Below are 124,030 nucleotides of genomic sequence, written 5' to 3' on the forward strand. Positions count from 1 at the left end.
GCCTTTTGCTATGCCGGCTTGCAACACAGGCACAATATTGCCTCATGGTATGGTGGTTAAACTGCAGTACTGCAGTCAAACCTCTGCTCACAAACTGAGTTCAGTCCCAATGCGTTCAGGTAGCCAGCTCAAAGTTGACTCAGCCTTCCATCCTTCCAAAGTCAGTAAACTGCATAATTAAATTGTAAGCCACCCAGAGAGTGTTTTTAAATATTATGGGGTGGTTTATAAACAGCACAGTTTGCTTTGCTATCAGGCCATTTCTTGACATTTTTAATCATGGATACAGAAGCACAATATCCCACATTCATAAACCGGAGGTATTTTGAAGAACTGGATTTCCTGGCTTTTTAAAAGAGAAGTTTAAATAGACATACACTACGAACAGCTTCCAACAGAAACTTCCCTCATGTAAAATTACCTAGTGCAAGAGGATCCCAGAAATGAACATTTGATATGTCCTATGGTTGCTGGGAGAGAGCAGAAGCAAGAACAGCTGGGATGTGGCTGCAGTTCCTCTGTGCCAAAATATTTTGAAGGGCTGTTTTGAACTAATGAAATGGTAAAGCAAAGGTGTAAGTAAAACACATACAATGTAAATAAATACAGAACATACACTTTAACCTCTCAGGTAAACTTATATGACCCTGTCGACTTTGCAGAATGCAGATTAGAAAGCTGTGTACCAATTTCCAAACCTTTTCCTTGGAGTAGGCAACCTGAGGAAGAAAACCTCTATCAGCTCTAAAGCTCTACAAACAAGTTGTGTGAATGTTTTCCAAATAACGTCACCTCATCTTTTCAAATAAAACAAAAGGGGGAGAGCTGGGAGCTAGCAAGCTTGTTACTGGAACCCAAGGTCAAAATAATCTATGCGATGTGAAAGAAAGACAGTGAAGAAAGACAGGAACGAAAATCAACTCATTTGAAATGTGGTGTTGGAGGAGAGCCTTACAAATACCACGGACAGTCAGAAAGACAGATATGTGGGTGCTCATTCAAGTCAAGCCCGAACTCTTCACTAGAGCAAAAAATGAGTGAACGGAGCCTAACCTACCATGCACATATAACAAAAATAAATAACTGACCAGAAAAACAACAATATTACTAGGAAAAGGAGGGGAGATTAGTAAAAGAGTGAGACGTAACGTGAGATGATAGTTTACAAGATCTGAACAGAATTTAGTGGAAAAGACTTCCAGTGCCCCTCTTGCTAGGAAAGGAGGCAATAGGAAGAGAGAGCAACCTAACATGAAATGCTGTTGGTTTGCTAAGATCTGAGCAGAACTGTTAATGGTATGACATTTTGGAGGTCATTAATTCATATAGTCACCACACATGAGCAATGATGTGCACATCATATCTTTGGAGTTTTATCTTAATTACCAAATGATTGGGTAGTGAAAAGATGGCTGGAACAGCACTAAAGCTCTGCTAACATTGAATAAGACCATGTGTGGCCACAAAGCAAAAAAAACAGTAATTTCACCAATTGAAGAGCAGTAATGGATTTGGAAAAGCTCAAGGTTGACTCAGCCTTCCATCCTTCCGAGGTCGGTAAAATGAGTACCCAGCTTGCTGGGGGGGGGCAATGTGTAGCCTGTATAATTAAATTGTAAACCGCCCAGAGAGTGCTTGTAGCACTATGGGGCGGTATATAAGTCAAAAAAAAAAAAAAAATTCTGTCAAAGGAATAGGAGGAAACCCCAGAAGGTCTCATTTACAAAAAGACTCGCCTTGTCTCCAGCTATGTTTCCAAATACTGTAATCACAATTTTTCTAAGGCATTTTTGCTTATAAATGCAAAGCTGCTATCTTGTAACAGTTTTGTTTCACTTTGAAGGGAATGTAATGAAGACTAATTATTGTGTCCTTTGCAATGGGCTATACATTTGCACTTCTCCAAGCTGAGCAGACAACAATTTAGTATAAATACAGGTAGTACCACTTCCAAAGAAAGCAGTATTAGGGCATAATCTCAATAATTTAACAAGCTGCTTCTGCCAGACAGAAATATCTTGGCAACTTTCTTCCATTTAGCTCTGTACTTCACACTGTTTCCTCTCTCTTCCCTGGCTATTCAAACTATTCAAGCCTGCACCCTAGCTGAAATAGTCATAATATTATACAAATTCCAGATGCCTGGCGTAATCACTGGCCAGGAAAGGCTGTTATTCAGCATCTTATTGTGTACATCAAGGGCAAGACTGTACAAAAACCAAGAGAGAATGAATTTTGCATAAACAAAATCTGTGGATTGGATCCAACAAGGCTAATCGCTCTTAGCCGCCCCTGAAATCAATGAGACCTTGTAAGTGAACTCATGAATAATTTATCCCACTGATTTCACTGGCACCTATAATTCATCTAGGCATGTATCCTGCCCTTTGATTACAGCAGGGTTCTACTGTAACTCCTATGTTTACCATGCCCAGAAGCCCTCCAAGCGTGCCTCACCCCTGCATCACCAATATTTCCTAGTCATCTCAGGTCTGTCTTTCGTCTTCTTTCTGCCTTGCCTTACAAAGCTTCTTCGCATTGAAGAATCGTTATTAAAATATATGGAAACATAGCTGGAGACAAGGCAAGCCCTTTTGTAAATGAGACCTTTTGGGGTTTGACAGAAATTATAGAATGTCCGCTGCTTTCCCAAATCCATTACTGCCCTTCAATTGGTGTAGTGTAGGGTTTGCTGTCCACCTCTGTATGTCCACAGTAATTTCCTGTTGTGTTATCTTGCCTCATTAGGCCCAAGTCAACAGCAAAGTCCTGCTTTGAAAGCTAGGCTATAGGCATGATTTTATTCCCCAATTGTTGTTGTTTAGTCATTAAGTCATGTCCGACTCTTCGTGACCCCATGGACAAGAGCACACCAGGCCCTCCTGTCTTCCACTGCCTCCCAGAGTTTGGTCAAATTCATGTTGGTCACTTCGATGACACTGTCCATCCATCTCGTCCTCTGTCGTCCCCTTCTCCTCTTGCCTTCACACTTTCCCAACATCAGAGTCTTTTCCAGGGAGTCTTCTCTTGTCATGAGATGGCCAAAGTATTGGAGCCTCAGCTTCAGGATCTGTCCTTCCAGTGAGCACTCAGGGTTGATCTCCTTCCAATGGAACAGATCATCTCTATCCTTAGGACTAGCCTGCTATTAGGCAAAGCGAGGCAATGGTTTCAAGCAACATATGCAGGTGGATAGTACTGGCAGTCTATTCTTCCTGACTTCTCTGCTCCCCTTTGTGGGAACAGGTCTTGTGTCCTTGCCTACCATGACTAGTGTACTTCCTCACGTGTGGTGGAAGACATTATTCCATTGCCAGTGTAGAAGGAAAGTCCATCTGCCAGTCCAGTTTCCTTCTGTACATGGAGTGGAGAAAAGGTGAGCTTTTTGTCTTTTGTAGCGAAATGTCTTAGAACCATCCCAAACAGTACTGTCTCCAGCCAGCGTTCTCACCAAAAATGCTACAGCCTCAAGTTTGGGGCTAAGCCACAGCCATCAGATACCTACAGCACCAGTCTTCCTTCTTGCCCTCTTCAGGGGCGTGTGAAATCACCCGTGGGCATTCATCTACTAATATTGCCGGTGTAATTTGGAGCTGATATCATCATTGTCTAAGATGAAAAAATGGGTTGACCATCTACCCCATGACCCTGGTGTTGCCATGTTGTGTTGGCTGATGATGAAACTTGGCCTACCAACTTCTGTTGCTATCCAAAAGGGATGGATCTGCTTTTTGTGCTTTTCTGTGTCGGAGATTCTAGCTAGCTGCAGGATTCTGGGAGTTATATATATATTTTTTAAAAGTAACTTTTTTGAATGTTCACTTCTGGGGGAAAGAGAGATGAATGTGGACTTGTCCAAGGGAAACAGTCACAATTGTTCTCTCAGTTCTCTCTTACTTTCCACTTTCTCCAATCTTGCAAATAAAATAAAACCAGAAAACATGCAAAAAAAAAAAAGATGCACAGGTAAACAGGAACTAAACATCACTTGGTGTATATTGGCCACAAATCTTTTATATGTTTACTCGCAATTTCACTTAACTTAGCAAGACTTATTTTTTTAGTAGACTTGAATTAGACATTAATAGGTTTGGAGTGTTTGTCCAGATTTGGAGTACTTTGAAATGCACAAAATATTTGGTTTGAGGAGACCTTGGTGGATCTGTTTAAGAGGAAAAGTTGATTGTGATCTGCAGCTTGACTGCATGAAATTGCATTGTGAGTAATTTATAGCCAGCAATCTCCCTTCACACTTGCCACATTATCTTTTGTTTACCGGGGCATCAGTTTCCTGTGTTGCTAAATAGGAAGTATTGCTGAAATTAGATATTAACCAATTGTATGTTTCTGATTGTTAATACAGTTAAAGGAACTATGATGGGACAAAAACAGGACATAATTTAATGAAAGTTTAACACTGGGAGACATGTTCTGAATGATATCCCAGTGAGTTCTGAAGAATATTCCTCCCACATATAAATGTAAGTTGCAGTCTTACCTGTATCCTTAGGCCACTTAGAAATAAAGAACATAAGCTAGATAATATTTTGGGCACCATCATGGGACATGGGTTTGTATAACCGGTTCCTTACATATTATTGTTGTTGTTTAGTTGTTAAGTCATGTCTGACTATTCGTGACCCCAAGGACAAGAGCACACCAGGCCGTCCTGTCTTCCACTGCCTCCCGGAGTTGGGTCAAATTCATGCTGGTAGCTTCGATGACACTGTCCAACCATCTTGTCCTCTGTCGTCTCCTTCTCCTCTTGCCTTCACACTTTCCCAACATCAGGGTCTTTTCCAGGGAGTCTTCTCTTCTCATGAGATGGCCAAAGTACTGGAGCCTCAGCTTCAGGATCTGTCCTTCCAGTGAGCACTCAGGGTTGATTTCCTTCAGAATGTATAGGTTTGTTCTCCTTGCAGTCCAGGGGACTCTCAAGAGACTCCTCCAGCACCATATTATTACACTTCCCCATTATTGCATTATCATTTTATGTTAAATGGCTTTAACTGTTCTCCACTTACCAGGGGAACCTATTGTGCTGGTGTGGTGGTGTAGGTTGATCGAAGGAGGCAGTTGTGTGGTGGTGTCCTGGTAGCTGGTGAGGCCACACTCTACTTCACCAGTTTGCGAGCTGATCAGGGACCTTGGCTGAACTATATAAAGCAGGGGAGCAGTTCTCTGTCTACTCTGCCTGGTTCACTTTTTACAGCAAGCAAGATATGTTGCTTGCCCTCTTTGCTTGAGTTCCCCTCCCTACTCACTAGTATAGTGGTCAATTTAGAAGTGTAGCTGCTCACCATGACAATCCCTGTAGGCAGCCTCCACCCACCTATCCCCACAATTCAAAAATGCAGGAAACTAGATTGCTCCATTTCAATAAATGATGAACAAATCTTCTGTGAAGCTAATGGCTCTTAACTGCCCATTCAAAACCAAACCACCCTGAATACTTTGCATTACAACAGAGATGGCTTACAAAAGTATATTGTTCCTTGGAAAATCAATTCTTCAGTCTGCTTGAGGAGGACTTCAGTTAAGCTTGGAAGGAACAGGGAAGCTCAGGAAAGGTGGATACTGCTACAGTTTTAAATAGGTCCAGGGTTTTGACCCTGTAAGTGCTGGTGTCACTACACCACTATCCCCTTCCAGTGCTTTTTGAAGGGCCTTTGCTATGGTCCTTGACCAGCCAGGGATGTTCTGGGACAGGAAAATAATTTTACCCCTCGGCCATATTGGCAGCAGGCGGATGGGGCTTCTACCAGCAGTGGAGCTTGGCCTCTTTGCTTGAAAGTAAAAAAGGAATATATCAGGAAAAACTAAACACCACTCCCTACATAATGGCCACAATTGTATATTTTGCGGTTGTTTAGTTGTTAAGTCATCCAGTCTTTCACATGATGTATTCTGCATACAAGTTAAATAAGCAGGGAGACAATATACAGCCTTGTAGTACCCCTTTCCCAGTTTTGAACCAATCAGTTGTTCCATATCCAGTTCTAACTGTTGCTTCCTGTCCCACATATAGATTTCTCAGGAGATAGATAAGGTGGTCTGGCACTCCCATTACTTTAAGAACTTCTTTTGTGTAGTCAAGGAAGTAGAAGTACAGTTGTGTTCAAAATTATTCAACCCCCACTGAAATTGAATGTTTTGGCCATTTTGACATTGATTTTGATCATTCAGTCATCTTGCTTACATTTACATGAAAGAGGCACTTGTAGGTCAGAGAAATATAACCTTAAGTTTATAATGAAATAACCACAAATGTCTTTTCTGTGCTCACATCATTATTAGTTTTTATTCAACCCCCAAGTGACATTCAATCTTAGTACTTAGTACAACATCCTTTTACAGTTATAACAGCTTTTAAACGTGAAGCATAGCTTGACACAAGTGTCTTGCAGCGATCTACGGGTATCTTCGCCCATTCTTCATGGGCAAAAGCCTCCAGTTCAGTCAAATTCTTAGGCTTGCACACTGCAACTGCTTTCTTTAAGTCCCACCAGAGGTTCTCAATCGGATTTAAGTCTGGTGACTGCGATGGCCACTCCAAAATGTTCCAGCCTTTCCTCTGCAACCATGCTCTAGTGGACTTGGAGGTGTGCTTGGGATCATTGTCCTGTTGAAAGGTCCAACGTCTCCCAAGCCTCAGGTGTGTGACGGACTGCATCACATTTTCATCCAATATCTCCTGGTACTGAAGAGAATTCATGGTACCTTGTACACGCTGAAGCTTCCCTGTACCTGCAGAAGCAAAACAGCCCCAAAGCATTATTGACCCTCCGCCATGCTTCACAGTAGGCAAGGTGTTCTTTTCGTCATATGCCTTGTTCTTCCTCCTCCAAACATAGCGTTGATCCATGGGCCCAAACAGTTCTAATTTTGTTTCATCAGTCCACAGAACACTATCCCACAACTTTTGTGGTTTGCCCACATGACTTTTGGCATACTGCAGTCGACTCTTCTTATTCTTGGAAGACAGCAAGGGGGTGCGCCTGGGGGTTCTGGCATGGAGACCTTCATTACGCAGTGTGTGCCTTATTGTCTGAGCTGAAACTTCTATACCCACATCTGACAAATCTTTTTTCAGTTCCTCAGCAGTCACACGGGGACTTTTCACCACTCTACGCTTTAGGTAGCACACAGCAGTCGAAGTCAGCATCTTCTTTCTTCCACGACCAGGTAGCATTTCAACAGTGCCCTTTGCCTTGAATTTGCGAATGATTCTTCCTATGGTGTCTCTTGGTATGTTTAACTTCTTTGCAATCTTCTTATAGCTATTGCCCTTCCTGTGAAGACAAATCACCTCTTCTCTTGTCTTCCTGGACCATTCTCTTGACTTCACCATGTTTGTAACCACACCAACAAATGTCTAGAAGGAGCTGAGTATCACAGTCATTTTAAAGCTGCCTAATTGGTGCTTATTATGCTTGATTGGTGCTCGGTGACATCCACAGGTGTTTTCAATACCTGATCGAAAACACCTGAATGAACCTCTCTTCTTCAGAGTGGTAGTCTTTAAGGGGTTGAATAATTGTGGCAATGAAGAAACCACAAAAGAAACATTTACTACTGTATTACATAAACAATTGATGTTATTTTAGTTGCATTTGGTTCTTTAAAACGTCCTTGTAGGATTTCATTCTGAATACAATTCCAAATGTACACTATAGTCCCTAAACCCCTTTACAGCATTGGGGGTTGAATAATTTTGAACACAACTGTAGATGTTTTTTCTGGAACTCTCTGGCTTTCTCCATAATCCAGCACATGTTAGCAATTTGGTTTCTAGTTCCTCTGCCCCTTCGAAATCCAGCTTGTACTTCTGGGAGTTTTCGGTCCACATAGTAGTAGTAGTAGTAGTAGTAGTAGTAGTAGTAGTAGTAGTAGTAGTAGTAGTAGTAGTAGTAGTACTTTATTACAGTCTAAGACCAGTAAAACCAAAACAGTATAAAATAGACACATACAGTTATTGTTTCAGGCAGGATAATAAAATTCAATTAAAACATGATAAAACATGATAAAACAGCCCCTTCTTTCCAATTAATAACATCATATATCCTTATGTGGAATGAGTGCAATTGTATGGTAGTTGGAGCATTCTTTGGCACTGCCCTTCTTTGGGATTGGGATGTAGACTGATCTTTTCCAATCCTCTGGCCACTGCTGAGTTTTCCAAACTTGCTGGTATATTGAGTGTAGCACCTTAACAGCGTCATCTTTTAAGATTTCAAATAGTTCAACTGGAATGCCATCACCTCTACTGGTCTTGCTGTTAGCCATGCTTTCTAAGGCCCACTTGACTTCGTTCTCCAGGATGTCAGGCTCAAGGTCAGCAACCATACTGTCTGGGTTGTCTGGGATATCCAAATCTTTCTGGTATAGTTCCTCTGTGTATTCTTGCCACCTCTTCTTGATGTCTTCTGCTTCTGTGAGGTCTCTACCATTTTTGCCCTTTATCATGTTCATCTTTGCACAAAATGTTCCTTTAATATCTCTGATTTTCCTGAACAGATCTCTGGTTTTTCCTTTTCTGTTATTTTCCTCTATTTCCTTGCATTGTTCATTTAAGAAGGCCCTCTTGTCTCTCCTTGCTGTTCTTTGGAAGTCTGCATTCAATTTTCTGTAATTTTTCCTATCTTCCTTGCATTTTGTTTCCGTTCTCTTCTGTACTATTTGTGATGCTTCATTGGACAGCCACTTTGCTCTCTTGCATTTCCTTTTCTTTGGTATGATCATCTCTTGTGTTGTTGAAAAAGAGTGTTTGTGATGACCAGCTCCTTCTCTTGACAAAACTCTATTAGCCTTTGCCCTGCTTCATTTTGAACTCCAAGGGCAAACTTTCCTGTTGTTCCTTTTATCTCTTGACTCCCGACTTTAGCATTCCAGTCCCCCAGAATGAGAAGAACATGTTTCTTTGGTGTCAGTTCTAGAAGGTGTTGTAAGTCTTCATAGAATTGTTCAATTTCAGCCTCTTCAGCATTGGTGATTGGTACATAAACTTGGATTACTGTGACGTTGAAAGGTCTGCCTTGGACTCGTATTGAAATCATTCTATCATTTTTGAGATTGTATCCCAGTATAGCTTTTCCCACTTTTTGTTGACTATGAGGGCTACTTCATTTCTTCTATGGGATTCTTGCCCACAATAGTAGATTTCATCTGCATTGAATTCGCCCATTCCTGCCCATTTTAGTTCACTGACGCCCAGGATGTCAATGTTTATTCTTGCCATCTCCTGTTTGACCACATCCAGCTTCCCAAGGTTCATAGATCTTACATTCCAGGTTCCTATGCAGTATTCTTCTTTGCAGCATCAGACTTTCCTTTCACTTCCAGGCGCGTCCACAGCTGAGCGTCCTTTCGCCTCAGTAACATGTTGGATGCCTTCTGACCTGAGGGGCTCATTTTCCACCACCATATCTTTTAGCCTTTTTTTCTGTTCATGGAGTTTTTTTTAGCAAAGATACTGGAGTGGCTTGCCAGTTCCTGCTCCAGGTGGATTGCATTTAGTCAGAACTCTACACTATGACCTGTCTGTCTTGGGTGTCTCTGCACAGCATAGCCCATAGCTTCTCTGATTTACTCAAGCCCCTTCGCCACGGCAAGGCAGCAATCTATGAAGGGATACCGTATTTGCCGGCGTATAAGACGACTGGGCGTATAAGACAACCCCAACATTTCCACTCAAAATACAGCGTTTGTTATATACTCTATAAGACTACCCCTCCCTCTGCCTTTTACCCCACCGGAGGGGCCAAAGAGGGAGGAGAAGGAAAGCAAGTTTCTGGGGCAGGCTACCAGCTGGCCTGAGGCAGAGGCCAGCACCTGCTTGCTTGCCCAGCCTCTGGAAGTCTCCTCGAGAGCCCGGTGCGGCAGCAGCACTGGCGACGAGCAGGGTGGCGCTGGCTTGTCACAGGCACTGTTTGCTTGCCAGCTTCTCTCCGCCTGGGCAACATGGTGGTAGGTCACAGGGAAGAAGGCGGTGGCGCGGCTGCTGCTGCTGCTTTCCATGAGGGCAACTGTGTGAGGAAGTGACTGAGCCAGGGAGGTCCAAGCTTCGCCTCCTTCCCGGGCTGGGCTCGCCTCTCCATGCTGCTTCCTGCTGGGCCATGCGCTGCCTGAGAGCCGGAGTCGCCCGCTGCCTCCTCGGGAGAAGAGGCGCCACCCCCGCTTCTTCGTCCTCTTCCTCGCTCACCTCTCCTCTTTCCTCCTTCATGTGGTGGCATTGCCGCGGCTGCTCCTGCTGTCACTGGTGAGGGGAGGTGTCGTCGTCGCGACTCCCACCAAATCAGCGCCCGAGTCAGCGGAGCGCTCGACGCGGTCCGGTGGGCGCAAAGATGTTGCTCTCGCTGGTGCTGCACACCTACTCCATGCACTACGTGCTGCCCGCTCTGGGTGCACCCGGCATATAAGATGACCCCCCCCCCCACTTTGAGGCAAGTTTTTCAGGGCAAAAAAGTCATCTTATATGCCGGCAATATATACAATCCTATATAGCTGCAACTAAATGCAAATTTATGGGTTTCTAGCAACAATCTAAGTTCATTGTCACATTCGATCATTTGTTAGTACATAATTTATTGGCTATCAAAACTTTCTCACAGATATTGTGGGTATCAAGCAAGATACATTTCTGAGTTAGGTAAGGTAGGTTTACCCAGAGTAGTGTAATGGGTACAGTGACAGACCAGGTCTTAGGAGATTTGGGTTCAAATCCCCACATGGACCCGGAAACTCATGGGGGTGAGGTGATGAGACTGGCAAAGTTAAATATCTCCCTTATTTTGAAAACCTTGTTAAGCTTAAAGTTGGCTATCCGTCAGTTCTGATTTGATGGCACATAACAGCAACAACAGCAACAAAAACTAACAGGGTACATGTCATGGTACCAGGTCAGCCCCTCTGACAGCTACTCTGCCTCTTTACCCTTTTTTGTCTTGAGATGGGGAGGCTCAAGGAAGTGGCAAGCATTGAAGGTCTACAGTATTGGGCTTAACGAAATCCACTTTCTCAATCACACACACTCCAGTAATCTCTAGCCTAGCAGTGCCTCCAGGGACTTTAACTCAAAAATGTACGCTGCCACCACCCAGGTTACCAAAGATCCAGCAGCATAGCAAGGCAAGACACTGCGTTCAGTATTCAGACTTCACCTGTGCCTGGAATCCAACCCATAACTGGAAAGGTTTTTATGTACAGTGATGCCTTGCAAGATGAATGCCTCACGCAACAAAAAACTTGCAAGACGAAAGTGGTTTGCAATTTTTTTTGGTGACTCGCAAGATGAATTTTTCTATGGCCGTGATTCACAAGATGAATTTTTTTCCTTTTCCTTTTTGGTTTGTTTTAAATCGCACAACCATTAGTACTGCATTTCGCAAGACAAAATTTCACAACACGACACGACTCGTGGAACGAATTAATTTCGTCTTGTGAGGCATCATTGTATTTTATTAAAAGAAAAAGAAAACAGTTAAAAAAAGTAAAAAGGTGCAAGTTTCACACAGTAATTCAAAAATTGTTTTCTCAATAGAATGGAGCAAAACACTCCAAAAAAGGTTCCCACTATAAAATAATAAATTCTGATCTAAGCAATTCTATACTCCTACTTAAGAAGAATATTCCTCTCTTAAGAGGATACGGAGAGTCAAAGAAAGGAGTGCTGCTGACTTCTCTTTATACAGGTTAATGGGTCATTTTGGGTGGTGAAATGCCACTAACATTACCTTTCATCCCTTGTAATCTCCTTTTCATCTCTTATCAGAAATTGATAGTTTCCTCCATAGCTTCTCTTCCCACAACCCAACATTTATATCCACTGAGGCATGGAAAAGAACTCCTTTGAGATGCCCAATATACATAAGAGAATACTTTGAAATGTAGTAAACATGAACATGTTATCTTAGTCCACTTTGAAGTATTTTGATAAAGGATAATGTAACAAGAATGCCAGCTGTTTCTTTGAAGTGTCCAGGAGGGGAAGGCAAGGTGTGAATTTTCCCTTCAGACGCTGATGTTTCAATTTGTCCTTACAATTCCCATATCTCCATAGGATCATATACAGCTGAAAGCATAAATTTTCATCATGTATTTTCAAATACTCAATCCCAGCCCAGTAGGTTTATTTGCTTCTCTCTAAGACAGGTGTTCCATAAAGGTCTTGGCTGGGGCTCATTGCATCAGGACACAGGGCTTGCTTGGGGGCTGAAACATCAGGCCTTCCTCATGGGGCAGAAGGGACCATACCCTTGTAGGGGCCCCCATTCTACTGCTCCAATGTGGGTGAAGTTGGTGTGGTTGACCCTTTTTGGCAAACAAGACACCATGCTCTGATCTCTCACAGCTTTCCTTATCTCCTTATTCCTTAAATTGGCTTTAAAAAAAAGGAATTTTACTATCAAGAGTAAGAAAAAAGGTATTCTTCCCCTTACCATCTGTGGCCTTCTGTTTGCCAGAATTTGGAAGAAAACAGTTTTTGGAACTCCATCTCCCAGAATTTTCAGGATGTGGCCAAGAGATTTTGAGACTTGATATATCAGAATGAAAATGGACATAAATACAGTGGTGTCTTGCAAGACGATTTTAATTTGTTCCGTGAAAATCGCTGTCTTGCGAAAAAATTGTCTTGCGAGGTTCCCTATGGGAACCTTGCAAGACGAATGAAATTTATTCGTCTTGCGAAGCATCGGTCTCGGGGGGGGGGGGAATCTTGCGAAGCATGGTCATAGAAAAAACCATCTTGCGAGGCACCATAGGGATCTCTGAAACCAATCGTCTTGCAGGTTTTTCGTCCCCCAAGGAAATAGTCTTGCGAGGCACCACTGTAGTTTGGTGTCCATGCCCTTTACCATTGTAAGGAATGTCATCCAGTCTAGAGCAGGACAGGAGTAGACATTAACGCTGCTCTAAAACCAGTGCATGAAACATATAGCATTTGAAACCAGAGATGAGGAAGTGTTTCCAGCTTGTTCTGTTCATGAGGGGTTCGTTCTGCTCCCATTCTTCTTCCTCCTCCCCCACCACCCGCATTGTATCCTTTATTTGCCATTTTCACATCATGTTCTTCTTAAATATCTTGGTTTTTCATATGGTTACACAGTAGAGCTACACATAATGTGTGTTTGTTTTGTGATATTCCCATTTGCCTAAAATAGGAGTGAGGGCATGAGGCTCTGCAAACATTGTTGGATTGCCTGTTGGCCCTGGTTACTGGGGCAGATGGGAACTGTAGTTGAACAACATTTGCAAAATCACGGGTCCTTCCCTTCTGCCTTCAAATGGAGTGAGTTTCATGCAACATATTCAGAGCAGTCTGAATGTCTAATCCCGTCCTGTTCTATGGGATTGCTAGATGTAGGTGTCTCACAAAAACATAGCTCCTGAGGCAAAGGACATAGAGGCAAAATCGTTTATTCCTCAACTTGTATTTAACTCTTCCTAACTGAGACTATGCCTTCAGTCTACAAAATATTTAATCTGAGGAGCCCACACACTGCAATGTATCTGCTCCAGAATTGTGTCAGTTGTGGTTTTTAGCTTTTATATCCCTGCTAGTTTTTATCCAGTTTTTGTCCAGCCTCATCACTGGACAAAGAAACACTTGTAAATTGCAGCAGCTCTTCTTTTTTTGTTTTTCATTGGCAAATGGAAATGATGACTTCTTCCTCGAACCAGCAAGATATGTAGGATGAATGCCGTATCAGAATGGATATAATTTGAAGAAGGGCCGCAGTTCATAAATAATGTAGTGTACAGTATTTAGAAAGGACTGTTCCAAATCCTTTCCAGTAAAAGAGCTTCTCAGTTACAGAGCATAACAATGGGCTGTGGACAAACAGAGGCCCATCAAGGTAGCTGTCAGGAATGTGCCAGAGGCAGTGGCCTGAGATGTGCTGGGATCTAGGACAGGTCCCCAAAAATTGGATTCAAGAAGTGAAGCCAAGAGTTAGAACGAAAAAGCAAATTGGGATTGCAGGACGTATCAGGAGCCAGAACTGAAGAAAAACATGCCAAATGTGAGGACCAAATAATAACTACATGGGGCAGATGCATGCAGACCCAAAGGTTCTCCATTCAATTCCTAACCTCTTATGATAACAAAAATGGCATCCTGCTATCTATGTTCAGCATGGTACTTTCCAGGTGTGCTAGATGGCAACTCCTGCAATTCCACAGTTATGCTAGTTTTGAGATTGTGGAAATTGTAGTCCAACACATCTAAGGGGCAAGAGGTTGGTATAGGTTGCTGTGGCCAATTGGAAGAATGTGGGCCATCCGGTGGTGTCCTCTTCTATGGGACTGATATAGAACAGTGGGATTCTGCTGGATCCCATTGCGTACGCCAGAATTAGCAATCCTTATTTTTTCCTTCAGACCTCTGTGGCTACTTCAGATGGCTATAAAATTCTATGAAGTGGATTTTGGGCACCACAGATGGCTGCAGTGGAATAGGTAGGGGAAGAGAGTCCTGATTCCACTGGTATTGAGTGATTTTGACACCATTGATATTAAGGAAAAAATCCATCATTGGATCTTCCACCATTTTGATTGCACTCTCTCTCTCTCTGTGTCTGTCCAGATTTGACTAGAGTAGTGGTGCATGGCAGGAGGGGGAAGAACAGGGTGGTTAACCCTTTCTATTACCATGCACTGAGCAGGGGTTTGGACTTGGTTCCCATAAAAGCCCCTTCATTATTCAATGATTCCTGACCAAAATTGCTCCCCATCTTCCTATGGGACTAGCAGAAAACACTGGAGAATTGGATTTAATTTGGAAACCTGATGAAGGGGGAGAGGTTGAAAAAGACACTTTCCCCATCCCCCACTGCTTTGAAAATATCTTGAAACCTAGCAAACCACACGTTGGCTGCATTAAAGCAAAGACAAAAACCAATGAGAAATTCAGTTACAGATAGTGGCCATAACCTATACCTTTTTTAATTCTGGTAGACTTGCTTCCATGTGAAAATTCCAAGCACTTAGAAAGGTGGCGTGTCTTACTTAGGGGCTTCTCACCAAGAACCTTTCTGCCCGATTCCTAGCAGGATGACAGGTTCTGCACTGAAATAGGGTGCAGAGGAATAGTTTCCTTCACATGCCTTTTTTCTCTGGAGAATCGGACTCCTGACCTGGGATGCAAAAAGCTGCCAGTTTCATTTTTCTGGCATTCTTCAGAATCTCACTAGAATTCTCATCCAACTCCAGTTCCATATTAGGTTGAGAGATTCCCCCCCCCCCCGCTTTCCATATGAGAATTTAGTGTTCTTTGCTTGCAAACTTTTCATACTCTTTTTTGTATGCATTTTGATTCATTCCCCCATAGATTGAAGCCTATCTGTGTTAATTTTTTCAAATGTATTTGTTATCCCTATTGTACACTACCCAGAGTGATCTCAGGCCTGATGGGTGGAACGAACGAACGAACAAACAGTTGTGCACATTTTTCACACATATGCATTTATTTTTCTCTGCTGAAATGCTTTAGAAGCTCCAAAAATGTGCAGATTTGAGAGACAAGATGTACTTGGTTCCATGGCCAATTTCAGGTGGTACAGAATGGACATGTTTATACATCAATGAAAAGACAATTAATTTCAACTCCTTTTCCCCCATCCCTCCTTTTGAAATCTGGAAAGAGCTATTACATACAGTTTAGTACAATTCCTCTGAAACATGGTGCTCACTTGCCACACACCTCTCTCTCTCTCTCTCTCTCTCTCTCTCTCTCGGCAAGGCCACTTCACCACCTCTGTCCTAGATGGCCATCTCTTTCTAACATAACATGCTGCATATAAAATAGATTGCCACGTTGCAGAAGAGGCAAAATATTTAGAAAAGTTCTTTTGGTATCACATTTTACAAATGATTGCTCTTGGCCTTCCATTCCATTAACCTATCGATAGAGTAATATTCTGTTATTCTGTGTTTTTTTTTTAAGATAAAGCCTTTAAGTAAACTAAAGATAACAATTCACTTCCACAGCCTCACTTTTTTATATATACACCCACTTGTGCACACTCTCCAGTCACAGGAAAATCTTACCTGCTTATTTATTTATTGTGAGGTCCCTTTGCCTGTAGTGAGCTAACCACAGAGTTATTCCAAGGCAGTAAATCCATATGCTGATTATTTTGGGCAATTCACTGAAAACTCACATTAAAATATAATAATTAGTCTTTAAGGTGCTACAGGTTGTCTTGTTTTGTTTCTTTGGATGTTGTCTGATTCACTGAACACTGTGCTTGTGAATGCAAAATTAAACACAGCTCACTAGAGACAATAAATTTGGTACAGTTCAGATTGATAGAAAGAAAGACAAGTCAAGAAACGGCACAGGTCGCTGTGGTCTCTCTCCTGGAACTGATGTTGACCTGTTTTTCACCCTTCACATGTAAACACAAACCCTTGATTGAAGCTCATCCACTGATTTGTATCCCATGATGGCTGATTATGTAAACAGGACACTGGAATGCCAAAGTGCCTATTGCAAAGTCTGTTGACATTCCATGCACAGAGTAATTTGGCTTATTCCAAAATAGGCAAAGACATTTGAAAGGCTCTTTCTGACTCACATTTTTTCCCAAATTGCTACCGTGGGCCTCTGAAATTATAATTTTCCTGTCAGTTTTCCAATCAATACGTTTCTCCCGCAAAAAAAAGACTGAGGTAAAGAAATATGACATTGACTTGCTGAAATGACTCTGATTTGTGTGTGTGTGTACACACACACACACACACACACACACACACACACACACACACAGAGAGAGAGAGAGAGAGAGAGAGAGAGAGAGAGAGAGAGAGTTCATGCTCGATATTTCCAGTCACAGGAAGATCTTTTGCTTTAAAAAAAAATACACACACACACAACCTCCAAATGTGAGGCTGCCTGTACTGAAGCAGCCGCAAAGTGCTGCAGTTCTGTATCCACTGATAGCAGCTGAGAACTCGGGCAAAGGCTGCTCCAAACTTCTCAGCTGTTGACAGGCTTGACTTGCTGAGAACAGTGGTTAAATATAGCGCGGCCGAGCTCAGCTCCACAAAGTCATTGCTCTTAACAGCATGTAAGGAGACCAAGAGAGGGGAAAACACAATCTTAGGACTTCACTGCCAAAACATAGCACCACAGCGCAACAGTTGTGGCAAGACAACAAGGAAAAAAAAGTCAAACAAAAGCCTGGGTGAAACATAAAGACAGCTTGCTCTGTACCTCCTGTTTCTTCTGACTGGTGTATCTCTGAACAGGAACTACGTTCCTCTTTTGCTCTCTTCCCTTTTTTCCTACATGACTTTTAGTCACTGGTACTGATAGATCTAGAGAGAAAGAAAATCTTCTGTCCACCTTTTGTTCTGGGCCTGGATACCCTCAATCTTGATCATGGAAGCTGAATTTCTGAAGCTTTTGAAGAATATAGTCTCGTTGTAAAAGGACACTACAACTGTCTCCTTACAACTGTCAGGTAAGATCATTCTGACTTCTTCAATGGATTTTTTCCTGAAATGATAACTCCTATTATTGTTGTTGTTGTGCTGTTGTTGTAGCTTTTTGTTTAGCAATGTTCCCTACATTCCTCTCCCCACCTTTGTCCTTGCCCTTTGTCCTTAATGTTCTATTTAATTTGGAAAGAAAACACGCTTAAGACAGACAGGATTTTTTTTTTGGTTTCCATCAGTATGGGAAAAACACCAGGTTTGTCACACTATCTGTCAGACTAACAAATTAATAATTCTAAAGTGCTGTGAGGTAGATGACAGGAGGTAGTACACACACAGAGAGAGAAAAGAATCAGCTTTAAATGTATAAAACACATTGTGTCAGAAGATTCCTCACTGTTGCCTTCCTTGCCTGGGTATAACTCCCACTGAATTAATTCGGGCTTACTTCTGAGTAGGCAAGTAGCGGATTACATTGTTCAATTTGTTTAAAAAGAAGACAACAACCCTTGTCTCTAGCTGTAAAACCTAATAATGATGGCAAGCAAGAGGAAACAGGCATGCTATAATGTTCTCAGTTAATTGTGTGGGTCCTGTCTGTTGTTTTATGATTTCATCGGTCTATTTTCTGCCTGCTCTTGGTCCACTTGGTACATTTTGTTCTGCCCTTTTGACAAGTGTCCTCCTGAGTGCTTCTGCTGGCCGTATCAGGCATATCTATCATATTAAATCATAGTCTGAATGTTTACTTCATTTGAAAAAATCCATGAGGTTGCTCTCTGGACACTTATAAAAAATAATATTTTGGGATGTAGCAATGACTGAATCCACTTCTATACATTTTAAGATACATACACCTTTATGGCAAACTGTCAGACCACAATGTTGCCTTGTCAGATTCCCAGGTCTCTTAACAGTTAGTCTGACAGTGATATTTTAATCATAAATACCTTTACTTGGAAGTAATTCCCTCTCATTTCAGTAGGATTTTAACTGGCAGTTCTCCATAAAAAGTGTGTTTATTACCTATGATTTGATTTTTATCTTGCAGTGTGATTGTGTCAATCATTCTGAAAAGGTTGTTACTTGGTGGAGTGCAAACATTTTGTGTACATAAAGCGTTCTGTTTAGGATGGCAGCTTAAAGCTGATAGTTTGGGTCATGTTGCCACATAATTCTGCCTGCACTTTAACCATCAAAAAACAATACAAAGCAACAGTAATTCCTAATTTGTGGGAAAGTGGGAGTTTTAAATAGGTATACAAGTTCGGATAACAAGAAATGTAGCTTAACATTTAGCTAAAATACTTTTGTTTAAGCAGGTATTCAGAATTATAGAAATTAGGACCATTCATCAAATTTGGACAAATCTCAAATTACTAACCCAATTAGTCTAATTTGAACATTTTGTGTGAAGTCTGAATCAAGGTGGAAAGGCTAGATTCTGTTCCAAAGTAAGGTGAGGAGAGTTTAGAAATCATTTTGTTTCTGGAATACAAATGGAATGAAATGGGGTATAAATCTCTTGTCTTATCTTGTCCACAAGCTCTTGAAGCTTGCTATCTCTATGGAATCTACATTACATTTCATCTACACAAGTAATTTTTTTTGTTTTTCCAGCGTAAGTGAATAGGAGGCTTACAAATATCTTAAGATCACTAGCACAAGCCAAATTGTTTGGGTGACAGATTACTCTGGCCTGAATCGAGATCTATTTGGAGTCTCTGAACTGGCCTCTGAATCAGACCTGATTACCAGGGCATCGTCTCCAGTGTTGTGACCAGAACATTTTTACGCTCCTGTGGCAGTCTTAGGAAGAGAAGATTGCATTGTTTCAGATAAACATATAACTAAATTAGCTGATCAATCACCTGGCATTTCAGTCCTAATCACTTCTCATTTGAATTACACTTTAGTGAGTAACAGTGCAATTCTGTTATCTTTGCTCAGAAGTAAATTCGATACTGCAGATTCTTGTTTGAGTGTTCTGCTCACACAACCAGCTGAGAAAGAGAAATGACATTTATGGAGCTTGCATGGCCAAATCCAGTACCCCTTTGTGCAAGCAACAGCCCCACTCTCATGAATAGGTGCACTCTGTGATCTTTGCCTCTGTAGCAGAGGCTGGGTAGCTGCCTTCCATGCCACCAATGGTCAACTAGAGACTGTCCATGAAGAATGAGCCCATGTTCTAAAGAGTCAAAGACAATTTTTCCAGAAATATATAAACTGAGGGATTTTTAAAAGCTCTAATATCAGCTGTAGCGTGTATTTGTATTTCTGGGTTTCTTTCTTCCCTAAACTGTTTCGGAATAGACACACACAGTTCTCCATCACTTTTGTGCAATGCATGTTACCCTCCTCAATCACACCACTACGGACAGGATATGATCTCTTCTTTGTCTTCCTCTTTTTTTTCTCTTCTCCACCCCCCTTTGTTCTTTTACAACCACCAAAAATAATAAATCGTTTTCCAGTCGTAGGGACAAAACTTCCATATATCTACTAGAATGGTCAGCTCTTTTGGACATACATAATGCTTAAACAGCACTACCTAGTAGGAAGTCAATTGTATCATGCAGGGGTCTCTTGAAATTACAAGTGAAAACTCAATAGAAGTCCCACAACATTTTATGAAAAGGAAGTGGTAAGATGTATTCCTAATATATCAAAAAGTTACAGTACAAAATGGAGAAAGGTTTAAATTGTTCTTGAATTTTATGAGGCACTAAAATGAATTAGTTCAATCATTATTCTATGAGCCTCCCCTCTGGACAGAAATTTAGATTTGTAACATCACCCTGCTGTGATAGTGGGAGGACTTTGTCTCCTCTTGATTTTTCCCTCCAGGGTCCTGTTGCTGGCTTCATCTTTATATTTTTTCTAGATGACTCTTTCATTTCATATTTTTGTAATGAATTAAAAAAAGACTAAGAGACACAGTCATCTATCAACCCTGATCTATCAATATGTGCAATAAAGAAAATAGTTTAATTATCATGTATTGATCTCTGATGTTTCATTTTGTTTTCCACTCGGAATTAGTCTTGGAGGCGAAGATCACCCTTCTGAACAGGCACCCACATAAGAACCACTGAATTTTCCGACGGAATCTGTGAAATATGTAAAATGCGCTTGTCAACAGCTGGATTCAGAGGGGTTGTAAATGTTTGTCTGGGTTTTTTAAAAGAAGTTAAATCAAGTTAACGGAGCCCTTGGGATGGGCTGTAAAAATACAAATGTGTAAAAATGCAAAGACTTCATCTTCTAAGCTGAAAACATCATTTGTCTTAGCTAGATCCACTATGTAGAATTTTGTCCAGGGAAAAGATACAGACCTAAACATCTGTGTTCTTTTTCTTTCCTCTCTCCTTTGCTCTAAATCATGATGCCTTCATGGAAATCCCCAGAATAGTTCTTCCCAGAGCAGAAGGGCAACCAGTGGCACGATCCTGTAAGGAGTGGCGTTCGTGGCAATTGAAAACTGCTGTTGCTCTGTTTGGGAGGAACAGAACTGACCACAGTTTGACCACTTCCAATTCCATTGCTGTGCAGTAAGATGAAGCACCTTTAATGTTTCTATTTGAGTCACTGTGACCACAGCTGTCTTTTCAGCAGAATATCTCGCATGGTGCTTCTAGAAGAAGGGTTTTTAAAGCAGTTTACGTGCACTCATGTAGCACTGCCTGCTGCTTGCAAACCATAAGGCAGGGAAGGGGAAGTGTGGCCCTCCAGATATTGTTGGATTGCAATTCCTATTAGCCCTCTCTAGCATAGTCATTGTAGAGGGATGATAGGGTGCAGAGTCGAACAATATCTGAAGGGCCACCACATGGCCCCAAGTCTGGAAAAAATCCTTTTTGAGACTGCAGGGTCCTGAACCCTCCAGCTAGCAGGATTGGCCTGGGGGATTCTGGAACAGGCATTACAAATTAGGGGGGGGGGGATGACTTTTCTAAGCTCTAAGAGATGCTTCATTGTCTGTTCTCCTATTGAATGCTGCTTAGTCTACAGTAAATGGAATCACAGGACCAGCATGGGTGGCAGAGACCAAAAGAATAAGCAAAGTCTTTATCTGTCTTTGTGACTTTCTGTCCCCTCTTTGTTTCACTTTCTCTCTTGGGACATAGTCAGATGTGATGTGGGAACTTTGTAATCAGGAGCTCTTACAGCACAACACAGAACCTTTGGCCATCCCAGTATTTTGGGCCATAACTCCCATAAATCTGTAGTATTGGTCATGAAGACGGGAGCTTCTGGGGGCTGACATCCAAAATTTCTGGCAGGCCATACGTTGCCTACTCCCATCCTTCTTTTCAGGTTAATAAAAACAGATCTGTTTCTACAAGTCATAAAGAAATATTCTAGCCAACCGATTCCTTCTGTGCTGGTTTTCTGCCTGCAGGGAGGTTGGGTTTTGTTTTATGTTTCAATATAAGTCAGCATTAACAAATATGATTCCTCACTCATCATCCTGAGCAATGGATTCAATTATAGTGCCTCTGAGTTCTTGTTATTTTTTTACCAGATTTTCCCCCAGATAATGTCAGGACAGCTTACCACTCCACCAATATTATCTCTGGCCTCTGTAGCCCATGTTTCAGTGACTAGTATATTAACCTCCCAGATTTGTTCATGGCGGGGTGCTCAGTTTAAAACAATCCCAAAGCAAATAAAAGGAAATTCATCATGGCATGATATCACAAGGGGAAGTATGTCAGTTAAGTTAAAAAGAATGGGGTGGGTGCCACTTTGCCTTTTTGCATTATCACCATCATGAGGTAACTTTAGGGAGGCTACTATGCCGGAGCTCATTCAGCCACCTGTATATCAGTCATCTTGGCTTAGATAAGACATACTGTATGCCAAAAGTCCAGTCAGGAACTTCTCTGTCCCTGACCATCCAAAGGAAGTATCTGTACTTGCATACAAATGACTGCCTCCCCAGTGTAAGCACTAAAACACACTGCCTTGGGGCATTGAAGCCCGCCAATATTCTGTTAATTATCCAGAATATTTTCAGTCATTGCTGCTATCTAAACAATGTAAAGAAGCTTTGGGTCCTTTCTTTACCAAAGGATGAAACTAATGAACTGTGTTCTTTGTGATCCAGAACGCCCTGATGCCTCTTCTGGAGATCCTCTGCTTTCATCTCATTTCCCCATCTCTCATTGCATCTGGCACTAGGGATGTGCATAGTGAAAATGTTATTATTCAGCAAATTTTAGTTTTTTTTTTCCAGGGGTGCCTATTTCATTTATATATATATATTTTTGGTGTGTGTAACAGTTATTTAGGATTACACAAAAGAGAAAGCTTCTTTCATGTAATTTTTGTTTTGCATTTTCCTTATTCATGTTTTCTAGAAATCCAAAAGCTCTAAGGAATCCTTTAAAACCACTCCAAAAAGCAGAGGCAAATCAACAGAGAATCAGTCTACTCTAAGTGCAAGTAACAGTACAACCAGCAATAACCACCCAGACAGCTCAGTGGTGCATAATCACAGTCACAAACTCCGCTCTGCTGCTGCCCCACAGATGCAAACAAAAGAGTCCCACCCGCTGCTCCTCAAACACAAGAGGGGGCTGGAACTATTTGTATTCAAATGTGAAAGGCCCATCCTTATCTGACACCCTCTGCTTACTAAAGCCATGTTTTCACCTCCTAAGCTTCATTTGGTTACATTCTGTAGCTAATTCCAGCAGAAAAAGCACTGATCAGCTGCCTTCTTTGCTCTAGCAGGTTCTTGTGTTCCTTCACGGTAGGGGAAACCTAACGCACACCAATATAATTCCCATGTGGTCAACTGCATGGCCATGCCCCGTAGGTGTGTAGGTAATGGACATACTGGGACTTACCCGCTAAGTAGGCATAGTTGAAATTGTATTACAAGTTCTGCTGGACTCAGATATATTGCTTAAATCAATCACTCTGTACAGTGTGGGACTTATTTACTTCCTTGTAACAACACAGGAACAAAAGAGATGATTTTGCTTTATCGTTGCAGTTGTATCTTAGTTTCATTCATCCATTTAATGTGCTACAAAATACACATTGCTAAGGTTTTCTTTTTTAAAAATGTAATTAGTCATTAGGGTACACAGGGGACCTCAGATTTCTCATTTCCTGCTGCTTCATCTACTTCCTTGTTGCAAATTCTCAGTATACTGTAAAACGCAATTTCTTAAGGGAAAATTCAGTTTCTGTATTTATTGGGGAAATGTGGGAAAGTTCTGCAAGAACTAATCAAACTGCAAATGGTTTGCCATCAGCTAAGTATATTAGAGTAAACTCCCTGAGATCCACCAGAGTATAAATTCACACGAGTCCCCTGAACACACTTAATTTGGATTGCTTGTATGTGAGTCACATAATGATTTGTGACTGTTTTACACAAATTCCTGTGAAATAAAGAATAAGAAAACCTACAGACTAGGGGCCAGAAACAGGGGATCAAGAACTGGGACTACAGAGTTCAAGAATAGGGATTATGTACAGCCACTATTTGATACTTTGGAAAGCATGATAAACAGAGACTTGCTAATTCTTCTGTGTATTGCGATATGTACCAAACCAACATGAAGTTGTTAAAGAGTTTGTCACTTGCTGTTGATGTTGCAGTTACAATATCTTTCCCAAAACTGGGGCTTTCAAGATATGTCAGGCTTCAACCCTCATCATGCTGGATTAGAATGATGGGGGTTATAGTAAAGACACTTGGGAGCATCAGGGTGAGTTGGTGTATTTATCTTCATGTTTGCAGCTCTGGTTTCCCCACTACATGCAGATATGTCAGCCTACAACTTCCATTATCCTAGGCAGAGGTAATGAATTTTGTAGTCTGAGATAGCCAGAAGCATGTGGGAAGTTGACATAGCATGACCATACAGTAGTTGTATTCCATTTTCCCATATAAGTCAGTCCTTTCTGAGAGATGATGAGGAAAAATTCCATTACTATGTTTCAAATATTTTAGGTGTGTCTCTCCCAGGATGTTATTGTTTATATTTTTAGAGTTATGAACTGTTCTGTTGCGGGGGCTGGGGGAAATCTAAAAATAGGTTTCCTGTACAATAGCTCCTTCGACAGTGGAGTTTATCAACTAGATAATGTGGCAAACAACTGGGGAAAAGAAAATCAACACAAAAGCACTTAGAATAGTAATAATCTGAGAACTGCAAAGCTAGAAGAAACCCTATGGATCACTGAGTCCAGCCCCTGTCAATGAGGCACGTTAGGGAATCGAATGCTCAACCTCTACCTAAAACACAGAGCTATCCAGCAGTTGGCAGAGGGAAAAGGATGAATGAGTTTATGAAAATGTTTACAAAAGAAATTGGGTATCTTCATTGCAGCAAGAGTCTGACTAGATCAGAGGATTCACAGCTGCTGTGGCTGCTCGGCCTCTACCCCATAGAAAACTCTCATACAATCGGCTGCCTTGTAGCTATGAAAGTGAGAGAGTGGGACATCTTCAAAGCTTGGATAAATTGTCTGTGGGGGGTGCTACAAGTATGTATATATGTATATATTTGTTTGTTTGTTTGCCACTCATATCTTAAAAGAGATACTTTAAAAAGAAGAGTGGCTTACAGTATTAAAATAGTGGTTTATTAAAAGAAACAATATTAAAAGCTAAAACAATACATTATTGTAATATTACAAAAGAATTAAGCAGATTGATTGATTGATTGATCGATTGATCGATAGATCGATCGATTGATCGATCGATCGATAGATGCTACAAAACTTTTTTGCTTCTCTTGTTAAGCCAAAACACACTATCACAACCACCTCTTTGAAAATTAGGTCAAGGTATGCTTTTTTCTACCTACCCTGCCTCTCCTGTTTCTGTCTTGGTACTCTGTTCTCCTTTTAATAGTAAAAGCTATTCTATAAGTCCAGTGATTTCCAGTATGATGTAGTGGATAGAGATTAATAACCCATAAATAATATATTCCCCATGGATCTGTTTTGCCTTCAAACTAGGGAGATAGTTTCCTTTGTTGGCGTATTCGCAAGACACTTCAGAATGTATTTCCTGACAAATAAATTGGCAGAGACACAGACAGACAGGCACAGTCTGACCCTTAGAACTTTCTTTGGCATTCATAGTATTACCCTGATGCAGAAGATACTCAAGCTTCGCACAAGAAGCCTCATGAGCTCCCAACAAAACATGGGACAGGCAAATGGATGGAAGAAACAGTTGGACAGAGTTCAATAGAGGTAGGTAGACTTAGAAAACTAGAACATGTTTTCTTTAAGTTGTCATTCAAAAATTTAAAGGCAAACTGGAAATTAGTTGAAAACTTTCATGAAAATATGATGCAGAAGTACAGTGGTGCCTCGCTTAACGATTGCCCAGCTCTATGACAAAATCGCTTGACGATTAGGTTTTTGCGATCGCTTTTGTGATCGCAAAACGATGTTTTAAATTGTTTTTTTTTCATTTAACGATGATTGGTTCCCTGCTTCGGGAACCGATTTTCATTTTACAACGATCAAAAACAGCTGATTGTCGGGTTTCAAAATGGCTCCCCGCTGTGTTTTTGGATGGATTCCTCGCTTTCCAGGCACTGAAAATGGCCGCCCCTATGGAGGATCTTCGCTGGATGGTGAGTTTTCAGCCCATTGGAATGCATTGAGGGGGTTTCAATGCGTTTCAATGAGCTTTTTTATTTCGCTTTACGACGTTTTTGCTCTACAGCGATTTCACTGGAACGAATTAACGTTGTTAAGCGAGGCACCACTGTACTGTGTGTCGGACTTCAAAAGGAAAACCTAACTGACTGAGCTATCTAGCCAGCTTTAGGTAAAGGTAAAGGTTCCCTTTGACAATTTTTGTCCAGTCATGTTCGACTCTAGGGGGCGGTACTCATCCCCGTTTCCAAGTCATAGAGCCAGCGTTTGTCTGAAGACAATCTTCTGTGATCACATGGCCAGTGCGACTTAGACACGGAACGCTGTTACCTTCCCACCGAGGTGGTCCCTATTTATCTACTTGTATTTGCATGCTTTCGAACCTCTAGGTTGGCGGGAGCTGGGACAAGCGACGGGAGCTCACTCCGTTGTGTGGATTTGATCTTACTGCTGAAGATCTACAGACCTTACAGCACAGAGGCTTCTGCGGTTTAATCCGCAGCGCCACCACGTCCCAACTTTAAAGACTAACAAATGTATCAATGGTATAAAGCTTATGATTATGGTCCACTCAATATCTATGTAATTTATTAGATTTGTCTATTGCAAAAGATTTGTTTGTTTGTTTGTTTTTGGCCAAACAGTTCACTTTTGAATGAACATGAAATCATGTCACATTGATTATTGAAAACACAGATTGAGCTTTGTTGACCTGCTTTTATAATTTGACAGGAAATGACTATCTGCGATATATCTATAGCTGGTGGTGGGGAAGGAGGAGAAAACAGTTTGTCCCAGTGGAAGTCATTTTTCTTCTGTAGATTTATGACTGATAGCCAGAATTTGAATCGGTATGTGAGTGTTTCTAGAGAAAAATTAGCTTTCTGGCATGACAGTGCATATTGTTCAGAGACTGGGGGAGGTGTGAGCAGACAAATACAGAGAGATAATCTGAAGCATGAATGTTTCGCCTTAAATGGCCAGCCTTACTGTGAGGTTAACATACAAATGGGCCAGAATGTAGGGGTGTGTGAATGGAAAGGAATTCTGTGTATAGGAATTGCATGTGTTTCCCTTCGAGGTTTGCAGATTTATCGAACATCTAGTGTTGTTCAGGGGGCAGTACTGGAGTTAAACATAAAGTATCTTTATTTTGTTTTTAAAGCTATCTTATGGAAATGTAAAGACTAAAACAATGTAGAAATAGTTATTGGTTTGTTTTGCTATCACTCAAGTATTCTTGAAATTCTGGTTATTGAAGGATACGGTTGTTTACTTTTGTCAGTGTTTGTCTAGTCTTTATATTTATTAAGCTATTTCAGCAGGGTGCTTATTTGTGAAAACATAGTATGTAACTGGTACTCTTACACAGAATATCTGCCTGTTCTCAGACTCCTCTGTCATGAGACTGACAGACTGTGATAGCAGACAAATGTTCCTCTGCCACATTACCACTGATATCCTGACTGCTACCAAGAGGGTTCTGCTTTCTATGAGAAACAAACAACAATTTTTAAAATGTTGTTGTTTAGTCGTTTAGTCGTGTCCGACTCTTTGTGACCCCATGGACCAAAGCACGCCAGGCCCTCCTGTCTTCCACTGCCTCCCAGAGTTTGGTCAAATTCATGTTGGTTGCTTTAATGACACTGTCCGACCATCTCCTCCTCTGTCGTCCCCTTCTCCTCTTGCTTCACAATTTCCCAGCATCAAGGTCTTTTCCAGGGAGTCTTCTCTTCACATGAGATGGCCAAAGTACTGGAGCCTCAGCTTCAGGATCTGTCCTTCCAGTGAGCATTCAGGGTTGATTTCCTTTAGGATGGATAGGTTTGTTCTCTTGCAGTCCAGAAGACTCTCAAGAGCCTCCTCCAGCACCACAGTTCAAAGGCATCAATTCTTTGGTGGTCAGCTTTCTTTATGGTCCAGCTCTCACTTCCGTACATCACTACAGGGAAAACCATAGCTTTGACTATGTGCACTTTTGTCAGCAAGGTGAGGTCTCTCCTTTTAAAGATGCAATCAAGGTTTGTCATCGTTTTCCTCCCAAGAAGGAGGCGTCTTTTAATTTCAGGGCTGCTGTCACCATCTGCAGTGATCATGGAGCCCAAGAAAGTCAAATCTGTCACTGCCTCCATATCTTCCCCTTCTATTTGCCAGGAGGTGATGGAACCAATGGCCATGATCTTAGGTTGTTTTTTTTTTTTTTTTTTTTTTTGATGTTGAGCTTCAGACCATTTTTTGCACTCTCCTCTTTCACCCTCATTACGAGGCTCTTTAATTCCTCCTCACTTTCTGCCATCAGAGTGGTATCATCTGCATATCGGAGATTGTTGATATTTCTTCCGGCAATTTTAATTCTGGCTTGGGATTCCTCCAGTCCGGCCTTTCGCATGATGTATTCTGCATATAAGTTAAATATGCTGGGGGACAGTATACAGCCTTGTCATAGTCCTTTCCCAATTTTGAACCAATCAGTGTTTCCATATCCAGTTCTAACTGTTGCTTCCTGTCCCACATATAGATTTCTCAGGAGGTAGATAAAGTGATCAGGCAGTCCCATTTCTTTAAGGACTTGCCATAGTTTGCTGTGGTCCACACAGTCAAAGGCTTTTGCATAATCAATGAAGCAGAAGTAGATGTTTTTCTGGAACTCTTTGGCTTTCTCCATAATCCAGCGCATATTAGCAATTTGGTCCCTAGTTCCTCTGCCCCTTCGAAAACCAGCTTGTACTTCTGAGAGTTCTCGGTCCACATACTGCTGAAGCCTACCTTGGAGCATTTTGAGCATAACCTTGCTAGCGTGGGAAATGAGTGCAATTGTACGGTAGCTGGAGCACTCTTTGGCACTGCCCTTCTTTTGGATTGGGATGTAGACTGATTGTTTCCAGTCCTCTGCCCACTGTTGAGTTTTCCAAACTTGCTGGCATATTGAATGTAGAACTTTAACAGCATCATCTTTTAAGATTTTAAATAGTTCCACTGGGATGCCATCATGTCCACTGGCCTTGTTGTTAGACAAGCTTTCTTAGGCCCACTTGACTTCACTCTCCAGGATGTCTGGCTCTAGGTCAGCAACCACACTATCTGGGTTGTCTGGGATATCCAAATCTTTCTGGTATAGTTCCTCTGTGTATTCTTGCCACCTCTTCTTGATGTCTTCTGCTTCTGTGAGGTCTCTACCATTTTTGTCCTTTATCATGTTCATCTTTGCACAAAATGTTCCTTTAATATCTCCGATTTTCCTGAACAGATCTCTGGTTTTTCCTTTTCTGTTATTTTCCTCTATTTCTTTGCATTGTTCATTTAAGAAGGCCCTCTTGTCTCTCCTTGCTGTTCTTTGGAAGTCTGCATTCAGTTTTCTGTAACTTTCCCTATCTCCCTTGCATTTTGTTTCCGTTCTCTTCTGTACTATTTGTGATGCTTCATTGGACAACCACTTTGCTCTCTTGCATTTCCTTTTCTTTGGGATGGTTTTGGTTGCTGCCTCCTGTACAATATTATGAGCCACCATCCAAAGTTCTTCAGGCACTCTGTCCACCAAATCTAGTCCGTTAAATTACTTCCACTGTGTATTCATAAGGGATTTGGTTTAGATTATATCTGACTAGCCCAGTGTTTTTTTCTACTCTCTTCAGTTTAAGCTTGAATTTTGCTATGAGAAGCTGATGATCAGAGCCACAATCAGCTCCAGGTTTTTTGTTTTGTTTTTTTCCTGACTGTATTGAGCTTTTCCATCTTTGGCTGCAGAGAATATAATCAATCTGAATTCGGTATTGCCCATCTGGTGATTTCCATGTGTAGAGTCACCTCTTGTGTTGTTGGAAAAGAGTGTTTGTGATGACCAGCTTGTTCTCTTAACATTTTTAATGTTATAGTCATGTAATACTCATGGTTGATTTAGGAGCTATAGAGCAATCCTATACTTGAATTACTGTATTTTTCAGTGTATAAGACTATACTTTTGTCTAAAAATTTTAGACTAAAAATTGAGGATCGTCTTATACATGGAAGTAAGCTGAGGAGAGTACAAAAACAAGTGGAGGGGAAAGCAGGGATCAAATTGTTCCTGCAGGGCTTTGATCCCTGCTTTCCCCTTCACTTGCTAATCCTTAGCAAAAGGAAAGCAGGGATCAAAACACTGCTCAGTCCCATGTGGCTTAACAAAAGGAGGGGGGAAAGAATCAAAGCAATCCCGTGGCTGTATAAGGGGGAAAGGGATCAAAATGATCATGCAGTTGTGGGATTGTTTTGATCCCTCTCCCTGTGGGGCTTAGCACAAAGGGAGAAAGCAGGGATCAAAGCGATCCTGCAGTGCTTTGATCCCTTTCCCACTACACTTGCTAAGCCCCACTTAGATTTCTTAATTTTGGGTTAGAAAAGTGGGGGGTGTCTTATACATGGGGGCGTCTTATACACAAAGTCCCGAAGCATATACAAGTCAAACTTTCTAGGTGAATAAGGTGGGCACGTGGAATTGGTTTTGTTGTTCTCTTTAGGAATTGCTAGAGATGGGTGCCTGGGCTTTAAAGCTGATGCTTAAAAATAACAATAAATCAAACTTTCTCCTTCTCTGATGCCTGAAATTTATCTTGCCTAAGATAATCTACTAACATGAATTTGACCAAACTCCGGGAGGCAGTGGAAGACAGGTGGGCCTGGCGTGCTCTGGTCCATGGGGTCACAAAGAGTCAGACACGACTTAACAACTAAACAACAACAACAAAAATAAATCTCAGGCCTATCTTCCCTGCTTGGAGATATGGAACAGTTCACTGAGACTCCACTGGTGCCTTGAGACGTAGCAGCCTTATACCAAACTCAGTCTTGAGACTGGGTGAGTGGAGTGGAGGTGGGGAAGCCAAATTCCTCATAGTGTGCCTGATTCCTGCCTGATCTTGTCAATGAGTGGCTGAAAGGAATTTCTACATGGCACTGGCTCCATGCATTCAAGACTGGGAAGCTCCTCTAATCCTTGTGACAATGACTGGTGGGGGAGTGAAAGAAACATCAACTGTGAGTGGAAACATTTTCTCTCTTCACTCTCCCAGGCTCCAAATGTCTTTCTGCTATTTATCAACTCCAGGCTGCTGCTGGCAGCATATACATGGCTCCCTATGTTGTATATAGTCACTTCTTGGATGCTTGTGAACAGAACCTTCCCCTCCTTGAGTGGGTCATGCTACAGGTTTTCTACCCAGGATGGCCCTCTTATCCATCACCCCCTTTCTGTGTTGTGCTCCAGAAAGGTGCTTGGGAACATCATAAGTGGATTTGAATTCCAACTTATGCATGAGGCTTGCATTAGTGGGGGTCACACTGAGTGTTGTGACGAGTGTTGTATGTAGTGTCTTGTAAAAGGCATGCTGTGAATGTGCATCATCCCCTTGTGTGATGTCCTCCCTGCGTACATCATCACCAATAGACCCTCACTGAGGGGCTATAATAACATTTCAGGCAAGACCGCTGCCATTATAAGACCATTTTTCGATGTTTTATCCCTGTGCATTTTCTCCCTCCCTGACAAGGCTAAGAAAATATTGGCTACATGGCTGTTTAGCCAGTATGACATTTCTAGCCTGGGGCAAAAACAGATTTTCCAAGATGACAAATGGGACTATGAATTAGAATATGAGCCTCAATGTGGATGAGGGATGCATAAAGCTCACACATAGTAAATGTATGGTAGAAGTAATCTGTAGCATTATTCAAATAGTTAGAAAAAGTTTGCTGAAATCTTAGAAAAAAAATTTGCTCTGAGGTGTGGGCCTTCAAAAATCCTCTAATTGGAAGATTCTGTGAGTTGTAATCTAAACAAAGAGGCAAACCAACCTTTTCCAAGCTCTGTGTACTCCTGACATCCCAAAAGAAAGACACTTTGCATGAATTTTCAGTGGACACAATCAAAATGCAGCCCTTTGCATGCTGTAATATTACTGTGCACACTATGCCTGGCCATGTGGCTGAGTGGTAATCTGATTTCCCCATGGTGGAGCCAGTTGGATTGAATATGAATAATTTTCCTCCTGTGCGCCAGTGCTATCTGAAAATTGATTCAGCGATGTCACATGACCTAGTAACGATGCGAAAAAATTGTCCAGTGGTTGAACACTGTGGCCAGGTTGTGTGGATGGCAGCAGGCAAAGCCTTTTTTGTTCTCCAGTCCACCACTTATGAGAGATTTTAAATGAGAAAAGTGAAAGAGAAACATCTTTAATAAAATCATTATGCTACCTAATGTAAGCTTTAAATTCAAAGATTACAAAGACATGAAATACAGAAAAAAACAATGTAAGCACTGGTTTGTGAAAATGACCTGACACAGGGCTGAATAGGACTCAAATGTCAGCAAAGGTGAGAGAAACCACTAGAAAGGATTGCTTCATGGCTTTTCCTTTTGAAGTAAATTCTCTCATTGTGAATAGAAATTATTCAGTTCTTTTTTTAAAAAAAACTTTCCTAGAGAGAGATAAAAAACATTCTAAAAGGACACAGCATTTTTATTTCCCAGAAACATGTGTGCAATCTTTAAAACTCACAAGCACCAAATATTTCAGGGCCCATTAGACCTACTTTCTTGTGGTACATGAAAAAGAAAACAGTTTTGTAAGTAAATAAGAGGAGATTTGCTTTATAATAAGCAAAGACCTTCAAAGGCTCACAAGAGTAACTATTAGCTCCCAATTAAGCCATTATCTATTGCATCCTTTTTTGTCAAGCCTTGTTGTTTGTGCCTGGTGTCGGCTTGGCCTTCCTTCTACAGTAGTTCCCATTACAGTTTATCAGACATATTAGGGTGTTCTTTTCCTTTTCTCTAAAAAAGAGAGATATGTAAAACAAACAAGTATTTGACTGTAGGCAGTAGACCGACTGACTGACGTCACCCTTCTAATTTGCTGCCAACTCGATGAGATCTTTGTGAAAATGAGTCCGTTCCCACACATAAATGAATCAGAAGAGAACCAACAGAGCTAAGTAGTTTTCTTTTGTTTTTGTTTTAGTCACATAATCGTCTGCACTTCCATTCTAATGCATCTCAACAGCAGTAACCATCTAATAGCCCCAGTTCCAATAAATGAGCAAGATGCAGGCTGGCCCAAGGGAAGAAGTGATGCCGAGTTGAGGGTGATGGTGCAGTTTTGCTACAGCAACATGAATGTTTAAGGCAATGAAACCAGTTACTGTGATAATAAACATCTTTCCATCACTTCAACCTCCCCCAACAATCATTCCTATCTCTGTTCAAAGTCCTTTGGTTCTTAAGCCCTTTTGCATACCTGGCAAGATAGCTCATCTGGTATTCTTGTTACCTTCTTTATAACTGTTGATTTAAACTATTTACACAAGTCCTGTTGGAAGGGTTAGAGTGCCGTGCTTAGCCATGAGTGCTAAGCCTAGCAACAAAATGTTTAGGTACATATTGTTTATTTCAAGCAAGAGTCTAGAATCATGTGGCTTACAGGCCCTTTAGGGAATCTGTTCTCGTTCTCGTTCTCTCCCTCTCTCCCTCTCTCCCTCTCTCTCTCTCTCTCTCTCTCTCTCTCAAATCAAGGCTTTGGAACAAATTTGCTCTGCCTTTTTCGACTACAACCTCCATGATTCCAACCAACATGTTCAGTTGTCACAAATGATGGAAGTTGCAGCCAAACAACATCCAGGGTCCAAGACTGTAAGATGTTGCTGTAGAGACCAAGACATGGAGAAACTGCACAAAGAAAGTCTCTCTCAAAAGGATTTGTTAAAAGAACAACAAGCTACACCTCCAAGGGGTGTTTTGCATATCTTACCTCCCCCACTGAGCTTTTGACCTATATCCTCACTGCATACTACTTGTCCCCTTGATAGGAGTAGAGTTTTCACAAAATGCAGATCCATTATCAGAGTACAAATTCTGGATGCTCTGTACAAGTGGAAGAGTTTTTCCTTCACACAAGGCATCTCTAGATCCCAGCTAGTGTTTTTTTTTAAAAAAAATCTGCTGTATTTGCTTTCTCATACTGTGATTTCTTACTTTGTGTAATCGGTACAGAATATGGGGGGGGGGTAGTTCCTTTTCTTTCTGTGGGAATTACTTCCACATAAACATGCCTCAGTTCCAATCATAATTATACAAATCAGTTTTCAACTTTTTTTAAAGTTATGCTCCAGGTTGACTTCTCTTTTAAGAATAGCAGCCACTTGGGTCATTCTGCGCAGCATTTTGATTGTAGCAGAATCGTCATCTAGGTGAAACCAATAGGCCTCCATTCTTGGTGGAGTTCATTCGATGTAAACACCGTCTATCTCGCCGATCTATTTTGGAACTATTCTGTTCCCCTACTGGTGGTATGAAGCAGCTGCTGTTGCTTTAACATTTCCGCTGACAGCTACAGCTGACAGATTCATTTCAGTGAGCCACAATGTAAACTTTCCTTCTAAGCCTCTGCTTTGATTATAAATATTCAGTTCCTGACATAATATTCCTCCACATGACACATGAATCATGTTTCTTATCGTGAGAATGGAACTTTATCTAGAACCATGAAAGGCTTTGCAGTACAGGCTGGAAATATTCCCTTTTTGAACTGCAGAATGTCCCTGCCATCATGGTAGCCATGCAAAGCTGCTGTAGTCAATAACAAAAGTTAACACCAAACATTGGCTGTAATGAACTCAGCAGCGGTCACAAAATTTCAATGGCATCTTGTGCAGCTGATGGAATTCAGCTGTGTTCTGCCATCATGGGAGTCTAATACTGCAGTACTGTAATCCTGGGAAGGCACCCACCACTGATCTAGGAGATCATTGTCATCTATGTGCTTCCGTCTAGGGGTCAAACTAGATGGTATGCTTTGCATGCAATTAGAGAAGGTGGTGGGATTTTTTCAAATATATGTTCCTCAGCAGCCAGTTCCTTACAATATGATCCTGTGTTTACCTTCCACTGACTAATAATGAAACAAAGCATGCCGGAACCAAGATCTCAGCTGATGAAAAACACAAAACTAGGAGAAGCAGATATCTTTCACTACTTAAGAGAGCACTGCTTCTGAAAATATGCTAAATAAATCTCCTACAGTGGGGTCTCTACTTAAGAACGTCCCTACTTAAGAACAATCCAACTTAAGAACAGCTCCATTTGCTAAATTTTGCTTCTACTTGAGAACAGAAATCCAAGATAAGAACAGGAAAAAAAACCTTTCCTGCTCTTTTTTTAACCTTAGGTCATCTTAGGTTAAAAAAAATTCTCCCCCTAGTGGTAGAGTACGTATTAACCAGCTTTGCATTAGTTCCTATGGGAACTAATGCTTCAATGTACGAACGCACCTCTACATAACAAAAAAACAGCCAGAACGGATTAATTGGTTTTCAGTCCATTCCTATGGGAAATTTTGCTTCAACTTAAGAACGTTTCAACTTAAGAACACCATTCCAAAACGGATTAAGTTCTTAAGTAGAGGTTCCACTGTACTCTGAAGTGATCCTTTAAAGATGTCCATCCATTTGTTATATTTATATCCCTCCTATCCTGCAATAAGTACAGGGTAGCATAAATAACTCTCCTGTCCTTTCTCTATCCTCACACTAAGCTTGTGAGATAGGTCAAGATGTGACAGACCCAAGACATTCAGTGCCTGAGGCAGAGTTGCAAATGGCATCACCCACACACCCTGGTAAAGGTGCAGAGTACTGAAGGCCGACCACCTTATTTTTTTTTTTTTTAGCCCTCAAGTTAGAAAACAGGAAATAACCCAACAATGTCAACTAAGATGATTTTTTAAATTTTGTTTGTTGTGAACTGAATAGTACTCTATACCAATAAATGAAACTTCACACAGATATAAATATATATTGGATATAAAACTAAGTAAGTCACTGTTCTGTACAAAGCTAACACAGGCCTCTCTGCAATTAATCTGCACTTTTTTTCATTGGCAGCCACACATCTCCTTAATGGTGGTCTTCCTTCCTGCTCTCATATGGATTTTTTTCTCTCAGTCCTTTCTTCATCTCTCATTTGGCCAAATAAAGATAGCCATGTCTTGTTCATTTACTTGCAAATCGTGTTGCTCAGCCTGCTTCAAAGATGGTGGGTGGGTGGAGCTAGGCCAGATGGAAATTCCACAGACCGTTCGTGTCACTCTCTCCACCAGCACCCTTCCAGGATGAGCTTGAAGACTCTGCTGTTTATTGCTGTTTCCTATTCAAAAACTCTTTTAGGTATGGGCCAGAAATAAGGATGCTGGGAGTTTATCCACTAGTGGTAAAGCACACATAGGCATCTCCTCAAATCAATTCATATATTATTTTACAGGTGGCTAGGAGCTTCCTACAGGTTACTAGTCATAGGGAGCGAGAGTTTCTGTGGCTTTTTAACTTCATTAGCCAGCCTTTTCCATGAACAACAGTTCCATTCACCAAATGATAATTTTGCTGTCACACTTAGTTGCTGGTCCATTAACCAAAATTCTGCCGTTTGCCAAAACAAAAAGCCCAATAGGGATTTGCTTAAGTTCCTCAGAGTGAACCATGCAAGAGAGATTTTCACATTTTGCAACCTGTCTCAATGGCAGGCTTTGAGTTATGACACAAGTATGAGAGTAGAGGCAAGAAAGAGGAAGCTGAAGGCTTGTTCCTGCTGAAGAGATGCTTCCATTGCTAATTGATTCAGATTAGCTTAATGAACCTACATGATATTATTGCAGACTCAAATGGATCCCTCCCACTTCCATTTTACTTCAGTGTTATTTAGGGTTAATTTCCTTAGTTGAGAACTTTTTATTCCAGCCTTGGTGTTCCAGATGTTTTGGCCCCATTTGTTTCTTTGTTCTGAAAAATCCTGGTTCTTAGGCAGTATGCGTAATTGGAAATTCCCTAACACAAAGTATGATCTCAGCTATGGGAGTATCTTACCTCTACCTCCCTCTGCTTTCCTTCATGGTCTATGCATTCTGTCATGTGGTCACAGGATGGTGATGATGGTCCTCTGTTAAACTGCTCCACACTTTGAAGTCTTTCATTTCATAACCCTTTCCATGCAGTCTCAGTAGTTTTCCACTTCACGCCTGGTCCCAATCTACAGCTGACTGGCAGGGTTATTTTTTTAGTCACCCAAAGGAAAACCAGGCATAGCTGTGGGGTGACTAGCAAAAGCCTGCCCATCAGGTGGAAGCAGGAAGTCACGTGGCTGCCTTCCTGATAATTATCAATGGAGAAGCCATGAGAGCTGATAAAAGCTAGCAAAGGACCATGGAACTGATGGAAGGTGGAGGAAAACAGTAAAAAAAAATGCATATCTCATGATCAACTGGGCATGCTAGAAAGAGACAAGGTATGGAGACAGAGTGGATAATGTGGAGGACATGAGAGGTAAGGAGGGGAGAGGTGGAAGAAAGAGTTGATCTGGAATTATTGGGGTAATTGGACTATGCTTCCAAACCACACCAAGTCAAGCCACATAACCTGTCTGGATGGATTCTCAGTGATGCCATCTTGCCCAGTGGCAAGATAGGAGGCACTTTGGATGAAGTTCAGGTTTGTGCACAGCAACAAAACAGCCCCTGCTAATGTGATACAACTGCTTTATAACCCATGCAGAGAGGAAATTCACTGAAGGTGGTAGACAGAGAACAGCCATCAGGAGGACTGTCCAGTACAAAGCAGCAGTGGAAGTACTGAGGAGAAATATTGGAATGATTTGGAGCTAGTGCATTAGATGTGGTCAGTGCACATCTCTAGTCTCTTTCTATCCATGTACACATCTGGAAGGCACTGGACACACTCTAGTGCCTACCAGATGTGTCCCGTCTGGCTGTGGGATTATAGAGTTTAGTCCAGCATATCTAATAGGGACCAGTTGTGGAAAGGCTGCTCTAGGTTTAATGTCTACTGTCCAATGTGTGGCAACTGGTTTTATTTTGCCATATCCATAAACAACATAATTCAACATGGAAAACAGTTGGGCATTTAGTATAACAGAGGCCAAGAACAAACGCCTCAAATGTTATGGAAAAGATGTTCAGTATGTCTACATAATTCAACACAACTCTGAAGTTGTGGCCTAGGGGGAGAAGAAGGTTATTCCTCAGAAAAAGCCCATGCATGTTTATGAAATGTGTGAACTATGAACTTCCAAAGCAGATTCATATGTATTCCATATGAGGGTGAAAATGCATTTTCCTGAGCTCTGTGTGTGGCTCAAAGGGCTAACGTTCCAAAAGATATACAAGATAACAGTGGCTAAATGTCAACTAAGCACATATTTTAAAATGCTATCATAAAATGTTATAGGAAGGAAAATAAACTTTAGCTGTTACATTGTTTTCATACATTTCCACAATTCTGCCAAAATGAATTCTTTTGCAGGTTAACAAAGGCAATGTCTGATGATGATTTTGCTTAAGCAGAAATATACAGTCTCATGAGAAGCAAACATCCAGGGCTTTCTTCTAGAAATGAACCATTATAACGGGTGGTAAGAGAAGGTGATACAGAAGGGAGACTCAATGTATGAATAAATTATTATCCCAAGTACTACAACTTTATGACTGATTGCTCATCAAGGCAAACACAGAGTCACTCTTCATTTGATGCCTATGGCACTAGAGAGCTTAAGAGTGTTCTGGCATTCCAACTATGGCATGCACTGATGTGAATTCAAGTGACATTATTTATTGCACATTTCCTTGTGCAAAATAAGCAGCCTTGATCTTTCATTTTGGGAACTGTCAAATGCCTCTTGTTTCCTCGCTACCTAATGTCAGTTTTGATGTTTTAATTGTGTACATAAATAAGGGCTTTTTTCCCCTTCAGTTGATACATTTAATAAACATTATTCCCTTATTAGGAAGGTAGAAGTGTTTATATATGGTGTGGTGGAAGAATTAATTGCCTAGGTGACCCACGTTCAAATCCTCACTCAGCCACAGAAGTCATTTGTTGACCCTTGACCACACTCAGCCTAAAAGACTTAATAAGACTGTGATGGAAATAAAAAGACTACTTGGCATGCAACGTATTTTTTTAAGTAGCAACAAAATTAGGTGTAGAGTACATCTCGTTTGTTTTGTTGTTACTTTTTTAAAAGTCTTGGTCATTTCAGAAAACTGGAAGATTGATCGTTTCCTGTTTTGCACAAAACAGAAGTAGGAAGGTTGACAATGGACAGGTGATTTGGCCCTTCACTGCAATTTATATTGTAACATTACATCAAATATTTTCTTGATTTATACAGATCAGGGTTCAGGATGCTTGGTATAGAGACTGAAGGAAATGAGAGAGATGTCTGTTGGGAAACAGTTACTGTTTCAACCTTAAAAAAAACCCACCGGTATAGGCCCAGGTAAAAGCACTACAACATCTTGGTCCAATACAACAATTGTTGTGTGACTCTAGGCCTGTAATGGGTCAGGGATTTAGTTTGAAAAAAGTTCTTCCCTCATCCTTGGAACTGAGATAGTGCTTATTTAGAATTTTATTTTACTGCATTCCATATAGGAAGTACGCAAATTCGCTCCAGCAAAAATTATGAAAAGGGATACTTTTTAGAGGTGAATTGCCTCAAGAAATGTCCATAGACATTATCTGTTGCATGCCAAATAGCCTGAATCTTTGCACAGGGAGACCTGTACGAAGTGTTTTACTTTTATATAAATTATTCCAGACCCCTCCTCACCAAAAAATGGAAAGGACAAGAGAAAGATGCAAACCACTACATGGAAGATTTCAGACTCCACTCCCACATTCATTCATTCATTCATTCATTCATTCATTCATTCATTCATTCATTCATTCATTCATTCATTCATTCATTCATTCATTCATTCATTCATTCATTCATTTCCTACCTTTCTCCTTAAAAAAGACATGCACTGATATATATATCCTTCTGAAACTAGGTCAGCTCTGTTACTTAGTCCATCATTTTCAGAACACCTGTCAGCCTGATACCTAGACGGGTAAGCCCATTTTGACTGGGCGCAGAAGTTTCTTTCCAAATGAAAAGGCCGCATTTGCACACAAATCCTTTCACTTCTTCATCAAAAACTTGGCAGCCTTGCATGTCTCAGAAAAGGCTACTAATCTACTATGTACTACACTTCTAAATCTTTCAAGAAATTAAAAAGCACACACACCAAAAACTGGTGATTTCACCAAAAAGATGAAGACGTGCATACAGCACAAATATTTCCATACCTATTTGTTTGAAATTAGCAAGGGTGATATAACACCCTACATAGTTAACATTTATTTTATTTATTTATTCTATTTATATCCCGCCTATCTGGTCGTTGTGACCGCTCTGCAGATTTTATACAATTCTTCCACAGACCATTGAAACTTTTGGACTGACTTGAATCAGGCTAGTTTTTGTTTTGTTTCATTTTTGAGCACGGCGTTTTAACCCAAATCGTGTGGTTAGTGCACATCTCTAGTCTCTTGTTCTATCCATGTACACACATGTGTATGCTTGCACGCACGCACTTACTGTACATAGGTATGTATAGATTAGAGATGTGCACTGGCTTTAGCAAAAAAGAGTATCCAAACAAGGCAGAGAAGGGATATGTGTATATTACTGCATTAGATCCAGGAAATCTAAAGAAGCCTTTGGTTGTGCTTGGGTCAGTGAGGGCACCCCTACAAATCATGGAAGTGCCCTCTGTTGTTTTGGGGTTAAAAATGCTGAGTGTGTGTGTGAATGGGGGATGAACCATCTCTGTGAGATCTTTTATTAGATAGGTTGAAATAGCACTAGGGTTCTATCTTTCTGGAGGAGGTGGGTACTTTCAGGTTCTAGATAGAATTTAATACCTATTGGTGATCTTTATTCATAGGGAAAACAATTCTTGCTTCAGTTGCCTGTGTATGTTATGGAATGGATGGATACCAAATGCTCAGAACTCTGCTTTGGGCTCATTAAGTGGGTGCAGTTGAGCAAATCAAGCTACAGTTTGGGACACTAAGGGGACTGTTGGTATGTGGTGTCCCTCAGTTTTGTCTCCCATGCTATTTAATATATACATAAAACTGCTATAAGAGATCATCTGTAGAGTTGGACGCTGGTGGCACCCAAATCTCTCTCTCTGTCTTTCCTTTCCACTGAAAAAAGCTGTCCCGGTTCTAAACCAGTGCTTGATATCAGTAAACTTGATGAGGGCAAACAAATTGACACTTAATCCAGATAAGGCCAATGTGCTCCTGGACAGTCAAAACGCAGATGAAAAAAATAGGGACTTAACCTCTTTTGGATGGAATTACAATCCTCCTGAAAAACCTCATTTCCACATTTTGGTTCTATTCCTGGATTCGTCCCTGAGCCTGGATGCCCATACTTTGGCAGAAGCCAGGACTGCCTTTGCACAGTTAAAGCTGGTGCACCAGCTGCGCCCATTCCCTGAGACATCTGATTTGGCTAAAGTGACACATGTCTTATTCGGCTTGGAGTACCTGCTCTATGTGGGACTGCCTTTGGAAACTACAGCTGGTTCAAAATGTAGCAGTCAGACTGCTGAGTGTGGCCAGTTACATGGATCACACAACTGCCCTTTTACAACAGGTCCACTGGCTACTGGTTCATTTCTGGCTCCAGTTCAAAATGCTAGTTGTGACCTATAAAGCCCTATACACCTAGCTTCCAGGCTCTCTGAAGGACCATATCTTCTCATATGAGCCTTCTCAGGTCCTGAGATCTTCAGAAGAGGCCTTTCTCTTGGTCCCATTGCCTCACAAATCTGGTGAGGACACGAGAAAGGGCCTTCTCTGTGGTTGCTGCCAGGTTGTAGAATGCTCTCCTGCAGGAGATTAGGTTGGTCCCCCCTCCCCTTTATCCTTTCGAGGACGGTTAAAGACCTGCTTTTCCAGGCAAGCTTTTAACAACTAAATTAAGGAATATAAGTCCCTTCTGGATGCTGGGTATATGTTCTTTTTAAGTAATGTTTTTAAAGCATTTAAGTGTTAGATAACCATTTAAATTGCTATTCTATATTTGTCATTTTATTTGTTCTTTGTAATGTATTATTTTTAAGTCTAACTAGTTTTAAATCATCTTGAGCCGCCTTGAATCCCTCATTGGGTAAAAAGCAGCTTAAAAAGGAAGCAAACAAACAAATCCCAACAGGTTTTTTTTTTCCTGAGCACAGCTCTGGACAGGGGAAGGAGGAGTGAGATTTGCCTACAAACTGAAACATTTGATGGCACCTTTCCCCAGGGCAAAGCCCTTTATTTTACATATACAATTGTGCCTCGCTAGACAGTTACCCCCGCATGATGGTTTTTCGCTAGACATTGACTTTTTGCGATTGCTATAGCGATTTGCAAAACAGTGATTCCTATGGGGAAATTTCACTGGACCAGGTTTGGTCCCTGCTTCGCAAACCGATTTTCACTAGACGACGATTTTGACAGTTCCCTCTGTGCTCGCAAAACAGGTGTTTTCAGGACCTAAGCTTCGCAAGATAGCTATTTAAACAGCTGATTGGCGGTTCGCAAAGCGGCTTTCCTATGGCTGATCTTCGCTAGACAATGACGATTCTTCCCCACTGGAATGCATTAAACAAATTTCAATGCATTCTAATGGAGAAATGCTTTTCGCTAGACGATGATTTTGCTAAACAGTAATTTCAGTGGAACGGATTATCATTGTCTAGCGAGACACCACTGTACAAATTCTGCACCCCTCCTTGATCTGGGAGTATACAAATAAATACAAATATGTGCAGAAACTCAAGAACAAATTAGTTGGTGCACCTCCCGATCAGCTTTGGGTGGATTTGTCCCAGTTTTTATGGCAAATATTTGGAATCTGGATACAAATCAGATTAGATTCATATATTCACAGCCTTAGTGTAGCTATAAAAGCACACGGGGTGGTGCAGTATAGACATAGGGGGATACATTATTTATAGTTTTCTAAGTAAGATGCTTTACAGTTCTTAGGCAGGCAAAACGCAGAACCGTGAAGCAGACCATGGCAATAACCATCGAAAGGAACTGTGAGGTTACATGCTGAGCACCTTAATGAGACTCTAGGCTTCGCTTCACCATAGACTGTTTATTGGAACCTCTGATGTATTTTTATTTCCAGGAAAGCCTGATTTGTGAGGAGTCACTTCGGAGCAAGCAGTGGCTGTTTTGCAGTCTACCCCTCCCACCCCCCACCCAGGGCCCTTCTCCTGGTTGTGGCTCGCCTACTCCAAATCGCCCCTTCTCTGAGCTGGTTTTACTTCTAAAGTATTTTAAGAGAAGATATGTAGGTGAAACTTGTGGGATGAGAAGAAAGCAATTTGCCTTTTGTATGTGCATGTTGTAAAAAAACACCCTCTCTTGTCAGCCTTTTGCCAGCTTCAAATTACTTGCTTCAAACCAGCAACAACAGCAATTAAGTTTCATCAAGCATTCCTCCTATTTAAGTACCGGAGCTACCTCTCTAGCCTCTTGGGTTTTGTTTGCTGTTGTTCTAACAGACAGCATCACAGCTTAAAAGTGCCATAACCACATAACATGTCTGATCTTGGCTGATTATGCAAGGAGCCACAAGGGAAAACTGGGGGGGGGGGGTTATGGTTAGGAAATATTCCTGCCTAAAACCCTAAAAAGCTGCTGCCAGTCAGAGTTGACAATGCCAGGCTAGATGGCCCAATGGCCTGACTCCATATGAGGCAGCTTTCTATCTTCCTTCACTGCACCAGTTGTTGTTGTTTAGTCGTTCACTCATGTCCGACACTTCGTGACCCCATGGACCAGAGCATGTCAGGCCCTCCTGTTTTCCACTGCCTCCCGGAGTTGGGTCAAATTCATGTTGGTTGCTTCGATGACGCTGTCCAACCATCTCATCCTCTGTCATCCCCTTCTCCTCCTGCCTTCACACTTTCCTATCTGTAGCTGCTGCTTAAGAATTTGTTTTTTCTTGTGTGTTGAAGACAGACAAATGAAACACCTCAGTTCATGTACCGTATGTGGCCTCCCTTGGGGAACATCAGATGTGGAACGTACTGGCTTACTTAACTTACTTATTTACGTATTGACAACATTTATATTCCGCCCTACGTCCTGAGATCTCAGGGCAGAGATAAAAATATAAAACAATTCAATATTTTAAAAATCATTTTTAAACAGTCAGAACTACATATATTAAAACAAGAGTAGATGGGATAGTGAACTCCAGTAGAAGCTTCTTAGACAAAGCAAAAACCCATTCCACAGGACCGGATGGAGAGATAAAGGAAGCTTGGATGATGCGATCATGCCTACATTATTCTGAATTTGAGGTCCTTGTGACTTTGTTGCAAGTAAAGGGCATCACCAGTATAATCACTTACTGGGTATAGTGTCTCCAGGGACATTGTGGGCCTCCAGTGTGTGCTCAGACCAGGAAGGAAGGAAGGAGGGAAGGCACGTAACAAAATGCAAATATACACCTACACACACACACACACACACACACACACACACACACACACACACACACACACACACACACACACACACACACACACACACACACACACACACACACACACACACACACACACACACACACACACACACACACCAACAACAACAACAACACCTACACCTGAATACAGCAGCTATTCTATGTTGGTAGCAACAGCGCATGTCTGATCCCAGCACAATGTAAGCAGGGAGAAGTTCTTGAAAAGGCGGGCAGGGTGGGTGACCAAACAACCTGCAACTGAAAAGAAGACAGAATGGCAGCTGGCTACAAACAATGGCAGGAAGGAGAAGGTCTGAAGTGGTTCCTCACTGTTTCCTCTTGCTGTTGGGTCCTTAAAAAAAAGAAAAGAAAAAAGAATCCAGTTACTTTAGACTGCAGTGCGTGCTGCTGCAGTCAGATCATGTCCACTGCCACCTCCATGTTATGTTACAAATCTAGCACGAACCCAGCAGCTGCCGTTCCATGTGTCAGGAAACTGGCTCAGAGACCTGCTGCCCTGCGGTGGTGTCAGGATTCCTCCTGAAGCGACTGATTATTCTAGGCCCCTGAATCGCCCCACCCTCATTCCCACTTCCCGCCCCCCCCCCCTTTGCTATCAAGGACGCCGACTGCTTTAAAAGGCTCGCTTTTGAGAGCACCGGCAGGAGCAGCATGAATAATCCTCATTCTTCTTCATAGCTCTTGACAGCTTAGGTTTCCGGGACACTCTCTTTCAGTTCGGTAGCCGGTGTGTGAGAGATGTTGGTTTGAATCTTTTCCCGTTCAGCCTAAATCTGCCAGGTTTGGTTTCTCGGGCTGAGAACGGAAAGAGAGACTGGTATTTAAATACTGGCAGGGAAGGGCTAGGGGTGCCACAGCAACAAAAGCACAAGTAGTTGTAAACGAGGTGGTCGTGGATAGCAAGAATAAGCAGAAGGTTTAGAACATTGCCACCACCTTGCACACACCTCCAGGTGATAACAAAATTGTAGGGGAATTTTAAGGATTGTGCAATCCTATTAGAGGAATATTCTTGGGAGCGGAAATCCTGTTGGAGAGTTTGTAGGTAATTTAGCTTCAGCAAGAGCCGCATATATGTGATAAAAAAAGGAATTTGGTTATAGTTGTAGAAGGGGTAGCCATGTTAGTCTGTGCAAGCGTTATAGGTGAATATAAAATAAAAATAAAAAGTAAATGTGGTGGCACCTTAAAGACTAACTTTTATATATATTTTTAATATGAGCTTTTGGGGACAAGTCAGCTTCATCAGACACAGTGGGGAATTGAACTCCCAACCTCTGGCTCTATAGCTAGATAGCTAAACCACTGAGCTAAAGATACAAGTATTTCAAATGTGGGCTAACTGCAAAATACTTAGAATTTCCTGGAGTGAGGGGAGTACTTGGGATGAAGAACTACTAAAGTGAATTAACACAGACTGAGAAATCATAAAACATGTAAAATGTGTTGCAGAGTTTTGAATTTTTGGTTAAATTCCTCTAGCTGTGCAGCTGAAGTGCAAGGATTCAGAGAGCAGAGTAGCTTCAGTGCCCAGAGTAATCCACCCCTTTTCTCATTAGCCTGCACTTACAGTCTCAATAATTCACTCTGAGACTTTAGTAAGAGGAAGAATAAAAATGTTTCATTTACCTACAGTGAACAGGTAACAGCAAACTAAAAACATGACTGCCTTCAAGAACAGACTTCAGCAGCCTCAATAGAGGGAAAGGAACCAGTTGAGCAGAGAGGCAGGGCTCTCTTTGAATTTAGCAGCAGAGAAGGAAAAACTGGTTAGTGCTGGATCGATTGAGGCAACATGCAAGGTTGCAAAAGCTCCAGCAAAATGCAAGCCAAAATCCTGTTGCGTAGGGTAATAAATCATACTACAATAGGCCCACTGAATCAGTGAAGGTTTACTGAGCAATCTCCTCCATAAGTTCCATTTACTGAAATGGTTCTACTCTAATTGTGAATTACTTTAGATAGTAAGTCATAGGAGGCCCATGTGAATCAATGGAACTTGTGGACAAGTTGGCTCAGTTAATCTTCACTGATTTAATCAGCATACTCTAGTGCAATTTATTATACTAAGCCACAGAATCTGGGCCACAGAAAGCTAGAATATTGTCTTCATATAATGAAAAATGAAGTGCAGACAGTTGCTGTTGATAATTCAAAGTATGGTAAATGAGGTGGGGTGGAGAGCACAGGAATAACTTACTGGCTGCTGAACCTCTGACAGTGCCTCGAATCTAATGCAGCAGTAGATGTTTAGAGCTACTGCATCCGGATCCAAATAACCGTGATGATGTCCAGTCTCCAATGGGAGAGAAGTAGGAACAAGAAAGAGAAACAAAAGCCCATAATTATTAATTCTTCTTATTTTTCCTATTTTTATTTTTATCATAGCTGTTTTGTATTTTATGTATTTGCTGTGTTTATTATTTAAATTTTATGATGGAAGCCACCTAGAGTGGTCCATTGGTCCAGATAGGCAGGGTACAAATCAAATAAATAAATAAATAAATAAAATTAGTCTACTCTGTTCCTATAAGGCTATACCAACTAGTTGGGGAGCAGACATGGAAAAAAGTTAAATTGGGAGTTGCTGATTGATCTCTGAGTGATTTTCAAAATCTCTACTGTGGCCCAGCTTTGTCCTACTGTAATCTTTTGGCCTTTGTTGTCTCACACTTGGAAAACAGAAGCAGGAATGGATTGCCTTTGAACAGTATCTTTACTGGCAGGCAGCAAGTGCAGGAGGTTGTGTTGCCAAGGCCTGTCTGTTTCCACGTTTTGAGCCATTACGCAGAATACAAAGGATCAAGCCCAGAGTTCCATCCCAGAAACCATTCATCTGGTCAAACAGAGCAGGCAGAAGCCCAGTCATCAGTCTATCTGGATTGCAGGAAATTCCCAGTACTCCAGCCAGCAGAAACTGTGTTGGACTCTTGTCTTCAGTGCTCAAGCTGACGGTGAGAACAGAATTTATAGCTCTCAGCGTGTCTCTCCCACACATTCTGTTGTTTCTGATTATTTATCAAGTGCCTGTTTGACCTTGAATGCCATTGTGTTTCAGCTCTTTTATCCGGCACTCTTATAGGTGCCTATTGTCCCTCCAGCCTCCACGCCCCCACTGCAGTTATAGTTATGTATTAGATTATCTAACCATTAACACATTGTAAGTAGATATGTACAGTACTTCCTTATGGAGGACTCATCTGATGCAAGACAACTGAAAACTGGCTATGACTCATAAGCATATATTTGTGTTGGGTGCCATCTTCCTGGGCCACCATTTTGCACCTAGTTCTGGTTGGTGGCTCTTAGTAAAAAGCATTTCACCCCAAGACAACAGGATGCTATATTGTTAAGTAACCCTGCCCTTGGATTAATTAGCTTTTTAAAAAGTTATCTAACAGTATTAGTACTAGACCTTGGAAAAGTTATTTTCTTAAACTAAAACTCCTAGACAGTATGGCCACTGACCATGGTGATGGGGGATTCTGGGAACTCTATTCCCAAACAGTAATTTTTCCAAGTTCTTGTCAATATTGATACTTTGATAATACTAAATCTAATCTTATTCCTTTGCTGGACTGAGAAGCAAGTGAACAGGTTGCACATTTGTGCATGCACGGATGCACTAAAACGGACATTGAATGCTGCAGTCTTTACAGTAAGCAAAGAAAATGAGTAACATCTACCCCAGCCCTTCAGATTATTGTGCAATTATCGTATGAGATACAAAATTATTGTTGAGTGTAAACATATCTGGAGCAAGACTGCTGTTGATAAAGTACTGTAGATGTTTTTAGGATTCTGAATAATGGAAGGACCAGTGGAAAAACTACACCATTATTTTAAAAGTAAATGCATATATTTCTTAAAAGCATTCCAAAAGTCTTGTTGTACACCGCCATGTAGGCACTCTAGAGAACAAGCAGTAGACACTTGAGTTGAACAGAAATGGCTGCAATGCAAAATCTGACCTCAGAGCAATTTCATCTTGGCTTGAGGCTCAACACTTTACAGCTTATTTGGATTTTTGAAATATAAGTGTTCGTGTTAGAAAGATCTGTTATTACTATGTCCAAGGATCAATTGTGTACGGAACTGTAGTTCTTACAAAAATGCCTTCCATCTCATGTTAGTCCCATTTTGGCAACAATGTTCAGATATCTCTGCACTCATGCAATGGCTGTTATACTCTCACCATATGTTTTACATTAAAGTATTAATAATGTAAATCTCAAAATCAGCAGATCCAGATCAGATGATGCTGATGTTGCCAACTGGAGAAAAAGAACCACACATCTAGTAGATTGCTGGGGAACCTGTAGCCCTCCAGATGATGCTGGATTCTGTCTTTTGTCATCCCTTGCCATTATAGCTAAGAGCCATCCAATAGCAACCAGAGGGCCACATGATTCTGAGTTTGGAATTTGGATAGAGGAAAGCTAATTGAGCCAGAAAGACTATACAAGATTGTCTTCACAGACCTCTCAATGGGGAGAGGGTGGAATGCGTAAAACCACTCCCTAAATAGCTCATTTACCTTGAAAGCCCCATTTAGAGTTACTATATGTCAGCTTGACTGCACATCTCTCACACACATCTAGGACCATCAGTGTTGCAAACCCTCAGGCTTTAGTGTATGACTGATTTTACCCTTTTTTCATTTATCCTTTCAATTCAGACTTTTGTTTTTTGCATGTTCTTAGAGTACATGTTGATTGTGTTGACTGTAAATGTCAGGTTATTTTTTTTTACCCATTTCAGAGTACTCTGCAGCTTGTTCTTTTGAAAGGATGTACAAAAGATCCATCTAGAAAGGACATGGGAAAATGTGTCTAGTGCTGTTCTAATTCCTACTATGCTGGCTGACTATCAGTTATCCTCTGGGCTATTACTTAAATGGTGACTTCATTTGATATGACCCTGTCGCTCGTCAGCCAAGTCACATTCTGTAGAGGTGAACAAACAGTGCAGGTCATGTTAGTCAGTGCAGAGACAGCTGGCACCAAATTGTGATTTTTGAGTCAATGGACCTGACTTGTTATGCTTCCAGGCAGAACGTCTGGAGCCAGGCACCTTCCAAGCAAGTTAATCTTAAAGGCTTATTATATAGCAATCAAAATTGTTTGGACACAATGGCAACAGTTTCGCCCATGGTGCTACCGTTATGATAGACGGTAGCGCCATGGCTGATAGCAATAATAGTCTGGATGAGGACAAACAAACTGAAACATGACCAGACAAAACAGAGATCCTCCTGGTCAACTGGAAAGCAGATGAGGGGATAGGGATATATATAACCTGTGCTGGGTGGAATTACATCTCCCCCAAAACCACCACCCCCAATTCCATAGCTTGGGTCTGCTCCTGGACCTGTCTCTGAGCCTGGATGACCAGGTTTTGGTGGTGGCCAGGAGTGCATTTGCACAGTGAAAACGTGCGTGCCAGCTGCATCCATTCCTTGAAATGTATGATTTGCTTAAAGCGACATGCGCCTTAGTTACATCCTGCTTGAATTCCTGTAACCTGTTTTATGTGGGGATGCCTTTGATGACAGGCTGGAAGTTTCAACTGGGTTAAAATGCAGCAGCCAGACTGCTGACTGGGGCCAATTATAGGGAGCACATAATGCCCCTGGTAGAACAACTGCACTGGCTACCAGTCGTTTCGGAGCCCAATTCAAAGTGCCGGTCATTGCCTATAAATCCCTATATGGCTTCGGTCCAGGCTGCCCAAAGGATCGTATCTCCCTAGATGACCCTTTTCAGTGCTTAAGATCATCAGAGGAGGCCCTCCTCTCAGTCTCGTTGCCAGCACACTCCCAGTTGATGGGGAGACAAGACAGGGCCTTCTCTGTGGCTGCTCCCAAGTTATGGCATGCTTTCCCTCCGGAGGTCAGGTTGGCCTTCTCCTTTTTATCCCTCTGCTGACAGCTGAAGACCCATGTTTGCAGGCGGACTTTTAACAATCATGATTGAGTCCCTGGATGCCATTTTTTTAAAGTAAAGGTAGTTTTTAATGTTTTGCCTGTCTTAATTATTCAATGGATTTTAATGGGTTTTATAGTTTAATTGTTTTTAATGTATTTTTCACTGCACAGAATACTGGGAGCCACTTTGAATCCCCTTATTGGGAGAAAGGCGGCCTGTAAAACAACTAGCAAACAAACAAACAAACAAACAAACAAACAAACAAACAACAATAGACCCAGTAATAGACATTAGGAAAGTTCCTGTTTTGGCATTATCAACTCCCCAAATCATTCAGGCAATGTTGGCAATGGCCATGTTGTTGCTGATTCTGGAAGTTGTAGTTCCCTCTGGAAGAAGGAGCCTTTCCAAACTCTGCCCAGCAGTCTTTTTGCATCACTGTGATTCTCATTCAAACAGAAATGGAAGGAGGGGAAAGGATGCCATGGGACCTCTCCCACCCTTTAAGCTAGTATTTCCCAACCTGGAGCCTTCCAGGTATGTTGGACTCCAGCTCCTATCATCTCTAGTCCGACAATGATGGGAATTTGAGTCCCAAACATCCAGATGTTGCTGGGCTGGAAAGGCTGTCTTAAACCAACCAGATACTTGCACAGCCATAAAAGAAGGATGGACACAATGACATGGAACAAGAGCAGGGAGCAGAGTTGGGAGGCAAACACCCCACAGCTCATTGTGTTATATATCTGGCAACAGTTTAATGTTCTGGTGTTTTGTATGTCATAGTACAATATATACAATGACAGTTGCTGAGTTTAACTGTCTTGCTGGACAGGGATTAGTCTTGTTTATTTGTTTTTCTTGCCCCCTCCCTTTTCCTTCCTCTTCCCCATTTAAGTGATTTCTATCAGGATGCTCTTTTAAGATTCTGCCTTGCAAGGCACAGGGAGGGAGCCAAATTCCATGGCTCAATTTATTCGTCCTGAATTTTGTGTAAGAGTCACGTCTGCAAAGTGCTGCCATTGGAAAAACCCTCTGCCCTCTATAAACTGGCCTTAGGGTTGCTGGGATAAGCCACGTTTCCAAAGAACTGCAGCTGCACCTACACCCTAGGGAGTCTGTCTCACAGCCATTTGTCTCTTCTGACAACATCTTCCTTGCACCATCAGACCAATAAACATCTAACTCCTTGTTCCACCTAGCTAGTTGGTGATCTTTAAAGAATACTCTTGCCTGAACAGTGGAACAATTATTCTTTTCTTTGCTGCCACATTGGTCGGTTAGTGATTGACAACATAGTCGGGAATGCTAACCAGGAACAAAGAAAAGAAACCATGGACTTCTATGGCAATATCTACAACCAGAGTAAAAAGACAGAGCATCCCTTTAAAAAGGACCACACCGAAGGGAGGACTACATCTCCCTTTTTTGTTATGTGCCTTCAAGTTGTCTCCAACTTATGGCAACCTTATGAACGAGAGATCTCCAAAATGTCCTGTCTTCCACAGTCCTACTCAGTTCTGTGGCTTCCTTTTGAGTCACTCCATCTCATACTGTATTTGGTCTTCGTCTTTTTCTTCTGCCTTCAACTTTTTACAGCATTATTGTTTTTTCCCAGGGAATCCTGTCTTCTCATCATGTGCCTGAAGTAGGACTGCCTACATTTCAACATTTTTGCCTCCAGAGATAGTTCAGGCTTGATTTTATCTACTTTTTTTTGGTCTTTCTGGCAATCCTGAGTATCCACAAAGGTCTCCTCTAGCACCACATTAATATCCTATTACACATATCATGTGGAAAGCTAGTCTAAATTCAGATGAAGGAGGAAGGAAAATAGGCGGAAGAAGCTCTTGGCAGAGTGTAAATTTATAGCATGGAAACTTATAGCGATGCAGCAGATAATGCAGAGAGACCTACAGAGAAGAAATAGCTTCAAATCTCCCCAAAGCAGGCCATCCCTCTGCATTCTTCATACATGGGGTTTGAGTGGCTACATCAGATTTAATGTGTTAGGATGTGTCTTTCTTTCAGACAGCACAGATAATGTTATATTGCCTTGGACACAGTAGCATGTGTTTTTTATTATTATATTACAATTTTAAAAATGCCTTGCACCTTGCTAAATAAGAGGATTTGAAGCAATCCCTAACATAAATATGTCTGTCTGTCTGTCTGTCTGTCTGTCTGTCTCTCTCTCTCTCTCTCTCTCTCTCTCTCACACACACACACACACACACAGAGAGAGAGAGAGAGAATATTAATAGACTATTCATTCAACAATCGTGACAGTAACAACAAAGATGATGCTGGGGAGGATGATAGTGATGGCAGATTTGTTCTCTCTGTATGAAATGCTGCACGTGAAGCTCTCGATGTGATCCAACATGACCATCTCATACATATCACTGCAACTGCAGCAGTTGAAAGAACGGGTTGTGAATCAGGAAGCCTCTGATTCATATTTCACTCCTGCCATGATCTCACTTGAAGACAAGTCACAATCCCTTAATTTCAGCACCTGATCTGCAGGATAAGGATAACATTGGCCTACCTTGCCAGTTTTGTTGTTGGTCAGAGCATGAGGTGCGCTTTGAACTCTCTAAAGTGCTTTTTAAATGATTAGAAATACAGTTACTGGGAATCTGGCTTGTGCTCAGACATTTCAGTGAAAGCAGCAGAATGCTACTGAGATTTTGACTCAAAAAGCATTATCCTCACTTCCTGCTTTTGGTGTGTCGGTTACACAGAATGTGGATGCATTTGTGGTTTGCTTGGGAATACGAATAAAACGTTGTATCCGTAGTTTATTGGTCCCTTCGAAGCAAACTCTACTAACACTTTTGATTCATTGGGATTATAATTAGTTTTGATAAACAAATTTTTTACTGTATGATACGAAGTGAAAAGAACAGCTATCCATTAAAACAAAACAAATGCACTTGCGAACATATGCAGAGGATCCTTTGCTGATCATGCCGAGCATTCTTTTCCAATGTACCTTCATAGAAACATGGCACTCCACTTTAAGAGTTGCAGTCATGCTACTCTGATTTTGTTTCATCAGCATGGTTTGTCTATTTGTTTCTGGGCCCATTTTGGACTGCTTGCTTTCAAAGCCTTGAAGAGTCTGGAGCCATGACCTCTGGTGAACTGATAAATAGCCCAAAGTAAATAAGAAGCAGGGCCCTATTGGTGTTTGCATAACTCACTACAACTGATTGTAGCTAATTGCTGAGGCAACGGGGTATATCTCTTGCACCCAACTATATAACTAAGACGTGTTCAGCACCTTGTCAATCCACTGCAATTAGCCGCATCAGATTATATCCTTATGGAAACACCAGTATGATTCTGCCATTGTGTTTATCAAGTGTTTTGGGGAGACAAGGGTGAAAGCCATCCATCATAGAGACATATCTGGCATTTAACATACTGTCTCCTTCCACATTCAGTGAGGAAAGTAAAGTGGCTGGTTAATAAAGTCCCAGGCTCAGGAAAAGAGGAAGCTGACGAAGCAGGGACTTTAAAGCTCAGTGTAGAAGACAATGAGGCCTTCTTCACTCCCAAGAGCTGGGATGCTGTCCCACCTCTTCTTACAACTCAGCTCCTGAGTCCCCATTACCTATAGGATCAGGCTGCTGGTTCCCTGAGAGTCCAGGATCTGGTCCCAGGTTCCTCGAGAGTCTGGGCCACAAGGTCTTCCACATCCTCAGGCTTCTCCGCCCCGGAGGACTCCTCTGTCAACATCATAACACACACTTCTGTTTGTGTTTAGCCATTAGAAGGGAAACACAGACCTTATTTACAAGTCTGATTACTATAGCAGCTATCTCTAAAAAGAATTTCTATTTGGGGAGGTTAATTCAGATAATATGTATTCTCTTTTTTTCTGACACTGAAATGACCATCTCAGCAGCACCTGGAAATGTCACCTTGGTGAATTTTGTAATTCTCTGAATTCTGCAGCCAGCATGGTTACAGCTGTCCAGAAAAGTAACACATAGAATCCAGAAAACTAACATTTCCACCACTGTACCTCAGGAGCTGATTTTGAGTGTCGTGAAAGGACAACAAACCATTTATTGTTTAATTTATCATTATTGTGTTTTTGCTGTCAGATGCAGAGAGAGAGAGTTATTGGATTTTCTGTTCCAGATGTCATCTGGAGTTCTGTCCATCTTGACTGGGGATGTGTGTGTGTGAAATGGAGGAAAGAGTGCATTAGCCACTGTCTCGGGCAGCAGAATGACTTGGATAAACTCTGCCTCTTACAAAATCTCTGTGCCCTGATCTTGCCCTGCTTTTCAGTTTAACAAGAACTGGCTGCCCTGTTCATTGCTGCTGCGAGACGAACAGAATATACTCCTGGGGAAAACATGGGTCTTTGTGGAAACCTTAAATGTAATCTTACTGGGTAAAGCATTAGCATTGGGTTTCTGGACAAGGTGTGGCAATGACAGGAAAACTGAAGAACAAGACAATGAGTGCTAACAGCTGTGTATATGATTTCACATGGTGTGTTTACCACATACGATGACATCAGTGAGTTCTCACCATATCGGAACAAGAAAAGGAAAGAGTAACACCAATCAAGAATGCTTCTAGGAAAAATGGTAGGATGATCAAATGCATGATATGTTTAAATTACAGGGCACACTGTCACTTTTGTATTTTGAATAGAGAAATTGCAAATATTTCCTACTTTGGAGGACTAGAACAGCTAATTTGTTTGGTTGTTTGTCAACCATGCTGAAAGAGACTGGAGATTCAGAGCAAGATATACCGGTACTTATTTTCTTTTCTTAAACTTCAAATGACATGATATGGGAAAGAAAAAAGTGGGGAGATGATAATACAGAGCCACACTGAAGATCTTGTGGTACATGGTCAGGCTTTATTAGTTGGGCACTGGTTGCTTTATTTTATGATTAGATTACCAAGACAATGTGGAGGCAGATCTCTGCTCCTGTGGGGCTTCAACCTTTATATTATATAACTTCTCCTGTTTCTGTAGGGAGCAGAAGGAGTCTTATGTTTCTCGTCTGATATTCTCTGAGATCGGATGAGTTTATAGATGCTCCAGTTTCCCTCAAATGCATTCTGTGAAAGTGACAGAGTTGATAGCTACTGCCATATCACCAAAAAAGAAGATAGAGTAATAAGTTATTACTTTACTGCTGTAGCTTAAGCCACTTTTTAAAAAAGTGAGATGCCAGCCAAAGCCAGCTGGTTTAACTGACATGAGTCTCTCTGTTAGGTTCCTGTCTGCACAAAATTGCAAAAAGCCTATTTTGTTATCTGATTGTACAAGTATTTCTGGTGTCACAACCTAATCTAATTTGACCCGTTTCCTCAAGAGGTTTAGTGTGTATATTTTACTGTAGATGAAAGAAAACAAGATTAGTTTTGTCCTCTTCTGACATCTTCCTCGTCAGCAAATTCCAAGGAACGGTATCTTCTGATCTCTTGTAAAGCTAATGTAGAAGACATATCATTCAAAGTGCATGTGTTGCTAATTATTGTAAACTGAAGACTGTTTGTGTAGAACAGCAAAGGTTTTAGTAAATAACTGGGACATTTGTGCACTTGCATAAATTGAGAATACCATTCACTGTGCTGAAAAAAATTGAAACATTTTTTGTTAATGAAAACAACATGACTATGAGCTTTTAAGAAAAAAAAGAAACTTTTGTTTATTTACCACAAACACTTATAGATAGGATTTGTTTCCAATTTTAGAATTGAATACATATTTTACATTGTTGTAAGCCACCCAGAGACCTTTGGGTAGTGTGTGTGTCATACAAGTTAAATAAATAATAATAAATATTTTAGTGGTTTTGAATGGTTTCTTTGGACCCAACATTGCCATCGCTATGTTAAAAGGCATGTATTAGAATCTGGGGTAAATGTTAATATAAAATGTTGTGTAACCAGGAATAACAAGAATTTTAACTGTTAATGTAGGATTTGAAGGATTTATTATTGATTCTGTCCACATTTTGTTCCTCAGTAGGGGCTGACATGATACCACTTCATGGATTTCTCTTACTTTGGTGTTTTCAGGCATGGTTAACTCCTTTCCTTTACTGCCCATCTAGTAGGTTTACAGGAAGGTTTATGCAATTTAAGCTACAACCATCACTGACTAGAGACATTAAGCCCTACTGGACACAGTAGCTTTTATTTCTGAGTGAGTATGAGCAGGATTTTTCAAACAGATGGCCCTGTGAATTTATCTCATTACATGACAGAATGCCTACTACTGGCTGGAACTGCTCATCCTACTCCTTCCTCCCTGGCTGGATGGCTGAGACATTAACCCTGAGGGAAGCCGGGAAGGAGGAGCAGTTGCACCTGACTGAGAAGGCCACAGCTCTGGAATGAGCAGCCAACTAAAATTTGCCTGGTCTTCACCTTGGTCTTTCAAGAAAATTAAAAAAAGAGAACACATCTGTTTCATCAGGCTTTTCAAGATCTTCCAGTTTAAGAATCTGCTGACTTCCAGCCTTTTATTCAACTGCCACCAATTTTTAATTTGTTTAATATGAATCAAACAAACAAACAAACAAAAACAAAAATAGCATGTATGAAAAAATGGAACAAAATAAAGTAAAAAGCATTGTTTTTGGCATCTTCAAGACTTACAGCTTTATGTCAGTGTGACCTTGAGGAAGTGGATTGCAATTTCACACCAAAATAAATCCATTAGGTTTAAAGTTGTCACTATCCTTTTGTTTATACAGTATATGCAGAGGATCATACTCTTGGTATGAATCAAGGTAAACTGCAAACCATAAAGCAAGAAACATTGCAGTGCTTCGTGTCAGTGAACTAAAGTGGATTTGATTCGGACATTTTCAGTCAGACAACTACAAAGTGTTCTACTCTGAGAATGACAAAATTAGAAGAAACAGAGTGACTCTAATACTGAGGCAAGATGTAGTACAGGCAATTAAGGGCTATAATGCAAGGTCTTAATCATATCAACTATACTCTGTGGAAAAACCATCAGCATAACCATCATTCAGGTCTATCCTCCAATGACCGAAAAAGATGAAGTAGAAAGCTTTTTTGCAAGCACCCAGGAGGAATTTGATCAAACGCCAAAACAAGGCCTGCTTAAATGACTGGAATATAAAGCAAAGAACAAAGCAGAACCGAATTTGGCTTGGGGGAAAGAAATGAAGCAGATTAACAACCCACATAGTTCTGTGAAGCCAGCAAGCTGTTTATTGCAAATACATGCTTCAAACAACTAAACAGAAGACTTCACACATGGACTTTAATAAATGGTAATTATAGAAATAAAATTGACTACATAATTGGAAGCAGTAGATGAAGAAGCTGGGTTATCTCTGCCAAAATAAGACCAGGAACAGGTTGTGGTAATGTGATATATTGTGGGCTTTTATAATTGAATATTGTAAGCCACCCAGAGAGTGTCAACATCAACGAGGCAGTAAATAAATAAATAAATAAATAAATAAATAAATAAATAAATAAATAAATAAATAAATAAATAAATAAATAAATAAATAAATAATCCAACATTAGAATAAAACTTGGGAGGGGCACATTAAAGGAACTGTAGTGCCAAAATATAATTTAAGCAACATTCCTGATGAATCTAAAGTCCACATAAGGAACAAATGTGCATTATTAAACTCAATTGACCAGGCAAACTATGGATTGAAACCAGAGATATTATTACGGAAGAATAGAAAAAGACAATTCCTGTAATAAAAGGAAAAGAAAAACTTAGATGGGTGATGTAAAAAAATTGTCAAGGACAGGCAAGAAACAAATCACAGAATTAGGGTCAGAACTTTGAATGCAGTATTTCAACAATTTTCACATGGAGACAAACAAAACTATTACAATATCCAAAGAGAGGAAAACAACAAAAGGGGAAAAGCTAGAGATGTTTTCCAGAAGATCTGAGAAATCAAAGGGAATTTTAAACCTAGATTGAGAAGCACGTTATCTTACAAGAAGAAAATAAATAGAAAGGACAAACAGTGTACTGAACATCTATACAGCAGAAATGACTCCTGGCAGACTCCTTTGAAGAGGAATCCTATGTCAAAGAACCTACAGTTCTAGAAAGTAAATTGAAAGCTGCCCTGAAAGCACTGGGAAGAAATAAATCACCAGGGGTAGATGAAATGCTATTGAAACTATTACAAGTCACAGAGACTGAATCTATCAAAATCCTAGCAAGAATATGCCAACAAATGTGGAAAACAAAAGAATAGCCCAATACCCTTGTACTACCAATCACCATGTATGGGTGTGTGAAAGCTAGACAGAAAGGAAAGTCGACAAGACAAAAATTGGCTTGTTTGAAATGCTAGAGGAGAGCTTTGTGGATACCCTGGACTGCCAGAAAGATGAGCAAGTAAGTCCTAGATTAAATCAAGCCTGAACTATCTCTGGAGGTAAAATGATATGCTCCTTTGGGTATACCTTGAGAAGGCAAGATTCTCTGGAAAAGGCAGTGATGCTGGGAAAGCTTGAATGCAGCAGGAAAAAAAAGGAAAACCAAATACAAGTTGGATTAACCCCCTAAAGGAACCATGGGTTTTTGTTTAAAAGAGCTGAGTAGGGCTGTGGAGGACAGGACATTTTGGAGATATCTCATTCATAGGGTTGCCATAAGTCGGAGGTCACTTGATGGCGCATAATAACAATGTGTGAAACCCCCATTACGAACTCATTGGGTGCATTTCCATGATATGTTAGGGCAATTCAGGAATCCATAGTAATCTTGGCTTGTGATGAATAAGTATCAGGTTAGTGCATACTGCTTGATCGCTCCCATTTGCAGCAGGAGTGGCTAAATGAGCTTCTTCCTTTCAGGATTGTTCCCTTCTGAAGCAACTGGAAGATGAATTCCAGCTTTGTTCATAGCTTCTGTGCTTTAGTGGGAGGGAACACTCTAAATGCAAGTAGCCAGCTGCTAGCCCACAACCAAAGCAACTGTGGAGCAAAGCTTAATGGAAATGGTCTAGCAGAATTCAGCTGCACACTGCTTGTTCACTGATAGCCATGGTTCCCTTGCATCCTTGGTTTGATATGTCAGGCATTTCAGCTGTCCAGCCTGCAATCTCCATCTTGGGACTGAATTTAACTGTAGACCTCTCCTCTACAACATTTCATCAGACTTTCTGACTTTATTTTTTCTTCCTGGATTCCTTGGTTTTGTACCAGCTCGCCAAACAAGGAGATCCAGAGAACTGAACAACTTGTATACCTGTGGGTCATTTTCATTGCTCCTAATATTGTCTTTTTATCCCACAGTCATTAAACTGATGAGTTCTTAAGTTTTTTTTAGTGTGTGTGTGTGTGGGGGGGGGGGGTAAATCTCACAGAAAATCAGAATCACACTAAGGTCCATGCATTCATTCCTGAAAAGGAAACAGAGCTGAAATGCTCTGCTCATTAGCACGAAGCACGCTGAACTAGCCTGAGAGGAAACATCAGCCAGTGTTTATTTTTCCACCACAGACTTGAGGTCTCAAGTGTTTCCTGAACTCTCCAGGTATTGTTCCCATTCATAAGGGGTATTTCGGGGGGGGGGTATGGGTGTGAAAGAATATTTCTGGGTATGTGAGGGTATTTTATTAATGCTTTCAAGAATGTAACATCAAATATATGGCCAAGACCATTGTTCTTATAGCTACCCTCCAACCAACCAAAATAAAAATCTTTTTCTGTTTTCTGGCTCTGTACATCAATAAAACAAAACAAATTCCTTGTTATCCTTTTTATATGAGCAAAAGAAGACACTAGGTTGAGTTCCAGCAACAACTTGTAGACAGAACAAGATACCGTGCTAATTTTTCTCCTGCTGCTGCATAACCCTCCATTCCTTCCCCACAATCTGTTCGGAAGGTTGGGGGGACACTCCAAATCTAAGGTGAGATGTTATTTGTTAGAGAAAGAGGGAGCAGTTGAAGGATGTTAGCCTGACCATGAAAATCCTAGAGACCGAGGAGACTGGCAAATATTGCCTCCTTCCCACACCTTTCCTGCTGGGAGAGCATCCAGAGTAGACTTACATCTGAAAAGGTTTCTAGTCATCAAATTGAAATTCCAACCCACAATTTTGGTATGGCAGCCAAGTGACCCAGGCGTGGTACTGCAGATGTTAATGATTCATATGATATCCACGTGCCCTGACTTATAGAAGAAAATTACTTATTTGAAAGCAGTCTTTGCTTGAAATGCTGTTCAATTTGAGGCCAGTGTAGTGACACAGAACCTTGAAAAGCGAAAGCAAGGGCCCTGCATTTGCCTGTCAACCGGGACTGCAAATTGAATGGACATATACATCGTTGTTTTGTTTTTGTTTTCAAATTGTGGCCAGAGATACTGAATTTGTGTCTACACATCCAAATTAGCTGATGCAAATGTTATGTAAATGCTGAATCCCCTTATCTTCTATTTTGGTGATGTACTGTATAAGCGGTCACCCTAACAGCACATGACAACAATAATATGCTTAGATATTATGTGGGATATTGAACACTAATTTTTTGTGCATGCAATATCAGGAGCAAGCTATCTGAGACTATCAACTACACATAGAAGCATTGCTTTCTGAAGCCATAGAAGACAGTCAGATGTCTTTTATGCCCATTCAGAGGTAACCATGGGCATTATTTGCAACTCGGTTCAGGCTCAGAGCTGTGAAGGGAAACCTCGGTATCATTGTCTAATTACAAGCTCAGTGTTTTGTGTAGTTTGGCTCTTAGTAATGTCTTCGCTAGGGAAGGTCAATATACAGCTGCGGATAGAAAAACAGTAGCTTTTTCTCGATCTTGGCACTTGTACTAGGGAATGTTTACTGAATTTAGCAAAACGTCAGTGTACCCATATATAGAATGGCTGACTGCAATTGTTTGGACTTAAGCTATTCATAGCTAACTCATGTGCAAGGATTTCAATGAGTCTGCTCTCAATGTGACGAAGGACTCAATCACACTCAAGTTTTTGCACTGGGTTTAGCATGCTTGAAAGCAATTTAAAAATCTCCATCTACACGATATACAGCTAAGCACACATTATTTCAGGCATGAAGCGTGTTTTTAAACACCCACATCAGGCTTGTATGTTTTAAATTAATTCTGGTTATGCTTTAAAAAAATCATTTATGCATATGTGATTGCCTGTGTTGGTGTAAATATTGTCTGTAGAGGTTGCCAGAGTTTGCTGAAATGGGTGCCGATGAGTTTTCAATGTCAGGATACCCTCCCGTCTGAACTCTTCTCCCCGTCAATCCATTTTTATTTTAGTGCTGCCTTGATCTATGGCTATGCCAGTTCAAAACTTATATACAAAAAAGAAATTATAACCCCCCCCCCCCAGAGACTGGGGACAGGTGCTGCTGCTGTCACCCCTGGCAACTGGGCTAAAACTCATGATCCTTGCTCCCTTGACACCTCTGGTGCACCAGCAAAGCAAGCCCTGAAGCTACCTCCTCTGCTATGGAACGTATGTAAGTGACTTTGTGTCTTGCTGGCAGCCTGGTCTCATCCCTGGAGAGATGCCTCTTCCTGGAAACTCCCCCTTGCCAGTCTGCTGTGTCCCCACTCTCAGCTCCGTGGAATTCCTGATGGCTGGACAAAGCCATCTTATCTTAGAACTGCAGAGCTGGAAGGGACCCTATGGATTACGGATCCTCGAATCCAGCCCTTGTCAGGGAGGCATAGTGGGGAAACGAACTCCCAACTTCTGGCTCCACAGCCAGATGCCTAACTCACTGAGCTATCCAGCAGTTTATGAGGATGCACACACTGACGCAAAACCATGGGATGTTACACCAGTTTCCAACCCCCCCCCCAAACCAGCTCCTGATTTAATTCAGCAGTGTAGTTGCACCTTCATTGTGAGTCCAACATGTAGCAACACAAAGGGAATCTGCCACTGTGCACTGGAGCTGTTCAGAAAATCATTTTGTACACTGATGTGCATATTTACTTAGGAGAAAATAATTGTTGTCGTCAATGGGGCTTACTCCCTACCGAGTAAAAGTCCTTAGGATTACAGCTGTGGTTTGCCATATTCCTTCATTTTTAGAATGGTTGCTTCTCCTAATGTTTGATGATGTTCTATTTACTAAAAGTCTTTTCAAGTTTAAATTCACTTCAAAATGGGTAATTGCTATTCCTTATTCCTAAAATTTTGTACTCATTGGTAACCATTGTTCAGTCAGCTCATTTTCCAGCACTCTCGAGCTGCATATGGAATCTCTTTGGATTTCACATGAATTTTTTTAAGTTTAATTGTATTTTATGGCTTAATTATTATGATGTAAAAGAGTATTTGTGCCATGTTTCATATTTTTATTATTGATTCATTGCTAGTCATTTTGAGACGTTTGTGAATATGGGACAGCAGAGTACAAATATAAAAATGTGTTTGTTTATAAAATAAAACTAAAATTTGCCATACGTTTTTAAATTTTAAAGACAATCTTGTCCTTCATAATGTTTATTTGTTTTGTTTTTTCCATGTCCAGGTCAGGATGAGGTCCCGAAACCAAGGTGGAGAAAGCTCATCCAATGGGCATTTCTCAAAATCAAAGCCCATTATCTGCACCACAGATAACCAAAACATTCAGGAAGATGGAAAGAAAAAAGTCAAATCTAATCGGAAAGAGGATGAGGCACCAGGCTCAGGAACGGTCAAGAAGCACAGCAAATTATCAAGTCCTAATGAACGGAAAACCAAGAAATCGATAGAACTCTCTAAAGAGGACCTGATCCGGCTCCTCAGTATAATGGAAGGAGAACTTCAGGTATACCAGAATTGTTTTCTTTATCTTTTTTAAAATATATATATAAACTGCAAAAGACTTTGATGCCTTTGCATAAGATATAAGACATCAGATGTGTGGTGTGTTCTCCCTTGCTGTAAGTTTTTGAGCAGAAGCTGTCTCTTCTCCCAAGTATTTATAGGCTCATGTGTAGGGTGAATGGGGAGAAATGGATGTTGACACACCCATCCTACCTCCCAATTTCTTTGTATATCTGCCTGCCTTTTAGACCATCATATGTTCAGCACAAGTGTCTACAAAGGGTTCTATAAGCATCTTCAACCAACGATACCTACTGAATTCCCATGATCAGACATAGACAATCATTTCCAAAATTCACTTGAAGTACAAGTGTTTTCTTTATTGCAATAATTCCATGCCGCTTCCAAAACTTCTTAAGTTTCTACAAAGCATTTTATTTCTACATAGCTTTTAGATTCTGTAAGCATAACATGAAATCTAATAATATTAAAATCATATAAGTTTTGAGGAGTCACAGGCAAAACTTAAAATTACAGAAACATCTCCTTTCAAGAATAAAAGTTTATTTCAAAAATAAAAGTTTAAAAGTAAAAGAGAACAATGTGATTGTTTAAAATGCAATCTAGGGCAAGAGCTACATCTTCTAAAATATTAACGTAATCAAGAATACAAATATGTAAGGTTTTAAAAACATTAAACTCCAGGGATATTGAGACACACAGAAAAATATCCATGCTCATTTTTCAGCCTAAGTGAAATCAATTTGTTTACTTTCTGGACCTGCTTTTTTAATCGGTGGCCTTGGATAAAATGGTCTTTCAGCCACAACTCACTCTGATTCCTCTCATTGATGCCCAGTGTGAAAAAAACACAATTTATTTATATATTCTAATATTTGTTACTTAATTCTGCCAGAAAACAATAGCTATTGCATCCAAGCAGAGGTTGTTGCTATTTAGCAGCAGCTTTTGTTTACATTAGTCGCTCAATGGCAATGGGCCTGCCATTAAGCAAAATGATAAACAATGTCACACACCTGCCCAGAAGCAAAACAAAATGTATTTACACTAATTACCCATCAGATGTCAGTATTTACTATTTCCATTACTCTTGTTTATAGATTAGAAAACAAAATGGAAACAGAGATTGCCAAAGACATGCTTGCCAGACTGGATTGTAGTAAACAATATCTTCATGCCACAAGTTTGAAAGTACTTTACTTTTAAGGCAGTTTTTAGGGCATTTTCTATATCCCCTATAATTGTTCTAATGTTTAAACAAGCAGTGTATGTCTCCCTGACAGGAGGGAGACGGAAGTGCAAGAAGGTGTTGTGTTTGGAGCTAGCTGGATTCCCACATATTCCCCCCCACACCTTAAACCTATGCACAAGCAGGGAGCAACTGTATAGAACTAAGAATTCAAGGGAATTCTTGGAAAAACGGAAAAGATGGTCTCCTCTCTGAGGTCCAGAAAGACCAAAGGTCAAGGAAAATGAGAGGTCTAAATTAATCCGCAAGATCTCCTGGAACAAAACGAGGACCCTGGTAGCCCATAACGTCCGTCTCACAGCAGCACTAATCCCATGATTTTCCCTTGTAAAATTACAGAAACAGATGAAGGATATCAGAAACCCATATCATGCTTTCCCATCCCCCCCCCAAAAAAAACAGGCAGTGAAATTCAATTTAAATCTTCTTTTCTGCTTTTGCTGATGTGGTCATGTGAACATAGGTGTTGAAATAATTGATTCTCAGAGCTGTGTGTTTGTGTTTAGAAAAAAAATGAGGGGATATGTAATTTCCCTCATGAGTTTTAAGATGGATGACTCCATGCTGTTGAATCCAGGGGAGTGGGCAAGCCAAGTCTGGCCTGAGACAAGATGATGATAAGCCAAGTGCAAAACCAGCCATTGTGAAGATTCTGGCAGGGCTTTCCATCTAGTAAAATGATATCATATACCACAGCATGTTATATGTTTTGCTCTTTGTTGCCTATAATTATTTTCAGACAGTGATTTGCTCAGTATCATTATTTATAGAGGTTAATCTGCATTTAAGAGATGCCATCAGATGTATTCCAATAATACTGAACATAGCTTGCAAATGATTTTTTTTGGACTACAATGCCCAGAATCACTTAGACAGCATCTGAGAGAGAGATTTCCAAAATTACTGTTCCAATCTGCTGTGTTGAAATAGGCATACAACTTTTATGTCGAGTTTTATGTCTGCCCCATGTTCCATGCTCAGTGGTGTGGAGATTTAGCATTTCAGACCCATCCTCAAAGCAGGCACCAACGCATATATCTGCAATTCTACCCTGTAGGAATATAAGCTATCACACTATATGGCAAGAGTGAAGGTCAGCCTGACTCTTCCCGTTAAAAATTATGCTATCTATTATTTTCCCACCCTGTTTTATATCATTTGCAAATCTGATAAATATTCCTTGCACTCCCTCACCCAAATTGTTAATAAAAATGTTGAAGAGCATCATCCTAAGGACTGAGCATTGTGGTGCCTCACTTGCTACCTCCTCCCAGTTTGAGAAGGAGCCATTGATAAGCTCTCTCTGAGTTGTTGGCTTTTGTGCATGGAATGTGAGGAATGTTGATTTGTTCTTGGCTCTGGGCAGCAAAATACATTGGGTCAGCCCTAGAAGTCATGCAGGGATAAGTAGAAGCAGTGGAGTTCTGCTGACAGAAGCGACCTTCCCCATACCCATTGCAAGCCCCTCTCCATATCCCAGGCCTCTTCTGAAAGCCCTTGGCCTCAAGAGAAACGTCTGGGGAGCAAAGGAGGATGCAGTGACATGGAACCTGCCTTACACAAGCATTGTGATGGGCAGTGGTCTAAAGCAGCCCCTTAATATAGTTCAATACTTACTGTACAGTGGACCCTCGACTTACAGATGGCTCAACTTACAGACTTTTCGAGTTACAGACTTCCCTGGCTGCAAAATTTAGGTTCGACTTGCAGCTGGAGAATCAATCTACAGACCGAGAAAAAAACCAAAATGGAACAAAAACGGCCGGTTATGGATTAATCGGTTTTCAATGCATTGCAGGTCAATGGAGCCTCGACCTACAGACTTTTCGACCTGCAGCCACCGTTCCAATACAGATTAATTCCATAAGTCAAGGGTCCACTGTATAGTGCACGCAGTATACCATGTAGCTCCAACCATATAGATGCATATGTTATTATAGTTGCTTTCACAGATTGACATGGACCTGCCTCAACTATGTTGGAGTAGGAACGGAAAAGTCTTAGAACTCCAGAGCCGGAAGAGACCCTATGGATCATTCAAGGAGGCACATTCTGGAATCAAACTCCCAACAACTACTGAGCTATCCAGCAGTTCCTGTGATGCCTCATTTGGTTCTCTTTCTTGCACTGTCTTAGCCAATCACACTGGGGACCCTGTGTGGATTTCGCTCTTATGCTCTTTTGCTTAGGAATGGGGCTTGAGCAAAATATTTGCCTTATCAAAAGTTCATTTAAATGAGAACAAATACAAAACATCTAATCCTCTTTCAGGAATCCTGCTTTGTATCTGGGTTTCAGGCTCCACCTATTGGCTAAAACAGAACAAGTGCTATGGAATGTCCTCCATTGACCTCATCTTCTGATGTTGTGTGGATTAAATATGGAAAATGTGAAAGAAAAGTCACACCAGATGCTTGAACAACTGGTATCTAAACAATCCAATAAGTTTATAATTATTAGCTAATACAATTTGATCTGAATCAAATCTGAATGTCACAGGACTTTACTAGAAACCTAGAAATTCAATATGATTCTCTCTCTCTCTCTCTCTCTCTCTCTCTCTCTCTCTGTGTGTGTGTGTGTGTGTGTTTTCAGAGACCACAATTTCTATAGTTAAATGGTAATTATTAAGCCATCTTGATGATTATATTGGAACTAGATATATGCATACTTGTGGTTTTGGAGTACAAAACCAGACATCATTTTATGTAATATGGGCATGGTGAAGTAAAATTCAAAAGTAATATAATCGGTGGTAACAAAGGCACTCCATTGGTATAGCAAGTGACTATTTTTAATTGTCCTTTAAAATTCTTTTCTGGAGTTCAAAGCTGGTTGTCATTTGTATATGGCAAACTGGCTCAAACAAATACCGTACAAAAAAGCAACACCAAAATGCATTCAAAACAGTAAGGTACAACAATCCATTTTTTAAAAAACCACTCAGACAACCAGTCGCTTCCACTGCGTCACAACAGGAATAGTTTACAGCAAAATACAATTTCTGGGAAAACCAGTTTCTATCTGAGCTGCTGTGAGGACTACAGCCCAACTCTGAGGGAAGAGGGAAACTGGAAGTGGGTGGCAGATGATGTCATTACTCCTGCTAATCCGAAAGTCCCAGGGCTTTCGCCCTCTAAGCCCTGCATCCACTACACGACTGCTTAAAACACAGCCAGCACCTGCTGTATAAAACAGAAAAGAAGCAGAAGGCCAAACTCCTGATAGTGAACCTAGACTTGATGAGACAAGAGATTTGTAATGCTTGCCAATCACAGGGTCACCATAATTTGGAATTGACTTAATGGCACACAATTATTATTAAACATGCTTACAGGATCCATTGAGAACAGTCCTCGTGTGCCGAAAAAAATTAAAATACTGCCACATCTACTTTATTTGATTTGGTATGACTCAGTATATCAGTACCACTGGTGTATTGTGTGTTTTGTCAGAACACCTCTGCATTTCTGGGAGTTGTAGTCCAAACATGTAGTAGTATACTTTATTACGGTCAAAGACCAGTAAAGTCCAAACATGTAACTTGTCTTAGTTCTGACCACCACCACCCCCCAAATAATTCTGTATAAATGTAGCAGGGCTACCCAATGATAAAGGCTTTGCCTGGAGGCATCTCATAAGAGAAGATATTGATTAGGACTGTAGATTGACTTGTGCCATTTATAATGGCAATTGCTCCATTAATCCTGAAGGAAGCCAGCATTAAGCAGCTAGAAAGTGATGTCTCATTACCTGCCTGCTCTACATCAAAGGTTTTGAGCAAGACAAAGGAATATACTTTTTTGCTACTTGTCCTCTATTTTTGTGTATCTATATAGGTCAATGTCAGGGAGGGATTTCTATACACATAAATCCAGGACATGGTTGGTGCAATAGTTTCTAGGTTTTCTGTGTTCATTATATGAACAATGTTCCTATTCATTGGATTTTTAAACCCCCAAAAGGATTTTTTTTCACCCAAGAAACAGTGTTTGCTGGACGATGAGGAAGCAACACTACAGTATTTCAAAAGCCTCGGGCATTATGGACTCTTCCAGACAAAGCATTTTGTTCTAAACATATTTCTCTCTCTTAGTGCCAAAGGAGTGCAAGTTTACTGACATCTACATCCACCGATAGTTTTAAAAATTCACTTCTGTTTAAGAAAAGTGCCTCTGAGAAATTCACTTCTTTGCTGGAGCTTTTTCATTTTTTTTTTTTAAATAAGTAATAAGTTTCTTACCAGGAGCCTTTCCCCACAAATGTCTGCTTCCAATGGGAAGCGGTGCAGAGCTACGAAGTGATGCTATATATGGGACATTCTTTCAGGAGAGACAATGACCAGAAATTCACCAAGAGAGTGGCAGTGCTATACTAAGCAAAATGAAGAATGTTGTATGGATGATGGGGGAAATACTGAAAACACCAGTGCAGAAGCAGCGCTTTAAGGAAAACAGATTCTCTCTCTGGAAGAGCCTGCAATGTCTCTGTTTTGAAAAACAGAAACTGGGGGAGAATCAGGACTGGAAAATTGCACCGCTAGCCTCTCTTTGCTTCTGGCTGAAGAGCTGCAGTTTTACTTCCCTACCTCACATACAACAGCATCACTTTGGGGCAGCCAGGGGAAGCCCATGGGCACCAAGCATAGCCTCTAGTCTCCCCACACGCCTTCCTCCAACTGGTGAAGAAAAGCACAGAGCAGTTCTGGTTCCCCTCACTAACTCCAGCCACTGATAACCTGATGTGCACATAGTTATCTACAGATGGCTAAATTTGTCCGTGGGAACATTTTATAATAACTGGCTCCAGCAAACTCCATGTTAGCTGGGTTATCCATTGTGATGCCTTCATTCCTGAAGCATGTAAGACATATCTCAACACACTTTAATTTGTGTATATAATCTAACAGAGTGACCTTTGGAGTCTGCTTCATGTGCTGCCAAGGATAAAGCAACCCTAGGCTGATAATGCAAAAACAAAGCTCTTTTTCAGTATCAGCAGAATGAGAAGTGATATCTTCCAACTCTTCTAAACATCAAGCAGAGTAGAGTGAATTCCTTGTCGTGGGGAATTTGCTGTCCCTGGGCCAGACTGCAGACAATGAATTATGTCAGTGGGGGAAAAAAGCAAGCTCCAGTGGCCTGTTCTCTTCAGAGAATGGTGACATCATCCATGGAGTTCTCTCCAGCAATAAAGCAGAACCAAAAAGCTGTGCGGGGTGGGCAGAGAATAATAGACAGAAGTCCTCCAGCACTCGTTCAGGCTATTTCAAAGCCTGCTGTGAGAAGGAACAAAGATGCCGCTTCCCTGTATCATGGCCACCCCCATCGCCTCCTTGCCCTGTTCTCAGTTTTCAGCCTTTCTGGAGACACCGCTTATAGAAAGCTGCCCAGAGAGAGACAAAGGAATGTAACAGGTTCACTGGTTCAGAACAGATCTATGATCTGCCCAGCCTAGTGCCCTGGGTCTGACATCAGACTTTGCTGGAGACTTCAGAGCAGATGCCCATCCAGAAGCACAGCGTTATGTCACAGGGTACTGCTGCGCTCGCCAAACTAGTCCAACAGAGTCATCCCCGGCCAGTTCATTTGTGCGTCCTGAATAAGTGGCAAGTTTGTGATATGTATTTATTGGGTCAATTATTTTGCTGGTTTGTGGGGAGAAGAATTGCTTAGGGTGTGAATACATACTGGGATTTGCCCATCTCTTTGATTTGCGCTGAGGACAGGCTAGCTTGCTTCTTTTCCTGGTGATTATGCGATGTAAGTGCCAGAGTGAAGCAGCCCACTTCCAGAGCATTCCCACCTGTACCTTTTGGGCTCTCTATCAGGGGCTGTTCTTTTTAAGATGTGGGCAGGATTGCTCCATTTTGGTTCAGTGGTTATAGCATGTGTGATTACTAGGATGCAACCAAAGCAAATACCGTATTTTTCCGTGTATAAAGCAACACTTTTTCCTTAAATAATTAGGCAAAAAATTGAGGGTTGTTTTATACACAGAAGGCAGCCGCATTTCCCTGCCTTTTGTGAAGCCAGCGGGGCTTAGGAAGTGGGTAAAACAGTCACGAAAGGGCTTCAGGATCAAAGGCCTGCGATCATCCTGCTTTTTTTTTTTAATATATTTTTTTATTTATTTATAACTATAACAAAAAAATCATATACATAAAACATATACACTTACAAGACAATAACAGTGTTCCCCACCACCATATACGGGACCTCTTGCCATATTCTTCTTTTTCTTCTTCTTCTCATTCTTCTTCTTCTATTGTCTTCCTCTCCAGAACTGCATAGATTCTTGATTTGGAGCTCTCCCTTTTCCCGTTATTAACACATATTCCAAAAATTTGCCCCATATTACATAAAAATTATTCTTTTTCAACTCTCCTTTCTTCATCTTTAAATTACAAGTTAATTTATCATTTAATGCTATATTCCATATTTCTTTATACCATTCTTCAATTTGTAATTCAGTCTTTAATTTCCACTGTCTAGCAATAATCAATCTAGCTGCTGTTATTAGATTAGTTATCAATTCTTTAATCATTTTGTCATATTCCACGTTCTCATATATTGATAACAAAGCAATCTCAGCCTTACATTCTATATCTTTTCCACAGATACAACTTAATTCTTTAAAAATTTGTTTCCAAAAACTTTGTACCTTTTCACATTCCCACCACATATGAAAGTATGTACCAACTTCTTTCTCACATTTCCAACAGACAATCGGATGACTGGTGTTAATTTTGTTTAATTTTACCGGTGTTAAATACCATCTTAAACTTAGTTTTAAAAAAATTTCCTTTATTCTTACTGACATCAATCTTAAAATCCTCATTTTCCATATCCTCCTCCATTCTTCTTCATTTATTCTTTTCCCAATATCTTGTTCCCACACCAATTTCAATCCTTCTTTCTCACTTTCTTCTTCCTCTAAATTAAGAAGTGAATAAATTTTACTCACTGTACCTTTTACTGAGTCAGTCATCTGAATGTCCTCATATGAGAGTAAAAATTGCTCAAATTTTGTGTGTTCTCTACCTTTATTATATTTATTTGCCCATTCCTTAGTCCATCTTTCCAGTTGTACATAGTTCAACCATGAAATAGTCTTGTTTTGAAATACATCCAGCTTTTTTGATCACTGCTTTACCCAAAGGGAGCTTCCTTTCCTTTTTGCTAAGCCCCATGGCTTCACAAAAAGCAAGGAAAAGCGGCGGTCAAAGGGAGCCCTTTGATCCCTGCTTTTCCCTTCCTTTTGCAAAGCTTAGCAAAAGGAAGGGAAAAGCAGGGATCAAACTTTCTAAATTGGGGTTAGAAAAGGGGTGGCCGTCTTACACATTGGGTTGTAAATGGAAAAATACGGTAGTGGCTGCTTTCAATTTCCCACCCATTTTCAATTTCCCAATATCATTTAAGTGGCTTAAGCAGACAGTGGAGCTACTTTAAAATAAAGAACTTCCTCTGCTCTTCTGTGTGTGTGTGGGGGGAGGATGCTGAGTTTTAAAAGCCTAGTTAGTATGTGGGAGGCTGTATACATTTTAGGGGGAAAATGTAAAGCTTCTTCCTGAAAGGAGGGAGTTAGAGGAAAGGGCAAAGAGGGGAACATTTTGGTGCTTGTTTTCTTTTTTTACTTTCCCTTTAAAAGAAGGCAGGCTGAATAGGGTCGCTTGACGTGCATGTGCCATATGGATACAATGAGAATAAATATGATCACAATGAAACAGTACAAATTGAAAGAGAGGATAAATATGTGGTGACAGCGATTGTTTCTTGCCCTTGCATACAAACAATGGCTATGTCACAATATAGTAGCATTACCAGAGGGTGTTCTTCTTGAAAGAATCACTGCCAGACCACTTTGAACAGTTCTTTGACTACTTCAGGCACTGCCAAATAAGGAAGCCTTGGCATCTCTAATGGGAACCTCTGTCTGCCTAAAGTATCAGAATTCAACCCATCCCTTGAAACTAGAGCTTGGAAATAACTTCAAACTACTCTGGAACACACCCATAGTTGTCTGATTGTGGAAGCTGAGCAGGGTTAGTACTTGAATAAGTGACCACTGGGTAAGATCTCCAGGGCTGAAGTGAGGAAAGAATTCTACCTGAAACCATGGAGGTACAGTGGCAGTCAATGTTAACAACGCTGAACAAGATAGATCAAGGATCTGACTCCGTATAAGGCACCTTCTTATGATACTAAAGTTACAGTATTGACTGGCCGTGTTAAGTGCAAGATTATAGGAAGAGTAGCCTAAGGCTAGAATCCTGTTGAATGCCCGTGAAGCATAATATTGCATCAATGTAGTTCCGCTCAATCTCCACTGCCCAAGCACAGGTTACAAAGGATCTGTTGAAACCACCTTTTCCTGCACAGGGGTATCATCTTTCATAAACTCTTAAAAGCTCAGACAACTTGCACAATGGATTGCTGCTTGAATAAAATTGCTGAACATGATTCTGAAACTAGAGGTGTTCTGAAACAGCCCACTTAAATCTCTTCACCCCCTGAGGATTCACTGGTATTCTTTGTTAAATGGTGTGAAAAGTGCTTTGGAATTTAGAAAATGTGCCACTGGTGGTATGACCACAATACTGCACAGGGGACCATGACCTTATCTTATTTCTGATCTTGGTACACAGCAGCTGTTGTACTATTAATAAACAAGCCAAGTAAAACACGGAGTTTGACAGCTAATGTTGCAGCATGATCAGAAGAAAAATATGGTCTTTGACTCAGTTTCATGGTGCTTATAGTTATATGTGCCTAGTTACGCACCCTAAAGTCTAGAATAGCCATTCTGGGAAATTAACAATACCCCCCAAATTCACAATGAAATTAACAATACCCCCCCCCCCAATTCACAATGATTTTATAAAGGGCATTACTTATGAATTATGTTATTTGTCTTTAACCTGGCTCTTTTATAACTGCATGATATTTGCTGTTTTATCTGAATTAATCTTAAATTAGTGCATTCTAAACAATTATTGTATATGGGATACATCAGTAAGTTAGAAAACTTAGTTGTTCATAGCTAAATGTCAAAGAAGAATTGATGTTTTTGAATTGTGGTGCTGGAGGAGACCCTTGAGAGTCCCCTGGACTGCAAGGAGAACAAACCTATCCATTCTAAAGAAAATCAACCCTGAATGCTCACTAGAAGGACAGATCCTGAAGCTGAGACTCCAGTACTTTGGCCATCTCACGAGAAGAGAGGACTCCTTGGAAAAGACGCTGATGTTGGGAAAGTGTGAGGGCAAGAGGAGAAGGGGACGACAGGGGACGAGATGGTTGGACAGTTTCATTGAAGCGACCAACATGAATTTGACCCAACTCCGGGAGGCAGTGGAAGGCAGGAGGGCCTGGCATGCTCTGATCCATGGGGTCACGAAGAGTCGGACAGCAAATGTCAAATAGATTTTTTTTCCATTTTTTAAAAAATATATTGGCTTCATGGGCTTGTTATAATGGGTTTAAGAGAAATTGGCAAACCGACTGTTGCCTCAATCCAATACGACTTGGATCCAGGCAAACTGAAGAACCTTATTCTCCCACATGAGCCTGCCCAGCTTCTGAGATTCTCTTGGTCTATGAGCAGCCCAACCATTAGGTGGCCGGTCATGGGCAGAGTGCTCAGGGCTGGTAATGGAGTTGCCACCGTCTTCTACTCTGCCACCCAGCCAGGCACTGCCAACATCAGAATGCAGCCCTTTTCCTTAGGGGCTGTCTGCCCAACTCCAGAGTTGCTTCTTTTGAATAACGCCAGGCTTTCTGAGGATCTTGAGGTTTAAGCGCTACAAGAGGGCTTGTGTGGTGCACACATGTCTATGTTATATGTTCTGAAGATCGGAGTGACTGTTTAACTTGTGTCTAGAGGTGGCTTTTCTTGCATTATCCCTATCACCAAGATAAACAAGCAGCCAGGTTTCCTTTTTCACTGCTGCTGAAGCACTACCACAATAAGGGATAATTTTTCATTCAATCTTTACCTTTCAATTACATTTCTGGTGAGACACACCTACTCAATTACTTTGCCACACCAAATAAACCATAGGTTCCAGCACTGACCAGTAGCATATGGGGGAATAATGCCTTGTGACTATGCTGTCTAAAAAATAATAGACAGGATTTGTAAACCAAAAATATTACTTTTTAAAAAAAGAAACATAAAAACAGTTCAATGTTACAAGCTGCAAAAAGTTTTTTATCATACAGCTATATGTCCTTTACTTTCCAAACACATTCTATTCTCTCTCTCATTACTTGTTTTGACACAAATTCATAAATTTTGACACACACTATTTTTCACAGCTTCTTCACAAAAACCGATCACTCTCTGCTCTACCAGCACAACTCTTCCTTTATCTCTGACGCCACCACCTTACAGCTTTTACTCTTTCTCTAACCCCTGCCAACACACTTATATACAAAACAGCATCTCTCCGGCCAGAAATCATTCCAGCCAATTTCACAAACATTCTTTTACATCTCTCAACTGTTTTTAAAATGTCATTCCTGGCATACATCCAACCTACCACTGTCAATCAAACACCAGTCACTTACCATGCAAGCCAATACAAACCTCTATACAAAATATATTTACCATGTAAAATTTCCACAGAAGACACAGGTGATTGATTTGACACCCCTCCCACAATGCCTTGGCACTAAAGGACTCCTGAAGCTAGGTAGTATCTCAATAGCTGGCTAAAAGCCTCGTGGCGCAGTGGTTAAAACGCTGTACTGCAGCTAAAACTGTGCTCACGACCTGGGGTTCAAATCCCAGGTAGCCGGCTCAAGGTTGACTCAGCCTTCCATCCTTCCGAGGTTGGTAAAATGAGTACCCAGCTCGCTGGGGGGGCAATGTGTAGCCTGTATAATTAAAAATTGTAAACCGCCCGGAGAGTGCTTGTAGCACTATGGGGCGGTATATAAGTCCAATAAATAAATAAATAAATAAATAAATAAATAAATAAATAAATAAATAAATAAATAAATAAATAAATAAATAAATAAATAAATAAATAAACAGCTACAGTATGGAGGCAGAAAAGCATCAATTCTTCCTCCTGTTGTTTTCCCCACCCACCCCAAAGTATTACCACATACCTGTAGTGATGTGGGACATGGGCAACAAAAGATGGCATGGGCAGTGGGTGACCATTTTCTTTCTACTTCAAGTGGTGGGAGAGCTTTTGCTGGCACTGTCCCATCCCAACAGCCCCCACCAGCAGGACCAAAGTCAAACGGTATAGTTAGCACATCAATAAAACAAGAAAGCATGTGCTGCCCCTTCCAAAGTTGTGTCTGAACAAGCAGAATGCAAACAAAGCTGGTGTTTACCTCTTGATAACTAATTACAAAACAAACAAGATATTGGAAATCAAAAACCTTTCTTTCAATTGCAAGTGCTTTGGGAACATGACTAGAAAGTAGGTTTAAATCGACCTCTAGCAAATGAAATGTACTAAATATTAGTGATAGCCATTTTCCCCCCACTTGCCCCTATCATCCTTTGATCATAGAGGGATGTTGTGTCTAACAACTCTTGACAGACATGCTTATTGAGAATTGCTCTAATCCTTTTTTTAAAAAAGTCTTCTAAGTTCCTTGGCATTCCTTCACTTTGGGAAAGTGCGTTGCATGCATTAATTATGCACTGTGAAAAATATGACTTCCTTCCTGTTGGTCCCAGACCTACTGCCAATCAGTTTTATTTAGTGACCACAAATATTTAACTAGGAATATTTACTATGGTCACATGGTTCTCCATTTTAGAGGTCTCTAACACTGGATTTTGGGGTGTGTGTGTCTCTCTTTCTCTTTTTTTTAGAAGACAGCCTTACACAGGGAGCTAATCCAACCTTGTACTAGTGTCTGATTGGTAGCACAGCAGTTTTTTCTTCTTTGCCCTTCTCCTTATGGCCCTCCATGCTACAGGGGGTGTTGAAGTTCTCCCCACCAGCTTTTAAGGGCTTACATGTTAGGAGTGGCAGATAAAAGGCTGAAATGCCCTCTTTTATTCCCACTGACAGAAACAATTCCATCAGCAGAATAACTCCATTGGGCCCTGGCCAGAATTTTTAGCCAACTCTAATTTTTGTTCCTCTTCCCTCCCTAAGGGGTTCCATCCTCCTCATACAAAAGGAAACAGACAAGAAACCCTCTGGTTTTCTAGCACTGGTTGCTCTTAGCACTTCAGTAGTTATACAGAAGAGCAGAAGGCAGGCTCGTACAATCTCAGCAGTAAGCAATATTATTTCATCGGTGAGCAATACGGGGTTAATGGGATTAATGCTGGTAATGCTAAACTTACAGGCTAGAGAAGATGTGATCCATATGTTGAAGACAGAAAAAATCAGGCCTGAAGTCCTGGAAGCACACTATGGATCTGCTGCTCCAGAAAATGTCCTACGAATATTGCACAGGGATGCTACTCTTGCCCAGGAGAAGTCAGTTGGAGAAGATGTCTATGAGAAGCCAGTTTCAGAGGTAAGCATCTTTACTTTGTGTCAAGCTTCACCTGCATTTGCTGTTTCTTTTTGATGTTGTTAAACAGTGCCACGACAAAATATAGAAATGCTTCCCCTTTTACTTTCCTGTATCATGGATGACATGGGCAATGCCTACATTGATCCTTATTGTTTTATTCAGCTATGGTGACAGTGGACTAGCACGAAACACATTTTGTGCATGTGCAAACAATTTCAGGTCACGAAAAGGGACTGTAGGGTTGACATTCTATATAAACTCGGGTGAGATTCAGATAATATATATAGGATTATACTGTGAACCTGTGAATTTGACTCTAACTCATATTTTAGAAACGGCAAAATCCTGAGTAGCGCAGTGTCAGGGATGAAACTATGTGACATGGGTTGTGATCACGAAGACAAGTGTCAAATTAACTGAGCCTTGGTCTTGCACCTGATTGTACTGATGCTCTATGCCAGTGGTTCTTAGCCTTTGTTACTCGGATGTTTTTGAACTGCAACTCCCAGAAGCCCCAGCCAGCACAGTTGGTGGTGAAGGCTTCTGGGAGTTGCAGTCCAAAACTCCTGAGTAACCCAAGGTTAAGAACCATGCTATCTACAAGGCAGCTCTTTACATATTCCAAATCAGTTTTGCTGAGAATAACTCCTTGCTGCTTTACTGAGATGATCCGATCCGGACCATGTTGCTAAGTGATCCTTGTTAATATCCATCAATAAAGTAAGTAAGGGAACACGTCACAGCCATTCAGGTTCATTAGGTTCAAGCAATTGTCCAGAAACATTAAGCTGAAGGGACACTCATTATCAGGATGCATGGAGTGCCTACCTTGTGTTACAGATCATATCTTGTCATTCCCTAGAAATAAGCATACTGACTAACTTCTTGATGGTCTATAATGGATCGTGATTACTGATCTTACCAGTATAATTGTGTATTTTGAGGGTATGGATATCTAAAACAATTTATCTTAACCTTTGAAAAGCAAGAAGGGTAAATGTTAATTATGGCTGGTAGTGGTCTTGAGGTATTAAAAAGAAATAACCCATAGACATACTTTGCTTTTTGCCATTTAATCTTGAACCGGATGAGGAGATAGCCTTTAAATAAGAAATGCATGTAGATTTCATTCGGCCCCTTTCCGGAAGTGCATTGTCACAATCCACACTTCCCACACTACTTTACAAAGTGGAGTATAAATCTGCACACAGCTAAACCAATACAGCTATCAGAGGTTGATGCAGAGTGATGTGGATTTGCAAGAAAATTCATTTAGAAATGTGTATTTTCTGAGAAAATCCATTCCAAAATACATTTACATATTTTAAAATCTGAATTTTCATACAGAAGCTTAAAAAAGAACAACAACAGATTAATGTATGAATGGAAGGGAGCGTGAATCAGGATAGACCAATGCTGGGTTTTAAACTTTCCTCCCAGTGAAATCTTTCTCTGCCTCTACTGAAATCTGCAGTGAAATACTTGATAACCAGGCCATCGCTTTCATTCTGACCATCAGAGCCAAAAGCCCAGTTGATTGATATGATTAATATTTCACCTTCCTTCCTCCTCTGTAATTTGTCTGTGCTGACCAAAAGCAGAAATTGCAAAGTCTTTTAAAATGGTGTTTTTATTACTTATAACTCCTTCAGAACAGCAGAGGCCAGCTCACCTTTATGTAACACAGCATTCTTGTTCAATAGATTTACCACAATTGTCCAACAAAGTATTTAATTCAGTCAATTTTGTATTTCAATAAACCAGCTGAATAGACTAGAAGAAAAGCAGAAAGAAACATACCGGCGCATGCTCGAACAACTTCTCTTGGCAGAGAAATGCCATCGGCGCACAGTTTACGAGCTGGAAAATGAGAAGCATAAACATACAGATTACATGAACAAGAGTGATGACTTTACCAACCTTTTGGAGCAAGAGCGTGAAAGGTGAGCACTAGAGACAGCCTGTTTAATGAGCTCTGCATTTCTAAAATTATTTTGATAGGAAATTAAGGATCTTTAAATAATATTTTGGCTGAATTTCAGAATGGCAGATAACTTAGCATAAATGGATTAACATGCCAAAAATTGTTTTTCCACATTTAGTTCTCACCATTTGTCAAACCTTCATGTCCAATCCAAATATAATGTCACTTAGATCTCTCTATAGTGGCTGTTGTTATCATGCTAACATATATAAGGTACTTTATTGCCAGAAGCTTTGTATACTATGTTCAGCTTTCATGGACTCGTTTTATTCACTGGATTTCTTGTGAATGGTTTGAAATGTGTCTCGACAATAACCAAGCAATACATCTCTTCAAGAAGTGGTTTGGAGTAGGATGTACTAAATCAGATTTGGAGATACATCTGGTCATTCAGAGGTACACATTAAATGCATAGATCCGTCAGAAACATCGGTTTATGTCTGCTTCAATAAATAATCATCATTTTGAACAATCCTTCAGGACATCCAAGAAAGGAGAGCCAAGCCATCATCGGCTGCTTCATTATGGATGGTTTCAGTATACAGTACTTTTGCATTCCTTTTTCTAAACCACTGGTTCTTAACCTTGGGTTACTCAGGAGTTTTGGACTGCAACTCCCAGAAGCCTTCACCACCAGCTGTCCTGACTGGGGTTTCTGGGAGTTGCAGTTCAAAAGCATCCGAGTAAGAAAGGTTAAGAACCACTGTTCTAAACCACCAGAGACCAATGGCTGATATATAAGACAACAGTTTTTAATGCTATCCCCCAACACTAATGTTAGTGTATAAGTACATCAATGAGACCCAAAACAGCTTGGCTTCTTGTTCAAGATCACTCCTACAAACCCTTCCTGTATAGTATCAAAACCTTAGTTTCATGCCCCTTTCTAATAATATACCCCTCATATAATTATGTGCATTCATAGAGGTTTCCTGCAACGCTTTTTTTTTGGTGCTTCCGTGCAGAAGCAGAAGTACAGCAGAAGGGATGATATTGCTTGTGGTCTGTCATTCTGATTCGAGACCTTTTTATATCTAAGACTGCACCAGCCGTGCACTCTGGCATCTGCCACATGCAGGGTTTAAGGGATGTGTGAGTTGTTCAGGGAGTGTTTTACTATTGCTGTTTCCCCTGTGAGCTTTCATGGCTTAGCAGAGATTTGAACCAAGGTCTTCTGAGTCTTATTCCAGCACTCAAACCATGACATCACACTGGCTCCCAGTAGAGGAGTTTAGCCTAGCAGTAATTCATCTCAGCTTTTGCATGACTCTTCCATTTTCAGTTTTAAAACTGCGGATAGTGATTTAATGTCAGAATTCTCTTAGCTCATTGTTCCTGAGGCTCTGTTCTTCAGCTGAAACAGCTGGATCTCAAGCACAGAAAAACACTGATTAGTTTCTTCCAGAGTCAGAGAGGGGAAAAAAAATCATGTTATCCTGCTTAGGCACTAGCCTGCTAAATCTGGACTTTGTTAACACTCCTGGACCCCCATCCCCCTGAAAATACATTGCCATAATTGCATATGTATACTGGGAATTCTTCTACAAAAACTTCCTTTCACTCTTCCAGTGACATTTACTGCCATCCCTTCTCATCCCCAGCACCCCCAGCAAAGGAGGAACTGGCGAGTTTCTCGGTAGTCTGTGATAATACATTCTTCTCTGCTTCAGTCATCCTGGCACTGAGATGTTCCTTGGCTGCTCTTTGGGTGATGTAATGCTGGGACCGCATCACCTGCAAAGGAAACTGATCTGCAACTAATAAAGAGCCCGGCCGTCTTGAAACAGAAACGGGAGCACTGATGTTAGCGGATTTCAAACAACTCCCTCTCCACCTCCACACCCCTTTTTTGTGCTTTTGTTATTCAGGTTTCCATCTCTCTTCTTTCCCATGAGAAGCCAGCATCCAGCCTTTCTTCTTGAAATGTTTTCATTTCGCCCCACTTTATTCTATATACATGAGATGCAGAGAGAGGGTGAGGAAATGTCTGCGGAAGACTAGAATTCTTTGAAAGACCTGCCCGCTCTGGTGCTCTGCAGATCTCTCTCTCTCTCTCTCTCTCTCTCTCTCCCTCTCTCTCCCTCTCTCTCTCTCTCTCACTCACTCACTCACTCACTCACTCTGGAGGGGAGGGGTAGTTTACAGAGGACTGTAACAAAAATGGGAACAACAGAGAGAGAAGAGGCAATATTATCTTTGGTTTAATGACTAGTTGATGCTTACCCAAACCATACAGGCCAAGATTTAAATTACTACTTAGGCTTATGTGAAATTCTTATCTTCACTCAGTTGATTTAATTTTTTAAAAATGTACATGTTTTCTTGGAAGTGCTAACCCACATTCCTACTGTTTTGCAAAGCAAGCTCAATTTCATGCAGATGGTGTTGGAGTGTGTGTACGTGAGGGTGCAGTACATCTCCAAACAAGGATTTCGTGCTTTTCCCCAATAGCTTGACTCTGACGGTTGATTAACAGAAAGGCACTTTCCATATACTCAAATATATTTTCCTTTTATCATCATGTAAATAGGTACGTCTGTTTGTAGGTAGGTACAGCAATTTTCAGCAAGCTTGGTTATTATTCTCAGGTTCATTTCCAAGCCACCGATGTCCTGCTCTAACTGCAGTCTCTTCTTTTCTCCTTTTGAGTGGGGCGATTTGCTCCCTGCCTCTCCTGCCTCTGCCTCTTACCAACTCCTGGTCCCATTTATAAAACTCCTGTCATTGCCTGAACTCATCTATGACAAAAATAATCCACCCTGACTATTAAGTAAAATCAACTAGATTTATTTCAGGGGGGAAAATACATTTGGATTGGGAATATCAGTGTAGACTAAACAGTTCAGAAATCTAACATGGGGAAAGGCTCACACCCTCAACATGTGCCCCCTTTTTCTGCTGTCTCGTTTTTTTTCTTGTTCTGCTCCTGTAGCTTTGAAGGCAATGTTACTATATAGAATAACGTTACTATATAGAATCATCGTAGGTGCAAGAGAAGGAAGTGCTCATCAGTGAAGATCATTTCAAATTCTGTAAGTTGGACTCAAGGCGCACTTTGAGCTAGATGTATTTTAACAGGAGGACATCTCTAACACGGCATTATCACCCCATAACAACTATCTGAGTGGCTGTAACTGTCCACAAAGTGTGGCTTTTTTAGTTTTATATTTCCTTTTCTTGTAACATTTATGCAAAACTTTCTGTCTATATCTACTAAAGAGTTGCTATTGTTATGAAGCCACTCCTGACTTAAAGCAAACTCAGTAAGATATATAAGAGGATCTGGGAATGGTTGACCACTGCCTTCCCAAGTTTCTATGACCCAAGTGGAGATTTGAACTCAGGTCCCCTATGCCCTAGTCCCAGAATTTATCCTCTGCCACCCTCTCTCTCTTTCACTGGAGTGAAAAGCCTTGTTATTTAGTTCATGGCTTTTTCTACCTTGCTTCCAGAAGAGGGGTTGGCGACAGGGAGAGCACGGTGGGGGTATTGTGGGGATCAATGGCATTGCACTTATTACTCATATTCCTGGACTTCAGTGATGAAAACTGGCAAGAACAAAGATACATGCCAACCGGTGTAATGTTTGGAGGGTTCTGGCAAAATACACAATCCTCTTTCATCGCTGCTTTCTGTTACTGGCAAATGTACAACATTGTCAACATTTTCTCGGGGCCATCCCCAGTACAGTATGCTGGATTTCTTGCTAAAACATTGCAGACAAAGGAAAGAATCTGGAGGACTTAAACTGGGTCAAACAATGACTAATTTCCTTTAAAGGTTTTCCAGTTGCCCTTATGAACCCACACAAACTGGCAAAGAGAAAAGAAACATAAAAATTGTAGTTCAGCTCCGCTTCATTTCAGTTAACCTTCAGGGTAATGAGTTCTAGAACCCAGGAACACTGAAAGTGGTTTCCAATGTCTGAGTGGCTCAAGGTAAAGGAAAAATCACTAGGTGATGGCCTAGTGGGAAGGGCTTGGCATGCAGAAGGCCCCTTGTTCAATCCCTGGGTAAAGGAAAAATCACTAGGTGATGGCCTAGTGGGAAGGGCTTGGCATGCAGAAGGCCCCTTGTTCAATCCCTGGGTAAAGGAAAAATCACTAGGTGATGGCCTAGTGGGAAGGGCTTGGCATGCAGAAGGCCCCTTGTTCAATCCCTGGCCTCTCCAGTTGAAATAATAAAATAGCAAGAGATGGAAAAGACCCTTGTCTAAGGCCCTGAAGAGCTGAAGCCACTCAGACCAAACTGTTCTGGCCTAGCTGTGTGGCATAATTTCTTAGGCAGTGAAGATTATGGCTTCAAAAGGGTTTCCCCGTTTTTTTAAATGTATTAAATAGAACAATAAAGCTTTTCCTGATTATTCGTGGTTTAATTTAATCTGGCACTTGTGCACATTTTAGATGGGGAGATCTTTGTCATGTGTTGTGGACTTTCAGGGAGCGATGATGGCTGTTTCACTGACAGCCTATCATCAGCGTGTCAACGTATTGTGCAATTTGGAATTGGTTTAATGTGCTTCAGAATTAAAATAGACAAGTGCCCTTAGTTTTGCAAGCAAGCAATACCACACTGTTTCATAACAAAAGCCTTTAACGGTAACACAAAAGGCAGAAATTGGACAGGTGCACGTCCCATAGCATGGAGGTAGAAATCCAAACCCCTTGTATACAGTACCTGCGTCCAGTGCAACTTTAAAAATACTGTATTTTTTGCACCATAAGACTCACTTTTTTCCCACAGAACAGGGGTGTGGAAAGTCTGTGCGTCTTATGGAGCGAAGAAAACAGATTATATTTTCCTGTTTTCTTCTCCTAAAAAATTGGTGCGTCTTATGGAAAGGTGCGTCCTATGGAGCGAAAAATACGGTAAATAAATTCAGCAGTTCTGGAAGAGAGAGACTGGAAATTGGCAACTCTGCTTAAAAGATATTTAAAAAGGAGGGCTTTTGTAACCAAAAAGGATGATGATTTGGCACTGAATTTTCAAACTTAAGTAGATATATGGAAATGCAATTATGATTGTATGTATTTACTATACTTTGGGTAGAAATGCTGTACACATGACCTAGTGCACAAAACATTGACACCTACTTGCCTTCTTTTTCATGAGCTCATGAGCAGGCATGAACATTATGTTCTCCTATTTTATATATTAGTATGTTTTTAAACTGCTTTAATACTTAGGCATCATGATGCTCTTTCAAGGTTGAAGGGTACTGTATGCACACACACACCCTGCAATCTCGTTATTCAAAAGGAGATAAAATGTTGCTCTTTACTGTCTTCATCCACACACTACAATTTCTTTTGTTTCAACAACGGCTAGGGACAGGCTCACACACTTTTAATAATGTATACTTAATCTAAAACTGAAAAATGATTACTATCTTTACATCACTTGCACAACGTCCCAGCCCATAATCATTCTGCATCAATAATTACAGTTGCCTGATCTTGTACTTAACACCAGCAGTTAAAACAGACGATAATTCTCTGTTCACCCAAATCTTACACATCTTAGAAGTAGACCCTTGACAAGCTGAGAAGAAAGGAGGAAGAGAGTAGCAGCACACCCATCAAAGAAAAGGTGACACTGTTGGGGGTGCTGCTGCTGGGCCATAAGGGCCCTTTCATCTTGCGCTGTGTTGCTCTGTACCACGCCCCCACTTGTCTGGCCATTCCTTGGCTCTGCCCCAAGGGATACCTAGGATGGAGGCAAAGCTGAGATGCTGTGAGAAGGGTGCCCAAAAATTGCTTGCACAGGCTATTTATGGCCACCTTTCCCATAATATCTTGGTTCCATCCAAGGTGTCATCATTTTTGGCTGGCCAAAAAGTAGCTAGGCTGTGGAAATAGCACAACAGGGAGCGGAAAGGAGGGAACCTCTAAGTCCAGAGCCAGCAGCAACCCTGCTGCTAAACCCTGCTGGCTCTACCTTAAGTTCTCTCTCCCCATACCCTTCCTCCCTCCCTCCCCTCCTCCTATCCTCAGTGGTGCTTGTCTGTTCCCTGCCACCTGGTCTAGACTCTGCAGAGTTTGGATCAATTGTACGACACAAACATGGAGGGCTGGCCTGGCTGAAAAAATGGACAGATGGTCACTTTAGGACAGATTTCAGTCATATTGTTTGGTAGAGGGACATGTGTGCCTCAGTGAATGGACACAGAGAAGTGAAGCAGCAGTTTTTCTCCAGTTTTTCCCCCCACAGTCTTTCATGTTATCCATTCTCATAAAAAGAGCACTGAGCAAGTGAGGTCAGCCCTGGCCTATACTGCCTTAAGTTATCCTGCTCACCTCAGATGCAACAACAACAAGAACTGCAGAGCTGGAAAGGACCCTATGGATCTTCAAGCCCAGCCCCTGTCAAGGAGGCAGAGTGGGGGGATTGAACTCCCAACCTCTGGCTCTGCAGCCAGATGTCTAAACCACTGAGCTATCCAGCAGAAGGAAGATTCAATTACCAGCAACTTGGTTAGCCTTTGTACTTGAAATGGAGGCACTGTGTCGTCTTCCACCTCTGGCTGTAAAACATGTTGGGTGAGCCTCTTGTGGGAGCTTCTTTCTTCCCCCCCTTCAGCACTGAGATGCACCAGCTTGCATAAAGTGCTAGTGGGAAAATGGAGCAAGAATAATAGAATCATAGAAGCATTAAAAGGGGCCCCAGGGGGCTGGGGCATCCAGTTCCCTATCAGTGAAGGTACTCCATACCTTTTAGGATCTCTGACAGCTGGCCCTCCAACCTCTGCATTAAAATCTCCACCACCTTCTGAGGCAGTTGATTCCTCATTGCTGGCGTTGCAAGAGACCTCAAGATGCCTTTTTGCAGACTGTGCTCTTTGCCTGGATTTTTGTCCCTGCTGTCACTTGAGAGGAGTACTTGGAGAGCTGGATCTGCTTCTGTTTGTAGGTTTCAAGGTTCATTTTTAACACCTGTGAAGACTATCGGATGTCATGTTTTCTTTGCAGTTTCAGTCAGCCTTCTACTACATCACATAGGGATCAGATAGAGAAAAACAAACTCTGGTGGTGGGGTTTGACATAAGCAGTCGGTGTGTAAAATTCCACATCTAAATAGGAAGTGCAGATACTTAAAAATATTGAAATAATGTTTTTAATCCACCTGTTGAAATGACAGATAGATGATCGGATATTAGGTAAGGGAAACGATAAGAATGCATTGAAAATGCATGATATCTGTTTAGGCTCCCTTTGGTTTATACTGTTACACCTAAGAGATTTATCTTGTGTTGTGAATGTTGTGCAGGTTTTTAGAAGAGAGGGGTGGTCTGGTTGGCTCAGAGGTCTGCATCTCAAAAGTGCATGAAAAGTGTAAGAGGTGGGCTGACAAAAGCTGGGAAGGGCAATGCATATCAGCAGCTCATGAAGACCCAAAACAAATCTCTACATTCGTGTCACATTCCGATAAGTGTGTGTGTGTGTGTGTGTGTGTGTGTGTGTGTGTGTGTGTGTGTGTGTGTGTGTGTGTGTGTGTGTGTGTGTGTGTGTGTGTGTGTGTGTGTGTGTGTGTGTGTGTGTGTGTGTGTGTGTGTGTGTGTGTGTGTCCCTTCTGAGTCAACTTTCCCAGTTCTCAGAGAATGCATTGCACCTTTCAAGGGAATGAGAATGTTGCTTTGAAAATGTTGCTTTGACGGAGGAAGTGGGGCAAGACAAGCACAAAGCCCAAGCAATTCCACCTATGTTTTGTGGAAAGCCCGAGTTCTCTTCAGACAGAAAGAAAGCTTTCCCAAGCAAACAGAAATCTGAAGTTACCGTCTTGAGTTCATGACAATGACAACGTGAATACAGTATCAGGAAGATGTAGTATAAATTCACGTGTTAGGATTTAAAAGGTAGTGGGAGAGTAAAGCCCTAGCCCATCTATTCAGCCCCTCAGAGAATGATATAATGCTTTATAACATCTGCCTGGAATGGCCGGTTTTAAATAAGAGCAGTAGTTGGTGACTACGGCCACTTGTTCAGCTAAAGTTTACTAAGTGAGAGGTCTTTTTAGAGAATATGATGTAAGCAATATAAAATGTATAGCCTGGGATCAGTACAGCTTGCAATGGCTGCCTTTCCTCCTCCCACATTCTTTTTCAAGGATATGCTGTATTTCTCTTTATTGAATACTTTCCCAAGAGGCAGAATATGACTAATGCAATATATTTATATTAGAAACAGCCCACTTTCATTTTTTCCTTTTAGAACGAAACCCTGAAAGGATATGGAGAAGGGTATAATAACACTGGGCAGGTGGGGGTCTGATAAATTTGCACTGAAGGATTCTAATTATCTAGAGCAGTGGTGTCGAACTGTGGCCCTCCAGATGTTCTTGGACTTCAACTCCCAGAAGCCTTTACCACCACCTCTGCTGGCCAGGATTTCTGGGAGTTGAAGGCCAAGAACATCTGGAGGGCCACAGTTCGACACCACTGATCTAGAGGCTTCACCTTTGAGCACAGGCAAATTTAATTCAAAAAATATGCATCTTCTTTATGGTTTTGATAATGTACATTTTCCTGGAAGCAAGTAAAATCAGATTCTGGGGAACTGTTGTTTGTTTTTCTGCAACAGCAGAATCTGATTTTTTTTCCTGTGGAGTTTTAAGACAGGTAGCTGTGGCATCTAGAGCAATCTATGGCTTTTGCCTTCACTACGTTACAGGATTCCCTGTTTTGGAACACAACACAAGGGCGAGGCTATGGCAAAGCTTACCTGAGGCCGGGCTTTGACTGGAGTTCCTGTCTTCCAGGGAGATGGGACTGAATCCTGGAGCATTAAAAAGAATAATAAAATGGAATACATCCCTCTGAGAGCAGCTAAACAGGTGACACATTTGTTTGCCTGGAAGCCCAGTAGGGAGCAGGTGCTAACACTCCTCCCATTGTGTAACCGTTAAAGATCCAATATGTGTGACAGACAATGATAGCTTCATACCCCAGAGCTACTATTACAACTTTCCCAGAAAAGAGTACCAAAATAATACTCTACCTCCATAGAGTGGAAAAATGCATCTAGGCACATACTCACGAGGTGTGTGAAACAAGCCCAGGTGATTCTCTTGCCCTCAGAATAGCTGCATTTGGATGGTTCTTGGGCGGAATTTCCATCAGGGTACACACACACAGGTTTGGTTGATCCTAGGCAAATCTGGCACTGGCAGGGTTTGTTTTGAGAGTTCACAGTTTGCTCTGTGAGCCCAGATGTTTCCTCAAGGGCTGGTGTAAATAAAAGCAGTACTCATGGCAAAATGTCATGGGTAAAATTAGGTCTATTTTAGACATAAAGGAAGACCTTTCATCATCACAATAATCCAGGTTTATGCACCACCATTGATGCTGAAGAGGCTGAAATTGACCAATTCTATGAAGACTTACAACACCTTTTAGAATTGACACCAAAAAAAGATGTTTTGACTATGCAAAAGCCTTTGACTATATGGACCACAACAAACTATGGCAAGTACTTAAAGAAATGGGAGTGCCTGACCACCTTATCTACCTCCTGAGAAATCTATACGTGAAACAGGTAGCAACAGTTAGAACTGGATATGGAACAACTGATTGGTTCAAAATTGGGAAAAGACTACGACAAGGCTGTATATTGTCTCCCTGCTTGCTCAACTTCTATGCAAAATACATCATGCGGAATGCAGGACTGGAGGAATCCCAAATCGGAATTAAGATTGCCAGAAGAAATATCAACAACCTCCGATATGCAGATGATACCACTCTGGTGGCAGAAAGTGAGGAGGAATTAAAGAACCTTTTAATGAGGGTGAAAGAGGAGAGTGCAATAAGTGGTCTGAAGCTCAACATAAAAAAAAAACTAAGATCTTGGCCACTGGTCCCATCACCTCCTGGCAAATAGATGGGGAAGATATGGAGGCACTGACAGATTTTACCTTCTTGGGCTCCATGATCACTGCAGATGGTGACAGCAGCCACAAAATTAAAAGACGCTTGCTTCTTGGGAGGAAAGTGATGACAAACCTAGACAGCATCTTAAAAAGCAGAGACATCACGTTACCGACAAAGGTCCACATAGTCAAAGCTATGGTTTTTCCAGTAGTGATGTATGGAAGTGAGACCTGGACCATTATGGAGGCTCACTGCCAAAGAATTGATGCTTTTGAATTGTGGTGCTGGAGGAGGCTCTTGAGAGCCCCCTGGACTGCAAGGAGATCAAACCTATCCATTCTAAAGGAAATCAACCTTGAGTGTTCACTGGAAGGACAGATCCCGAAGCTGAGGCTCCAGTACTTTGGCCATCTTATGAGAAGAGAAGACTCCCTGGAAAAGACGATGTTGGGAAAGTGTGGAGGCAAGAGGAGAAGGGGACGACAGAGGACGAGATGGCTGGACAGTGTCATCAAAGCGGCCAACATGAATTTGACCAAACTCCGGGAGGCAGTGGAAGACAGGAGGGCCTGGCGTGCTCTGGTTCTTGGGGTCACGAAGAGTCGGACACGACTTAACGACTAAACAACAAAACCTGTGAAGCGAAAAAAGAATGTGTCCAGTCTTATTCTTCACCTGCACGCAGCTTCTGAACAGGGAAATGCTCAGATGGTGAACATGATCCATACCCTGGATGTGCATCATCTCTCTCTCTCTCTCTCTCTCTGTACTATAGCAAACAGTTTCTGGAAAAAAAGCATCATCTCTTCTTCCAAAAATGAAACATAGCATCCATTGAAAGCATCATCTGTTCTTTTAAAAGTACTGCAAACCATTCTTGTTTTAAACCTGTGGAGAGACTTCGGTAACGTTCGTTTTGCCATTTACTGCACTAAGGATGGAGTTCCTCCACTTGTAGCTGCTGAATGTTTTACTGAATGATTTCAGCTCCTTAAGCTGTTTCTGAAAGGCTTGAACAACATGTTAAATAGAACTGGCCAGAGTTCATTTAGTTTGGAAAAGCAGAAAGGGCAGCTGGGGGGTGGAGGAGAGCTATACTTCTCTAGCACCTACTCTTCTCCCCCTTCCCCCCCCTTCTCTTTTGCTTAGTCTTTCTCTAGCCAACATTTCCCCCTGCTTTCTGAAGTCGTGAGGCTCCACCCCGCCCCTCACTGCCCAAAGTTAAATCTGCACAATAATGAGCCATATAAGGGAGGGATGACATCATCAGTGAGTGGTCCCAAGCTGTTTTGCACAACATTCACCTTTCATTGTTCTGATGACATGGCTGGAATGTGATGGCTAATTCCCTGTAGAGCAGGGGGCTAAGCAGGGCCTGCAGACTAGCAAACTCTTCCAAAGCAGGGAAGGGAGGGGGACTGAAAGTGCTCCTCATTAGAAGAAGGTAAGGAAAGCCATGCTCTGCTTGTTTGTTGCTTCTCAGATGTTAGTTGCTTCGTCCGGGCCATGCACATTTTTTTTTCAGTGAGGGTTTCTCTCTCTCTCTCTCTCTCTCTCTCTCTCTCTCTCTCTGTTTTGTGTGTGTGTGTGTGTGTGTGTGTGTGTGTGTGTGTGATCATGGATTTGCTTGGCAAGAAGACTCAAGTTAGGGAGCTAGTCGTGCATAACAGTGCAAAGTACAGACATGTGCTTAGTTAAAGGCGCAAACAACTCTGCCGCTTTTTAAAAAAAGGGTTAATTGCTCAGATCTGTGTGCAACTGGCAGGGTGAGGGAAAGCACTAACTACATCGCACTCCAACCAGGACATCCTGATTTTCAAGGTAAGTTGTATGGGATGTTTTGACATGTTCTCTGGAAATAGAGAGATGCTGTGAAATGGAATTTTCCTTGGAGCTATTCGGTGGTCCAGTTTTTAGCACAGAAGACAACTTGGCAAAAATGCTCTTCAGGAAAGGAAGACTTCAGACCAAATAAGATCCATCTCAACTTTAAATCTTCTGTTTTACTCTGGCAACAGGGCATTTTGTCCCCCATTTGCTGGCACACACATGTCTTGCATCTGAAAAGTTCTTGTTATGCAACTTTGAAGTTGAATGGTTTGTTTTCTGTAAGCAGAGACGGCTGTTGTAAATATCTTAGGTGACTTTTTTTAAAAAATCCTGTGGTCAGATCTAGCAGGATATTTGAAATCTCACTGCTGTAAAACAGCTCTTGAGTTTTTCTGAATTTCTCAGCAAGAACAACTGATTATCTTTTGCCTAGACTAATTTTTGGAATGGCTTTTTTGAAATGACTTCTAGTTCCCATGGGCTGAAATGTGCTAGCACTCATATTTCCTTTTTTATATAGCAGAGTAATATGTACTCCCCCAAAGATTCATTTTTATAAATCAGTCATAACATAGTCATGATGTTGTTACACAGCTGCTGCTAAGCAGGTCAGGGGCTGATCAGTGCTTGGATGGGAGAACACTCAGGGACAGACAGACAGACGCACACAGACACAGACACAGACACAGACACAGACACAGACACACACACACACACACACACACACACACACACACACACACACACACACACACACACACACTTATGTTGTCCCAAGCCCATGATGGAAGAAAGGTGGGATATAAACTAATTTAAAGCAGGTCACTCTAATTATAACTGTATGTGAACAGTGAGAAAAAGTGAACAGTAAATTGGGCAAAATTGGTTCACATACTATTTAAGTTTCTAATGATGACGAGAATGGTGATGCCACAGAACTAATAGTGATACAAAATAGATCTTCCTCATACATTATCAATTTAAATCAAAGCAGGGAGAAAAAGGCTAAATATTTTTCTAAAATGTGGATTTCCAAAATGGGACAAAACTACTTACATTTTCAAGAAATGTTCTTTCAGACATTTGATTTTCACTTGCTTTTATATAATAACCAGTTTCATCGTGGCTGCAAAATCCCAGATCCTATAAAACCTCGTTAAAACTAATGTATTTATAAGAAATATTATTGAAATGTTATGCTGTGGGTCAAAGAAATTCACACAGTATTTCTAAAAAAAAATCAGTGAAACAACTGTATAAATTAAAATAGCAGGATTATTTCCATCCTGGAGATTTGAAACTCAGTTTGAGAGAACCGTCTAAAGCCACTTAAGCATATCATACATGGCTTAAGTATTAAGTTGACTTAATGATTTCTTGGCCTAGTATAGAGATCTAAATCACATCTCAATAAAGATATACTGTGTGTTTAATAAACTTTTATTTTTAAAAGTATAAAGATATATTATAAGTTAAAAGGTTTTAAAAAGAACAAAAACATTAAAATAAACACATACTGTCAGCAAACAAAATTGTTGTTAATATTACTAGTTTTAGGTTATAAATAAATAATCCTATATTTGTGCAGTGTATACAGTTGTACGGCATAGCTAAGCAAATATGGTAAAGCTGTCACATGGCATTGCCACCCTTAAGTGTTCTATAGGAAGAGGAACTGCAACTTGTTTCATTTCCTTAAGTCACAGAATTGAGAAAGTAAAAAATAACTTACCAAACCACTGCCATCACCTTCTCTTCCATTTTGAAAGGAATAGTAAAAAAAAAAAAGATGGCACTACAGCCCAAGATACATTTCCATGTTTCATGGTCCTATGAACATTGTTTATTAAATGGGGCTGACTCCTGATAAGAGGTCTGAGTCTCTTAGGAGGAAATTAGATAGAAATATGGACAAGAAGGAAGGCTGCTTCTACAGCAGGGTTTTAAGTGTGCCATCATCCTACCTCATCCACAGACTTTCACAGACTTTTACAAGGGTTCAGGTGATGTTATTTTCCATTTGTAACCTTCCCATTTCCCCACTGGTCTCACTCACTCATTCACTCATGCGCGCTCTCGCGCGCGCGCACACACACACACACACACACGTGCATGCGTGTGCACACACACACACACACACAAAGCAGGGAGAGATGGGACAGATGTGTACAGCAGGTACAGAGTGGTAGTATAACCCCCTTTCTGTCTGGGCACCTCCAAGGAGAAAAGAATAAAAGAAACTCACCTTGCTCATTGTCCTCTAGCTAAGGAGATGGAAGAATATAAGGTTCTGTATGCACCATCTGGATCAGGAGTGACAGGTATTAATGTATAACCTAAATGCATATTGTAATGAACAGTCATCCTTTTCTGAATGGTGTCTGTCCCCTTTATGTTTCTTTCATTTGGATACACATCTCAAGATTTTCCACATTCCAATTGTGGTGTGGCTAATTATGGAAGAATGACCCTTTCAAAAGCATGACTAGAGTTGCTCCCCCATTCCCCAGGGGTATATTGGTTTAGGGAGTAACCCCCACCCTCTTTGTCATCCCTTGAGATCCTTCAGGCCCATATTTCTTACAGAGTTTCAATGGCAGTGGAACGCTGGTGCTGTGGGATTCCTATTTCTGGCAGACTGGGTTTGGGTTTGGTTGTTATATTATCATTTGAGAGTCAAATTGTTATTTGCTAAATAAAAAAAAAATCCAGAGGAGTCCCTGCATTGGGATCTCTCTGTAGATTCTGGGTTCTTGGTGAACGTATAAAGTCCTTCACCTTTAGTGTTCTGGGTTATGACCTTTGATTGGGGGGGGGATGCATCCCCTTCTAAGAACTTCACATGGATTTGAGCAATTATTAGACAATAAACATGAGTATTTTAATTTGAAAGTCACGTGAAGATGAAAAGAGCTGTATTTATTGTCAAGCATTTATAACTTTTAATCATTTTTGAAGTGGTTGATGACATGCAACTATTACCGCCCAATGGCATATTTTGCAAATGCTCAAGCAATAGCTTTTGCATGGAAATGGAAAAGCTATTGCTTGACCATTTGCAAAATACGGCAGTTAATACCAAGGGGCGTAGTACCTTTCCATCAAGGGCTATAACACAGTAAAAGCACTGAAGAATCAATGCTGGATAGCTCCCCGCATGTGATTTACGTCAAGGCTGACTGGAAGGAGAGCCATGCTCACACGGCACAATTTTCCTGGATGGATGGAGCACTCTGCTATGTAGGAAAATGTGTGAAACCTAAAAGTAAATCAAAACTACAAACTTACTATTGCCTTCTAGGTAACACAATGCATTTGATTGTGAAACATTTTGTGTAACATTTAACAGCCTGCAGTGGAACAGTTTTCTTTTTGATTATTTATGCAGTAATTTGACACTGCTTTAGATGTGCATCACTTTTGGATTTTTAAAAATCCATGACTTCTTGACTTGTTAAGTCATAAAGACAGAGTCATAAAATCACATTATTATTTTCTGGGAGTCTTAAAATGTTTCTGCTAAGTAGAAACATGAACATGTTATATGAACAACTTTCAACAGTTTTATAGAGAAATATTTGGGGCTATTGAAAAGAATAATAAATGTGTCTGTTTCAAGAGAACTACACTTAATTTCAAAGGGCCTGAAGTCAGCAGTGCAGTACTTAATGCAGTCTGAGCAGTATTCTGTTATTCCTCCATTTGTGGAGTCACAAGTTGGAAGTTCAGTTCCCCACTGTTCTTCCTGGGAGTAGAGCCAGCCTGGATGGCCCAGTGCAAGCTGCACAGTCCCAGGTCACCTCGAGAAGAAAGGAATAGCAAACCACCTCTGATACTCTGTACATAGGAAACCCTGTCACAAGTTGTCATAAGTTGTAATCACTTTGACAGGATATAATGATTCTGATTATTATATTTGTTACATACCTATACTATCATTCCTCCAGTGAGCACAGGCTAGCATGCAGTACCTGGCTGTTTTCTTCCCCCTTTTATCCTTACAATAACACTCTAAGATAGCTTATGCTGAGGGCCAAACTATACATTACAAATGCCCCACCATTAGAAACTGAGTTCTGTTAGTGTTCTAGGCATGTGATTCAGGCAGACCTTTGTTGTGTAGCAGTCATACTTGTCTGTGAAGGCCTTATTTGCCTCATGATAACCAATCACTAAGCAAAACAAGAGAATTTGATTGTGGGATTGTGAAAAGCTCCTGATGTCACAGTAGGATGTTTCACACCAATTAAGGAGTAATGTCTTCTAATGATGATTCTGTAATGTAGGAGTTCACCTTCAGAGGGAGTGACTGGCCCAGGTCACACAGTGCGTTTCATGACTCGCCAGAGGACTAGAACTTTCTGGCATTTGGTTCCAACAGTTTCATCATCATCTCACACATGGACATCTTCTGTAGTCTAGCAATTTTAACTCTCTATAGTAATGACAAGATTGGAGCATTTGGGGGCTTTTCTCCTTCGTTCTCTGATTTCCTTAACTAATAAACAGCACTGACACCACCCTTGCTTATGTCAAATCAAGGTGCAATTAAAATTAAACCACTATAGGAAAGGTTGATCTATTGCAGAAATGATATAATCTGAGATTATCTTCAGAAGATACAAGCCACAGAGACTGGCAAAACATTAAGAAGAAAAACCTTCAGAACATGGCCAAAAAGCCCGAAAAACCTACAACAACCATATTTTCATGCTGTTTATGTTTTTATGTTGTTTAAGGCTGCACTCCTGGCCCAGGGTCTAGGGGTCTGATTGAAAATCTTCCTTTCAGGTCTTAGATGAAGCTCTGACTTCACAGGGGGATGAGAATGTTGTGAAGACACGCATGAAGAGAATACTGGGCTAGACCCCTCCAGTCTGATCCAGCAGGGCTCATATGTCATCCCTGTATACAAACAGCAGGTTTTGAGACATTTCTGTGTTTAAAATATCTGTTTTGCCTCATATTTGTGCCTGAATCTGAAGTGACAGTTTGTGCCTGAATTGGAACCAAGCCAGAGAGTTTTACACATATGCACAGACCCCAACATCCCCCCCCCCATGAATCTGAACTAGAGCTCCCAAATGTTCATGGTTCACTTTTTTTTGTCTCTTATCAGATGCGGCAAAGTTGGTGTGCAGTTGTGTAGTCATCATCAGTGTCTAGCAACTTTAAAGAAAGGGGAGAAATATAAAAAATGTTTTAATTGTACATTGATGTATTACCAGATGGCATGCATGTGGACAGGATCTGTGTAGCATAAGAAGAATTGTGGTGGATCAGAAGTTTGTCTATTCCAGTGTGACATTTCCACACCAGCCAGCCAGATTCCCCTGGGAAGACCATAGGCAAGGCAAAAGAGCAACAGTACTCTCATGCTCACACTCCCCAGGATTTAACATGCAGAGGCATACATTAATTTACATTGAACAGTCATTCATGGACTACAGTAAAATGATTGTGGCTTATTTTTCACCCTTCTTTTGAAATCAGTTTTAGAAATGAATTTAATTGAGACTATGGACTGACTTATATCATTCTCAAGGAAAAGGTATTGTCCATGTATATCTTTAATTTTAACCCACTTTTTTCCTCCAGAGAAGTGGAATACCACAATATTTGACAGCTGTATGACATCAGGCAGACTCACATTGTACAAGAGCCAAGAGACACTTGTAGTTTTAGGAAAGAGGAACTAAAAGTTTTGTAAAGGAAGTTTTCTTCTCTCTCTCCTCAGGTTAAAGAAGCTGCTTGAACAAGAAAAGATCTACCAAGCCCGCAAAGATAAAGAACATGCAAAAAGGCTGAACAAGCTGAGGGAAGAGTTAGTCAAACTCAAGTCATTTGCACTCATGCTGGTGGATGAGAGACAGATGCACATTGAGCAACTTGACCAACAAACCCAGAAAATACAAGATCTAGCTCAAAAATTAAGCGAAGAAGAGGAAAAACATAAAACATTAGTATCCAAAGCTAAAGAGGATGGGCAGAAACTCATTAAGTTAGAGGCAGAACTTGAGCACAAGACATCCTCATTTTTCCAAGAGCATGAGGAGATGACTGCTAAATTGGCTAGTCAAGAATCGCACAATAAACAGCTCAGGCTTAAGTTGGTTGGCTTAACACGCAGAATTGAGGAGCTGGAAGAAACTAACAAAAACCTTCAGAAGACTGAAGAAGAGCTTCAGGAACTGAGAGACAAAATAGCCAGAGGGGAATGTGGGAACTCCAGTTTGATGGCCGAGGTGGAAAACCTCCGCAAGCGAGTGCTTGAAATGGAAGGTAAAGATGAAGAGATCACAAAAACCGAATCACAGTGTAAAGAACTTAAAAAGAAGCTGCAAGAGGAAGAGCACCATAGCAAAGAACTGAAACTTGAAGTGGAGAAGCTGCAGAAAAGGATGTCGGAATTGGAGAGGCTTGAAGATGCTTTTGCTAAAAGCAAATCTGAATGCACCCAGCTGCGTTTGAATTTGGAAAAAGAAAAGAGCTTAACCAAAGACATGATCAATGAGTTGGAGGTGGTGAAGACACGAGTAAAGGACCTGGAGTCTTCAGAAACTAAGCTGGAAAAGGCTGAATTGATCTTAAAAGATGACCTGACAAAGCTGAAGTCCTTTACTGTCATGCTGGTTGATGAAAGGAAAAACATGGTGGATAAAATAAAGCAGGAAGAGAGGAAAGTTGAGAGCTTGAATAAAAACTTTAAGGTGGAGCAAAGCAAAGTTATGGAAGTGACTGAAAAATTGATAGAGGAAAGCAAGAAGCTTTTGAAGTTGAAATCCGAAATGGAGGAAAAAGTGTCCAGTTTGACAAAGGAAAGGGACGAGTTAATTGGCAAGCTGAAGAGTGAAGAGGAAAAATCTTTGGAGCTGAACTGTACTGTGGATCTACTGAAGAAAAGAATTGATGGCATAGAGGAAGTAGAAAGAGAAATAGCAAGAGGTCGAGCTAGGAAAGGACCGGGGTTTAGTGGACAAGAGGATAACAAGATTAAAGAACTGACAGTGGAAATTGAAAGGCTGAAAAAGCGTCTCAAGCAACTGGAGGTGGTTGAAGGAGACTTGATGAAGACAGAAGATGAATACGATCAGCTGGAGCAAAAATTTAGGACTGAGCAGGACAAAGCTAACTTCCTTTCTCAGCAGCTGGAAGAAATGAAGCTCCAGATTGCTAAAAACAAAGCAATTGAGAAAGGGGAGGCAGTGAGTCAGGAGGCAGAGCTGAGGCAGAGATTTCGGCTGGAAGAAGCTAAAAGCAGAGACTTGAAAGCAGAAGTCCAGGCTCTCAAAGAGAAAATTCATGAGCTGATGAACAAAGAGGACCAACTTTCTCAGCTCCAAGTGGATTACTCAGTCCTGCAGCAAAGGTTTCTGGAAGAAGAAAACAAAAACAAAGCCATGACACAGGAGGTGCTCAGTTTAACCAAAGAGCTTGAGCTGTCTAAGCGCTACAGTCGTGCCCTGAGGCCCAGCATGAATGGCAGGCGAATGGTAGACGTACCCGTGACATCTACTGGAGTACAGACGGACGCAGTTAGTAGTGAAGCAGCAGAAGAAGAAACGCCTGCTGTGTTTATAAGGAAATCCTTTCAGGAGGAGAACCATATTATGAGCAACCTGCGGCAGGTTGGGCTTAAAAAGCCCACGGAGAGGTCGTCCGTACTCGACAGATATCCACCAGCAGCAAATGAGCTTACAATGAGGAAGTCCTGGATTCCTTGGATGAAAAAGAGAGACAATGGTTCTCAGGCAGCTCAGGATAAAGGAGCCAGAGTACAGACCACTCCAGAACGTCCTGGGGAGGTTGTGCTTTCTCCCAAACAGGGGCAGCCTCTTCATATTCGGGTAACCCCAGATCATGAGAATAGCACAGCTACTTTGGAGATCACCAGTCCAACTGCTGAAGATTTCTTCTCGAGTACCACTGTCATCCCCACGCTGGGAAACCAGAAACCACGGATTACCATAATTCCTTCTCCTAATGTCATGTCTCAAAAAGGGAAAGGTGGTGAGAGCCCGGTGGGGCCAGAGCGAGCTATGTCCCCTGTGACTATAACGACGTTCTCCAGAGAGAAGTCCTCAGAGAGCACAAAGTCTCCATTCACCGAAAGGCCTGTGTCCCCAATTCAGATAATGACCGTGTCTACCTCTGCAGCACCAGCAGAAATTACAGTGTCCCCAGAATCACAAGACATGACCATGGGGAGGGCTGTGTTTAGAGTCACGCCGGAAAAACAAACTGTCCCAACTCCAGTCCGAAAATATAATGCCAACACGAACATTATAACAACCGAGGATAACAAAATTCATATCCATTTAGGTTCTCAGTTTAAGCGGTCACCTACTGCTGTGCAAGAGGGAGGAAGCCCTGTGATTACTGTCAGACCTATGAATGTAGCAGCAGAGAAAGAGGCTATGACCGGGACTGTCCTTCGTTCTCCTAGAAATAATGTCACCTCAAGGCCTGGATCGAGCAAAGTTACAAGTACCATCACTATTACTCCTGTTACTACCTCGTCCACACGAGGAACACAATCCATGGTAAGCCATATTGACTCTTCAAAGGTACATATGCATGCTGCATGATGGAAAGTTTTTTGAGGGGGGATTTTGGAGAATCAGTGGGCAGAGAGTTGGGTGGTGATCTGGGGGGTGTGGTGCAGCCTCAGCTCCATTTGGTGATCTGCTGGCTTTGTCCTCCTTTAATGAGAAATCATGGTATCATGATTGAAAGCATCTGTTTCCCATTTTAAGTGGTTCCCTATGACTTCTGAGCTTAGACAGCAATGGCTTGTTTTGACTGTTGCTCACAAAACGTTCAGTATCTGAAACTTGGTATATTAATTTCTTGTGGATGCATAAGAGGAGAACATTTGGCATACATTCCTTTAAAATATGCTGTTGTCCAATTCCTCATTCACCCTGTTGTGTTTCCTAGGGAACTCTGGGAACTGTGGTCTAAAAAGTCTAAAAGGTTATGATTCCATGCTCTGGGTTTGTTCAGAAGTTGTGCGGTAGCCATATTAATAATATATTTCCTCCCATCTGCCTCCAACCAAATGTCATAAAGAGCATATTACTGTTAAAGGAGAAAGCTTAGTGTTCCTTCTTGGGACAACAGTCTTTCTGTTGATAGGTTCAAAACAAATGCCAGTATGTTATATATGAATGTCCTAAATAGGGATAGTTCTTTGAGGTCAGGGATTTTTTCTAGTTCGGTCTGTCCCACATGCTGTACATCCTTTCTCAGGTGCAAGACACAACTATGTATAGATGCCAGTTGCCATTTCCAGGCACCTCTGGTAAAACAATTTGCTCTATTTCAGATGCTGAAACTTTTGAGTGCCATTGTTTACGTAGCCCAAAATGGCAGACAAGAAAGAGAGGTCAGAAGGCTTGGCAGAACTGTTAGGATTACAGACATAAAGAGCAAATGTTTGGGAGAAGGGAGTCTAGCAGTTCACACTGCAACATTTTGTTCCCAGGAACTATCAGGGCAATAACCTCTTCGGTGCCACTCTTGATGAACTATTTACATTCCTACAGTACTTAATTAAAAATGATTCAAATCCTTCGCCAGTCAGGAAGCTCACTGAGTGATCCTCAGCAAGTCACTTCATCTTTGCCTAACCCATTGCATGGGTTTAAAGGGGAAAAAATAGAGTGCCAAGAGCCATGTTGGAGAAAAAGCAAGATGTAAATTTCATAAAGAAGACAGACAGTGGGTGCTAGATCAAATCAAGCCGGAATGCCCTCTTCAAATAAAAATGACTCGACTGAGGCTGTCGTACTTGGAAAAGTAGGAATGCTTGGCAAAGTTGAAGACCGCAACAAAAGAGGGAGACCAGATCCGGGATGGATTGATCGAGTAAAGGAAACTATAATTTGGGAATTTCAAAGCCTAAGCGGGCCTGTTAATTATAGAACCTTTTTTAGGTCACTGATTTTATGGTCTTCATAAGTTGGAAGTGACTTGACAGCACATAACAGTAGTGAAAAATTAATAAAGTAATAGATACACACACACACATGCATGTACACATGCCACGCTCATGATTCTGCAGCAGGGAATGTAAGTCATAGGTCTGTGACATTTCTGTGCAAAAGCCAAGGGAATCTCTGAATTTATGAAGGGACCATGTATACCCACTGAAGAGAACCATTTATCATCTGGTGGAATGGGCTCTGTTTCATGGAGGCATGTGTTTCGCTGCTTTTGAAATTAAATTGCCTCCCCAAACCAAAGAACTTCTTACGTTTTTCCATGTTCTAGTATTCATTCTTAGGTCAATATCCTATATTTTTTTTTTAAAAAAAAGACACACACACCCACCCAAAAAAAACCCATATTTCCAGAAGGCTGTTGCATGTTCCGGCATACAGGTGCTCACAGAATAAAATGCACAACTAAGGGATGACCTGGCTCGTGGTAGACAGCTTGGAAAATAGCGTATTCTCCTTGCATAATTGATCATTTACACTCTGTAGTTAAAACAGGATTGTGGCCTCATTGTGTCTAATGTAGTGATGACTGGAACATTTGTAGAAGTAGTTTTGTTTTGCCTAATAATTACTTTTCCAGTTTGAACGGGGAAAATGCAACCAGATGGCTGCCCTTTAAAATCGTTATTAAATCATTTTTGTACATTAAAGTACAATGATAGCTCAAGATATGCAAGTGAGATTTGTGTTTGGTATCTAAAGCAACCAGCTAGCTCTTTTGCTAAGCCTTAGTGTCACCCTCCTAATCACATCCACATGCCCTACACTGAAGCATAGATAATTTAACTGAAACACCATAGAGCCAGTTTCTTGAGTGCGGCACTCTTAAAATGTACATATCATTGTTCATCACGGGTAAAATTATCACTAGATGGCTAACCTTGAGCTTCTGTTCATTGTGCCTGCTATTAACAGGCTGTCATTTCCCAAGCAGCCTTCTATTATATAGATAAGGAGGCATAGGAAGAGAATGAATTTATACCAAAGGTTTCCAACAGAAGTTTAGGCATAGAAAGAACGTTGATAAACACCAGTAAGGTCTTCCACAGTGATACTACAAAGGGCCCTCTTAATTTGTTTTTCTTTGGACCAAAGTTCCCAGAACTCCACAGCCAACATGGCAGTGGCCATTCTGGGTATGGAATTTGGGGAGGTGTAACGCTAAAGAAATACTTTCCCTCACTTCAGTGATGCTGTGTGAAGCTCCTCCTGAGGCATGAGAAAGTCTGAGACCTGGCCTAGCAGCAAACAATGGTATCTGTGGTGACTGTTGGGGATGAAGAGGCTTGGTCATGCAGCTATCCACTCCCATGCTTTCAAATGGTCCTTGCTTTCTTGCTTCAGATATTTGCCAGCTTTAGAGCAATAGGGTTTCTAGGTGTCATGACTACTCTTTTCATACTGCTTCCCCTTGTTGCCTTGCATGAAGCATGAAGGTTGCCACCTCGGGTGCCTGGAAGCCCACTGCAGATTTGAGCAAGATGAACAGAATGTGTTGTTATGTAAAGAGCTAATGCTCCTATTTTCATTTTGTAATCTGTTTGAAGTGGTATTTTTGGATTTCTCCAAAAAGGTAGAACTCCCAGAATATGGAATGATGGGATGTGTAGTCCACGAAATCCAAAAATCCCATCCCTGTCTGTTCCTGTGATTGTTTTCTGCCCTCTTCCTTTTATCTCTCTCAGGTTTATTTCTTCATTTACCTGTACCTGCCCCTTGCCTCCCCATTTGTGTTTCAGGCAGTGTGGGGTGGATTGATAGGGTTAAGAGAATCCAGTCACAGAAGACTTTACCCACAAAGGGATATTTCTCATATATTCTGTGGCATGCTGCAGCTGATATAACTGCATGTGGGAAATGTGGATAATTAGAGTTTCTTAGTGGGATTGTTTTAAATTCATTAGCTTGCCCTTCACTGAAATGTGTAAAGTGGGGGCAGGCAATGTGTAGCTCTGCAGATGCTGCTGGATTACTGCTCAAAGTATTCTTCACTATTAGTTGGATTGGTAAGGATTTGATGGGAGCTGCAATCCAAAACATCTGGAAGGTGTCACCTTAGGGAGGGTTCGGTTAGTGAGCTTCAGGGATGCATTGGCTACAGTTCATTTTGCTCGTGTTCTCATTTTTCCATTGTTTAATTTGTGTTGTCCTGGTTCTTCCACCAGATTTTCAATTTCCCCCTTGTGATCTACACACAAAAAATCTCTGTTCTGTTTTCAAAGTGTAGGCATTTTTATCACTTTTTCAAATGTCCACACTTTCCAACAGACCTATCAACTGAAAAGTATTTTTCTGTGAATTTCCCAAATACTGTAAATGCATTTTCACAGACTTTCAAATGTAAGCATACTTTGGGGAACTGTACTACAGACTTTCTAGCATGTCCTACGGTTTAGTAAATGCAAGTTTGTTTAGTTTGCATTTAGATGTGAAATAAACATCTTTCTTACCCACCCCACCCCCTGATAATATTCAGCTGTCTTTGTAATAATCCTTAAAGCATTCCTATGAAGTAGGTATTATCTGCATACCAGAGATTGAGGAGGAGTTTAAAATCACAAAGGAGAAGCTTCCTCAAGGTCACACAACAAAGCTATGGCAGAACTGAAACTTGAACTGGGCACATTTGAGATTTACAATTTGTGTTCTTACTTAATCTTGTGCTACATTAGCTCTTATTTAACAAAACACTGTAGAAGAGCCAGAGGGCTTTCTCAGCTGTTAGTGAGACTTACCTGGGGGCGGGGGTGAGGATATAGTATAATCTTATCAAGATACTGAGCTAAAAATGGGGCTGTGCTAATTTTGTGTGAGAAGACAGCTTATTATTAAAAAATGTTCATTTTGTTTAGTTTTTTGCCCGACCTTTAAATTAAAGTAATGCCACTACTGACATCATCATCATCATCATCATCATCATCATCATCATCATCATCATCAGTAGTAGTAGTAGTAGTAGTAGTAGTAGTAGTAGTAGTGCGGGAAGGAGTATGTATGTGTGGCTTAATGAAATCCACAGGTGCCATGCCTTACTGACAACAGTGACTGAAACAGTTGTCACAAAAATGTAGGGGACTGTGTCCCTCTGCCATCACTGGTAAAATTGAAAGATCAAATATCTTTATAGAAGGCATGGTGTAGGATCCTAAGCCAGTGGTTCTTAACCTTTGTTACTTGGATGTTTTTGAACTGCAACTCCCAGAAACCCCAGACAGCACAGTTGGTGGTGAAGGCTTCTGGGAGTTGCAGTCCAAAACTCCTGAGTAACCCAAGGTTAAGAACCAGTGTCCTAAGCTACAGGAAACCTGACCAAATATCTCCTCCCTTCCTTATGCACATGCTATTCCTTTGGGGTTGTATTTTTTTATGTATGTATGTATGTATGTATGTATGTATGTATGTATGCATTTATTTATTTATTTATTTATTTATTTATTTATTTATTTATTTATTTATTTATTTTAACACAAATCTGTGACTTTATTTTATTTTACTTTATTGCATTGCATTGCAGTGCATTTAAAATAGATCTACCCTGCCTTTCTCCTTGAAAAGGATTCAAAAGGACAGCACTGGAAGATAATATTTGAAGTTGAAAACAATGAGTATATAATGGTGGTTGACATCATTAAAAGACACCATTTAAAGCTAAGGATGATGAGTAAAGAGGCATCTTGCATAGTTAAAATGCAATATTAAAGTTAGGAACAATGTTTATTTTTTGGGGGGGTTGTATGTATGTATGTGTGTGTGTGTGTGTGTGTGTGTGTGTGTGTGTGTGTGTGTGTGTGTGTGTTGTTTGTTTGTTTGTTTGTTTGTTTGTTTGTTTGTTTGTTAGACTTTTATCCCTCCCTTCTAGACAATGTCTACTCAGGCGGGTCACAATAAAATCATTCATAAAAACAGTTAAAAGAATACATTAATTGTCATCAAAGATGTGGTTATGTGTCTTACTAGCTGGCAAGAATGGTTGGTGGGTACTCAACACAGGTAGGTCCTTTTCTGTAGCTGCATCCCAATTGTTAGATCCCTCTCCGTTTTTTTTAATGGATTCTTTTGTTCTTTCATTCACTCCCATTTGGGGGAAGTATGAGTTTTAATTTGTTTGATTTCATTTAAAACTTGTATGTCACCTTGAGCACGTAGTAGGCAGAGAGGCAATTCCACCACTGCCACCACCACCACCCTGTTTGTGACCTTGCTTTTTCTCCTTCTTTCCTTGTCTTGCAGACAGGACAAGATGGGTCATCTCAGAGACCTACACCCACCCGAATCCCTGTCTCTAAAGGTATGAAAGGCGGGAAGCCTGTAATGACAGCCTCGGGAGCAGGAAATCAGACCAAATTCGAGCCTCGTGCCGAGACTCAGTCTATGAAAATTGAATTGAAGAAGTCTTCAGCCAATAGCTCTCCCTCCCTTGGTGGGGGGAAGGGCTGAGGGCAGTGGCTAAGGGGGTATGTTGTGTAGGTTTTACTGCTACTATGGAAATAAGCCCCTTGTCTGTTTGCACATACTAATTAAGTCTGCTGAAGCTGCCATTTATACTAATACATGCATGTCTTAACTACTGAATGCAATAATTTCCCCCTTTTCTTCTTTCCTCTATGTTGGGTTAAAGTATCATTTTTGAGGTGGGGGGAATGTAGGCCTAGTTCAGCAATTTCTAAAAGGGAAGAGGTGTTTACAATAAGGTTGTCAAATAACTACTCTCCCGACCACATTTTCTTAAAGTCCCATGTACCATTTCTTTGCTGCACACGATCATGTTGGTTTGTGCTTCCAAGGCACTTAAATCAGTAGTTTGCTGGAGAAGTAATAGCAAATGAGCATTGAATTATACTGTAGCTCATTTCAGAAGCCAAACTCTTTGTTCCTCTAGCAGAGAACTGCAGAGCTTAAAACCTGGAGCTTCTGCAGAGCTAGGAGAATTCACTTTTTTGGACTATTAACCCCAGGAATTCTGAGCAAGCATGGCCACAGGAATAGATGAGTGGTGGGTTTGGGGAGTTAAAATCCAAAAAAGTAATGATCACAAGCCCTGTAGGAGAAACACTGGGAATATGTAAACATCTGTTTAAACAGATTATGTAGATATCTAGGAACCATTAAAAAACCAATGGCTTTTGAGTTAGTATCTTTTTTTCCTTCACATTCAAATAGGGCTTCACAGAGAGTTACTTAAATAAATACAACATTTCTCAGTCATATCAGTGAGGTATGCATCAGATAAGCAGTAAACAATCACTGCTACATGTTTTGCATCTTTTGGTCTTAGTAAATTCCTAATGTAAATGGGAGTACATGATACTGGGAGAGAAATCTTGAATAGCAAACATTGCTTAAAGAGAGATGCTCCTGAATACTGTGCATTCAGAATATATCTCAGTTGTAGGCATTACTTAAAAAGAGATGTTATTGAATTCTGTCTATTCAGAATATATATCTCTTGTCTCAGAGCAAGGCAAAACTAGATTTCATGTCTTCTGCCTGTATTAGACTACTTGCAGTGCCCTTGTTTTATTTTTGAAAGCATGTTTTAAGATTGAAATTTGTGTAAATGCAATTATGACTACCCTTGTAATTGTTTTTATCTAATAGAACTACAGCAGTTATGAGCTTTTCCACTGCCAGAAGCTTCCATAGCTGCCCACAACCAGAACCTAAATGCCTGCCTGTAGCAGAAGTAACACAACATGTTAAATAATTACCAGTGCACAGTTTTCTTCCTTTCCCCTTTTTCCTTTCTTCTCTTTTATCTATGTGGCAATTCAGTAACACAATTCTTAATGATTCCTTCCTGGAGGAAAAGTGAACCCTGCAAAGTAGCAATAAAAACATATAATAAGTCAGTGGCATTAAAAAGTGAAGTAGTTAAAGGTGGGTGATTGAATTTGTCCATTAGACAATTATACTGGGCATATGTGCTGCAAAGTACTTTGAAAATAGTGTCAGGTTTACCTACCGTCCACTGTAGGTTAAATACATGTGAAGGAACGAATAGCTGACAAAATGATGCCGTAAAGGACACTTTGGTTTGCCACCCTTCCAGCTCTACAGTTCTAAGATTAGATTAATTTTTCTTAAAAGGCCATGAGTGTTAAAACAGAGATCGTTTTTCTTCAATAGAACATTTATGAGTTGAAGTCTTTGTTGTTTCGATTCCAGCTGCATTAGTCTATTTTGGAAAACACAACAACAAAATGCCTTATGGCACATTTGAACACAGCATAAACTTTTATGGGGCAGGAACCACTTTGTCAGATTTTGTTCTGGCCTACAAATTTTTATGCCATGATAAATGAGAGAGTTGTTTATGTACCACAGGACTCCTTTAATATTTCAATTTATCTCACAGAACTATGACTAAATCAACAGGAAGAAATAAATTAAAGCACTTATGTTACCACACCAGGTTTATTTTATTATGTTTTATTATATTTGTGTTTATTAAAGTTTTCTGGGCGGATTATACAAAGAGTAAAATAAAATGCAATAAAATGTAGTACAATAAAAAAGCTGAGGAAAATATACAAAAACAGATGTAACATTTAAATGCCTTAAAGAAAAGAAAGGTCTTCGCCTGGAGCCAAAAAGATAGGCATGCAGGCGAGAGGAATTCCATGTGGAATGTGGAGGATTCTTGTTGCACAAGAAACGGCTCCCTCTTTCCTAGCCACTTGCCTAGCTTCCTTTTGGGGGCATCATTCATTTCATACTAGAAATTGCAGGACAGAGATTCAAAAAGGTGGTTCCATATTGCTTTTCTGACGTTAAAAAAATTCACCGAAACTTCGGTAGGAAATCAGCAATAGTTGCAGTCCCCATGTTCCATTCTGGCATTGATCAGCAACTGCATTTTTGCTACTTCCTGGGTACAGTATTTCCACAGCTACTTTAGTGATAACTCCATATTCACATGGAGCTGAAAGGTTAATTCACACTGAATGCTTGGTGTGATATAATTTGGAATAATTGTTTATAAAGGAGAAACTGTAAAATTCCAAAGTTAAAATGGACGAATACAGACAAGATCTTGATCCGAGTTAGTAGGTCTTGGTAGCATAAGCATGCCCTTTTCAACCAAACAACTAAACTAGCACCACACTACCTCTGAGAGGAAAGTTGTCCCTGCTGCTCCAGAGATCTAATTGCTGTACCTGTCCATATCTTTAGAATGTGTTTAGAGAAACAATTAACACAACATTAGAGATACTAGACATAGGCTAGCTAATAAGTCCTGCATTAATTTCTCTGAATCTTCGTCTTCTCCAGTTGTGTGCAATAACTCATTTTTCTCTGGCTCAGCTTCCCATTCATTTTGTCCCTCTCTCACAGGAACACCTTCAGCTATTCCATTGTGTTCGCTCTGTTTCCCTCACTGCACCTAGCTCCACAATGCTCCCCTCTTGCTCATTCTGTGGTAAGGCTGTGGTAGAACTAGCTACTCTAGCAGCTACTTCTCTCTCTCTCTCTCTCTCTCTCTCTCTCTCTCTTCAGCCAAGCATGCTAGCTGTATGGAAAGCAGCTGGGCAAATGTTGCTATATGTGGGGATACCCTTCATGGAAGGGCTGAGAGGAATGGCCATGCACACAATCCTTCATCTAGAAAGTGGAGAATAGCTGGCTTCCATCACCATTTCCATACCTCCTTCTGTGTCTAGATCACAATAGAACAGAATGGGACATGCAGCCCCTGAGACATTTTTGTAGTCCCCAAGGCTATACCATAACCCCTCATTAAATGTGTGTGTGTGTGTGTGTGGTTTCCTCTAAAAAAAGTCCCTGTTTCCATTGGATAGAAGGGTGTTCCCTAAGACCTTCCTGCCCCCTCAAAGAAAAACAATGACAATGCCCATCTAGATACTTCCTATTTATATGCTTTCAAGATGGACCAAGTCATCCATTTCTAGGCCCAAGGTACCCATGCCTACCCCGCCTTCATTTTTCATACCCCACAGTAGAGAGTAACAGAAGGATAAAATGTAGGAGCTGGCTTTTACCTACATGGTTAACAAAATGCCCATAATAGCTGAGGTTTATATGGCCTCGCAACACCGTCTAAGGGCAGAACACTGCACATCTTTGGGAGACTCATATAGTAAAGACTAGGCCACCCAACTCCCAGGGTGGGCAGTTCATGCTTCTTCTCACAATAGCGTCTCTGAGGGCAATTCTGAGGTGAACCTAAGAACATGGGGTTTTAGCACAGCACGTTTCTTTGAGGGTGCAGAGGAGAACCGTTAACGTTACATCTATCTCAGTGTACTCTAGGCCCCCTCGACATGTAGCACGGAAGATCTGATCTTAGCTGCCCCACATACTCTTGATATTGTCCCATTATATGGCAAACATTATCTGATATACTTAGTTATTGTATGGTGGTGCTTTGGCATGACCAAAGGAAAAAAAATGCACTGTTTTACTTATACTAGGGAAAAGAAAAGGACTGCAGTCTGGATACTACTGAGGTAGTGGTAAATAGGAATTGAATTTATTTTTCTTTTTTTGGATTACAGATCCAATAATTCCCCATTCTCTGAGTGCTACTTGACTTACACACACCTTACAGACGTCTAAGCTCACCTGGGAGAAAAGGCCTAAACTGGAAGGCCTTGAAGTTTAGCTAAGCCTAGCTCCACTCCTGGTGCAAGTAGAGAGCTTTCTTTCTGAACAGGAACCTTGGGCGGAGCTCGACCCAGCTAAGCCTCAACATTCTGTTCTCCACATCTGGCAAGTCCATCCATTTCAAAATTAAGGATGCTTCTACTGTTTATGTAGCCCCATCCTAGTCTCTGTTTCTTGGTAATGTTCTTGATAGGCTTTTTCTAGTGGTGGACAATGAGTCTAAAGTGCCAGACTGTGACCTCTTTTGAAATGGGGAAATTAATGCTAAGAATACTGAACAACATTTTACTGTGACATCACTAACTACCTCTGGCTGCTGTGGTGGGATGATGCATAGCTTATGTTTATGCTGTGCAAATAGAAGAAAGCTATTCTCTTGTATTCAGTGTGAAGGATTGCAAGATTTCATTCAGAATACACTCCCCCCCACGTTCAAAAAAGGGACAGAACCAAACATACTGTTACAGAATGGTTTAATTCGATGGTGCACAACCAGACATATTCTTTCCGCTTGCTTTTCTTAAACTGGCCTTCTCATTCAAGAGTCTTCTAAAGAAAACTGTATCCTGTGAAAAATGATCATTTGGCCTTGTGCCCTATTCGTAGATGGAAATAAAACACAATTTAATACTCTGTGAATTCTTTTATTTTCTGTTCTTCCAGTTGGGGAGACCAATGTTGCAACTGTTGCTGATAATGTAATGCACAAAAGTAACACAGGGCTCTTGAAAATCTGCTCATACAATGCTTATCTGCTAAAGTACCTCCTTTAACTTAACATGGGTTTGGGGTCTTTTTGATTACAATGTAAGGTCATTATACTTGCATTGTAAAACACTGTAAGCTAACATCCTCCTGTATTTTAACTGGCTTTATGGCACAGGCTACTACAGTAAGGGAGCTGTCAAAGACCTCTTACACGCTTTTATTGCACATTAGCTGCTGAAATTTCTGAGCTTGATTAGAACAGTCATTTGCTGGCAGTGAGATCATCTTTTTGGGCTTATTTTCATTGAGGGCTATGTTTTTCTTTCCCAGATCAACATAATTCCTTTAATCTTGACTGAGCTTTCATAAGACTTTGAGCTAATATTTTGCAATTATGAAAGTTTACTTCATTTTAGAACTATCTTATTACTTCAGCTTTGGGAATTGTAATATAAATGGATATGTATCACGGTCGACTGCTTTTAGTTTGGAATCTATTGACTGGGAGCAGAAAGCCAAATACAAGTGCATTTAGACTTAATTGTGCTGGCATTCTGGAAAAAGCAAACCGTGAAGGACTCTGGTAAGGCTCTTGTTAAAAGACCGTTTTTAACATTATTGAAATATAGATAGCCATGTAATGAAAAGATATATCTCAGAGCATTGGAAAATTATGTTTCTTAAATTTTTTTAAAAGCCCAGCAATATTCTAAGGCAGTGGTTCCCAACCTTGGGTTAACTATCTATTCTTGGATTGCAGTTCGTAGAAACCACAACCAGCTGTGCTGGACAGGGTTTCTGGGAGTTGTAGTCCAAATACACCTGCCTCACCCAAGGTTGGGAACCACTGTTCTAAGGCACTGATTCTTAACCTTGGGTTACTCAGGAGTTTTGGACTGCAACTCCCAGAAGCCTTCACCACCAGCTGTCCTGACTGGGGTTTCTGGGAGTTGCAGTTCAAAAGCATCCGAGTAACAAAGGTTAAGAACCACTGTTCTAAGGCCTTCTTCCAAAAACACACACACACACACACACACACACACACACACACACACACACACACACACACACACACACACACACACACACACACACACACACACACAAACCCCGATAATTGTCTGCAGAAATGCCTGTTGAGAATTTTCAATTTATTGGTGACTTACTGGTCAGTCACCAATCAGTTGGTTTTGAGATTCTCTGCAGAGGTTCTATAAATTGGTTTCATTCTTCTCTTGAAGAAGATCCTAGAACAGGGGTTGTGAGCCTTTGATACTCCAGATGTTTTGGACTACAACTCCCACAGTCCTTTATCCTTGGCAGTACTGGATGGAGATTCTGGGAGGTGAAGTCCAAAATATCTATAAACTTATCACCCTTGCCCTAGAATGTTGCCAAGCTAAAATCTGTTGGGCTTTTAAAGCACACGTTAACTGCATTTTGAGACAAGTCTCCTTTCTATGTGGAGTCTTGTTGGATATTCTCCTGTTTTTACTGACTTCAAATACAGACATTTCAGATCAGAATGTTATGTATTTTTTTGCCGCAGAGTTCTATAAAGTCAGCATCTCCAACAGAAACAAAATGAATCTAAACAAGAAAAAAATGAAAGTAAAATGCTGGCATGTAATTCAGTCCCCGTATCTTGATTGTACTTAGACTTTCTGTACAAACCGTTCAGTATGATGTATAATGGCTGAAATCCCATAGTAAGTCACAACCAGAGTAGGTCCATTGAATCAGTGAGGATTTGGTGAGTAACTCCTCTGTAAATTCCATTAAATCAATGAGCTTAATCTACTTGTGACTTACAACTAGATTTCTACCAATGTTCAGGGTGGAAGTTTTTGCATTTTGTACTTAGATTCTGAACTATTGCAGTGACTAGGGAGGATGAATAGGGCTATAAACCACAGGGTTCTCTTTTCAGCCAACTCTGAAATTGTGATCTCTAAATTTTAGCAGATTATACACCCACCTACCATGTACTACTGTTTGAATCAGGTTAGACTAGTGCCATCTAGTGGCAATATCTTTGCATGCTAGTTTTGCAATTCAAAATCTACAGTAATTGTCTTATCAATGTGATATTTTTTTCAGGCCAGCTTTAAAAAATGGGGGATACAAAATTGTGTGCAAGTAGCCCCTTTCTCGGGCATGGTATTGCAAAAGGCAGGAGGGGAGAGGGATGAGGAAGGAAACAAAAAACAGAGACCAAAACCACACCAGAGCAATCTTTCTGTCCCGATTAGAGATAGGGGTATTTGTATTTGTATACGAATATCCCCACACAGGTGGCATTAATGAGGGTCCAGCCCTGTGGGGCCGGACGGTGCACTCACTGATCAGACGCAGTCATGGATGGCATGATTCTACGAATGGCTCTGCAGCGCGCAATCCGCTCGCTACTAGGTGGCAGGAGGACAAGCCGCACTGCAAGGTCAAAGAGTGGCGAGCAGATCGCGCGCTGCAGCACTGTTAATAGAACCTGGTCTGCGTTCACGGCGGATCAGTGAGTGGACCATCTGACCCCATGGGGCTGGACTCTCATTAATGCAGGGATATTCGTATATGAATACCCCCACCTGTAGTCCCCATCCTGCCTCAGTTATATGACTTGTGGTGTGGCTAATTTAGCCAGCACATATATGAATATGTACCTAACACACATCTGCAGTAAAGGAGTGGGCTGGGGTTGCTTATGTGAAATTACACTAAACTGTATGGACAGTGTGTTATTGAGATTCTGCTGATTGAAATTCTTGCCGGCGTAATAACACAGGATCACACCACCTACACAACACTGCACAAGTAGAGGGCAGTTTTTCTTCATGGAGACACACGCTGGCAATATGTGTGTTGCACAAATAGAACAACAGAAGGGATTTTCCTCTCAGCAAAAGCTGAGTAGGATACTGGCCTGTATTTTCTAAAATTAATTCCAAAACTAATTTTAGAAAGTCTTAAAACTTAGGAAAAAGGAAAACAACACAATGCATCCAGTTGTAATAACTTGGGCGTCTCTGTAAACAACTCTCATGGCTTTTCAGGTTATAGAATCTTTCTTCAGGGAAGTATTAGTACCAAGTGTAGCTACTTGTGAAAGAGAAATAATATGAGAGAATTAAACATTTTTGAAACTTGGGTATACTACACAGCTTCATGGAAAATGGTGACCAATGTTATGTGCATTTGTTCAGATAGATCTCTCCTGTTTAATGAAGTTTACTGATCTGGAACATGCACTTAGGATTTTATGTACTGCTTTATCTGTTTGGATAGTTTAACATCCAATTGAATGTGAAATATTATACATATAGCTGCATTGGGTACTAAATATTTCTATGTGGTGAGTCTGTATAACTCAAAATAGTTGTGAATCTGGAATCATTTGGTATTTTGAAGCAGTAAATTTCTGTCATGCCAACTGCAATTCTGCTGTGTGTCCAGCTTAAAGATGATCAATGTAAGGGAGACCTTAGCTATAAATATGTCATTCATGTATTTTAGTTAGAAGGTGTATTGAAAGAAAACTACTATTCAAAGAACTTCTGCCAGATGGTGCGGGGTATAAATCCAAGAAATAAATAAAAATAAATAAATATATGATTACGAAAAGATAATATTATGAAAACCATCCCCCAAAGGTCAAAACTGTGTATTACCACTGTAAAGCAAAACTATTTTGTATCAATCAATACATTTATTATGGTCATAAGACCTGTTCAACAAATTTACATACATTACAAAAAACACTGAAAGTTTTAAAAAGCAACAAAAGTTACAAAGCATCTTCCAATTAGAAGATCCTTTTCTGTATTGCAGTAAGGAAAAAGTTAACAAATTGAGCAGAAACATAAGAATTCCAGTCTGACAAACAGATAACCACTTACTGTATCAGGATCGCCTTGAAAACTTTGCCAGAGGGGACAAATTAAACCATTCTTTATTTCCTCATAAAACGTACAATATAGAAGGACATAAGACAAACATTCAGGAGCCCCTGCTGTGCGTGAGCTCTGTCCCTCTTGGTGGAGAATTCCTAAAAAACTATCCTGGAGCAATACTAAGGATAGAACATTATATCTTGCAAGCAGAAATGTTCTGTGAGCCTGAGGGGATCTCAGAGCTGTTGAATAAGGGTTGTGACCCACGTGTTGGCAACTCACCATTTGCAATCGGGGAGCAGGTTCTGTTGGCTAGAGCAGTGGTCCCCAACCTTGGGCCCCCAGATGTTCTTGGACTACAACTCCCGGAAGCCTTCACCACCACCTCTGCTGGCCAGGATTTCTGGGAGTTGAAGTCCACGAACATCTGGAGGCCCAAGGTTGGGGACCACTGGGCTAGAGAAAACAACACATGTTGCTCAATATCATATAGTGGCTGGGACAATACTCTAAATGCTTGTTGTCGTCAAAGCATTAGAGTGGAGTCAAGAAGAATAGCCAATGGATCTAATTTTTTGTTGGACCAAAAGTGGCCACTCGCTAGTACAGTATAGGAATCTATTAGCATAAAGTGTGCATAACTGCAATGCTCGGCTAAAAAGTGAGGGAAATATTTTTTAAAATTCTAGGTTGAGGGGACAACCAACATTGTGTGACTGTTCTTCTGTTTGATCCATATGCCCTGCCTGTTTCGTTCCAGTGTGGCCTAAGAGGTCATGGGGAATGGGAAGCCCTCTTGCCCAAAACACTTTGGCTGTGAGCACGAGGAGTTTGCACTGCCCAAAAGGGACAACTAGCAAATGACTTAACATGTGGGCCTGGGCTTCCCATTTACTCTAATGGCCTCTTGCTGCCTTGTGCACTCAGGGAGTGGAATGAAGAAAATGGGTCTCTGCTGGGTCCTATCCCTTGAATGGACTGGGTTATGCCACCCGCCGCCATTACTCATGATGTGATGAGGTCCGAACCTGGGGATACAGCGTCCTCAGTTGCAATCCTGCTTCTAATCTCTTCTTTGGCAATCTTGATATGAATACTTTTGCCCTGCCTTATTTGTTTGAAGTGGCACTTCAAAAGGCCTGTAATGTGCCGAGGCTAGCGATGAGATTAAAGAATTAACAGTATGGGTCCTCATAGCCTTTCATGTTCTCCCATAGTAACGGCTTTTGCTTTGCTGTGTTTTTTTCCTCCTTTAGAGAGTATCGTCATTCATCAGTTACGCATGAACTCAAGATGAGGCACCGTGCCCACTCTAGAGTATAGGCACACACACCTTCTCCATGCCACTTGGTTGGATCACGGCTGAAGCTCTGCCTCTATCACTGTGATCTTCCGTGCTACTGATTAATTATGGAAGGATTTTATTGCTTCCATTGGAATCTGGAATTTTTTTTGTGCCGATTTAATTCTTTGTTAAAAGAAACCATGTGCTGATTTTGTTTAATTAATTGGAAAGAAAGAACCGCCTCTTCTGTGCCAATTTTACTCTTAACTTTATGAAGATTTTGCATCAGCTGGCACATGTTTGATTTTTGTTTTGTGTTTCCTCTGTAATTTATTTTTATAATACACTTTGTAATGCAGTTTTCTGCTTGTTTTTGCCCAGCCTTCTAATTTCTGTCGTCTTTGTGGCACACTCATTTGTAGAATGCACTGTCAAAAATCACGAAAGTGCCAATCTGTATATTTTCTATTGGAGTTTATAAAAATGTTGACCTCAATAATGGCACCTTTTAAAGAAGTGCCACAAAAATTCACAGCCATAATGTGACTGAGATTAATTAACTGCCCAGAAGACTGCTTTCTGAGATAGTATTATAGTTTTTTGCACTGTGCTACAGTTTAATATAAAACTGAATATGAATAAACCAAAGCCTTGAAAACTGTATTAGATTTTAAGAATTGTTTTTTAAAAGTTGTATGCTGATGTTCATTACACTTTGCTCATATAATGTGTGTTTTTACATATATCTGTACCAAAAGGATTCTTTTTATCACATTGTAACAAATAAATTTTCACCAGTGTGCAACCATCATACAGTGTCCAAAGTGTTAAACTACAGTGTTAAACAATTATGTAAAGCGTTATCTAAGTGCCTGTTTATTTCGTTCATCTTAACCTAAAACACTGTGATTCTTTCTCCATCAAAGACTGATCTGACTGAGATATTGGCCAAAACCCTTTGCATTTTTATGTAACGTGTTGCAGCTAATTGTGGCTAACTGAGGAGGTTCCAGGGTGCATCTTGGCTGCACAAACATGTGACCTGGCACATGGTAAAGACAACTCCCAGCATTTTGTCAGGTAGCTGCAGTAAGTTACACAAACCTTAAGCAAACGCCGACAAGCATGTAGCCATCTTTGCAGTTCACTCCTGTTCAGAGTCTGAAACAGAAACGGACAAATGGGATGGAGAAAAAGTCATGAGAAGAGAAGCCATGGTTTGTCTGATTGCTTGCTGTGCACTTTGTGGTTTAAGTAGCAAAACATGGCTTACTGTGTTGTGAGAACACACCCACAATATTATTAACAAACACATATGGAAGACAGGATGGTTCAGGTGCAATAGTGTTAACTAGGTTAACCTATGGAGAGCACAGAACTAAAGTTGTGAGAACAGTGCCAGAAAAGTACTGGGGAGAACATTTGTTATATTTTCTGCAGAGTAATTGGATCTGTCATTAGAACCCACCACCTAGATGACTACCAGCCAATGTCCACCCTTCCTTTTTTAAAATAAGGTTTTAGTGATGTTGGTAGTGATAGAAGGACACCTCTAGGTCTTATTTGATGAAACTGAGTACGTCAACTAAATTCTAATCTGGGTTCAGGCCTGGTCTGGGGATAGAAATGGCATTGGTTAGATGACCTGTGTCAGGAGGTAGATAGTGGCAGTATGTCCCTACTGGACCTCCCAGCAACATTCAGCACAAACTATCATGGTCACCTTTGCAGGTTTGCTACTGAAATTTTATTTTTAATTTCCTTGACTTTCCCTGACCAACCTTTGTCAATTTCCCTGACCACCATTCTAATACAACCACAAGTTAAAGAATGAATAGGCCATGTTGTATTAATGCAAGTCTTCATGTAATGTTCCGCTCTACGACTACACAAGTCTCAGCTGCAAAAATATTTGTCAAACTAAGCGATTTCATATCAGCTTCTTCCATCATTAACTGCAGCAACATCTGTTTTGCAATTACACCAAAAATTACACCAAGATACAATTATTTTTGTTATTGTTTTAAAGGTACGCTAAAAATTAAACATTCTATCTAAAATGATTTCTCTGAAGCCACATTATGATACTTATAGTTTTGAAATTTCAGTAATAATCAAGTTAGAAAAATTTACTTTGCATGGTGCAGAGTGCTAGTTGTCTGTGAAATCCAACAGCAGCAAAACTCATTTGCAACTCTATGCTGAATTTAGCAGGAGACAAAACATCCATTCCATATGCAAGCGTGAACCAAAAAAAGGCTTATCTTTATATGTAGGCTAAATGCAGTATTAGCAGGTAGGGATGAAAACAGACATTTAAAATTTGTATCTTGCTAAACTTTTAAACTAGCCTTGCTTTGCAAATGCTACAGGCAGACCTTGGAAATCATGAAGCGAGAGAGCTCAACAAACACATTCGGCTGGTTGCTGGGGGGGGAGGGTGGAGCTGGGAAAGGGGGCATCATGACATTTTACTTGTATTCTGCTACTTCTCTGTTCCAGTTGCCACAAGAACAGGTCATGTCCTTGCAGCAGCAGGTCAAAAACCCACTGCTTGAATATATTTTAATCACAATTTCCCGGTCCCTGACTTCAGACCAATTTCCCCGACCAATTTCCATTTCCCTGACTTCCACGAAAGTGGCAACCCTGCACAGCGATTACAAACCTCTTTGGCTCGGCACTCCAAGAAGGTGGTACTGGAGTACTGCTCTTTAGCCTCATGACTGTCAGTCTATTGGAGTTCTTCAGGATTCAGTGCAGTCTACTACAGTATGTTTTTCCAATGTTTATATGAAGGTGCTCGGGAGATCATGCCAAAGTTTGGTGGAGCCAGATCTCACCAGTATGCTGATAATACCCAACACTGTAACAATCTTTAACTAAAACCAAGGAGGTTTTAGAAGTCGTGAATTGCTTTCTGGCTGCAGTATAGATCACACAGGTCCTGCTGGGCACCAGAAAAACGAAGCTGGGATTGCAATTACAACTTGTTACGGATGAGGCTACATTCCTCCTGAAGAACCAGGTGCACAGCGTTGGATGGGCATCTATGCCCCATCCTAGAGAAGGTAGAAGTGGCCACAATGACCTGTGTCTTGATCACTTCCTGATGAGACTCCTGCAGTGTACTCTACAGGAAACTGCCTCCGAAAATTGCTTGGAAGCTACAGGTAGTGCAAAATGCAGAAGCAAAGCTGCTGTCTGATATTTATGTCACAGACCATGCATCACCTGTCCCGAACCAACTGCACTTCTGTTTTGCTTCCCAGATCAATTCAGTATGTTGGTTTTGCATTATAAAGAACCAAAGAGCTTTTGGGGGGGGGGGGTCAGGGTATCTGAAAGGCTCCCTCCTCCCATGCCTTAGAATATCAGCAGCGGCCCTGTTGCACTTCCCTTCATCATGTGAGGGCAGGGAATGAGACAGAATGTCCTCTAAAGCAGTGGTCCCCAACCTTGGGCCTCCAGATGTTCTTGAACTTCAACCCCCAGAAATCCTGGCCAGCAGAGGTGGTGGTGAAAGCAGAACTCCCTCCCCAGGGAATTCAGGCTTGTTCCATCTCTACTGAACTTCTGGAGGGCAGACAAGACTATTTCTTTATACATCCTTTCATGAACAACAGTCGTTCGAAGGCTGGTTTTTAAAGTTGTTGATCTCTTTGTGAAGAATGCTAACCTTTAACAATTATTTTCGGAACTGATTTTCGTGCTTTCAAGGAAAGTTCTTACTTTTTTATATTTTGGGGGACTGTAGACCGCTTGCGGTTATGATGTAATAAACACTTAGGAAATAAAACAATTAGTAACCAAAACAAAGCATGGGGTATTTGACACATTCCACAGCTGTGCAGCGAGGTTTGCTAACTACTGCATATTCAACAATGGGCATAGCCAATCATACTATGAAGCCTCAGCGTGCCTGTGTGATAAAAAATCAACACTTCACATGCTTATAGACCTCAGGCATTCTCCCTCAAAAGTTCAGTATGACACACAAAGGGCTTTGTTGGTTGCATATATGGCAATATAGGCGTGGTTATTTCCCGATAAACATAATGTTTGCATTCAAGTCAATTCTGAGTTATGGCAACCCTTTTCAGGGTTTCCAGGTAGAGAGTACTCAGAAGTAGTTTACCATTCCCTTCTTCTGGAGAGTACTCTGGAACTGTGCAGCTTGATCAAGGCTACACAGGCTGGCTCTTCTTCCAGGAGGCAAAGTGGGGAATCAAACTCCTAAACTCAGAATCCACAGCCAGATACCTAAACCATTGATTTATCCAGCCAGCTACATGGACACAATTAGGCTCTAAGGAGGATCAGAGATAATTTTTTCAAGCAGCCAAGCCTTTATCAATGTGCCCTAAAAGTCTTAAATCATTGTTTTGATGTATATATGTTTTATATAGAGAACTGTTAGTAATTTCCTGTTACTTTGACAACTGGAGAAGGTAAAAGCAAATGTGTGTGTGTCTGCTCTTAACTTTATGAAAGCGTCTTTTGATTCTGGAGTAATAATGAATATATTAAGAGGCGGGGGATGTGGAATGAGGATCTGGATCTACCGGTACATTTGTAGCAAAACAGAAAGGGCATCTAGCTCCCAGTTGTACAACATCAGCAACGATAAAATGACCCTTTTCTTCTCCAAATTATATTTGTGAAGTGAAAGGAAGATTTTGGTAATAAGAATTTCTGTGTGAGGGAAGACTGCAAGTTTCTTTCAGTTCTGGCATTTAAAATAAATTCCAGGCCTTGAAATTAATTCTGAGAGTACACCTTCTATTGAATCTCAGGAGTTTAGAGAGAGAAAAAGCCCCACAAACCTCATTTTGCCCACCCCTGTTCTGCTTCTCTTCTGTCCACCTGTTTCCTGGTTTTCTTTGTCTGAATAAGTTGGTTCATTCAGCCCTCTCCCCAGTATTGAATGAGCAAGTGGGCGAGGGGGGAGAATAGGGCTCAAGAAACACGCTGTATCTAGCTAGAGACAATCAACTTCATGACCTGCATGGTGAAGGCAGCATATTGAATACCCAGAGCTGTATAATCTGGCTGAACCTAGGAATTATAGTTGACAGCATATAATTTTCTTTTTTGCTTTGAGGTACATATGCCCCAAGGTGCATGCCAATATCAATTTTACAAGCACATAGGTGTGTCTATTTGTGAGTGGTGTCTTGTCTTTAGGCAGTGTGTGTCGTCAATGGGAAGGACAATCCAACTCATTATTATTCTGGGATACCTGCATCTTACATCATGGGACCTGAAGACGTATATCAATAACAACAGAAACATCCCTCAGTTTTTAATAACCAGGTTTTTATTGCACACTAAAATCATTTTAAGATTCTAATTGGGTTAACATCACCAATGTAATATTCTGTCCTTTCTAAAGGCGGATGTCGTGTCTATAAATAATATGAAACATTGATTTCCAATAAAGTAGGTCTGCATTTTTTATTCTTATACCTACTCTTTTCAAGTTGAATTCAGCTAATGTCTGTTTCAAAAAAATGGATGGTTAATCAATGAAATGTGCTTTCTTTGCCCTTTATCAACTGAAAGGTGAAAGCTTTCATCTACAGATCACCTGACAATGGCTTTATTCTCCATTAGTTGGTCTGAATAAAGGAGAATAATCCTTTCTTTTAGGGTTTTTGTCCACTCTTCCCTTTCCACCACACTACAGAAATAAGCAACACAAGCAATAAGCTCAGATAACTGAGCAGTGCAGCAGGAAACAGTGAACCTAGTTTAAATTTAAGGATTCCACCTCCACTACACCTTGTTGTGCTCTTTTTTGTAATTTACTATTTACATATATCTGCCTAAAAACTGACAAATCTTTCCCCAAGTCAACAGTTTCTAATAAGTAAATGTGACTTGTTACACTAAAAGGGCAACATCACTGCACTATGAATATGTTATGCTTGTGCTGCCTCCAAAAAGCAATATATTACAATTCAGTTTCAATTCAGTTTGATTTTACTGCTTTAGCACAGAGGCCATGGCAAATTCTACAACACAGTACCACAATGGGCAAAATCCTGCTGTGTAAAGTTCTGCCAGCATAAATCAGGTTGAAAATTTCCAAGCCCACATATTGCTGCTCCGTACAGTATCTGGGGAAATAATGCTGTTTCTAAAATGCCATAAATGTGAGTAACCAAACACCTTCCTCCAGTGCTATAGAATCTGAGCATACCGTACAAATTTCAGCTTCACAAGCTTAATATAAGACATCCAAGAGCTTGGCTGGTGAAACACCATTCCTCAACACTTCAAGTGAGAGACCTGCTTTAATTTCCTCCAGCCCATTATCTGTTTAGAAAGATGGGGCCTTTTGTTGATCTTAGTTTTACACTGAGCAGATTCCTCTTACAGTTGATGGTGAATTGTTTCGTTGATCTTCTGATGCCTATTTGACTATGGGATATTAATTAGGACCATATCATTGTGTACAGCAGTACTGAAAAGGTCTTTCCACCTACTCTCAATGGGAAGAACTGCAATCCTATTAACTTGCCCACTGTATCATTTATGGACCAGTTAAACAGCAACAAGGCCAAGATACATCCTGTGTGTATCCCTTTAGATGGGTTGACCAGGTTAGACACTTGGCCTGGAATGCCAACTCTGGCCTTTAAAAAATATCAGTGTGCAGCTCTATAATTTTCTCTAAAAACCTGAGATTGATATTCAAGGTTATTGATTTTTCACATAAATTATAGCTTAGAACAGAACCAAATGCCAAATCAAGATCAGGAAAGGCAACACGCAGCTGCCCAGATAATCTTTTGGTATACTTCCTGATTTGGTGCTGTAACAGAAAAGTATGGTCCAAAGCGGAATGTCCCATTCTAAAACCAATTTGTTCAAGAATTAATAAGTCTGTTTTCAGTTGCCCATACCTGAACTTCTTGTAGATGTCTTGCACAGAGCTTGCCTGTAACAGCAGGCAAACATATGGGTCTATAATAGGCAGGACTGGTTTGTTTCTCTTGTTAAAAGACACAATACCTGAGGTTGCAAATTCCCTAGGGATTCTGTCAGAAATGTATTTGTGAGTGAATAAGGTAGCTAAAACAGGTGCCAAACACTCCTGAGAACATTTGAGTATATTAGGAATTGAGGAATAATTGAGGAATTAAATCTTCTCCTGGAGCTTTACTGTTCTTGATTGCTGAAATTAGCAGTTTTATTTCAATTTTACAGTAACTGATGCCCATGTCAGGAAAACATGGTGGTGGGTCTTGGCAAATTGGGCCTCATTTCCTACCTGGATTGTATCACTAAATAATTTTAACTAGTGTTCTTTCCAAAATCTAAATTAGTAAGGATCTTCTATATCAGTCTGTGAAGGGAAAGACCAGAAGCTCCGGGTCTTTCTAGTAGAGCCGACTCTCTTAAAGACCTCCAAAATGACCCAGACTAGCCCTCCTGCCTCCCCTGGTAGTAAGAAAGATCAAGGCGCCGTCGCACAGGAGTCAGGAGAAGCACCACCAGAAGGGAAGGTGTCATGTGCAGTGGATACCAGTGACTTGGAGGAAGCACTCAAGGGGTTAATGGCACCCGGTCCTTATAAGGAAGAATTGGAGGGAAGAAAGGAGGAGGGGTTAAAGAGGGAAGAAGGAGGGTTGGGATATATAACGGTGAAGCGGGATGATATCCCCAGTGGTTGGGAGATGGTCTGGATAGAGGATCCGTGGACCAAGCGTTGGGAGCAGGTGCGTGTGCCTCGAGAGGAGGCTGAAAGGAGGCGTACGAGGGGTTTGATGCAGAAACCCTCTTACTGGGGGGAGACTGAGGCTAAGCTCTGGCGTAAGAAGCTGGCCGAGGCGAAGGAGGCGAGTGAAAGGGAGAGGGCGGCCAGACAGGCATGGCATATAGAAGAGCTGAAGAAGATGGGCTGTTACCTGGTCCCTGGAGTGCCTCGCCAAGAGAAGGAGACCTCTCGTGGGGGTGGATCGGAGATGAAGAAACCCTCCCATTGTTGAGTCCGTTTGACCGAGAAGTAAAGGACAAGTTGTTGGGGGAGGTCCCTGTTGGACCTTGGGACTCTGAACCTGTTAAAACTGTTTTTGAAACTACATGGATACCCTTGCCCGAGCCTGTTGCCGGACAAGAGAACAAACCAGAATCACCAGTAAAAAATGACGTTCCGTTTATTCCAGTTAATAAAGAAAAGTTAACAGCAGAAAAAGCAGTCTCGACTCCTTCTTGGGAAGAGCGGGAAGCCCCGAACAGCGAACCCTCACACAGTCATTCTCAACCTTTTTTTGAAATGAAAAAAATCTAGGCTGAATTAGGATTGCATAAATTGCATAACTAACCTTATAAGATGGTGTGTGAAAAACTATTTCCAGTCTGTGACCCCCTTAGAATGTGCCCGGATCCCCCAGGTCATATGGACCCACTGAGAACAGCTGTTACTAGCAGTTACCAAAATCCCATCATTTCTTTCTGAGTCAAGGCCAAATCGAGTTCCTGACACAATTCTTTTAGAGACAAGCTTTGTTTAAAAGAATAATTAATAATTATTACTATATTTTAAAAAAGGTAATGCTATTATCAACACAGTTGTATACAAAGCAGATTAGATTTTTCAGACCAAGGAGTAACAAATGTTGGTCTACTTAATGTTGGACAGTAAGTCTCTTTGGATCTGGGAAGTCCATTTATATTGTTCCTCCAATTAGACTGCATATGACAGAAATGCAGTTTAGCAGTGCAAAAACATCTATAAATGCCAAAAAAAATCTAAAGTAAAATAATATGAATTGTAATGTACTATCAAAAGTAAGTCATTCAGTCACCAATATATGGCTAAAC

At 40.9% G+C, this 124,030-nt stretch overlaps 1 protein-coding gene and 1 long non-coding RNA gene across 14 annotated transcripts; one reads left to right on the top strand and one right to left on the bottom strand.

Annotated features, from left to right (window-relative positions):
• Positions 1-16,906: 16,906 nt before the first annotated feature.
• Positions 16,907-116,009, top strand: FILIP1 (filamin A interacting protein 1). 13 transcript variants are annotated; one of them, XM_078385700.1, is made up of 9 exons: positions 16,935-17,465; positions 22,806-24,170; positions 25,555-25,668; positions 62,966-63,244; positions 76,840-77,013; positions 78,778-78,956; positions 96,427-99,232; positions 104,924-105,147; positions 115,170-116,009. In XM_078385700.1, the coding sequence occupies exons 2-8, from the start codon at positions 24,003-24,005 to the stop codon at positions 105,128-105,130; spliced, it is 3,927 nt and encodes a 1,308-aa protein (XP_078241826.1). In that variant the 5' UTR covers positions 16,935-17,465; positions 22,806-24,002; the 3' UTR covers positions 105,131-105,147; positions 115,170-116,009. The 13 variants fall into 13 exon arrangements, with proteins under 13 accessions (XP_020641472.3, XP_078241838.1, XP_078241844.1 ...); XM_078385706.1 differs by having other exon boundaries at positions 104,924-104,981; XM_072999577.2 differs by lacking the exon at positions 104,924-105,147.
• On the bottom strand, positions 106,428-116,359 carry LOC144586824 (uncharacterized). Its single transcript, XR_013541877.1, has 2 exons — positions 116,303-116,359; positions 106,428-106,508 (listed from the first exon to the last, which is right to left on the bottom strand). It is a non-coding gene; the product is annotated as an uncharacterized LOC144586824 (long non-coding RNA).
• Between the last annotated feature and the right edge of the window lie 7,671 nt (positions 116,360-124,030).

The sequence above is a fragment of the Pogona vitticeps genome, chromosome 1 (genome assembly GCF_051106095.1).
Source record: "Pogona vitticeps strain Pit_001003342236 chromosome 1, PviZW2.1, whole genome shotgun sequence".
NCBI classification, from domain to species: Eukaryota; Metazoa; Chordata; class Lepidosauria; order Squamata; family Agamidae; genus Pogona; species Pogona vitticeps.

Excerpts from the sequence above, each read along its gene's own strand:
- FILIP1 (XM_078385700.1), top strand. The coding sequence starts at position 24,003 with ATGTACCAAACCAACATGAAGTTGTTAAAGAGTTTGTCACTTGCTGTT. Across the intron at positions 24,171-25,554 it reads AGACACTTGGGAGCATCAGG|TATTACCCTGATGCAGAAGA; the intron begins GTGAGTTGGTGT and ends TGGCATTCATAG. Across the intron at positions 77,014-78,777 it reads ATGAGAAGCCAGTTTCAGAG|CTGAATAGACTAGAAGAAAA; the intron begins GTAAGCATCTTT and ends TCAATAAACCAG.